Consider the following 128,867-nt stretch of genomic DNA (forward strand, 5'->3'; position numbering starts at 1 on the left):
GGCAGGGGTCAGAACCCCCCTGGACAGAGCCCCAGAGACACTGGCTGTGATCTCTGGCCATGGAAAAGAGTTTTCAATCTTACAGGATCAATTACCAGCTCTGAGTGTTTGATATCAGTAATAATTAAGTGTAACACAAGTGCAAAAGTAAAATTTGAAAGTTCTAAATTAAAGGTCCAAAGAGAACAAAATAGAAGAAATTAAGTGTGTCTTATCGATTTTCTCCTTCTTCATGCCCTCCATGTTTCACTGTAGTGTTGGCATTTTTCTATTAGTTTAGACTGGGGACACACTATTCAACATAAATAATAGATATTAGCACATTATTATAAATACCGCACACATAGTTTCTAGTATATAATGTTTTTAACATCCCACTAAAGAGCAAAGCCTCACACACTGCCCTGCAAAGCAAACCTACAGCAGGGCAGCAAAACATGTTATAAATAAGCAAAAATAAACAACCTCAAAAACCAACACAAACTAATTATAACTTCTTCTTTAGCAACAAAGCAAAAAAAACCAAAAACTTTCTACAATCTCAAAATCATCTATGCCACAAATTCCAACACCTCTCCAGCTCTCCTGGAGCCCCTTTAGGCCCTGGAAGGGCTCTGAGCTCTCCCTGGAGCTTCTCCTCTCCAGGTGAGCACCCCCAGCTCTCCCAGGCTGGCTCCAGAGCAGAGGATGAGGAATTCCCAGGAATTTTTGAACTGCTCTGCTGCACCTCAGAGCCTTTACAGCAGCAGCAGGAGCCCCTCCCTTGGCCAGGGAGTGAAGCAGCCCTGGGATCCCCGGGATGGCTCCAGAGCAGAGCAGAGGCTGCAGGGGCCCAGGCTGAGACATTCCAGCTGCATCCCAGGATGGAAAAAAGGGTCAGAAATAAGGGTGGGGAAAGGCGAATTCACTGATATTTTTAAAAGTCTGGCTCCACCTGCTGCCTCCTTTAGAGGCTCCTCTCAGGAAAAGTTCCATTGATTCCGAAACCCCAGTGGCACCACAGGGCTGTAAAACTCCATCCCAAGAGCTTTCCCAGCTCACTTCCCATTGGAAGGGACACGGCCCACCCCAAAATCAAACCAAACAGAAGACCTCTCTTAAATCACATCTTTTTATCCTTTTATTTTCCCTGAGGACCTATTTCAGGATGTTGGGGCAACAGGAAGATCCCAAAGGATTCAGGACCCTGCAGATGGACCTGGGCCCAGGCACCAGCACCAGGACCCTGCACCCTAAATTTGGGCACCCAGCCCTATCTGGGACCCTGCACCCCAGAACTGGGTCCCTACAGCCCAAAATGGGATCTCTGCACCCCAAAACTGGGTCCCTGCGCTGCAGCCCAGCTCTGAGTCCCTGCCCCACCACCCCAGAGGTGCCCCCAGCATTCCCTGGTTCTGTCACATCCCGAGGGAACACCTGGGCTCAGACAAGGCAGAAAATTCCCAGGATGAAGTCCTGGTTATGATTATTCAGGGATTTGGGAACCATTCAGGGATTTGGGAACCATTTCCCCAGGAATCTCCTGCTGCAGGATCAGGTTTGTGTCCCTTGGTGTCATCCGCATGTCCAGGGACCCTGAGGTTGGCAGAGACATTCCTGGAGCCTTGCAAACATTTGGGGTTTCATTAAAAAGCTCTGTATAAAAATGTGTTTGTGGCTCTGCTCTGGCTGTGAAACTTAAAAGGAAAATAATAAATCCTGAATTTCAGCCAGGGACTGGCCGAGTGTCCTGAGGGATTCCAGATTTTCCCTGATCCCACATTGCAGAGAAACATAATAAAACTCACATTTATTTTCATTGGAAAGAAAGCACACAGATATTTCAATCCTCATCCCCCCTGGAACAAGGCACAGCAATAAAATCCTGCGAGAAACTCCCAGTTCCCCCTTTTCACGTGGAGAAACTTTCCTTGGATGTTCTCCTGCAAATTAAAACCAGCATTTCCCAAGGAGATGTGCCCAGAGTGAGGAATGGGTTTTTTCTTTTCCAAATTAAATTCAAGCATCCGAACAGAGCAATTCCTGTGGGTTTTCTTCCATTAAACCTCTCTGTCCCAGGCTCAGCCATCCCAGCCTGGCTCCATGGGCAGATCCCACTGCTCCAAGATCCCTCACAACCTCGTGGTGCTTCTCAAGGAATTTGCAGGAGCTCAGTTCTGCCTGTTGGAATTTCCTAACTGGGACCTCAGTGTGCAGGTAGGAAACTCAGAATCGTGGAATCATTCAGGCTGGGAAAGACCTCCAAGATCATCAAGTCCAACCTTTGACCAAATCCCACCAAGCCACATCCCAAAGTGCCACTTGGACCCATTTTTCAGACACTTCCAGGGATGGTGATTCCACCAGTGCCTTGCCAGCCTGGTCCAGTGCTTAACCTCCTTTCCAGCTTTGGGAGTTTTCCCCAAATATCCAACTGGTGTCCTCGTGGTGGGGCAGAAAAGGAGATGTCACCTCCAGCTCTATCCCAGAACGGGAGATGGGATCGGAGAGGAGCCGCAGAGCAGGAAGAGGAGGGGGGATCCCCCAGCCTGATCCGGGCAGGCTCTGCAGAGGCTCCTGGCATTCCGTGGCCATCCCACCTGATTCCCCAGGATCAGCCATCGGCCCTGGGGTCACCTGGAGGCATGGACTGGTGGTGGTGGGACCTGCCTGAGGCCGCAGCCCCCCGCCCGGGCTGTCCCAGCTGTGCCCCCGGGGCAGGGGGGCTCCCCGAGCTCGCTGCCTGCTCCAGCTGCAGCTCCTGGAAGTGCTGCAGGAGCCCCCGGGAGCCGCGGCCGGGCCGGGGCAGCCCAGGGATGGAGCCCGGGGACGGGGAGGGGGCGCGGCGGGGATGTTCCCTCTGGCTCTGCACAAGAGAGGGAAAGGTCGGGTCAGCGCCGCGTTGGAAGCTCCGGGAGGATCCTGCCCACACGTTCCTGGCTCCTCGCGGCTTGGAGCTCAGCCACGGACACGCGGGGCAGTTCCAGGTGGCAGGACACACGCCTGTGTCACCTGGCGGGCATTTCACCAGGCAGAGCTGGAGCCTCTGGAGGTGATCTGGGGGTCCCCAAGGCTCTCTGAGACCCCAACCCCCTGAACCCCAGCCCAGCCTCGGAGCAGGGCCTGGGGCTGATTCACCTGGAGCGGGGGCTCCCTCGGGGCTCCTGGAGCTGGGACCTTCTCCGGCTGCTGCCTCTGCTCCCCCTCCTGCGCGGGGACAGAAACACGGCTGGCCCCACTCCCTGCCACCCACGCAGGGGCTCAGGGGCTGGCATTCCCTCAGGGATGAGGGATGGGAGCTCCTCCAAGGGCAGATGCTGTCACCGACCCCATGTCCTCCCTGCCGGTCCCAAATCACCTCCTTCCTCTGCCCAGCGGCCCCCAGGGCTCCCTGCAGCCCCTGCCACTGCCCGAGGCGCCGCTGGATCTGCTGCCGGAGCCCCCGCAGGACGTGCAGAGCGCGGCTGGCGGAGGGCAGGGATGAGCCGCACGGGGCAGGCAGGGAGGAAGGGTCGCCCCGGCGGGACCCCCTCGAACCCCCGGGCAGCTCCCGGACCCACCGGAGGGCTGCCGGCGAGGGCTCCGGTGCCGGGGCGCTGCCGGGGCGGGTCCCGAGTGCCCGCGGGGGCTCCGGGGGGCTCCCGGGGCAGCCCCCGGCCCGCCCCGGCAGCGCCGCGCCCCGCGGGCGGCTCGGGAGATGCTCCCGCCGGCCGCTCCTGCCCGCCCGGTCCTGGAGGGGCAGGGAGACGTGGAGCAGGGCGGCTCTGCCCCCCAGCCCGCTCAGCCGCTCCTAGGAAAGTTTTGGAGGCGGGTCAGAGCTTCCGGGGAACATCTGGAACCGGGCTGAGCAGAGGTTTGGAAGGAGCAGAACAAGCACAGAAACAGCCGGGGGTCCCTCCTGTGTCCCCCGAGGCACCCCCAGCGCAGCCCGTGCCCCCACCAGCCCCTCTCCTGGGGGGGACAAAACCCCTGGGCGGCCTCAGAGGAGCGGCACATCTGGGCTGCTGTGCCGCCCCGGCTGATGCCCGTCCCTGGGCTCCGGGCCCGGGGGTGTTCCTGAGCTCCGCATCGCCTCCCCACCGGCCCTGCCGCCGTGCCTGACCTGCTCCAGCGCCTGGCGGAGCTGCCGCAGGGTGTCCGCCTGGTCCCGCCGGAGCAGCCCGAGCAGCCGCCGCAGCGCCCGCAGCCGCTGCCGCAGCACGGAGCGCCGGCCCCGCTCCAGCTCCCGCAGCCGCTGCGGGACGGCCGCAGCCAGCTCAGCCCCCGCCGGCCCGGGCCGCCCCGCAGCCCCTGCGGGCTCTTCCCAAGGGCAGGACCCCAGCCCTGATGCCCGTCTGAGCTCTGCTGGGTCCGTGCCCAGGAATTCTCAGCCCGGCCTCAAGCCCTGCCTGTTTCTCTGCCCTTCCCGACATTCCAGCTCTCCTTGCCCCTGCCGGGGCTCTCCAGGGACCTTCGGAGCTGCAGACGGTGACCCCAGTCTGCCTACAGCCACAAGGGTGTGGCTCGGGCACAGCCCCCAGCACCCACTGATCCATGAGCTGGCACTGCTGGGGCACCTCCAGAGCTGGGGCAGCGCTGGGAGCCTCCTGCCAGGAGAGACCTGGAGGGGCTGGAGCGTGTCCAGGGCAGGGAACGGAGCTGGGAAGGGGCTGGAGCCCCAGGAGAGGCCGAGGGAGCTGGGAAGGGGCTCAGCCTGGAGAAAAGGAGGCTCAGGGGGGACCTTCTGAGCTGCAGACAGTGACCCCAGTCTGCCTACAGCCACAAGGGTGGTTTTCCCAACAAATTCTTCTCCTCAATGCCTCGGTCCCTCAATAAATCCCCCATGAGGATAAATGCAGCTTGGCTCTGCAGGAATTTGGGCAGCAGGGATGTTTCCCATGGGATGCTGGCAAAGGGACTGAGCTGTGGCAGGGCTGTGATGTGTGTGCTCCTTCCCATGACCCCTCCAGTGTGATCTTGGCCCCTCTAGAAAACCGGGAGTGTGCTGACCTCCAGCAGCTCCAGTTTCTCTTCTTGTGAAGTTGCTGTTTTCCTTCTCTCCTTGTCCAGCCGCTCCTGGCCCACACGGGCTCCCTGCCCCTGCCAAGACTGGAAAATGCTCCTCTTTTCCCATTCCCACATCTTTGCCTCTCCCAGGAGCCGGCTCTGGCCCTCCCATCACGCCCAGGGGGACAAAGCAGAGCCAGCACAGCCACCCCAGCCTGTCCCTGCCACCTGCAGCAGTGCCAGCCCAGCCCCTGCTTGGGCCCTCCCGAGGTCACCTCACCATCCTCTGCAGGTCGGTGTGGCACAGGTGATGGGTGTCCCAGGTGTGTCCCAGTAGTTCCAGGCCAGTCCTGTGCCAGGGACACCGTCACCCACATCCCCAGCCACGCCACAGCCCAGCTCTGCCCTCAGGGTGCCCATCCCCTCCTGGGCTTCCAGGGGCAGCTCCTGCTCCAGCCTCGGGGCAGGAGCCATCCCTGGAGCCCCATACCTGGCTCTGTCCCCTTGGCTCCAGGGCTTGGCACCAGATCCCAGCTCTCGTGTCCCCTCCTGGCCCCTCCGCAGTGGCTGCCCCGCCACCCCCTGGCATCCAGCACGGGATTTTCAATCCCATTTGCCCCTTTTCCATTGCGTTTCCTCTGCATTCGAGGACCGGGGCCAAGGGCCAGGGCCACGCTCGGTGTCCTGGCCACGTCCAGATCCCAGCCGGGAGCAGAGCCAGGAGCATCCCTGCTTCCATCCCTGCCCCCATCCTGTCCCAGGCGGGGCTGTGCCCGTGGCAGAGCCCAAACCCCAGGCCCCAGGGCCGTACCTGGCAGGGCAGTCCCCCTTTCTGGTCCCCACGTAGCCCTGGGGACACAGGTGACCCCCATCGCCCGGCGGCTCCCACGGCCGTGCCAGCACCTGCGGGAAAATGGATCTGGGGAGGGAGGAGCCCACAAAGGCACGGAAACCCCACAGGCAGCTGGGGCTGCTCCCTGCCACCGTGTCCGTGTCCCGTGTCCCTTCCCCTGCTTGTCACAGCCCTGCACGCTCCTCCAGCACCTCCCAGCGCCGCACGGCCGGTCCGGACTCACTGCTGCTGCTGGCGGCTCCTTTCCTGTCCACATCAGCCATCGTGAAGGTGACACTCCCTCCACGTCCCCAGAGAGCTGCTGGCTCCAGGGCGGGATGTCCCCCGGCTCTGGCACTGCTGGCCCTGGGAACGGCGCTGCCAGGAGAGCCTGTCCCTGTCCCGGCCCGGCTGCTGCCAGCAGCGACCCCGGCAGCTCCCCGGGCCGGGGCCAAGGCCAGCAGCTCCTCCCGGGGCGAGCCCCCGTGGCCCGGGGCTGGCCGGGCAGGGGGGCCCGGCCAGGAGACCCCCCGGGCCACCCCCCCACGGCTCCGGCCCGGGCGGGAGATGCTCGCTGCCAGGGACCCCAGGCTGCCCCGGGATGCAGCCCGGTCCTGCCGGGGGGCTCTGCCCGGCTCCGTGGCCGCGGCCGGGCTGCTCCCTGCGGCCAGCGAGGGCTCGTCCTGCCCAGGACGGGCTCCCGCCGCGGGGACATCCCCAGCGGGCTCCTGCGGGCACGGCAGCGGCTCCACCATCCCCTCCCAAAAGCTGGCAGCCGAGTCCTCGGTGCAGATGGAGCTGGAGCTGCCCCAGTGCCCCGGGCGGGGCCGGGAGCCCAGCAGCTGAGCCCGGGAGTGCTCCTCCTCCCGTGGGACAGGGCTGCCACCCCGGGCACACCCGGCACGGCCCCCTGCCAGCCCTGTGGGGGACAGCAGAGCCGTGAGCCCACCCAGTGGGAAGGAGCCATCCCATCCTGCTGGATCTGAACCACCGGGGAGGGGCTGGCAGCGCCTGTTCTGGTCAGGGAGCACTGGGGGTGCACCAAAGCACCAACACCGAGCCCTTCCCACTCTCTCCCTCAGCTGCTTTCAATTGGGAGGAAAAGCCACAATATCGTCCTTATTTTCATTTTAAACCAGGGTCATTTTTGACCTTGATGCTGGCAGGGTTGGCACAGACTGGCAGAGGGGGCAGTGCCAGGGAGGGCTGGCAGCATCCAGGGTGGGGCAGGGATGCTGTCAGCTCTTCCCAGGAAGGAATTTTCCCTAATATCCAACCTAAACCTCCCCGGCATAACTTGAGGCCATTCCCTCTTCATTCCCTGGGAGCAGAGCCCGACCCCCAGGCTGTCCCCTCCTGTCAGGAGCTGTGCAGAGCCACAAGGTCCCCCCTGAGCCTCCTTTTCTCCAGGCTGAGCCCCTTCCCAGCTCCCTCAGCCTCTCCTGGGGCTCCAGCCCCTTCCCAGCTCCCTCAGCCTCTCCTGGGGCTCCAGCCCCTTCCCAGCTCCCTCAGCCTCTCCTGGGGCTCCAGCCCCTTCCCAGCTCCCTGAACCTCTGCTCCATCACCATTCCCAGGCATTGCTGTGCAGGAGAACTGGCAGAGGGGGTTGGGGACCCCAGCAGAGCTGAGAAAGCCCCAGAGAGTCCCGTCCCCACTCACCGGCCATGCCCGGACTCTGCCGGGGAGGATGGCCCCGCTCCCGCTGCCAGCAGCGCTCAGCACAGCCACACCTGGTGCTGCAGGAGCAGAACGGGGATGGAAACGGGAACGGGGCACTGCCAGATGTGCTCACCGCGGGGACAGGGCAGGAGCACCCCAGGGTGCTGCTGCATCTGCCCCCCACATCTGAGCCCTGCAAAGGGGTCCAAATCCAGGATTTGGGCTCCAGGGCTGCAGAGAGGAGGAGAGAAGCGCTGAGGGTCCCAGAGGCCTCGGGGTTGGGCCAGAAATCCCCAGGGGGGTTCTCGGCGGGGCCAGGCGGGGCGGGAACCACCCAGGGATCCCGAACCGCTGCACGCTGGGGGCGATGGGCAAGTCCGTGCCGGGCCAGCTGTGCCGGGCCAGATGTGCCGGGCCTGATGTGCTGGGCCAGATGTGCTGGGCCAGGGCTCACTGGGGGTGCTGAGACCGACACAGCCCGGCCCGGCCCGGCCCGGCCGCCCCCGGAGCTGCGGTGCCAGCGGGTGCTGGGGGCCGGGGGCTGCTTTTCCTTAAACCCGGGACAGCGGCACTGGAGCTGCACTCGGGAGCTGCAGGTGCCCGGGGCCACCGCCCTGCCCAGCCCCGGAGCCCCCCGGGCGCACGGGGAGGGTCCCAGTGCCGGGGTGCCCCCAGTGCCGGGTCCCCCCAGTGCCGGGTCCCCCCAGTGCCGGGGTGCCCCCGCCGCAGCCCCGACTCACCTGGGGCCGGCAGAGAGGAGGCAGGACGGGACGGGCAAGGCTGTGTGTCCCTGTCTCCTGGCAACATCCCGCAGGACCGGTCTCAGCCTGCCCGGGTTCCCCACCCGCCTCCGCCGCCCCTGCCCGGACCCTCCTCCCGCTGCCCCGGGCCAGCTCCTCCCCACCATCCCCTGGAGCCTCCGTGCCTGGGCACCCTCCCCTGAGCCCCTTTGCTGTTCCTCCTCCTCCTCCTCCTCCTCGCCAGGCTCCCCTGGGACATCTCCACCCCATGATCCCTCCCAGCCCATCTCCCTCCCGGGGCAAACCCTGCCCTCCTTCTCCTTCTCCTTCTCCTTCTCCTTCTCCTTCTCCTTCTCCTTCTCCTTCTCCTTCTCCTTCTCCTTCTCCTTCTCCTTCTCCTTCTCCTTCTCCTTCTCCTCCTCCTCCTTCTCCTTCTCCTTCTCCTTCTTCAAGCTGTTGCTCCCAGATAATCTCTTTCCATTCTCCTGCTTCCCTGCACCTCCTGCCTTGGACAATGTGAAGAATGCATATTTTATGATTGGCTTTTTGCAAATGTTACAATGAATATTGTATGTGTAATGTTAGAAAGTTACGCTGTATTAATTCTCTTACGTAGTGTGTTAAGTGTAGTTTTAGGTTACAACATAATGATAAAATAGAGACTGTGTATGTGGGGGAAGTTTTTTTAGGGATGAGACACTCGCTTTGAGAAACACCTAAATATTCCAAAGGAGAGGAATTTATGGCTTCTTATCAGAAGAAGCAATTTCTTCAGGCCTTGCTCAGACTCGAAGATGCCAGGGGGTTAAAGGAAACAGTTGACATACAACAGAGAGAGTTTCTTGTTTAGAACAGAATGTATGCATAACCATGAAGGTGTATGAATATGCAACAAGTGTATTGGTTTAAGGGTGATTCCTTTGTTCACAAGTCATGCTTTTCATGACTCAGTGTCCAAGAGCATCCAGACATCCGTAATTATTTGCCTTTTTATTGTCTTGTAATTGTCCTAACTCTAAACTTTATTGCTCTAATTGTATTGTTATTTTTATAACCACTTTATTATTATTAAACTTGTAAAATTTTAAAAACCAAGTGATTGGCGTTTTTCACAGAGAGCCTCCCTCCTGCCCCTCAAACCACCCTCCCTGCACCATCTCCTCCCCTTGGCAACTTCTCCCCCAGATCCTTCTCCGTCCCTGAGCTATCATATCCCCAGACCTCCCTGTCCTTTGGGCAACCTCCTCCTTTGAGCAGCATTCCCTGGATCTTTTCCTTCCTGTGCCACCTTCCAGGATGCCTCCCTGTCCTCCACCCCGTGTCCGTGTCTCCTCCCACACCCAGAGCTCCTCCAGGACCTGCAGCCCTGGGGAGCCAGTGACCATCTCAGCACCACGGCTTTTAAAACTCCCGAATCCAAGTTTTATTTCCGTGTAGGAGAAGAAGGATCACTCACAATATATTATTGTTCAAAAAGAAAGTACATTCAACAGCATTTACAGTGGAATGACATTAAAATCCTCGAGGAGGAACAGAAGGACCAGGAGATGGTGCTCTGGCTAAGTGCTGCTGATGATTTCTGGAAGATGGAGCAATTTTTTCCATTAGCCTAAAATCCAGGGGATTTCTGGGTTGGGGTGCTCCTCGTGCTCCCCCAGGCTCCGTGGAGCTGTGCAGGTCTGTGAAGGGGGTTCCCAGATGGAGGAGGCGATGGGGCACAGCAGAGGGACCCCTCGGTGCCAGCACTGGGGAGCAGATCCCGCTCCCTGCTCTGCTCCGCCCGGGAACAGCCCGGCCCAGCCCGGCCCAGCCTGTGCTGGAGCTTCTCCTGCCCCCAGCTGCCGGGTGGCGCTTGCATTGACACAGCAAAAAGGCAAATAAGGCATTCTGAAAGCTCCATTCCAGCCGTCCTGCGGGCCCGGCTCAGGCCTCGAGGGGGACAAATCCCCCGGGACACTTCGGGGCACCAGGGACCAGCGGGGACATCCTCCCTCTCCCGGGCAGGACACACGGGCAGCTCTCACCGGCCGAATCCCAGGCTGCAGCATTTCACATCAGCTTTCCCGAGCCAGGGCAAAGCTCCAGGAAGGAGTGAACATTCCAGAGCAGCTGCTGCAACTCTCGGGACACTTGGAGCATCCCACCCGCAGGAATCCCTAGTGCCGCTCCTCTAACCCCAACCCATCGTTTCCAGATGGGAATGTCTCTGGAACACCTTTTCCATGCCACAGGATCCAGCTTTGGAGCAAACCATTGCTTCCCTGCCATGGGAATCATTCTGTCACCACAAGCTCAGGGATGAGCCGAGGGGAATCGTACTCGTGCTGTAAAAACTCAGACAGACACTTCTGTCTTCATCATTTTTCATCTTTTGTGTACCATAGAAATTTAAGCAAAATAATTTTATATATATTTATATATATATATATATATGTATAAATTAGAAGCAAATAAATAAGATTAAAGGGTGCACTGAGAGCAGTGGGGGCTGCCCACAGCATGGTGACGCCGTCAGGGCCGTGGGGACTGTACACCGTGGGGATCCCAGGGATGGAAGTGCTGGAAGCTGATCAGGAGGAGACTGATGGATGAGGACCCTGATTGCATAAGTGTCCCGTGTGCAAGCCTGGATATTCCAGTTACCATTGCCTCAGGTTCGTTATTGCTAATTAACTTCACGTGGGTGTGACGGGCCGGGCTCAGGGCGGCCCCGGAGGCAGGGTCAGTGTGACATGATGGAGAGCCAGAGAAGGAGACAGCAAAAATGGGATCCAGCAGGGCCAGGGCAGGCCTCCAGGTGTTCCTGCTGCTTCCTGGCCCAGCAGATCCCATCTTTGGGATGCTGCCACCTCCTGCTTCCCCTCGGTGCTCCCAGTCCTCACCTGTCACCAGCAGTGCTCGCTCCGCTCCTCCCAGTGCATCCAGGGCCAGGCAGGGAGATGGCACCCAGGAGGGGTGAGGGGGGCGAGGGGTTCCCAGCCCTGATAAACTGGAGCTGCTGCAGGGAGAGCCCAGGATGAGGGAGGGGAGGAACAGGAGCTGGGAGCGGCTGCTGGGATGTAGAGACCCTCCAGCCTCAGCCCGTGGCCAGGCCTGTCTGGCTGAAATGCAGGACCAAGGCTCCATCCCAGCAGCATCACAGCACCTCTCCCCTCCTCTCCCCATGGCAGCTCTTCCCTCCTCTCCCACCCAGCCTCAGGCACAGCTCAGCAGGGAGACACTGATGGAAAAGCTGGAATTGAGATCCAGCCCTCATGTGCAGGGAGACAGAGCAGGGACACGGAGCCAGGAGCATCACTGGGACAAAAACTCTTCACTGCATCGGCCTGGCATTCCCAGCCTCGCTGAGGCCATTTCCCCCTTCGGATGTGGTTGCAGGAAAACCAAAGCAAACTTCACTCAATGCACTCCCACACAATAAAGACAGGCTCAAGCTTTGCCTGAACACATCAGACTGTGGGGAAGCACCTCCGACGCTCTTGGAAAAAACAAAAACCAGGTCAAAAACCACAAAGTCACCAGCTGAAATATCCTACTTAGTGTTACTGGGATGACTGTGCACTGTGGAACCACCAAGAGCCTCTGGGATCATGTGCCACAGCTCCTGGGGACAGTTTTCCAAGCGGAGTTGTTTGTGTCTGTCTTTGAATGAAACCTGAACCAGGAGCAGGATTTGTTTTTTAAAAAAATAATTCCATAAAGTCCACAGAGAAATGGGGTCCCAAAAGAAGAAAAAAAATGGCAAAGAGAAGAGCTCACACAAGCACGGCATTCCCACACCCTGGGCATCTTTGGAAGTCGACGTCTCGGCCACCGGAGCCAAGGCGCTGGAGGACATAGGCAGCAACTCCTGACAGCAATGAAATCCTAAACCCAACCCGGCTCCACGTGTCCTCATTCCTAAGCAGTCACTGGAAAAGCCATCTTTTAAAAAAAAAAAAAAAAAAATGATGCTATTTATTAGTGCATAAAAAAATAGGTTTGGAATCCCTGTTTGGATCTCTGCAGGTATTGACTCTGTCGGCCCGGCGGGACGCTGCCGGCGTGTCCTCGCTGTCCCTCGGGCTGTGCCGCTGTCCCATGGGTGGCCCTGGAGCTCTGGGGGGCTCAGAAGATGTCGGGGCACACGCTCCAGTCCTGCTTGTCCTTGGCCTCCCAGTAGCCGCCCTTGTAGACGCAGATCAGCTCCCCGGTGACGGCGTCCACCTTGCGCTCGAACCACAGCGGGATGTACCCCTCGTAGTCCTTCCCTGGCCGGGCAGAACGGGGGTCAGGGGGGCTTCTGTGCCTGCAACCCCCAACCCACAGCTCCCAGAAGAGCAGGGACTGTCTGCTGGTGCTCCCAGGGCTCAGGGGCTGGTCTGAGCCCAGCCCTGCTGTGGTCACGAGGACCAAGGGAGGACTAGTCTCCAGGGAGACAGTGACTGGTGGGACACGATGGCCAGGGACATGATGACCAGCAAGGCAAAGCGGCCAACAGCCCCTCCCTTCCAGAACCCACCGCCCCAAAAACCCAACCAGCCCCCACAAGGGTGCCCCAGAGCCACCCTCCCCTTGCAGGGTGTGTCCACAACCACGGGCAGCACGGGCAGTGCAACCCCTGCACCCTGAACCGGCCCCACGCTCCTCCTCACCTTCCTCCAGGGCCTCCACGGCCTCGGCCTCCCTGCGGCGGCGCACGGCTCTCTGCTTCTCCTCCAGCCTCTGCTTCTCCACGTTGGCCTCGTCCCAGCGGCCGCTCTCCATCAGCCGCTGGTCGGGGCGCAGCCGGCTGTCCGTGGGCGCCACGCGCTCCTCGGGCTCGTTCAGCGTCAGCGCCAGCTCCGAGAAGAAATACATGTTCTCGGCATTCTCCCTGCATGCAGAGAGCCTGCTCAGGGTGGGGCTGGGGGCAACTCAGGCACAGCCCCCAGCACCCACTGATCCATGAGCTGGCACTGCTGGGGCACCTCCAGAGCTGGGGCAGCACTGGGACCTCCCTGACAGGAGAGACCTGTGCCAGCGCTCACCTGGGTCAGGGGTGGCTCCGTGTGGTGGAAAAGTCTCTCCTCCAACCTGTGCTTTCAAAATATAGCTCAGCAGTCTCTGCTGTTCGGTCTCAAGGCAGTTTATTGCGAGTTATCTAAAAGATTTTCTCCTCGGGCTGCTGTGGTTTGCTCACAGCTCAGGCAGAGGCACACACACACCCTGACATCCTCTCTGACCCCGACTGCTTCTTCTCTCCCACCCAGGGCTGCTGCTGTCTTTTATATGGAACATTACGTGTTACATGGTTACAGTTTTCCCCAATGCCTATTACCTATATTAAATGGTGTTTTTCTATCTTTTATATGGTACATTACGTGTTACATGTTTACAGTTTTCCCCAATGTCTATTACCTATATTAAATGGTGCCTTTCTACTCTAAACCAATCTGTGAGTGCCAACATCACCAAGAACATGGAGGTGAGGAAGAAGAAAGAGGGAGGACAGGGCAGGCCCAAATCCCAAATCCATATTAAACCCTCCAACCCCCATGTACAAAACCAAAACCCCCCTGTACAGCACTCAAAAATTCTTCCCTTTACTTTGTGACTACTTCTACTCTAATATCTAAACTTTTGTGACTTCTTGTTCTTCCTGCAAGGTTGGTAACTCATTCCATGGTTCAAACCCAAAATCTCAGCTGTTTCCAGCTGCCTGCCAGGGTCTCAAATGCTTCTGACCTGGACCCGGAACATCCAGAAATGTCTGAGGGACATTTTGAGTTCCGACAGTACTGGAGGGGCTGGAGCGTGTCCAGGGCAGGGAATGGAGCTGGGAAGGGGCTGGAGCCCCAGGAGAGGCTGAGGGAGCTGGGAAGGGGCTCAGCCTGGAGAAAAGGAGGCTCAGGGGGACCTTCTAAGCTGCAGACAGTGATCCCAGTCTGCCTACAGCCACAAGGGTGGTTTCCCCAACAAATTCTTCTCCTAAAAGCCTCGGTTCCTCAATAAAACCTCCCTGTGGATAAATGCAGATTGGCTCTTTGCGAATTTGGGCAGCATGGAATGTTTCCCATGGGATGTGTGTGGCTGGAAAAGGGACTGAGCTGCTGACAGGTGTGTGTGATGGCTCTGGCTCTGCACAACTCCCTGACAGGAGGGGACAGCCAGGGTGGGTCAGGCTCTGCTCCCAGGGAACAAGGATGGGATGAGAGGAAACGGCCTCATGTTGCAGCACAGCAGTTTTAGACTGGATATTAGGGGAAATTCCTTCCTGGAAAGGATGGTCAGGCACTGGAACAGGCTGCCCAGGGCAGTGGTGGAGTCCCCATCCCAACAGAACATCCCCAAAGCAGGGACTGTCTGCTGGTGCTCCCAGGGCTCAGGGGCTGGTCTGAGCCCAGCCCTGCCGTGGTCACAAGGGCCAAGGGAGGACTGGTCTCCAGGGGGACAAAGTGACTGGGGGGACACGATGGCCAGGGACATGATGACCAGCAAGGCAAAGTGGCCAACAGCCCCTCCCTTCCAGAGCCCACTGCCCCAAAAACCCAACCAGCCCCCACAAACCCATCCACAAGAGTCCTCACAGCCACCTTCCCCTTCCAGGGACCCACTCAGCCCCACATGTCCTCAGGCCTGGGCACAGGAGCCTCCCATTCCACAAGGCTCTGGGAAATGCCATCCCCACCCCGATCCTGCTGTGCCATCCCACCCCAGGGCACTCACGGGAGCGGGTACTTCCTCCACAGGACCTTTGGGGACAGGGTCTGGTAGACAGTTTTCTGCTTGCCCTCGGTGCTGGTGCTGCCATGGCTGCTGTGGAGGATCTTGGAGCACTCCATCTTCTCATCCCACGTGCCGGACATGACGTAGTGGGCTTTGCCGTCGGCGTCGCTCACCACCCCTGTCACCTGGCAGGGGGACACGGCTCTGGTGGCGCGTGGGAATGCCCAGAGGGACACCACAGCCTCCAGGTGCCCAGCTGGACGTGGTGCTGTGCCTCCTGGGACAGCTCTGACCTTGCAGGTGGGTGTCCAACCCACCAAAGCCCTCCCAGGTGTCGGTGCTGCAGCTCCAGCACCTCAGAGCCAAACCAGGGGACATGGAGGTGCCACCCAGCCCTCCCTGGTGACCCACGTTAGGGGTGCCTGGCCAGCCCCTCAGCCCAATGCTGGGGCTCATGCCAGTGGTACAGGGAGCCTGGAAGAGCCAGGTGTGACCTCTGAAGGAGCAGAGTCCCTGCTGGATACTCACCTTGCGGGGGACATCCCTGGAGAAGTAGCTGTAGGGGGTAAATTTCAGCTGGCATTTATCTTTGGACTTATGGTTAACAATCTCTATTTCACCAGACTGGATAAAAGACACAGAACCACAGCAGGGAGAGACAGAGGAGGTGTTAGTTGTAGTGCAGGTACCAATCCCCACTGGGCACAGCAGCACCAGTGGCTGCCCCCCACACCAGCCACCCCCAGCACCTGCTGGCCTCGGGGAGAGCCAGGGAAGGCTCCAGGAAGCCTTTCCCATCCCAGCACAGCTTCCCATCGTGGCAGGAGCAGCTGCCCCAGGAGCGCAATGCTCCTCCAGCCCCCCAGACCCAGGCAGAACTGTGCCCTCACCCACCTGGTCGATCCAGAGCTTGCCCACGATGATGTTGTGCACCGTGGAGGTGACTTTCCTCCAGACATAGTGATTCCCACTGGAGTGGAACTCCAGGTGGATGGCGCCTGTGGAGACAGGAATGACCTGAGGAATGTTCCCCAGAGCCCACCAACAAGCCAGCACTGTGCCCATCCTCAGGGCATCCTTTGCAGCTGGCATCATTTCCACTTCTCTCTCCCTGCATCCCCCACAGCCAGGTCTGGCTCTGGATTCACCCCTCCCTGGCTGCTCCAGGAAGGGAGGGAAAAGTCCTGCCAGGCCCTCTGCTCTCTGCCAGAAGTACTCACTCTACAAGCAGGTCAGAAATGTGCTGCCTGGTTGATCCAGGCACTGGCACCACCCTGGGAATGCTGCCCAGCCCAGGGACAGGCAAAAGGAAAATGAAAGGCTGGAAGGAGACAGCTTATTGCACTTGACTGGCAGGGAGAGGGTTAAAACAGGCAGCAAGTTTATTTTAAATATCATGGAAGGAGAAATCAATTCCAGGGCAAGCAGGGTACTTCCAAAGCAAAGGTGCCTTTGCAGCTGGCATCATTTCCACTTCCAGGGCAGACATGTTATTGTTGGATTGTTGGATCAGGAGCACAAACCTGGACTCCTTCATTGCCTGGGGTAGAACTCGCTGAGCCCAGGTGAGCCCAGGGGGTTCTCTGAGTCCCAGGTGAGCCCAGGGGATTCCCACAGCCCCAGGTGAGCCCAGGGGATTCCCTGAGCCCCAGGTGAGCCCAGGGGATTCTCTGAGTCCCAGGTGAGTCCAGGGGGTTCCCACAACCCCAGGTGAGCCCAGGGGATTCCCACAGCCCCAGGTGAGCCTAAGGAATTGCCAAAAGCTAAGGAAGCACTTTCTTTCACTGCTGGGTTTTGCACGAGCAGTGCAAGGCCAGTCAATCCCAGGGAATTCCAGAATCATCACCTACCCAGTGGCATGATGGAGAGGTATTTGCCCCTGAACTTGCTGGCGATGGTGATCTCCTGCCACAACGTCCACCCTCGCCTGGAGTACACGTGGTGGGCGGCTGCCGGGGGGTGGTGGCTCACCTGGGGACAGGACACACAGCCCGTGAGGACACGGCCACCAGAGAGGCAGGCTGAGTGCTCGGGGAGGGGACAGCCCCACAGCAGCTCAGCACTACGGATGCTCCAGGCCCTGGGCACCACATCAGCGTTGGCACTAAGGATGCTCCTGGACACCACAATCTCCTCCTGGGCGTCAGGGGGACCCCCATGAGGTGCCCTGGCAGCAAAGGAAGTCACACCAGGACCCTGCCAGGATTTGCTCAGGCTCATTTCAAAGCATGATCCATGAGATCTTCACTTGAGCAACCACTGCTGTGAGAGGCTGCTCTTCCCTGACCCCAGGACTTGGCCCTGCTTTCCTGGGATCCTGGCTGAGGAACATGGATGTGCTGGCACCCCAGTAATCCCAGTACAACAGCACCTGGGAAATCCCAGAGGACACAGGGCCACAAGTTGTCCAGAACACACAGCAAAGCTTTGGCTTTCCCCTCACACACACACCGTGCTGGAAAAGGGGACACAGCACCCCAAATCCTGACAGAGACTTGTTAGAGGATGGTGCTCACATCGCCCTGCCTGGAAAAAAAGCTGCCCAAAACCAAGGTAGGAGCAGGACTATCCCAGGCAGAGGGAGGGACCTGTCCTCAGCAGGCTCTCAGCTGGTGGCACAGCCTGGCACGGGCACCCACGGATCCCCAGAGCTCTGGGATGATTTCCCTGCTGTAATTACAGCTGAGCACCCCGAGCTCAGGATTACACACACGGGCAGGGCCAGGGCCTCGCCAGTAAATCCCAGGCACCAGCAGCAGGAAATCCTATTTGGATAACTGGATTTCAGGCACTGGATTATCACTGCTTGGCTGGGCAAGGTGGTGGGCTGGGGCAGCACAGGCAGCACCAAGGAAAATTCAGAGCAGTGGGAAAGGAGGCTGGAATTGGTCAGGAATATCAAATCTGTGTGCAAAACTGGGACCAACCAGAGAAAGCAATTTCAGGCAGGTTATTTATTTGGGAGGGAACGGGGATGGAGGAAGAAGTGTGGTGAAAATGGGAGTGAAAGAATGAGAACAGGGATGGCAAAGTTTGGGGATGATGCAGTCAGGGGTGTCCAGCAGTACTGGACAGGCAGGACTGGGAGAGATGTGGTCAGAGGTACCAGGGGGGACACCTGGGCTTGGCACCACAGCTGGGATGAGGCTGAGAAATCCACCCAGGACTTCCAACTGTACCCCAGGAAAGTGAGGGTGGCAGCTGGCTAAGGGATGGATCCTGGCCAGGAATCATCCACTTCCAGGCTAAACCAGGTGACAGGCCAGGAATTGCTGCCAGGCAAGGGGAGGTGAAGGTGTGACACTGCTGAGGTGGGACAACCTGAGCTCTGTGACAGCCCTGTGACACACTGCTGGGGTGGCTGAGGCTTGAAGCCACCTCTGACCCTGGCAGGCAGGCCAGGGCTCAGGTTGTTACTGGCAGTGTCCCACCTCACTGCAGCCACGGGCACTGGGATGGCTCCCAGGCTGGGATGGACCATCTGGGGACAGGCAGAGCTGGGTGACACTGGGCCCACAGTGCTGGGGTGTGCAGGGACAGCAGAGACAGGAATTCTGGGGATTATCTACTGCAGGACCTTCCTTGGGTCACACTTCCAGGAGATACCACAGAGCCTGTTCAGCACGGCCGGATGGGATGGGATGGGATGGGATGGGATGGGATGGGATGAGATGGGATGGGATGGGATGGGATGGGATGGGATGGGATGGGATGGGATGGGATGGGATGGGATTTGACAGGAGGTGCCATCCTGCCTGAAGCCAGAGCTCCACAGGTGTCTGACAAGTTTGGGCACCCACTGCCAGGGAAGGCTTTGTCCACCTCTGGGTGTCCTGCAAGGAGCTGGTGGCAGAGCCTGGCACCACTGCAGCAACTGCTCCAAACCTGGGGACAAAAGGCCAAGCCAATCCAGCCAAACCTGTGACCCATCCCTACCTTGTCACCCAGCCCAGAGCACTGAGTGCCACATCCAGTCCTTCCCTGGACACCCCAGGAGTGGGGACACCACCAACCACCTTGTCCCCGTACCGTTTCTGGGAGAGGAGCCCACGCAAGGCTGAGGGAGGTGCTGCTGGCTGTCCCCAGCAGGATGGCAGCCCCAGGCTCACCTGCTCGCAGAGGGATCGGAAGCCCAGCTCCTCCAGGCGGTCCAGCTCGAAGGTCTCCCCCAGGAGGGGGTTGAATGGCTTTGCAGTGCGGTGGACAGTGGTGGAGTAGGAGGACACGGAGAAGGCGGCCACAAAGCACATCTGCTCCGTGGAGCTCTCACACTTCACTGCCTTGTCCAGCAGCTCGTGGTACTCCAGGTCCTCCGTGAGCCGCTGCAGCATGGACAGGGGCTCGTTGAAGTTTACCTGCAGGGGAACACGGCGGGGTTAAGCAGGAGAGACCCCCAGGAGGCACCACCAAGCCCAAAGGAAAGGGAATATGTGCTCTGCTCCCTGCTCTGCGCCAGGCAGAGCCGAGGTTAGGGGTGTGGAGGAGCCAACAGCCCTGTGGGATCATCAGGGATCAGCCCAGGTTATCACCCCTGTTAGCGTTCAGGAGCACACAGAATCACAGGATATGATTATCTGCAGGTGCTTTTATTGAGAGCTCTGGGATCAGGGGTACAGCCCCAAATCTGACTCCGACACGGCTTTCGAGCTGAACGTATTTTATATTCTATCATTATATAACTTACATATTAATTATTAAACTTATATTGTTCTATTGTATACATTGACGTGAGTTTCTCGTGATCTTTCTTAGGTCCCTGACCACAGTTTCTCATGATTATTCTTATGATTAAACAGTAATTATATTTAATTACTAAACAATCATCACATCTAACAATTATATCATTTATCATGTTCTATCTACACAGGTGCAGTTCTAGCAAGTACAAGTTCTTAATGTGCTTAAGGTATTTATTTTATTTATTTTTTCCAGGGCCTATTAAGCTTATTTTCCTGTTAACCCTAAATCCCCGTGATTTTAAAACCCTTTTACTATCACCCTGAGCCCAAAATGAGCCTCAACAATGAGATCAGCCCCCTCCCAGCCACAGGACAGGGGCGTGCTGCTCCCCAGCCTGCCCTCATCACCTCCACCCCTGTGTGCCAGGTGACCTAGCTGCCCAGAAGACCTGGAAAAGCCCCATTTTGGGGTATCCCTGCTCCTGGGACTCCAGCCCCATGACAACACCCCTATTTTTCAATCTGAAAATACTGAAATTAAAAAAATAATTGAAAGCAAGACAGAGCCACAAAAGGTCTTCTGCCTTCTTAGCTTCAGTTCAAAACAAAGAAATATATTTTAAGAGGAGCAGATGGCTGAAAAACCACTTTATGTACGCCAAGTTAAATATTTCATAGTAGAAAAAACAAACTCCAGATTCCAGGATTTAGCTTTTTTTAGATTTTCCACTCAGGGATTTAGCCTGCAAGTGGCAGGGATCTTAACAGCATCAGAGAAAGAGGGAGCTGGGGAGAAAGAGTAGCATCAAATCCACATAAAGAGCAAATCACTTGGGATAATTCTCGGGAGGGATGCAGAGAACAAAGCCAGCAGCTGCATCCTCAGCACTGCTCAGGCAACAGAGAGCAAAACCCATTCATGGGGGAAGAAGATGAAATCCACCCAAATTCCAAATTCCTGCAACTGTTTTCCTCCTTTTCAGTGCTGCAGGTTTGTTCATTCAGAGGGAGAATCAAGCAGCTATTTGCACAAGAGGTTTGTCAGTCCATCACATCCCCGGGAAGGGGATGGATCTCAGAAGACCTCAGAGAACCTCAAAAATAGTCTTAACTCATCAGGAATCTCCCCAAAGAATGTCCACATGCAGCTGAGCTTGTGGGGTGAATCCTGGTGCATCTCTGGCAGGATCTTTCTTCTCATTTCAAAGTGACTGTGGGATTGTTCAAGGTTTCACAGAATCCCAGAATATTTTGGGCTGGAAAGGACCTTCAAGCCCATCCAGTCCCACTCCTGCCATGGGCAGGGACACCTTCCACTGTCCCAGGCTGCTCCAAGCCCTGTCCAGCCTGGCCTTGGGCACTGCCAGGGATCCCGGGGCAGCCACAGCTGCTCTGGGCACCTGTGCCAGGGCCTCAGACCCTCATGGAGAACAATTTTTTCTTATATTTCATCTCAACCTCCTCTCTTCCACACTGCCCTCAGGTTTGGACTCCAGCAGCTCCCAGGATGATTTGACTGATAAGAGAAGTATGAATTTCTCTCTCCAGGCAGCAGCAGCTCCTGGGATTTCACATCCTGATCTTATTCCTGTGCCCATCACGCCCTGCTCTGCTGCTGCTGCAGAACTGGATGGTGCTGGGCTGTCCATCCCAGCTGGAAATAGCACAAGGAAGTGACAGCTCATCACTCTCAGCCAGGGCTCTGAGCTCTCACTCAGACTCTGAAGAGACAGAACACAACAATTCAGCATCCCAGCCTCTGGAATGTACTCCCTGCTCTTTACCCAACAGAGGATGGACCATGAATGTGGCTCTGTGCAGCCCATTTTGGGGCTGTTCCACACAGAGCCCCCAGCAAAACCTTTCTGGCCATCACAGGCAGCCTTTGCCCCCAGGACTGAACCAGCAGCACCCAAAACCTGCTCCCTGCACCTTCTCAACCAAAAAGCTGCTCTCTGTAAGGACAAAGAGGCTCTCTGAGCCCCTGGGGAGGAATCCAGCCCTGCCGTGGTTGGTGCAGGTGGGGCTGAGCCCTGAGTGTCCTGTCCTGGCTCACAGTGGGGGAAACATCACCAGCACCAGGGTCCCTTCTCCATGAATCCCCAGGGATTCACAGTGTCCTGCTTCCCTCCATGCCTCTGCAAGAGCTGCATATGCAGAGGACACTCAGGCAATGGCCCCTTCTGCTCCAGCTTGCCCAGGAACACGGATGTGCTGGAGCAAGTCCAGAGGAGCCACAGAGATGCTCCCAGGGCTGCAGCCAGGCTGGGAGAGCTGGGGGTGCTCACCTGGAGAGGAGAAGGCTCCAGGGAGAGCTCAGAGCCCTTCCAGGGCCTAAAGGGGCTCCAGGAGAGCTGGAGAGGGACTGGGGACAAGGGATGGAGGGACAGGACACAGGGAATGGCTTCCCATTGCCAGAGGGCAGGGATGGATGGGATATTGGGCAGGAATTGTTCCCTGTGAGGGTGGGCAGGCCCTGGCACAGGGTGCCCAGAGCAGCTGTGGCTGCCCCTGGATCCCTGGCAGTGTCCATGGCCAGGTTGGATGGGGTTTGGAGAACCCTGGGACAGTGCCCATGGGGGTGGCACAGGATCCCATCCCACCCAAACCATTCCACAATTCCATGGTAAGCATGCAGCAGTTGCCAGCACAAACTCCAGTCCCTGGTGACAATCTCCTGTCCCTGCTTGGGGCTGCTGTGCCACCACAGCACTGGCAGGACCATCCCAAGCTTTAATCCAAACCCTCTGCACAGCCAAGGGCTGCCCAAATTCACCCCCTGTGCCAGCCCTGGTGCCAAGGACACTCGGACTCACGGGCATGGGGATCTTGGAGAGCTCTTTGCCAATGCAGTTCTTCATGATGCTCCAGAGGTTAAGGCTGTAGTTGGGTTTGTCAGGAATGCGAGTCCTTCTCCTCTTCCTTGGCAGGAGATCTTTGCCCGTGGACTCATTGTAGCTGCTTTGATTTGAGCTCTCAAAGACCTGTGGAAGCAGCAGAAGGAACTCAGGTTTAAGCTGGACCCAAACCAGACCCAGCATGTCCCAGGAACAGCAACCCCAGCTCAGGAGAGACCTGAGGAGCATTGCTGGAAGCCTGTTCTCCAGGGAAATGCAGGTACAACTGTCCCCCAGCACCTTCCTGCTGCCCTCAGGAGGATGTTCAGGATGCTGATGCCTGCTGACCTGTGACTCACAGAGGAACCACCATGGAGCATCTGGAGCCAGATGGAGGATTGATTTATTAAAAAAATATGGATATTGATCTAGTCCCGATATCCAACTGTGAGGGACAAAAACTCTCTAACAGTTTAAAGTTAGAAAGTGTATGTTTATTGTGTGTGGGATCATTCCAGGTGATTACAGAGTCTTTTTATCCATACAAGTATTGAATACCCAAAATACAAATAGGTTTCATAATTCTGGTACATCCCATTCCTCACTTTGTATGCTAATCACTCCAAAAGCTATTAAGCATGTGTGGTTTGTTCCTTGAAATGGGCTGGTGTCCCTTTCATGGGGAGGGGTCCCAAAATGAGGAAGTAAATGAAGTCTTCCTCATTCCAATCTTTCTACCTTTTCAATGCAAATCTGACAAATGAACTCTTGGTAGAACTCCCATTCCTTGTCTTCAGTTGGTTTCAGAACAGAGGAGGCCACAATTGTCTGATGTTCCTAAGAGCTATTTGTCAGTTTGTGTATTCTTCATTATAAACCCAGCTAACTGAATATTGTGCTGACAAGTAATCAATTATTAGTTAACTACTAACTCCTTACTTCATCAAGGCTTACTCATTTATTTTCATTAACTCTAGTAAGGCTTATCTCTAACCAAAATCTTAGCTCCTCTAAAATCTCTAAATTCCTTAAACGTTTCAGGATCCCTTCACAGCCATCTCCTGTGCCCTGGTTTCAGCCCACCAGCAGCACCCTTCCCACCCAGCCCACAGGACTCACGCTGTCCTCCAGGTTCCAGTCCTCGGGGTGGCCCTCGCTGGCCCCGCTCAGGTTGCTGCCCGAACGCCTGCGGGGAGGAACAGAGGCTGGGACAGGGCAGAGCAGGGAGGGGACAGCCAGGGCTGCTGCAGCACCACCCACAGCATCTCCCTGCACCACCCCAGGGCACTGCCGGGAAGGAATCTGAGCTATTGATGGTTCTGAGATTGCAGAAAGTCTCTGTCTGTCAGCCCCGCTGCCAAAGCAGAAGCCATAATTGGTCTGTGCTGGTTTCCAGGTTGTTTATTCTGTTTATCTCTCACATGTTCTGCTGCCCTGCCCAGCTCTGTCCTGCAGGGCAGCGTGTGGGGCTCTGCCCTCAGTGGGATGTGACAAACATTAAATACCAGAAACTCCCTGGGCTGGATTTACAAGAACGTGCCAATATCTGTCACCTACGTTGGACAGTGTGTCCCCAGCCTGAAACAACAGAAAAATGCCAACACCACAGTGAGACATGGAGGGCATGAAGAAGGAGAAAAAGGACAAGGCACACCCAATTTCTTCTGTCTTGTCTTTGAACCCCTAATCTAGAAACTTAAAATTTTACTTTTGCACCTGTGCCACACTTAATTATTACTCATATCAAATACTCAGAGCTTGTAATTCACCCTGTAAGATTGCAAACTCTTTTCCATGGACAGAGATCACAGCCAGTGTCTCTGGGGGCTCTGTCCAGGGGGGTTCCTGACCCCTGCCAGGGTCCCAGACCTGCCAGGGCAGCCAGAGAGAAGTTCTGGATTCCCACATGCCAGGAAGGAAAAGGGGTGACAGAGGCTGGGCACAGGTGTGAGGAGGAGATTCTAAGGATAGGATGCTCAGGAAGGGATTCTCAGCTGCAGCCCTGAGGGCACAGAGGTTCTGCTTTTGTCACCAAGCCCAGTGATGTGACCATGGGTCAGACCACAGGTTTCTCCAGCCCAGATGTCCATGGAGCAGCAAGAGCAGGTGATAGCAGACAGAGGGCAGGATTTAATGGGATATTGGGAAATATTCTTCCCTGTGAGGGTAGGGAGGCCCTGGCACAGGGTGCTCACAGAAGCTACAACTGCCTGATCCCTGGCAGTGTGCAATGCCAGGCTTGATAGGGCTTGGAGCAATCTGGAATAGTGGATGGTGCCCGTGCCCATGACAGGGGGTGGAAGGAGAGGAGCTTTAAGGGCCCTTCCAGCCCTACCCATGCCATGATTCCATGGCTCTGTCAAGGCAAGGTGCTCCCTGCCTCTGCCCAGCATTCTGAGGGATTTCCCTCCAAGTCCCTGCTCCCATCAGCTGAGGGGCAGAGGACTCAGCTCTCCCACAGCACCAGCTGACACCTGCCCTTCCTCACCTGCTTCACTAAACTGGGGACCATCCTCAGCCTTGCTCCAGGAATTCAGGAGCAGCGGATGCAGGATGGACCTCAGGACAGAGGCTGGGGAAGTTTTGGAGGACATGGCCACAGAGTGACCCCGTGGGAGGGGCTGCTGCAGGAAAACCAGCTCTTCCCAGCCCTCCCCGCATCCCCAGGCAGGCAGAGGGTGGTACCTGTGGTGCTTGGGGTCTGCAGTTACAGTGATAAAAGCTGGTGCATCCTCCATGGCATCGAAGTACTCCGTCTCCTCATCTTCATCACTGGCCTCTCCTTTGGCAGACTGCACACTCCCTGCTGGCACAGAGGCTGTGAGACATCCCGTGCTGCTGGTTCCCTCCAGAGCCCTCTGCAGGATCTGTCCCCAGAGCCCCCACTGTGTCCTCTCCTTGCCCCTGAGCCCCCCTGGGCATCCTGCTCTACACCCCGAGGAGGCTGGACCGATTTCCAGCTCCTAAAACCAGGATGTGCCCTGCTCCCCAACCCAGGCACAAAGGGCAACCCCCAAAAATGTCCCCAGGCTGCCTGAGGGTGACATGGGCGTGCCCAACCCCTGTGTGATGTGGCTCAGCTCCAGCACCACCCCACCCGCCGGGAAATCCGGTTTGGATTAAAGCAGGGAAAAAAACATCCCGTGTTTCAGGTGATGCTGGAGAGGTTTCCCAGCCCCGCATTCCCAAACATTGCTCCTGGGAGGGATCCATGGCTGTGGTGCCTGCGGAGTCCCGCTGCAGCCTCCCTGCTCCCGCCCCAGCCTGCCAAGGCCACCACCAACCCGTGTCCCCAGGTGTCACATCCATGCCGCTGTTAAATCCCTCCAGGAATTTGGGACACACCTGAACAGCCCTTTCCATGAAGAAATATTCCCCAACATCCAAACTGAACCTCCCTTGAGGGCACAGGGGAACGAGAGCAGTGCCTGGACCAACATCACCCCCCACCTCCAGCAGCCACTGCTCTCTCCCTCGGGTCTGTATTTCCTTTAAAAGTAAGACCCAGCACGATTAGCAGTTTTTGTGGCTGGAACTAAGCTTCCCTGGGGGAAGGACATTTGGCAGGAATCTGCAAAGCTGCTGGACCTTAGTGCAAACGAGCCCTGGCTGTTCCACTGCCACCCCACGCAGCCAACTCTGCAGTGCCAGGGGACCCTGAGCCTTTTCCCAGTGCCACAGCTGCCCTCCAGCACCTGCAGATGTGCCCACCAGGAAGGGTTAAAGCTCCCAAAACAGCCTGGAATAGCATGAGTGAGCTGGGGACAGGCAGATGTGCCCACCAGGAAGGGTTAAAGCTCCCAAAACAGCCTGGAATAGCATGAGTGAGCTGGGGACAGCCCTCTCTTGCATCTGAGTCTTGGGGATATCCAAGTCCCTGAGCAAGGACAATTAGGAATAATTATGGTGCAATGAGAACCATTTAAAAAGATACCACGGGGATACAGGGCATTGCCTTGGGCATCCTTCCCATTGCTGGCAGCTCACTGGGAGCAGCCAGGCAGAATGCCCAGACCCATCCCAGAGGTGTCTCAACAGCCCTGAGCCATCCCAGGGGTCCCTGAGCAGATGTGTCCCATCCCAGGTATCTCCTAACAGCCCTGTCCCATCCCAGGGATCTCCTAACAGCCCTGTCCCATCCCAGGAATCCTCTAACAGTCCTTTCCCCACCCCAGGATCCCCTAAGAGCCCTGTCCCACCCCAGGAGCCCTGAGCAGCCCCATCCCACCCCAGGAGCCCTGAGAATCCCTGTCCCATCCCAGCAGCCTCGCGCAGCCCTATCCCATCCCAGGATCCCCAAGCAGCTGTATCCCATCCCAGGGATCCCTGAGCAGCTGTGTCCCACCCCAGGATCCCCGTGCAGCCCTATCCCATCCCAGGGATCCCCGAGCAGCCCTGTTTCATCCCAGGACCCCCAAGCAGCCCTGTCCCACCCCAGGAGCCCTGAGCAGCCCTGTCCCAACCCAGGATCCTTGAGCAGCCCTGTCCCACCCCAGGAGCCCCAAGCAGCCCTATCCCATCCCAGGATCCCCGTGGAGCCCTATCCCATCCCAGGATCCCCAAGCAGCTCTATCCCATCCCAGGGAATCCCAAGCAGTCCCATCCCGCCCCAGGAACCCCCAAGCAGCCCTGTCCCACCCCAGGACCCCCCAAGCAGCCCTGTCCCACCCCAGGACCCCCCAAGCAGCCCTGTCCCACCCCAGGACCCCCCAAGCAGCCCTGTCCCACCCCAGGAGCCCCGCGCTGGCGCTCACCCTTGGCGGTGCCGGAGCTGCTGGCGGTGGCCGCGGCCAGGCCGGGCGCCCCGCGGCAGGCGCGCTCCAAGCTGTTGTGCTGCTTGGCTAGCTGCTCGATGGTCTCCTCCAGCCGGATCCGCTGCTCCCGCTCATGCTGCAGCAGCCGCTGCCATTTCCGGCTGTGGCTCTCGGCTAAGTCCAGGAAATCGCGGCAGGCCTGCGGCAGGAGGCACAGCTCAGCCGGGAGGCCTCACGGCACACGGAGACCCGGCTTTGAGCAGCTCCCAGAGCTCGATGCCCACATGCACAGCTCGGCTCCGGCCGCCCAAAGCTGAAGCTGCCCCGAGGAGGTGGCTGTGCCACGCACGGCCGGCCATGGCAGAGCCTGCCCAGCCTGTCCCTGTCCCCATCCCGGAGCCCCCTGTGCTCCTCGGCAGCTCTCACAGCCCCCAGCAAAGCCCAGAGGTCTTGAGTGGCACCTTCAAGCCCAAATTCAGCGAATGAGGAGAAGCTGAACGGGACAGTGGTCCCTGGGGTGACAGCCATAGACAGGAGAGGATCACAGAATCATGAAATGGTTTGGGCTGGAAGGGACCTGAAGGTCTTCCAGTTCCGTGGGCAGGGACACCTTCCAGTAGCCCAGGGTGCTCCAAGCCCCATCCAACCTGGCTTTAGACACTTCCAGGGATCCAGGAGCAACCACAACTAAGTCAGGAGCCAGCAATCCCTGTGCTCCAGGGAGGTAGAGACAAAGGATGCCCAGCTCCTCCCTGTGGCTGCAAAGCCCAGGACACAGCACAGGGCCTGCCCTGGCCCCTGTAACACAGCCACCACGGCCAGAACCTCCATTCCCCTCCCCAGCGAGCCTGGGGCCCCCCCACAGCCATGGGGACCCAGCAGACACACAGGGCACAGGGAAGGAGGGCTCAGGGAGTGCTCCAAGTGAAGCCTTGCAGCACACACAGCACCCCCATGCTGTGCCACCAGGCAGGGGACAGCTGGGACACCACGATCCAGGCTGGCAGGAGAACCCCATGGCACCAACCCCTCTCTCAAAGCCTCCCAGGAGTGGCATCAGCCAGCCCCAGCTGCCCTGGACTCCCAGCAGGAGCTTTCCGGGAGCAGGACATCCGCCCAGGGCCAGGACACAGGGACACTGCTGGCTGTCCCACACTGCCTCATCCCAGACAATGGCCTCACAGGACAGCCTGGCCCTCACAGCTCTATTTTTAGGTTATTTTCTATCTTGGATGAAACCCTGAGTTCCCGTGGCCTCACCGCTTCCTTTGCCATCAGCCCCACGTGCAGCTGAGCACGGAGGCAGGGCTGCTCCTCCCACCCCAAATCTCTGCCAGATCCAACACACTGAATTTCTTCTTATGTTTCAAAGTAGGGAAACAGGATTTGTATGGAAATTCTCCAGAAGCTGGCAGAGTGAAGGGAAATTAACTGTGCTTGTGCAATTCTTTGTCACACCAAGGAAGTTCAATGGATAAATGCTAGCTGAAAAACTCAAACCTATTCAAACCAGGGAGTTTTGGATGTCTGACAGACTTCCAGCATTCCCAGGACTTGCTCATTTTCTGTTTCCAGCCATTTAGATTCCACAGATGATTCATCCAGCTCTTGGCTTGGTTACTCAGCATTTGGGCTGCAGGTGGCACCTGAGGATCGAGGTAACTCCTGGTCAAGCAGAAGATTCAGGGTTTCAGCTTCCATGACTTGCTCTGATTTTACCAGGATTTGTCCAAGAAAAGTTCCAATTCATCAGTTCTTCATCAAACCTTTCCCTTGGATAGGAGCAGGATTTGAGACCCACCAGGGAACAAGTTTATCTTTTAAAGTTTTGCTTCACATCCACCTGGAAGATGGAGGGACCAGACCCTCCATGTGTCCCCTCCTCCACCCCTTTGATGCTTTTCCCACTGAAGGCAGGGAGGGCTCAGGGTCCTGTCCCCCCATTCCTGGCTGTGCTTCCACCTTACATGTGTTCAAAACTGGGATCAGCGCTGGGAGCCTCCTGCCAGGAGAGACCTGGAGGGGCTGGAGCGTGTCCAGGGCAGGGAACGGAGCTGGGAAGGGGCTGGAGCCCCAGGAGAGGCTGAGGGAGCTGGGAAGGGCTGGAGCCCCAGGAGAGGCTGAGGGAGCTGGGAAGGGGCTCAGCCTGGAGAAAAGGAGGCTCAGGGGGGACCTTGTGGCTCTGCACAGCTCCTGACAGGAGGGGACAGCCGGGGGGTCGGGCTCTGCTCCAGGGAACAGGGACAGGAGGAGAGGGAACGGCCTCAGGCTGGGCCAGGGCAGGCTCAGGGTAGATTTTGGGAACATTTCTGCATGGAAAGGGTGGTCAGGCACTGGCACAGCTGCCCAGGGCAGTGCTGGATCCCCATCCCTGCAGGGATTTAACAGCTGTGTGGATGTGGCACTTGGGGACAGGGTCAGTGGTGGCCTTGGCAGTGCTGGGAATGGTCAATGCTCTCAGAAGGCCAGACCAGACCCCACATTCTCAGAGTGATGTTTTCACCTCCTCCTCTGGAAACAACTCAGCTCCTCCCCACCCCAAAATCCTTCTGGGTGCCACCCATGGCCCAAAGCCCACGGGGACCCTGCCCTGGCCCTTCCCAGTGACACCATCCCAGGCTGGCTCCTGACTCCGGTGTCTCATGGATGCACGGGGCTAAGAGGATGAAACCTGGGCAAGTAAAGGGATATGGCCATGACCTTCCCCTCCCAGCAAAGCTCATTATCTGCTCCAAAGGTCCAGCTCCACAGGCAGCAGGCACAGAAATGCCCAGTTTGGCACCGAGGGTGGGAAATGTTGGCTGCTCCCAGCTCAGGGGCTGAGCGCTTTAAAACAAGATCACCTGTAATTATCCTACTACAATTAACCACGGGCTGGAACAGGGAATTAGGGGGAAAGGAGGTAATTATGGAGGAGCCACGGGGAGGCAGGGCTGGGAGCTGGGAGGAGAACTTGCTCCTGTAGCTGATGGGAATCAACATCCTAACGAAAAACAGCAGGCAACACCTCGGAATCTCCCATCCCAAAGCTTCAAGGAGGATTCCATAGGGAATCCCAAAGGGAAATCTGCACCACTGGGCTTCATTAACAGCCATATAAAAAATCCAAGTGATGGAGAATCGTTGTCAGAGTTGCAGAGTGTAGGGAGGTTTTGGGAAGATGAGCAGGATGGCCCTCACAAAGCCACAGATCCCACCACAGGCTGTGGAGCTTCCATGGAGAAGGTCAGGTCTGTGCATGGTCCATGCTGCATCCCACAATTGGATTTAGGAGCTGGGATACGTACAGGGATTATTCCCTGGGTTTGAAAGGCTGTAGGGGCCCCTCTCTGCAGCTTCTTCCTCTCTAGTTCAGACAATGGCCTGATCCAAACCCGGATCAAAGGCTCTGGATCAACCCAAACAAGGATCGTGTTTGCTCCTTGGAGAGAAGTGATGCCAGGGTGGACAGGGGAGAATATCCTGCAAGAGGGATCTGCCAAACTCAGCCACCAGCAGCCAAGCAAATTAAAGTGATTAATTTGGGTTTACATCCCCTACAGCCAGACAGTGCCAAGTTCCACAGGGATACTCACAGAAGGTGGGAGCAGCACCAAACAGGGATCAGGGGATATTTTTTCACAGTCCCTATCAACTGAGCTCAGTCCTGAGCCAAAACTCATCCCTGTATGGAACAAGGGCTGCAGGGCACTGGGATGAGGAGCTCACACACAAATATCCCAGCTCATCACTCATTCCCAGCATTAATCCCCTGCCTTGGTGTTCCCAAGATACAAACGATCCCAGCCACTGAGCAGGAGCAACACCTCACAATCTAGCTTATAAAATTCTCATGGAGAGGTGGCTAAATTTAGTTCCAGCTGAGCTTGCTCGGGGCTGTAAGCAAGACAGCCACAAATCCATGCAAGGCTGGCACAGGGACACAGGAGAGTGGGAAGAGGCTCCTTGAGGAACTCACCCAAAGGAGGGCACAGAGCCCAGGCTGAAGGATGAAAGTGCAGGAAAAGTGATTCCCCAGTGAGCTGTAGGGCTGAGGAGTCGAGGCCATGAAGGTACAGCCTTGGGAGGCCTCACCCTTCTCAAAGCTCTCCCAGGATCCAGATTCTGCTCTCGGGAGAAGAGGAAAGGGCACAGGATGCTGTGCCCATCCCCACATGCTTCCCACCCCATCAGAGACTGGGTTTATCCTTCACAGCACCCAAACTGCTGCCTCCCACTCGCAGGGGGGCAGCAGGTACAGAAGGTGACAGAACATGACCTGGGTTTTGCCCCAGAGCTGCATCAAATCCTAAAGTTCTGAAGGTTGTTCTGCCTCGGCATCATCACAGGACAGACAGGGCTGGAGAGCAGCAGCCAGGCTGACAGGTCACCAGTGGCCAGAGATAAAAGCAAACTCCATCCACGTGCAGTCCCTGATCTCAGGGAGCCCCAGCGTTATGTGCAACCATGTGGCAGGAGGAACAGAGGTGGTTTCTCCTCCTCTCCATGGCTGGAAAAAGTTGTGGCAGGTCCTAACCCAGCACTGGCTGATGGAACTGTAAATCCCAGCCAAGACACGAGGCACAGCCAAGGTGGCAAAAAGAAATGGGAAAATTCCACTGAGGCCCCTGTAAATTCCTGGAGGAAGAGGCAAAGTGCTATGGAGATCCTGCCGGGGAGCAGGAGGCAACACTTGGTGCCATCAGCTCTCTGGTCCCTCCATGTGCCCAGCAGCTGCAGAGCCAAGGGCACATTTAGCACCTTTCACACATTTGTCACGGCAAATATCCCGATTTCACAGCTTGTTGCTGGCTAATGGGAACGTCTTTAACAGCCCCAGGATTATTCATGCAGTGGAAAACAATCACCCGTGTCCTGCCAAGGTGGTGGAGTCACACACCCTCGGGGTTCTCTGCTTCCTCAGTGGAGCAAACAGTCGAAGAAATCAGATGGAAGGAACAAAGAGATGAGGCTAATTAGCTTAAAGGGTAAATGACCTCAAGCAAGGCCTGCCAGACTTCATAGAATCATGGCATGGCTTGGCTGGAAGAGACCTTAAAGCTCATTTTGTCTCAGCCCCCTGCCATGGCAGGGACACCTGGCTGCTCCCAGCCCCACCCAGCCTGGCCTTGGCCACTGCCAGGGATCCAGGGGCAGCCACAGCTGCTCTGGGTACCCTGTGCCAGGGCCTGCCCACCCTCCCAGGGAATATTTCTGCCTGGGGTCACCACAGGGTGACACCCTCTGGGGCAGCCCCAGCAGAGCTGAGTATTCCCAGTCACAGCACCACGCTGCTGGAGGGTGAGGGAATGTGCTCACACCTGCAATCCCACCTGTCCCAGCATCCCAGAGCATCAGCCACACAAATCCAACCTTTGGGCAGGAAAAATCCAGTAGGGAAGTGCCTGCTGTTGTGGGACCAACACCTCCTGCTCCTCAAGCATGGGACAAGGACCACTTCATGGCCCCGGAGTGACATGAGAGGAAGCAAGTGCCAGATGCATTCAATCATCTCTTTTTCTTGGGTGAATTACAGAGCAGGAGCTGTCACTCCACTCAGCAGGGACAGAGCTCTGCCATTCGAGTGCCTGGGAGATAAGTGCTCCCTTCCTTCCTGGAGTCATCAAACCCTGGGACACAGCTGGCTGCTGCTGCTTGCTGCACAACAGCCCCCCGAGGGAAGGGCAACTGCAGAGCCTCTGCACACAGCCAGGCACAGCACGAACCCAGAGAATCCCAGCATCATGGGTTGGGTGGGAAGGGACCTCGGAGCTCGTCTCATTCCACCCCCTCCACAGGCAGGGGGACCTTCCACTGGGCTGCTCCGAGCCCTGTCCAACCTTGAACACTTCAGGGACGGGGCTGAAGCCGTTTGGGTTCAGAGCAGTGAGATACAGAGTCACAATCTGCCACTGCACCCAGAGATGGTTGATTTGTCCTTCCTCCTCAAAAAAACACTCTGAGCAGCAAGCAAAGGGGAAATATTAGGACACAGGCAACCTGAATCCCAAATCATCCCACACAGTCAGATGGCAATGAGGCACGGTCTGGAGCATGGTCATCTGCTCGACAGTGACAGCACCCACAGCCAAGGCCAGGCTGCTCAGTGCCACATCAACCCAGCCTGCTTAAATAACAGCAAATCTGCTCCCAAATCCTTGGAGTGACCCTCAGCCAGCGTCCAGCTGTCTGAAGCAGGATGTGGAAAACCAGGAACTGCTCCTGCCTGTGGCAGAGCTGGTGGGGAGAGCTGGGCTGAGCCTCAGCATGTTGTGACACCCTGAGAAACCAAGATGACATTGCATAAAACCCTGTGAGTCCACCATGGAAAATTGTCCCTCTGCATCCAGGGGAAACAGGTGCTACAAAAAAGCACTGATTTGGGAAGGATTCTTAGTGACCCAAAACAAAGTGGGAAGACACTGGGGCAGGCTCCAGCCCAGCCCTTGATGCCACTGTCAGCAGCTCAGCCAGACCCCCAGTGCTTGAACAAGGTGCTCCCAAAATTCCTGATGGTCTCATTCCATGTGGCACCTTGTGCTCCAGCAGTGCCTGCTTCTCTCTGGGGTTCATGGATTCCCTGGGAGTCAGAGATGTCCATGATGCAGATGTCCAAGACAGAGAAGTCTGGGATAGGTATGTCCAAGATGGATATATCCACACTCTGGAGGGGTCAGATCTTGTCTCCTGGTTGTGAATCTGGGAATTTTCCCACCTTACCATGTTATTTTGGGCCACCTGTTTAAAGGCCATGGACACAGCAATGTTCCAATCAGATCCACCCTGTCCAGGGTTTCCTCAGAGCTATGCTCATCCCAAAGCTCATCCCGAAGCACCGGGGCTGGCACAGCGGGGCTGGCACAGCATCCAGACCCCGCTGGCAGCGCCGTGGAATCCACCCCATGCAATGAAGAGGGGATTAGTGGGAAACAGTGGCAAATCCAGCAGCTGGCTGTGCTAAGAGGCTCTAATCCCAACCCCACGGAGCCTCTGTGGAGGAGGAATCAGGGACCGATCCCGAATCAGCAGCACTCGGCAGGAGAGGAGGTCAGTGTGGTTCTGGGAAAGGGAGGGACCAACGCTGCCCAGGGTTACAGACCAAGGCAGTGCCAGCCTGGAGCCGTGCTGGGGAAGAATCTGAGTCTGGTTTCTGGTGGGAAAACAACTAAGGAATTCGTGGATACTGCAGGGTGCCGACCCTCCCACCCCAAACCTCACTGAGCAGCACCCAGCAGCCTCCCCTGGCCATGCCAGAGGGTGCCAAGGGCAGATATACAGAAGATATCCTGGGAGCTGAGACTGTGCTGGGACCTCCTGCTGCAGAGTGGCCACCCCAGAACTGTATCCCTGCAGAGCTCCCCTCGTCTATTCCAGCCATGAAAAGCCTCAGGCTTGTCCTGGTGCTCTCACCTGCCTGCACAGCAGCAGGGCCTCTCCAATGCCACTTGTGCCAAAAATCCCCTCCCTGGGAAGCTCCCAGCACTGGCTCTTTCCCCGCAGGGAGGTACCTGCAGGTGGCTGATGCACATTCTTCATTCTCCTTCGCTTGCCCAAGCCCCCAGACCCACCCCAGCAGTGGGGGACCCTCCCAGGCTCTGCAGAGCAGAGCCACCACAAGGAGAGCAGCCAGTCTCCCCTTGCAGGCCCCTGGAGCCCCATCCCGGGGCTGCTGTGCCCGGAGAGCTCTGTCCTGCCCACGGCTCCCAGGATGACAGATTTCCTGAGGCTCTCGCTGGCTGCTTTGCTCATCCCCCATGGAGCAGACCCCAGGCTGGAGGATCATCTGGCCAAGCAGGAGCAGCTGGCACGGCCCGCGGGCAGCTCTGATCCCGGGATCTGCAGGAAGCTGCCTGGATTGTCCCTCGCATTCAGCCTCCTGCAAACCTCCCCACGGTAGAGAGGGGCTACAGGAGCAGCAGCAGCCCCCCAAAATCCCCTCATCTCCCAAAGCTGTAACTTCTCCCTGGGTAAATCCAGGAGAGCAGAGGGAACATTCCAGTGCTTTTTTCCTTTGACACAGGCTGGAGGAAGGAGCTGGAGGAAGGGCAGCAGCTCAGGGAAGAGGCAAACACAACCCCTGTGACCCCAAAGGGATTCACCCAGCAACGCTTTGATATTTGCGTTCCCCAGGGCCTCATCCTGCCCGAGCCTCCAGGCAGGGATGAGGATCCCAGGAGGATCCTGGGCACAGGTTAATGGCCGAGGTGATGCCTGGCTGGGCTGGCTCCCAGCTCAGCAGAGCTGCTGCTCAAGCCCAGGCACTGCTGACAGTGCAGGGCTGTGCTGGGCCCACCAACACAGCCCTGCTGAGCCAGCAGCACGGCACAAATGCTCCCAGCTCTCCTCAGTGGAAAAGTCATCCCTCTCAGCCAAAAACATCCAGGAGGGAAGAGCTGCAAGAGGCATCCTCGGGTGCTGGGGACAGATTCATCCCGTCTTCTTGCACAAGTTTCTGAGGGGAGCCCCAGGACAGTCTGAAACCTACTGGGGGTCAGATGCACAGAATGAAGAGGAGGAGGAAGAGAGAGAAGAGGGGGAAGAAAGGTGAAAACCCCCACAGCAGGATGAGCAGGAGCAGCCACTGAAAGCCCTGGCCAGCACAGAGGCCCCACAGCCACACATGAGGTCTGAGTACCCACACGCCTGATAAAATCCAGTTGGAAGCACTCAGAGAATGAAGATGAGGAGGGAGTGGGAGGAAGGCACTGCCTGTCTGAACGGATCTGATCAGAGATACCCTCACACCTTTACATTTAAAAGCATCACAGGACGCTCCGGGAAAGGCGCAGCAGCTCCAAGAGAAGGGCCAGGCTCCACATCTCCCCATCCCCGTTTGCACTCCCCCAGCCCCAGCCAGGCAGGGACAGACCCCGGGGTGCCCCTGTCACACTCCCACCCTGCCCCCAGTAAGAGCAAAGCACCCACCAGTTACCTCCCGGTCAGCGCCGCGCCTCCGCAGCAGGAACGCGCAGGGCACCCCGAGCCCTCGCTGCAGCCCTCTCATCCGAGGGGGATTAGGGCTGGGTTAGGGATTTAATCCCACTGCCGGGGCTTTTCTGGGTCGGTGACACGGTTTGCGAGGCGCTGATTAGTGCGCGTCGTTAGCGCAGCACGGATAATTAACACAGCCGGTGCCACATGCCAGCCAGAGCTCCTGCGCCACCACCCTTGCCACAGGCACGGGAACAAGCCCCGGCCCCCCGTGGGGTTTGCCTGGGGTTTTGGGCAGCAGAACAGCTCACAGAGGGAATCCCCGCCCTGAAGAAGCAAATCCAGGGGTTAAAGATGGAGTTTTCTCACTGCAGTGCTGGAATTAACCCCTGAATGCACAGGGAGAGCTCCTCCAGCCCACCGGCTGTACTGGGGTGAACTGGGAACAGCCCAGCAGCCTGCTGGGCCCTCCCTGCTGCCCAGATGGAGGATGTCAGATCCACCACCCTGCCTGTGCTGTGATGGGTTTGGGGACCCCAAGGGACAGGCCATATGTCCATCCACACCAGGAAGCAGCTCAGCACAGGGTATGGACCAACAGCACCAGCCCGGCCCCACGGTCAATCCAGGGAGATGAGCCCAGCTTTGAGCAGTTTTCCAAGCAGACACAGACACACTCACAGGGTGTATCCATCATCTACCACTGGATAAACCCAAAACTCACTCACTGGGCTGGAGACTGTACTGGGCAACCTGAGGCTGCTCAGAGCAGGTGCTCAGCATCATCTGAGTTAATATGGGAACAGTTTGGGGAGCATGGATCAATCACAGCAGCACTCCCATGGGGTAGAGGGGGCTCAGTGCTCCACAGGGAAGCTGGAGGCCAAGGAGTAACTCTGGGGAAGCACATCTTGTGCCCAGGCAGCTCATTCCAGCACAGGCATCCAAAGGGCTCCATATAAACCAACTCCACCACGCAGATGCCACTCAGAGTCCCCAGGAGCTCAGTGTGGCTGCAGGGAGAGGCCAGAGGTTCCTTGAGCAACTGGCACATGGCATAGAGCCACCCCAAAAATGCTGCTGAGCCGGAGCACCGCCCTGGAGGGATCCACAGGGAGAAACCCTACTGGGACTGGGGGATGCAGCCTCTGGGATGCTGCTGGATGTCCTGGAGGGATTTAAACTGACACCCTGGGGGCTTTTTCCTGGAGGAGAGGCAGCACATGCTGTTGTCCATCTCACTCTGGCTCCAGTTCCATGTTTCACACTCTTGGAAGCCCTCCTGGCAGGCCTGAAGGATGGAGGTGCTCTGTGCTGCTGATGTCTCAGATGCTGCTGCTCCAGGCACATCCATTGCCATGGGAAAGGAAAAGCTGGGTGGGAAATCAGCCTGCCTCAAAGCAGGTGCTGGCATCCCTGCAGGACAGGCTGGGGTGGCCAGCAGTGCCTCTCAAGGACAGGTGAATCCTTTGCTCCTGGGACTGCCTGCTTCAGATCCATTCTCACCAAATCCTGATGGAGCATCACCTCTTCCACCGAGCATCACCTCTCACCCTTCCTTGTCTGGGCTGCACTGGCCTATCAGAGCCTTCCTGCACCCCTGCTCCTCCAAAACCTCAAGGGAAAACACAAACTAACCCAGGAATGGCACAGGCAAGGCCAAGGCTGCTGCTCTCCACACTCCAGTTCCTGAGGAAGCACAAAGCTCCGCCGTAGCATCCCCATTCCTATTAAAGACCTATTTCCATCACCACCCACATCCCTGTGAGCTCTTCCCGACGCCCAAACTGGCTTCCTCAGCACATCCACACATCCCTCCTGCCTGCTGTCTCCTGCTGAACGATGAGAAGGAGCTTTCCCCACTCTTGGATGAGTCTACACAACTCAGCGCGCTGCTCCGGATCCTCTGGGCCTCTCATCCCGGTAATTTGTTGCTTCTTATTTTCACACACCTCCCACTCCTCCCCCGTGGCAGATTGTGCCTTGGCTTTCCGTGTCTGCTGCCCAGCCCTGCTGACACCGGGCTCCTCCATCCCAGAGGAGCGAGCCTGGATCTGCCTGGTGAGATTCCAACAGGGAGCAGAGCCAACAGGAGGCTTACAGAGCTCTGGGCTTCAGTTTAAGCCCTGCAAGAGCCTGAAATCCAGCACATCTGAAATCCTCACCTGTAACACAACAGCCCAGCACATCCCACTCCACCCAACCCCTTCCCCATCACTCCCAGCACCATCTGCCCAGGTGATGCTCCAACCTCTGGGGAGGAGCACCCGGTGCTGGCTGTGGCAGCACCCAGAGCACGGAGGGAAGGTCACCTTTTCAGCAAAGCTCTTGCATTTCCATCTCTATTTATTTATTTCCTGTGCCTGCTGCGCTCCCCGCGGCTCCAGGGCCATTTACATAATCAGATCAGAGGCAGCTGCACAGGAACTGCACGCGCCGGCCCCAGAGCTCCCAGCCCTTCTTCCCAGGAGCACCTTTCCCTTCCCTGGAGCATCCAGCCCTTCCCCGGAGCATCCAGCCCTTCCCCAGAGCTCCCAGCCCTTCAACCCAGGAGCACCTTTCCCTTCCCTGGAGCACCCCTTTCTTCCCTGGAGCATCCAGCCCTTCCCAGACCACCTATCCCTTCTTCCCAGGACTACCTTTCCCTTCCCTGGAGCAGTCATTCTTTCCTTGGAGCACTCATTCTTTCCCTGGAGCATCCATCCCTTCCCCAGAGCATCCATCCCTTCTTCCCAAGAAAACCTATCCCTTCCCTACAGCACCCATTCCTTCACTGGAGCACTCATCCCTCCTTCCCTGGACACTCAATCCTTCCCTGGAGCATCCACCCCTCCCCTGGAGCACCCAGCCCTTCTGCTCACAGATCCATACCCACTTCCATGGGGCAGATCCCTGAGGTTTGGTGCTGCAGCCAGGGCAGAGCCTGGACACAGAGCATCCACCAGCCCAGTGCTGCCGGCTGGGAGCTCTCCAGGAAAGCCTGGTGGGCAAGGACACTTTAATTTCTCCTGCAAGGAGCTCCTGGCCTGGCAAAAGCACCCTGTGTGCCATGGGATACGTGTGTGGGGACGGAGGTGGGCATGAGCACAGTATATTTATACCAGGAAGCTCCCCATGCTTCCCTGGAGCGATGTTTCATGTTCTGTACAGAAGATTTTGGGACTTTGCACTGCACAGAGCTCCCCCCATCCCCCCCATGACAGGCTCCCGGCAGCTCCAGAAGGCATCAGCCCATCTAAAAGGAGAAATCAAGGCACAGAAAGGGATCCATGCTGGAAAAGGTGACAGTATGACAGGGGAGTCAGGCTGCTCCCCTCCCTCCTGTCCCCCCTCTCACTGCTTGTCCCTCTCCTGCCTTTCCAACCCAGCTCCCCAAAGTGTCCCCCTGCCCACAGCTCCATCACCTCCTCCCAAAACAATGGGCTCAGCAGGGCTCTGGGAGAGCCACAACCTCCTCCTGGAGCCACCACACTCCCACCCTGCTCCTTCAGTCCCGCCCCTTCCAGGGCACAGCCTGTCCCCCGGGCATCTCCTCAGGATGCCCATCCAAAGCTGAAGTACCAAAGGATGCTGTGAGAATGTGCCCTGCCACCCCCCAAGCCCCTCTTACCTGCTTAGAATTTTGGACAAGCCACGTTCCTGCTGTTTTATCCCAGCACAATGGTTTTTGTGGAATTTCCCACCCTCCAGACAGCCTTGCTCAAGCTTTTATCACGTTGCAAATGCCACAACCTCCTCCTCCTCCTCTTCCTCCTCCTCCTTCTCTCTGGGCTGGACACAGCAAATACTGCTCTGCTCATGCCTTCTCAAAGACTGCTGGAGAATCCTCTCTCTGGCAATTCCCTGCCCACATCCCATTGCTGTTCTGCCTCTGGACAGCAAACCTGGGCACCACCAAGGGTCTGCTGGCACCTCCCACCACGCTGCCAACCCCAGTCCCAGAACTTGGACAAACTCTCTGTGGGGAAAGTGCTGCACAAGCATCCTCACACTGCTCTGAAACACAAAAGAGAGACTCAGGAAGCCCTTTCCTCCCATGGCCACAGAATCCTAGGAGTGGGGATGCTGCTGCGTAGCCTCCAGCTCCTGCTGGCAATTACTGTTATTTTTTAAAGCCCACATCAAACACCACCCAACCTCTTTCTGCTCAGGGCTGGGACAGCACAGCAACAGCACTGCTCCATTCATAATTCCCTGAGCTCTGCCTTCATACATTATTCCAGCCCAGTGAAGCTTTGGGATTGTTTCTTTTTTAGTTTTCTTTACATATTTTATTCAGTTTTGCTCTCTCTCACAGCTCCCCGGGGTAAACCAGGCTCCCCAGGAAAGACTGTCTCACTGTGATGGAGGCAGAGCCACACTCCAAACACGAGCTGTCCCCAAAAACCACGGAAAGCAGCGTGAGGCTGCACAAGGCAGGAGCAGGGGCAGTGCCAGCACCGCTTCCTGACCTCCAACAACCCAGCTGGGAGAGCAGAGCCAGCACAGGACCCTGAGGAGTTAAATCCCACAGCCGTGTGGAACACCAGCAGCTCCATGGAAGCAATGAGGCTGTGAGGGATGTGGCATGTGGGTCTCAAGCTGCAGCGGGCAGTGGGCTCTGAAGTGCCCTGCCAGGCAGGATTCCACCCACGGAGCACGAGAAAGCCCCTCAGCATTCCCAACACCCACATTTCCCAGCTTTACAAAGATGACCTACTACGTGGAGCAGGCTGTAAGGATGTAGCATACCTGTGTCTCAGTGGGGTCCATATCCATGCCCTCTTCCCAGCAGCATCTTCCCAGCTCCCCATGCCCTCAGTGCCGCGCCGAGCCCCGCGGTAACAAGAGCCAAGCCACGGGGAGCAAACAGGGAGGGCAGGAGGATGGAGGAGGAAAGGAGGAGGAGGAGGAGGAGGGGCAGGAGGAGAAGCAGCACTCACGTTGATCATAGCATTGGAGGTGATGCGGAAGAGCGTGGCGCGCTCGTTCACAGCCTTGATCTTCTCGCCGCTGTCGGCCGGCAGGCGCAGGTTCTCCAGCTCGCTGAGCGAGCGCTGCAGGGCCGCGCCGTGCTTGGCGATCAGCTCGTTGCAGGTGCTCAGGTCCTCCAGCTTACTCGACAGGGTCTTCAGGGGGCCGTGCAGCTCGCTCTTGTCTGACTGCGAGGCGGGCTCCTCGTCACCCGAGTCATCTGCACGGGGAGGGATGGAGAGAACAGCGTTTCCATGGCTACCCCCGGCCGCTGAACCTCGCACCTCCTGCCAGCACAGCACAGCAGCACAGCGTGGGGGAGCGGCACCCACCGCCCTGAGCAGCTGCTCCGGCTGCTGGCACCGAGGTCTGGCTCCGGGTTGGGTGGTGGGGTGGCACAGGGGGTGCCACGCACCAAACCTGCCCTTCCCAGGCTCAGCGGGGTCAATCCACCCTGTGCTGGGAGCTCTGCCAGCCCTGCTCGGGCACGGTGAACTGTGTCACCTGAAAGGGACAGGTCACAGAGACACCAAGGAAAGTCACACTTCACCCAAAACTACCACCATGTCTTCAGAGGGCAGAAACTCCACGATCAGCACCTCCACTACAGCAAAAATTCCCGCCACTCCAAACACTTAAAAGCAAGGAACTAACCCAAATCCACTCAGTGGGGTAACACAGAATTTCTGGTCGCCCCACTGTTCCCTCAGGAAGGAGGTGATCGGCCCCAAGAAGCAGCAGCACCCAAAGCAAACACAAAGGGACAGAAGCAGGTCCTGGGCAGGGGCTGTGCCCCATCCTTATGCTCTGAAGTTTAGCCAAGGGTTTTCCAGTTGCTCCCAAACCCCACTGAGGCAGCAGAGCAAGGAGCTGCTCCTGTATCTCCCCTCTCTCTATCTTCTATTTCTGGATTTCAGAGAGATGGGCACCAGCAAAACTCAGCTGCAGCTTCTCTGCCAGGTCTGGGGGCGTTGGGGGAGTGAGAACATTTTCCAAACAATCCAGGCACGGAGCTCAGGGATGGCTCTGGTGTAACAGGGGAGCAGCACATTCCCTCTCAGGGCTGCGAGGAAAGAAGGAAACCCGTGATTCCCTGGCAGGTGGGTGTTTGGCTGCTATTCCTGGCTCATTGATAGGAGCTCTGGAAATGCTCTGGGTACTGGGAGAATTGTTAAGCACTGCTCAGACTGAATCCACAGTAAGGAAAGCAGAGGAAGAGCACCCTTCCATGACTGTGATCCAAAGGCAAGAATCTGGATAAATGTGACAGGAACATCAGCCCAGAGTGGCAGCAGGAGCAGAGCACAGCACAGGGTCACACCAGGACTCGAGGTGACACCAGGACTCGTGGAGAACCTCCCCAGAGTGGATGTGATGGGACAGGAGGCAGAGCTCAGGGACAGCACGGATCCTCCACAGCAGGACCAACCTCACTGCCCAGGGACAATGGCAGAAAATCCAAGGGAAACAGAGCACAGAGCAAACCCCATGACCCTGGGACAGCATCTCCCTGTGTCACCACTTGGCCCCTCTGCAACCCAGCTGACAAACACGAGCAGCAGCTGCTGGAGCCAGGAGAGGAAGCAGCCACCAAGGACACTCAGACACCCAGGGGACAGCAGCTGAGAGCTTCCCAAGGAAGGTGAGCTGCCAGCTGAGGGGGCTGGGAGCTGGGCAGCTCCCACACACAGGCTGGACAGGGGACAGGACCAGAGGTTTGAAAACACACTTGGAATCAGGGAAGTCTCCAGAACAGCTGGTAGAGGAAGAGGAATATGAACAGGCAGGATTCCAAGGACTCCATCCCAGGAGGGTGCACAGAGGCACAGGCTCACACCACAGGCCAACTCCGAAAGATCTGGCAAGAAACACTTTTCTACCAGAAAATAACAAAAACCTCCTCAAAATCCATCTTATACAAAAGTTTCAAGTATTCCCACAGTGCCTTCCATGCTGGGGCACACAAAGGGTCTCCAGCAGGGTGGGCACATTCCCTGGGCTTGGATATTGTCTCTGCACCTGTCCTGAGCCGGTGCCTCCAAGGACAGGGCATTCCATACCCCAGGCACCCACTGGGAGAGGGACACCAGGCTGCTCCTGCTGCTCTGAGCTGTGTCCCTGGGGCCTTCCAGGGCACTCACTGGCCTCCTGCACCACCTCTCTCTGCAGAAAAACTGCTCTTCTCACAGCACCCCAGCAGCCTGTGCAGGCTGTACCAGCTGCCTGCACTCCAGAAGGCAGAACCTCTTCTCCACAGCTCTGGGATCTGATCACTAACGAGGCTGGACTTTAATAGCCAATTTATAATAAAGTCCCATGTTTTATAAAACTCCCAGGAGCAGAAGCCAACCGTGCTGGCTCAGCTGTCATTGCCAACAGCAGGCTGAACATGGCAAAACCCACCTTTGAGGGACTCCAGGGGACAATCCAAATTTCCCAATTTTCTGTTTGCAGATATCAAAAATAACTCACAAAGACAATTTTATCTGCTTACAACTGCTGCAAAAATTGTGCCAAGCAAGAGAAAGTACCTCTCTGCTTAGCTCCAGGCAGCACTAAACCCCCAAATCCCTCCCTTTAATTTTCCCCCCATCCTGCCTTACACAAACTGCTGCCCCAAAGCCCTGGCCACAGGGGTTGTCTGTGCTCTGGGATTTCCAGAGCATCACCCTGCCCAGGTGCAATCCTGATCCCAGCCTGGAGATTTTTCACAGAATCACAGAATGCCCAGAGTTGGGAAGGACCCACAAGGATCACCCAGACCCCCAACAACCCCACCCTGTCCATCCCTGTGTCCAAAGGCTCCTGGAGCTCTGGCAGCCTCGGGGCCGTGCCCATTCCCTGGGCAGTGCCAGCACAGGGATGGCAGAGCACAGAGAGGGATGGGCTCTGCACTTTGCCAGGACATTATTTCCTGCCCATTGACCGAGGCTGTGGGAACAGTCCCTGCCCGAGTGCTCAGCTTGAGGCAGGAACACAGCATGGCCCAATTTTTCATTGCTGTGCAAAATTATATAAATGCCTCAAAGCCCAGGAAAAGAGGGAAGGAACCTGGGTCAGCCCAGTGATGCTGCTCATTCCAGCTGAGCAGGCTGAGCTGAGCATCCCTCACCAGCTCCTGCTGTCCCAAAGCTGCTGCTGTGGGATGCAGGAATGCTGGCAGGGTGGGCAGCAGGACACCACCTTCCTCCTCCTTCCTGGGCAACTGCAATCATAGAATCATGGAATGGTTTGGGTTTAGGACCTTAAACCTCATCTCCTTCCATCTTCTTGACATGGGCAGGGACACGTTCCACTAGAGCAGGAACCAATTAATAATATATATATATATATAATTATATACTATTGTCTATATATATCAATATCTCAAGCAACATAATTTGTTGCAATTATCTCAAATCAAAGCATGGGAAGAAGGAAATCCAATGTCACAGCTACAGTCAAATAAATCAGAGTAGCTGAAAGCAGAAATGATCACACAGGGCACCCAAACCTCCTCACTGCTCCAAGGTGGAGCTCTGACACTGCCTCAGAAGGTGCTTCCATCTTTTTCCTGGGAGCTCCCAGATGTGGGAATCCAGAGCTTCCCTCTGGCTGCCCTGACAGGTCTGGGACCCTGGCAGGGGTCAGGAACCCCCCTGGACAGAGCCCCCAGAGACACTGGCTGTGATCTCTGGCCGTGGAAAAGAGTTTTCAATCTTACAGGATCAATTACAAGTTCTGAGTGTTTGATATCAGTAATAATTAAGTGTGGCACGGGTGCAAAAGTAAAATTTTAGGATTCTAGATGAGGGGTCCAAAGGGGACAAGCTGGAGGAAATTGGGTGTGCCTTGTCCTTTTTCTCCTTCTTCATGCCCTCCATGTCTCACTGTGGTGTTGGCATTTTTCTGTTGTTTCAGGCTGGGGACACACTGTCCAACGTAGGTGACAGATATTGGCACGTTCTTGTAAATCCAGCCCAGGGAGTTTCTGGTATTTAATGTTTGTCACATCCCACTGAGGGCAGAGCCCCACACGCTGCCCTGCAGGACAGAGCTGGGCAGGGCAGCAGAACATGTGAGAGATAAACAGAATAAACAACCTTGAAACAGCACAGACCAATTATGGCTTCTGCTTTGGCAGCAGGGCTGACAGACAGAGACTTTCTACAGTCTCAGGATCATCAATACCACAGATTCCGACACCCAGGAAGGCTAACCAAACCCCAAATCCACTGACACATGAATCCTTCTGTTTTCTGCAGCAAGCAGCAGCCACTCAGATCTGCCCCAGCTTTGGAGCAGCAGCCCCAGATGGCAGTGGAGGAGCCCTGCTCCCACCAGGCCATCCCCAGCTGGGTTCCAGCAGGACAGACTGCCACAGGAATGCTGTGACACAGCACAGGACAGGGCTCTGGGCTCTGGCACCCCTCAGTCCCCCAGCAGGGCTGTTCTCAGTGAAGCTGCTTTGAATCACAGGATCATTTAGGAAAAGACCTCCATCATGTCCAACATTTGCACAGGACACACCACCTCCTGTAGTTACAGCTGGAGATTCTCACAAAGGGCTGGAGGAGAGAGCTGCAGAAATCTTTATCCCATTGCTGACGATGAAGGATTCACTCAGCCAGAAAGGTGGAAGAGCAGCAAGCCTCTGCCTGGAGGTCTCTGCTTGGAGCCCAGCCAAACACCACAGCTTTGGGGATCCTGCTTTATTCCAGCTTCTCTATCAGCTCAGACAGGGAAAAAAAAAGATTTGGCTTTGCTAAGGCTGGGAAAACACCCTGAAGGTCAGGAAATACCCACAGAGAGTCTATCCAGGGCTCCTCATTCGAGGATGGAGCACAGGGGATTTGCAGAAGCCAAAGTGCAGCAGGCCCAGCGAGATCACAGCACTGGGACTTCAACCCGAATGGGGGGATCCTAACAGCACCCACTGAGGATCACAGAACCACCTGGAAGCTGCAAAAACACAGATTCCTCAATGCTTGGGATGGTTTAGAAGAGGGAAGATGGGAGGAGGGGGAGAGGGGGAGAGGGGAAAAACAACTCCCACAGGGTGATGGTGAGAGACGCCCAGCAGAATCCAACTGAAATATTTTCCAGCACAGCCCAAAAGGAGTTTTAGTGATGGCTTTGAAGGGGATTCCAAACATGCAGGGAATGAGGAGGAAGGGGGAAGTGAGGACAGGCTGAGGTGGAGGGTGCTCAAGGGCTGGAGCATCCATCCCTGGAGTGTCCAGGGCAGGGAACGGAGCTGGGAAGGGGCTGGAGCCCCAGGAGAGGCTGAGGGAGCTGGGAAGGGGCTCAGCCTGGAGAAAAGGAGGCTCAGGGGGGACCTTGTGGCTCTGCACAGCTCCTGACAGGAGGGGACAGCCGGGGGGTTGGGCTCTGCTCCAGGGAACAGGGACAGGAGGAGAGGGAACAGCCTCAGGCTGGGCCAGGGCAGGCTCAGGGTGGATTTTGGGAACATTTTTGCATGGAAAGGGTGGTCAGGGTGGCACAGCTGCCCAGGGCAGTGCTGGATCCCCATCCCTGCAGGGATTTAACAGCTGTGTGGATGTGGCACTTGGGGACAGGGTCAGTGGTGGCCTTGGCAGTGCTGGGGAATGGTTGGACTCGATCTCAGAGAACTTTTCCAGCCTTAATGATTCTGGGGTTCTATTCCAGTGCTCTGTGCTCCTTGTCTCTGGATGATGCCCTCACTCCTTCCCCTCAACTTGGTTCTTTTGGGTCCTCAGCTTCCAGCAGCTCCTAAATCCCATTAAACCTCAAACCAACATCCCCCAGCTGGGCAGGGCCAAAGTGGATCAGGACCATGTCCAGGAGCAGCAAAAAGCCTGAAGGCCCTGCAGGAGCCAGGAAGGGCTCCTGCTCCTCTCCACAGGGAGCTCCTCCAAGGACAAACAAAGTGCTTTAGACCATGGCTTCCAGGCCCCTGCACACCCTGTCCCTGCAGAGGGAAGGGCTCAGAGATGGATCCCCTCTTTCCATGCAGGACAGCAGCAGTGCTCCCAGCTGCCCTCATCCCTCCTGGTGCTCCAGCATGGAACAAAGATCCTCCCCAGAGCAGCAAAACCTCAGGGGGTGGCAGGGGGCTCCCAGCCCATGCTGGTGTCAGGACTCAAAATGTCCCTCAGACATTTTTGGAGGTTCCAGGCCCTGGTCAGAAGCATTTGAGACCCTGGCAGGCAGCTGCAAACAGCTGTGATTTTGGGTTTGAACCATGGAATGATTTACCAACCTTGCAGGAAGAACAAGAAGTCACAGAAGTTTAGATGTTAGAGTAGAAGTAGTCACAAAGTAAAGGGAAGAATTTTTGAGTGCTGTACAGGGGGGGTTTTGGTTTTGTACATGGGGGTCAGAGGGTTTAATATGGATTTGGGATTTGGGCCTGCCCCGTCTTCCCTCTTTCTCCTTCCTTACCTCCATGTTCTTGGTGATGTTGGCACTCACAGATTGGTTTAGAGTAGAAAGGCATAATTTAATATAGGTAATAGGCATTGGGGAGAAACTGTAAACATGTAACATGTAATGTACCATATAAAAGATAGAAAATCACCAATTAATATAGGTAATAGGCATTGGGGGAAAACTGTAACCATGTAACATGTAATGTACCATATAAAAGACAGCAGCAGCCCTGGTGGGGAGAGAAGAAGCAGTCGGGAGTCAGAGAGGATGTCAGGGTGTGTGTGTGCCTCTGCCTGAGCTGTGAGCAAACCACAGCAGCCCCAAAAGAAAATCTTTTAGATAACTTGCAATAAACAACCATGAGACCGGACATGCTGGGATGCAGGTGGCCCTGGATCCCCTCGGGAAGCAGATCATCCCTAGCTCAGGAGCTTCACCCCAGCTCACCCTGCTCCTCCTCACCCTTGGAATGAAAGGCAGACATTCAGCAGGAATTCCTGTTGCTCTTCCCCAGGGAACAAAAGCTCCTCAAGAAAACAAACATGAAAGGCTGGCAGGAAAAATTTGACAACAAATTGCCAGGTTCCTCTGGCTCCTGTGCTGTGGATGAGGCAGCCCAGCCTCCACAGCATCCTCCTAAGGATTCCAGCACTCCCAGTGTGCTCTGGAGATTTCCCTGTGCTTGCCAGTGGCACAGAGGAACTATTCAGGATTTGAATTCATCTCTCTCTGTCCTGCAGCCCAGCTCTGCCCTGGCCTTGTGCAGGGCTCGGTGCCAACACCTCCGGGAGCCTGGGCCCGAGTGCATTTGGGCTGAGCAGAGTGAGCAGCCATCACCACCCAGCCCCAGCCCCATCCCTCTTCCCTGTGCACGACACAAGTGTGGCACAGCAGGGCTGGCCCCAGGCACTGCAGTAACCCACATAACACCCTCCTCCTCCTCCTCTCTCCTCCTTATCCTCCTCCTTCCCCTCTCGCTCTGGGAAGGCTCCACAAATGCAGCTGCTGCTTCCTGCTCTCCTCACGATGCACTTGAGGAACATCTGCAAGCCCAGGCTCAAATCCCAGAGACACAAACCACAGCAGCTTCTCAAAAATCCCCTCTCCAGGAGCACTCCAGGCTGGCATTTTACACCTCCAGCCCCAAACCCAAGTGCTCCCCGAGCCCAGCCCCTGATGCTCTGTTTGGACTCGGGAGCAGCTCGGGCTGGGTTTGGTTTGTAGGGCACGGGCACTCAGTGTTGCTATAGGAACAGGCAGCCTCACCGTAAGCTGGGGGGATTATTTTTGGAGCTGTGATGCAATTTAATCTATGGAAAATGGATCGGCAACCATCGGCCATAAGCCTCCTCAGGCTTGTTTCTCAACCCTGAGAACACAAACCTCAGTGCCTGGAGCAGCATCCCAGCAGAGCCAAGGCAGAGCTCCCTTTCCACCCCTTTTTCCATCCTGAAATCTTCCCTCAGATAAATGTTTGCCATTGCCTGCAATTCCTCCAGAGCTGGTGGGAAAGATGCTGGCTGGAGGCACAACACCGGAGCATCCCCATTGCTCTGGGGACACACTGGGACTTTGCAGTGCAGTCCATGGGGATGCCAGGGACAGGGATCCCACAGGAGGCACTGCCACGCAGAGCTCCCACCCCAAAACCATCAGGGAGCAATCCCAGGGAGCTGCTGCTCACGGCTGGGCTGTGCCAGTGCTGCCCGTGGATGAGCAGAGCTCTGAGAGTTTCTCCTTTTCAGGGATAAACCAGCAGTAGAAGGGATTGAAAGGTTCAGCATGAGACCTTTTATTCCAAAGTTCCCAAACTGCATCCGGAGTCTGGCTGGGATGTTTCCAGCCCAAAACACCGCAGCTCCTCAGCCCCACACCATGGCTGGGGCAGGCAGTTCATCCCTGCTTATCCTCCTCTCCAAGTCCAGCACAGCTCTTCTCACCCTACATCCCTCACCTTCCTTCTCCCTGGGAGTGGAAAACTTTCCCTTCCCAAGCATCCTCATTTTCAGCAACAGTCCTTGTCCTTCCTACATCACTGTGAATCTCTCCCCAGCCCTCCTGCAAGCCTGAGCTGCTTCCCTTCCACTCCATCAGAGTCTCTGGAGCCTCCCCAAGGCAGGACTGGCCCTGTGCTGGAAATTAAACCCAGCTTTCTCCTGGAGGCAGCTGGAATGAGCTGATGGGGGGGGCTGGAAGTACAAGATCAATACTGCAGGAGTGAAGTCAAGCCAGAGCAGAGATCCCTGAGTACTGTCCACAGGGAAAACTCTGACGGGATGGAAGGAACACTGATGACTTTAATTCAAACAGCATTCCTGGGTTGCCCCAAAGCCACCAGAGACCACAGCAGTGACAATAGGGCACCTCAGCAGCTGATTTCCCTATGGACAGCAGGACCTGCACATCTGCCAGGGGAGCTGAGCTTGGAAGCATGGGAGTCCCAACCCTGGCTGTTCCCAATCCCTGGAACAAGCTGCCCCCACGTGCCCCGATGGTCCCACCACCAGCACAGCATGGACTATGCCTCCATTCCCAGTTCCACCTCTTGTGCACTTTCTCCTGCCTTTTCCCACACTTGTCTGGGAGTTTTGGATCTAAAAGTATGAAAAGTATCCCAACTGACTGGGAAAAGCCTTTCTCCTCCCACAGACAGAGTGGAAGACACCCATAAGGATCAGCCAGCAGCAAATCCTGCAGCCATCCCAGCCAAAACTCCAAGCTCTTCCTCCTCACAGTAAATCCACAGAAATCAACCCCACCTCCTTTGCAGATTCCACGTTTATCCCAACACCAAGCAAGGGTATGATTCAGAATCACCAGCCCTTCCTGTGGAATTATCTGGATCTCTGGGATACGCTGCTCACCCGTCATTCCTGAAGCAGAGCAATTTCCAGCCTGGCTCTGGCAGACACAGCTGCTTTCATCACTTTTAATCGCTATGAATATTAAATGGAGCAGGGATCTATATTTAATAGCCTGGCCCGGCTGCCAGGGAGATGGATGAGGTTTATAGCAGCTGCAGATGCAGGAACAGGCAGAATTTTGGTGGTTAGAAAGAATTACACTGAGAATTAATCATCAAAATAGTAGGAAAAATAAGCATTCATACATCATTCCAAATCCGGGTGAGCGCTCAGCAATTACCACCAACCTGGCAGGGCTGTGGCTTCTCCCCACTAATGCAAAGGGAAAGCTGTGGAGGCAAAAGGGAACCTAAAAACAGGAAAAACTGGCTGCTCCTGACAAGCTGTGATACATCCTGAAGTCACATTCAGTGGGAGCAGGTGGGGAGAGCCCACCTGGTGATTGGGTTCCACAGAGCAAACCCAGAGCTCCAAGGCCACTGCTCCTAGGGGTGCTCACCTGGAGAGGAGAAGGCTCCAGGGAGAGCTCAGAGCCCTTCCAGGGCCTAAAGGAGCTCCAGGAGAGCTGGAGAGGGACTGGGGACAAGGGATGGAGGGACAGGACACAGGGAATGGCTCCCAGTGCCAGAGGGCAGGGCTGGATGGATGGGATATTGGGAATTGGGAATTGTTCCCTGGGAGGGTGGGCAGGCCCTGGCACAGAGTGCCCAGAGCAGCTGTGGCTGCCCCTGAATCCCTGGAAGTGTCCAAGGTCAGGCTGGATGGGGCTGGGAGCAGCCTGGGATGGTGGAAGGTGTCCCTGCCCAGGGCAGGGGTGGAAGGAGATGGGCTTTAAGCCCATCTGGCCCCCAACCATTCCACAACTCTATGAGAATAAGCAGAATAAAAAATGGGCAGAGTGAAAGCACAAAGTATCTCCATTCCCATCACTGCAGCATTCCCAGCCTGGCTACTGAAGATTCTATTGCTGCAATTACAAAATGATGATGTTCCTGGTCAATAATCCTGAGCAGCACGGGCTGCACTTTGTCTGGACTGCAGTCATTCACTTCCTGGCACAAATGGGGTTTTCCCAACAACCAAACAACTCCAACAAGCTGAAATTCAGGCTTCAGAGTCACACAGATTGAGTTTAAAACACAGCAAAAGGCAGGGTTTAAACTACAAATAGGATGGGCACACTGAAGAAATGGAGATGAAATGCAGGATGTGATCAATCCAAGACTCCACATGGCCTCACTGGAGAGCTCCAACCCAACAGGCAGCCCTGGAGCCACTGGTCATGGCTAATTCTAAAACCATACAAATTCCAATGGCATTTTGGAAAGTGAGCTAAAAGAGCAGATGAATTCAGGGTTATAGAAACAGAGAAGGCAAATTTGAGACATGAGATGATTTCTGGTAAGTCCTCACCAGCCCATGGATGGTTTGGGATTCTGCACTCCCAAAGTGTCCCAGGAAAGGACACCTCTGATGGCACTGGGGCAGGGAAACACATCCCAAAGGGACAGTCACTGGAAGAACAGGGTTGGGCAGAAGTGGGAGAAGTCAACTGGAGACATTTTTACAATCCACAAGGAACAACTCGAGATACGTGGGAAGCAAAGCTGGAAAATGGAGCAGCTACAGAGTCCTGAGGGCAGAGAGCATCGTCCCTGTGTCCCTCAGTGCAGGAGAACCTGGAGGGGCTGGAGCGTGTCCAGGGCAGGGAACGGAGCTGGGAAGGGGCTGGAGCCCCAGGAGAGGCTGAGGAAGCTGGGAAGGGGCTGGAGCCCCAGGAGAGGCTGAGGGAGCTGGGAAGGGGCTCAGCCTGGAGAAAAGGAGGCTCAGGGGGGACCTTGTGGCTCTGCACAGCTCCTGACAGGAGGGGACAGCCGGGGGGTCGGGCTCTGCTCCAGGGAACAGGGACAGGAGGAGAGGGAACGGCCTCAGGCTGGGCCAGGGGAGGCTCAGGGTGGATTTTGGGAACATTTCTGCATGGACAGGGTGGTCAGGGTGGCACAGCTGCCCAGGGCAGTGCTGGAGTCCCATCCCTGCAGGGATTTAACAGCTGTGTGGATGTGGCACTTGGGGACAGGGGTCAGTGGTGGCCTTGGCAGTCTTAGGGGATCAGTTGGACTTGATGCTCTCAGGGGACATTTCCAACCTAAAAACCATTTTCTATAAATGCATATATATATATATATATATATATATATATATGTGTGTGTGTGTGTGTGTATATATATATATATGCATTTATACTATATAAATACCTACATATATATATATGCATTTATACTCTATAAATACCTACATATATATATATATACACACACACACAAACACACACACACACACACATATATATATGTATGAACATATGTGAGCTGAAACACAGGCAGGCATCAGTGCTGCTTCCACAAGTCTTTCCAGTGAATTTCTTCACAGTCTTTCCAAAGCTCTTCTCAGGAAGAGCCAAGAAGCTTTGCAAGATGCCACTTTGCTGGCTTTTGGAGGAGGTGGAGAATTGGTGGTTGTTTTTTGCTCTGCCTTTTGACTACAATGCTCTGCTCCCCGTTTCCAGCGGGATAAGAAGTTGGGAAGCCCTACAGAAAAGTACAGATCCAGCCCTGAAAGCTCCAGAACAGGAATCTCAGAGACTGAGGGGCAGAGCTGGCAGGGAACATAGGAGGAGATCAAATGAACCCAGCTGATGGGAGCACTGAAGAGTCACAGTTAGTCCTGCTGGACACGGCCAAATGTCCCCCCTGTCCCCTGAGGGCACTTGTGAATAGCAACGAGCAAAAACAGGAGGGGAAGGAGTGATTACGGGGAAATAACGGCTCATTAGCAGATAATTGGGGGCTCAGCAGCACAGCTCATTGCCTGGAAAGAGAATTTTTAAAAATTTAAAATAATGGCTCGATAAAAATAGAAACTTTTTCATTCTCAGAACAGCAGCAACACACAAAGTGCTGAACTCCAGGAGCAGTTTAGGTGCAGAGCTGGGGCCAGGGACAGTGAGTGCCTCTTGGAAAATGCTCTCCTGCCAGGAATCCCTGCGGGAGAGGCCGGGACCGGCCCCACTGGCAGGAGGCAAGCACACAGCGCCTGCAGCATCACCTGCAGCTCCTCATTTCCTCTGCAAGCCCAGGAAATGGCCAGGGACCCCAGCAAGCCTTGCCAGCTCCCAGGGGGGCTCCAGGAGAGCTGGGAAGGGATTTGGGATCAGGTTCCTGGAGGGACAGGACACAGGGAATGGCTTCCCACTGCCAGAGGGCAGGGATGGATGGGACATTTGGAATTAGGAATTGCTCCCTGGGAGGGTGGGCAGGCCCTGGCACAGGTGCCCAGAGCAGCTGTGGCTGCCCCTGGATCCCTGGCAGTGCCCAAGGCCAGGCTGGACAGGGCTTGGAGCAGCCTGGGATGGTGGAGGTGTCCCTGGCTGAGCTGGATGAGCTTTAAGGTCCCTTCCCACCCAGCCCATGCCATGACTCGGGGAGCTGTGGTGACCTTGCAGGAGACCCCATCACTCCAAAATCCTGCAGTTACCCTCCCCTCCAGTCCCTCCCAGAGCTGCCTGTGAAAGCGTTTCTCATCCCTGGATAGATCCATATCAGCAGGGCAGAGACACAGACCTCTGTGTCCCTTCCTGAGCCTCCAAAATGTTCCACATCCAGCTGAACATCTCCCATTTGCCCTTCACCAAACCACCCCTGCTCTGACTGCCCTGCACCCTCTGAATTCACAACCCACACCTGATCCAAGACTTCCCAGCAGGGAGGACTCGCCCCGCCTCCAGCTCCAGGACCATCTCCAAGGGAATATTTGGCCCACGGATACAAGTGGCATCATAAATAATTCAGATACTTGTTCTTGTCCAAAGTACGTCAGAAAATGTACAAAACTTGTTAATTAATAGTTTCTGTTCGTTTAGTCACTGAATCCTTCAGTATCCAGTGATTACTATGGATTTGCATCACTCCCCCACACTGAAATGGAGCAGCTGCCACCGTCTGGTGGCACCATGAGCTTGGGGACAAGAAGTCCCCGAGTCCCTGAAGGGGTGACAGGCAGGAGCAGGATACCAGGCCAGGCACAAGCAGCTTCCTTAGCCAGGAACAATTCCAGAAAAGGGCAGAAATAACTAAAAATCCAGTATTTTAGGGGAAATGAGGTACTTTCAGTGCAGAAACTCAGAGAAGTGAGCAGTGTCACTGCTGGGGGGTGACACCCTGTTCTTCCACAGACAACAGCAAACCCTGGCACGCTGCTACCGACACCATTGCAGGTCTTGGATGTCTCCTCCTGCATTGCCAAACATCAATTTTTTATGATGCTTAAACATTTTCCAGCCCCAGGTCCATCTCCAATGTCAGCAGGGCAAGGAGGGGAGCTCACAGATGGGCTGGCCTCTGCCCTGACATCCATCAGGGAAGGAAGCCTTGGAGAGCTCCCAGGAGCTCCCATCCCTGAGGACAACATCATCCTTGGTGTAGCCACGGCCACTCCCAGGGTTTCACCACAATGAATCCAGCCCAGGATTTTTTTATTTTATGTTTTTTTACCAGGAGCTTCTTTTTTTTCGGGAAGTCTCCCACCAGCAGGGAACACACATCCTGCCCCAGGCTTCTCCAGCTCACAGAAAGCAGTGGGAGATGTGCAAAGGACACTCCTACACTCCTGCCAGCTCTCTCCTTGCTCACTAACCCTGGGAACAAGAAGGAGATGACAGGGCCCTCACTCCCAGGGATGGGGAGCAGAGGGAGAGGGAGGCAGGGAAGGAACAGGGCTGGCTCTGCCCCTGTCACACCCATGCCTGTGCAGGATCACAGGGGAACAGCAAAACCCAGCAGCAACAGGACAACAGCAGTGAGGGTGTGCTGGCACACAGCCCAACCCAAACTGCTGCTGGGCCACCCAGAGCAGCTCAGAGAGAGCCCCTGAGCCTCCTCCTCCCAAATCCAGCAGCTGTCATGTCCCTTGCCTCGGGATCAGAGCTCAGCTCATCCCTGCAGGCCCCAAGCTCAGCTCATCCCAGGCTGAGCCACAGTGCAGCCATGGAGAAGAGACAGCTCCTGATGGGCACTGAACCCCTCCTGAGCTGGCAGGGCTCAACTTACCCGGGGTAAGAGGATCCAGGGGTGTCAGGTATCCACCATGCTCCATTCCCCAAGGTCAGGACATGCCAAAGGCACAGCAGAGACCTGCAGGAGCTGGGAACCTCCCAGCCCCCCTGCTCTGCCCAGAGCCTTAGGCTCAGGGAGGATGGCAGTGGGGCAGCAGCAGCCCCAAAATGCACCCACACAGCTTCCATCCCTTTTGCCTTTGGATTTCAATCCTGCTCCCTCTGAACCCACAGGCAGGGAAAGCCACCAAGCCCGTAAAGTCCAAGCTGTGCCCAATCCCCACCTTGGCACCAGCCCAGAGCACTGAGTGCCACATCCAGGCATTCCTTGGGCACCTCCAGGGATGGGGACTCCACACCTCCTTGGGCAGCCCCTTCCAGTGCCTGCCTGCCCTCTCCATGAAGAAATGTTCCCAAAATCCACCTTGAGCCTCCCCTGGCCCAGCCTGAGGCCGTTCCCTCTCCTCCTGTCCCTGTTCCCTGGAGCAGAGCCCGACCCCCCGGCTGTCCCCTCCTGTCAGGAGCTGTGCAGAGCCACAAGGTCCCCCCTGAGCCTCCTTTTCTCCAGGCTGAGCCCCTTCCCAGCTCCCTCAGCCTCTCCTGGGGCTCCAGCCCCTTCCCAGCTCCCTCAGCCTCTCCTGGGGCTCCAGCCCCTTCCCAGCTCCGTTCCCTGCCCTGGACACGCTCCAGCCCCTCCAGGTCTCTCCTGGCAGGAGGCTCCCAGCGCTGCCCCAGCTCTGGAGGTGCCCCAGCAGTGCCAGCTCAGGGGACGGGCATTGCCCTGCTCCTGCTGCCACCCCAGGGCTGGGACAAGCCAGGTGCCCTTGGCCTCTTCCCCCTGGGCACAGCTGGGCTCATGGCAGACACTGCCACCAGCACCCCCAGGGCTTTTCCCACCAGCAGCTTTCCAGCCCCTCTGTCCCCAGGTCACATCCCCCAAGGACAGGTGATTTCATGGGTGTCACAGGGTAACAGAGCTGTCCCCAAGGCCAAGGACGCTGCCATCTGCCCGAGATTAGAGCAGGAAGTCACAGTTCACTGCCGTGGTGAGCCATGGACCATCCCACATGGGCCTGGCACCCACCTCCTTTAGCAAGGACAACCCCAAGCCCCCTCCTGGGCAGGCTCAGTTCCTGCTGGGGGAGCACAGGGAAATCCAGGTTTGATCCCTGCAGGAAGCACCAGCACAGCAGCACTGGCTGCACTGACAGCTGCTCCAGCAGCAGGACGCAGAGCAGGAAGGGCTGATGCCAGGCCGTGCTCTGCTCCCTGCACAGCAGGTCCTGTCAAGGATTTACTGCCAAAAGCTCCTCGGAACAACCAATCCATCCCTGGAATCTCTCAGCAGCTCGGCACAGACAGCGAGAAGGGCACTCCATGCTGCACAGTCTCCTCAGGAAGTGCTGTGCTGGCTGTCAGTCCAGAGAGATCAGGGAAAAAAGGGAAAAGAAATAAAGAAATCCACTCCTGCTGCAGCCAGGGCCTCTATTTGCAGAGCTGCTTGACGGAGCTGGGAGTTCATCTCCCTTCCAATTCTATAAGAGCATTTCTGGTCTCTAATTAACACCATCAGGCTGTCAGGATGGCCACTTCCTCCCTAATTACTGTGCTTTGTAATTAAGATACAGCTAATAAACTCCTGTTATTAGTGATTGCTGCTGATCAGCTCAGAGGTGCAGAGCAGCTCCTGCCTTGTGCCCGCACCAGGAGCTCCTGGGCAGTGCATCCATGTCATGGAATCCCAGGATTTTTCAGGTTGGAAAAGCCCTTTAAGGTCATTGAGTCCAACCATTAATCTCCAGCACCTCCAGGCCCAGCCCTAGACCATGTCCCTGAACCATTTCCATGGCACCTGCACATCCTTGGGCTGCATCCTCTCCCAGCCAAGCCACATGTGCTTGTGGGCAGGAATCCACCTCCACAACTGCTAAAAATGAAAGGGAACAGGGCAGAGAGGGCACCTTTGGAAAGAAGATGAACATTCCCTGCCCTCAGCACATGATCTGCTGCTTTGTTGAGTGTTGAGGGCTCCCTGCTGGGAAGGATGGGCTTGGCCAGCTCCAGGCACTCTGACATTCCCTGATGGCCAGGGACACTCGCTGCGCCCCGAGCTCATCCCAGTGAGAATCATGGAATAGAATGATGGAATACCCTGAGCTGACCCACAGGATCATTCACTCCCACTCCTGTCCCTGCCCAGACCCCCAACAACTCCATCCTGTCCATCCCTGGCAGTGCTGTCCAAAGGCTCCTGGAGCTCTGGCAGCCTCGGGGCCGTGCCCATTCCCTGGGCAGTGCCAGCACCTCTGGGGGAAGAACCTTTCCTGATCTCCAGCCTGAGCTGCCCTGGCACAGAGATACTTCCACATCCACCTCCCCCTGCCCTGGGGTCAAGGGCAGTCATGGGGGGGGTTTCCTTCCACTTCTCACCTGGATATCCCAGCTCACACTGAGCTCCCTGTTCTTGAAATGCAAGGGTTCCACAACATGAAACATCTCCAAACCTCTCCATGGGCATTCCTACATCCTTATTTCACCTGGAAAAACCATCCACAGCAAAGGACACCAGGCAGGCCCCACGTCAATGACCCATGGCTCAGCCGTGGTGAATCTGGGCTTTATTTTAAACCAGGTGAATCCACCAGCCATGATTACAGATTTTAAGTGCTTGTCACAAATAAATCAGCAGCCACAACTGCTAAAGCTGCAATGAAACACCTCCAGTTCCCCAGCAGCTCCAGCCAGACACAGCCCCAGCCCAAACTCCAGACTCTTAACCCAGGAGCAGAACAACCAGGATGCAGCCCATGGATTCAGCACCTCCTCATGCCAAACTCTCAGGAAAGAGCTCCCCACCTCAAGAAATTTCTAAATAAATCTGGATAAAGGCTGAACCAATATATCTGCTTTGGGAGCAGGATACAGCCTGTCCATCATCAATGCTCCAGCAGCCACATGTGCTTGGTCCTCCTGGAAATTTAATCCAACTCACTCCTGAGCAGACTTTAAACACTCATTTAAATGGTTCCTAACTGGGCCATGAAATAAATACACTCTATAGGGAGAGAAATGCATTTTTCCATCTGTTTTATGGTCCCCTCTGTGCTGAAACTGTGGGCCAGGTGCAGCCCAGGATCTGATTTCCTTGGAGGATAATCATCCATGTCACCACCAAATATTAATATTAACAGACTGCACTTGGGCATGGTAAGAAACCCAGCACCAAACACACAGCATGGAGCTGGGGAGGGAGAAATGCCCTCTGCAAGCAGCAACAGCTGCTTCTACTGGCAAGAGCTTTGAGATCCTCAAAATTAACTAATGATAAGCTAATTATCTTTATCTGTTAGCCACCCACAGACCTTTCTGTGCACAGCAAGTGAAGTGCCTGCATTCCTCTATCTCTAAAGACTTCAGCACCTCAGTTCTTCCTCCTTAATTTGGCCACAAACCCAAAACCCAAGATCCCATCAGCTCTGACTGAACCAGATCAGCCCCTTAACACACAAACACAGAACAAATCATCTCCTTAAATCCATCTGCACCTTCCTTTGACTCTGTATAATCAGAAGAGCACTGGCACAAATTGTGCCATCCCCTGGATCCCTGGCAGTGCCCAAGGCCAGGCTGGACAGGGCTTGGAGCAGCCTGGGATAGTGAAGGTGTCCCTGCCATGGCAGGGGGTGGCACTTTAAGGACCCTTTCAACCCAATCATTCTGGAGTGTGGAATCATTCAACCCAAAGATTCAATAATTGGTTTTTCCTTACAAGCACAAAAGGAACTCCTAAAGCCACCCAAAGCCTCCAGGCTGAGCTCCTCTGTTCCCAAGGAATCTCCTGCTGAGCAGAGCCAGGCCCAGCTTTTCCCTGGGCTGCTCATTAAAAGTCATCAGCATTTTAAATATACTTCAGACAGTTCCTTTTGAGGAGATAAGTGGATTTAAGGACAAAATTTTGGTAGGGGAAAAAAAAAAATCACAGCATGAGGATTTCCAAATGAAAAGCAAAGCCTCCTTGGGATGTATTTTCTCATCCAAAATATTGCATTTCCAATAGGGAATGTGCTTACCAGAACAACACACTTTGCACATCACAGTTTTTACAGTAAATTGGTTTTAAAAGCCAACATTTTCTCAGCTTTGGGATTAACTTTGTTGTTAAAACATGACAAATATTTGCCTGTCATGTCCCAGGGCCAAAGCCTCTGGGTTTGTCAAATTTGCTCCACATGTGTGAAACAGATGTCCCCCCACCAGACAGGGAAATTTTTTTACATGTCACTGCAAAGCTTGCCCAAAATACCACCATAAAATGGGAGAAGATGCTTTGGGGGCAGAAAAAGACCAGGCCAGCCATGGAAATACCCCAGTCTCACCTCAGATACCCTCAGAAACCTCTCCCCAGATTCTTCCCTGCCCTTCCCAAGCCCACTCCCCATTTCTCCAGCGCTCACCACTCACGTTCCCCTGAATTCTCACACAAGGCTGGTTTCAGCTTTTGATGAGAATAATTCTGGTTTGGGGCATTTTATTCTTCACTGAAGCCTTGTTACGTAAAGCTCTGTGCAGAACTCCTGGAACACGCATGTCCTTACGTCACCCAACTGGAAAAACAGCTTGAGAAGGAAAGCAAAGGGAAGAGGACAATCTGGATTTGATAAAAAAGATTTTTTTTTTTTGGTCATCTGAAGCCAGCTGTAAATCCTCAATTGCTTGAATTTTGATTTGACCTATTTGCATTCCTCCTTTCCTCATCCTTTTCTGGGGGAAGGAAATTTCATTTAGATAAAATAATTTATTGTGAAGTGATGCTTGAGAGTAGGATAGGACCACAGGAGGGAGCAGAGTGATACAGGACCACAGGCTCATGGCATGGGTTGGGTGGGAAGGGACCTTAAAGCCCATCCAGTGCCACCCCTGCCATGGCAGGGACACCTTCCCAGGCTGCTCCCAGCCCCATCCAGCCTGACCTTGGACATTTCCAGGGATCCAGGGGCAGCCACAGCTGCTCTGGGCACCCTGTGCCAGGGCCTGCCCATCCTCCCAGGGAACAATTCCCAATTCCCAATATCCCATCCATCCCTGCCCTCTGGCACTGGGAGCCATTCCCTGTGTCCTGCCATTATCCCAAACTACATCAAAGAAGCAACATTTGGATTTGACCATCACAAGGCCCAGCTGTGAATCACCAGGTGCTCCAGGTCCCTGCAGGCAGACCCTTGGAACACAGCAGGGATAGAAATAAAACATGGGATGTGACAAGATGCCAGTGCCCAGGATCAGGGGAGCTGTCTCTGGTCTGCAAGGAAACAAAGAACATCCTGCAAATCCTCATTTCTCACCATCAGCCTTCACTGTGAGACACCAGATTTTGCTCAGCCCCTCCACTGAGGAATCATGGAATGGGTTGGGTTGGGAATGACCTAAAGTCCATCCAGTCCCACCCCTGCCATGGGCAGGGACACCTCCCACTGTCCCAGGCTGCTCCAAGCCCTGTCCAGCCTGGCCTGGAACACTTCCATGAACTGTAAGTGCTGCCATGAAGCAACACAAAAGTGGAACTGAAAGGCAGGACCCATCCCCAGCCTTTTCCTGCTTCATCCCACTCAGGATAAAACACTAAAATGGGGATTTCTCTCCCAAAGCAATGCAGATTTGGGCAGAGCATCCTTTATGCCATAAAGGACAGTGCTCCTGCACACCCAGCACTGAGCTCAACTAGGAAATACCTGGAATAACACAGAGGGCAGTACCAGACAGGACATTTTAGTGCACACCTTGAATCACAGCTCAATGTTCCTGGAGAACATCTCTGCCTCTCAGCATGACGTGGGCAGGGAGCAGCACACAGCAAAACTCTCATTCAATCTCGACTCAAAGGAATTTGGCTTAGAACTAAAACAATACATCCTGACACCAACACAGAGACCGATTTACCCATGACAAACAGCCCAATAGCCTGTGCAATTAAAGGTGCCTGAATGGAACAAATTATCAGCAAATTTAAAGGGGTTTTTGTATTACAACTAAGTCAATCTGGATTCTGGATGTTTTAAACACCTGATAAAGCAGGAGCCCCACAATTTGTCCGTCTCCAACCAAACCCAGCAGGGCTGTAGCACATGATGCCTGCAGGGCAGATTCCACACGTGCATCCCTAATATTGCTCATCTTGTGGTCAAACACCTCCTCCTCCACCCCACCCCAGCAGAGCAGCCCCTCCATCGCTCCCCAGCAGAGCAGGGAAGCCCCAGGGATGCATCCGGAGCGCCGGGAAGGCCACTGACCCTTGTGGAATTTATTCAGGCAGCCGGCGTTGCAGAAGGAGCGGAGCGATCCTGTCTCCCAGCAGCCCCTACCCTTCATCCCCACCGCGGGCTCGCCCTGCCGAGGCTGCCTCCTACATGGCTGCGAGCTTTAGGATGGAGGACAACCCACAGGGATGAAGAGACAACGGCCCGGGGAAATGTCCTTATTCCAGTGCCACACTTCCCATCAGCCATCCCCAGCACATGCCGCTAGCAGGGCACTACGGCTCCATCAGCAAACCAGCCTCGTACCAGCATGCACCACGGAGCAGCCCTTAACTCCATCCCTGCCGGAAAACAGCCTCATCCTGCCAAAAACAACGGGACAGAGAACGCCAGGAGCAGCCCCGGCCCGGGGAGGCTCGGCTGGGACCGGCTCCGGAGCGGTGCGTTGGATACCCAGCCCCAAAGCCAGAGGGATGCTGGATTTTTGGGGAGGGAGGGGGAGATTTGGAAGCTTGTCCCTTTAAACGCTGCTGGAGGTTATTTTTAGGACACTGGCTTAAAATAAAGATCAGAATTCCTTTATTTTTTTTTATCAGAAAGTCCATTATCCATTTTAGTCACTCAGCCACGTTTCACATCCCAACAGATCCGTAACAAACCCCTGGAGGCTCCTCCAGCCCTGTTCTCCCTGAGATCCATTTTCTCACCCCTCCGTTCCAAAACCACTGGATTTTCCTAGCTTTAATTTTCCCAGTCTCAAGGGAATGAGTAGTTCTGGAGTAAAAATGCAGCATAAATCTCAATCCAGAGCCCAGCAGCTGCAGCCGGGAGCTGCTGCGTGTGTGCAGTGGGACCCAGAGCACGGAGTGGGAATTGGGAATCTCCAGGACCTACAGGGATTAACAGTTTGCATTTGATCATTTTTTTTCTCACTCCAGCTGGATTAAAAGGATTTTACAGCAAGAAGGAAACGTTTGTATTCCAGCTTTCAAGTTGGAATGACTTTCCGAGGACGCATTTAAATAGAGAGGCAGGGACTATACAAGAATTCCAGGTGGAAAAAGGAGAAATTCAGCCAGATCACACAATCTTTACTCTGTGCATTCAAGCCAGGGAAACTAATTCTGTCAGTGCACATACACACAAAGATTTCATTAAATTATTGGCATATTTATTGATGGTTTGGGTAAGAATCAGCAGTTCTTAAGAGGAAAATGACCACCCCAAGAGATTGGATTTTTAATTGGAGAGGAGAGAAAGGTATTGATGGGATTTTGCTCAAAACAAGAATTTCCAGCTCTGATATCAGATCCAAGGACCAGCTGGAGGCAGGATCTGGGTTTTGACACTGAGATCAGGGTTAATACCTATACAAGGCCATACATATACAGACATACACACTGTATCATAACCTGATTCCAATCCTCCTGCTGCAGGAAATCAAGGCAGGATCATGGAAAAAAAAAAAACAAACCACTAAGATCCTCTCCATAAGGATCACATTCCCAAACTGACACAGCTCTGCATCTTTCCTGCCAGCTGCCCCCAGCCTCCTCCTGCCAATATTTCAGTCACATCCCCAGTCACTCATCTGAACATTTGGAGATCAGTCCTCAAGTTCCCTGTTAATCAACAGACTGCAGGTTTATCCCTGGATTTAGCTCGTTCTGCTGCAAATCAGGAGTTACCAGGGTCCCAGGAACAGCAGAAAGTGCCTGAGAAAGGCTCCCTGCCCTGTGTCAGGATGAGCTTTCTCCTTTCTTTCCAAGGGAAATGCTGGAATTGTGATGTTACTTCTTGCTGAGCAACTGAAACTCAGGAGCTGACTCAGGTGGGACCAGGAGTGAGGGTGTGGAGCACCCAGGGCTGATGAGGGGCCAGGGAAAGGCTGGGATAAATACAGTGAATGAGGGGATCCAGGAGGAGACATCCATCTCCTCAAGGCACACACAGCATCCCACAACACCCTCTCACACCATCCCAGCAACACCAGACCATTCCCCTTTCAGAAACTGTATCAAATTTACAAAGCCATTTAAAAATGCAACTTCTACCTTCCAAATATTTTGCCTGGAAGAAGACAAGGTGTGTAGGTCAGAGGATGGCTGCAGTTTGGGTTTAGTCTAACTTCTTTTCCAAGTTTGATGAAATTCCAAAACAAACTGGAGAACTTCAAGTATTCTGTTTTCCCATTCCCGAGCATTCCTAGCAACACTCCCAACTGCACTCCTCAGCCTGATATCTCCTTTATCATGATCCAGTTAATCTTGAAAGCCTCCATAATCCCTAATTTTCTAGTATCTTTACAGCTCAGCCACATCCACCTCCCAATCCAAGTGATAAAAACATCAGGTGATTGTTCCAAAGCCCTGCCAGGATTAGTGGGACCAAACCACCTCAAACTCCAGCTCCTCTGTTAAAATCGATTGGAAATGCTTTATTTGGAGCCGTATATAATAACAATAACTTCTCCCTGGTTCAGAGGTTCCCTGCACCAGGCAGAGTCATGGAATGGGTTGGCTGGGAAGGAACCTTAAATCCCATCTTGTTCCAGCCCCGTGGGGTTGCTCAAAGCCCCATCCAGCCTGAGCATGTGGCAGGGTGGGATGAACAGCTGCTCCACACAGAGACCCCCCAACATATGGGTGAAACATAAATTTTAATTAATTTAGAGATTTTAGAGGAGCTAAGATTTCAGTTAGAAATAAGCCTAACTAGAGTTAATGAAAATAAATGAGTAAGCCTTGATGAAGTTAAGAGTTAGTAGTTAACTAATAATTGATTGCTTGTCAGCACAATGTTCAGTTAGCTGGGTTTATAATGAAGAATACACAAACTGACAAATAGCTTTCAGGAACATAAGACAATTGTGGCCTCCTCTGTTCTGAAACCAACTGAGGACAAGGAATGGGAGTTCTACCAAGAGTTCATTTGTCAGATTTGCATTGAAAGGGTAGAAAGGTCAGAACGAGGAAAACTTCATTGACTTCCTCATTTTGAGACCCCTCCCCATGAAAGGGACACCAACCCATTTCAAAGGACAGACTAGTCATGCTTAATAGCTTTTGGAGTGATTAGCATACAAAGCAGGGAATGGGATGTACCAAAATTATGAATATGTATTTGTATTTTGGGTATTCAATACTTGTATGGATAAAAAGACTCTGTAATCACCTGGAATGATCCCACACACAATAAACACACACTTTCTAACTTTAAACTGTTAGAGAGTTTTTTGTCCCTCACAGTTGGATATCGGTACTAGATCAATATCCATATTTTTTTAATAAATCATGGGAATCCATCACTTTATCCATTCACCATCAATTCAAGTGTCTCACCAACTCCGGGGGCTCTCCCAAGCCCGCTGCACACCCCAGAGGAGCCCAGCCCCACAGGTTGCAGCCAGAAAGCTCAGCCCCCTCCTGCCCCAGGCCACATTTAGGGAATTACATACTGCGTTTGCCACAGCACCTCTTCCTCATCCAGCGCTCCGGAGGGCAGGCAGGGCCAGGGCCAGGCTCCGAGCCCGGGCCAGCCTTCCCCCGGGACGCTCTCCGAAGGCTCCATATCCTCATTTCCTCCCTTCCGTCCCCTCCCTGCAGCTCTCCTTCCCCGTGCTCAGGGCTGGGAGCGCCTCCTCCTCCTCTTCCTCCTCCTCCTCCTCCCTCTCCTCACCTCACCCTCCTGCCCCAGCACATGGAAAACAGGCTCAGGAAAAAAAAAAAAACAGAAACTTGAGAAATTTCACTTGTTACAAGTTTCCAGTGGAAAAGCCCAAAACCAGCCCCTTTTGGGGGTCTCTTCTGGAGCACATCAGGGCAGAGCTGCATGTCAAGGGTGACACAGGCATTCCTTGCCCAATTTCATGTCCTTGCTTCTAATCTTATGGTGATAAAACCACCTAAAAAAATTCTGGGGACTTGTACTTGTACTGATATACCTTCTAATACATTAATTATGAGATATTAAATATAGTAATTTACTGTATATAATCTAATATTGCCTTGAAATACTCTTTCCACTATTGCCTTGAAATACTCTTTCCAGAAATGCCCAAATATTCCAAAATAAAACAGCTGTGCTGATTCCAGCTGTTCCTGCTTCGGGATTGTATTTTTTAAGCAGTTATTCCCAACCCTCAAATTATCTCCCTGCTCCAACTGCCCCCTGCAGACACAAAGGAGAAGTGGCCACTTCCCTCTGCAAAAAACCTTCATTGTATTGGAAAACACTCAACACATCTTCATCCTCTGCTGCTTTTAATAAAATTTGATTCTTTTCAGTGTTCCCTCAGCTCCCCAAATCCCTGCTGTCTGTTGAAAGTATGATACCCAAAACCACCCCACATAAATTCACACACACAGGAGTGAAGTGAACGTGTCTGAAATATCACAGACTCGTGGTTTGGGTGCGAAGGACCTTAAAGCTCATCCATTCCCACCCCCTGCCATGGGGGAAAGGCTCCTTGCACTACCCCAGGCTGCTGCAAACCCCATCCAGCCTGGCCTTGGACACTTCCAGGGATCCAGGGAAATCCACAAACTCCCAGTGCCAGGGCAACCTTTGCCAGGGCCTCTTCTCCAACCCTTCCTGGACCTCTCCTCCCTCCCAGGAAAAACCAATCTCCCTGTGCCTACACTGTCAGAAAACTTTTAGGACTTCCAAAAGGAAACACATTCAGCACTTTAAACCTTCTCTGGGCAAGGAGGTAACACTGGGTCTTCTCTTTTGCTCTGTGTGAATCAAAGAAAAAATTACTTACACAGTAAAAAGTAAAGGAAAAAACCTACCAGTTATACTGGGAGATTTTCCTTCCTGACTGAGAAGAGCTCCAGCCCCTGGATATCACCAGGAAACACCACTGCAGTCCTGAGCAGTTCAAGCCCCATCTCCAGGCTGTAAATCTCAACTCAGGGATGCCCAGAATCCAGCATCCTCTGAGGTCAACTACAAAGGTTGTCTCCAGAGGAACAGCTCCCCAAAGGCTCTTCAACAGCTTTGCCCAACAACTGGGTTTTTTTAACACTTTGCTCTTGAACTCTGTTTATTTTATTCCTCTCAAAAATGCTGCTGGAGTGCAAGAAACTCCCCCATCCGCCCCACCTTGGTGACACCAAATCCCATGGTGGGTTTGTGTGCTACAGAAATCTTGGGTTCTTCAGTTACACAATTCACCCTCGAAAAGGCAATCAGTGGAATAACCAAAATAACCCTTGTTTTAGTGTAAGCAGGCAGTGTAAGCTCACACATGAGTTTCCCACCACACTCCAGCAGTTCTGCTTCCAGACTGCTGGAGGAACTTGGTTCATCCAGGGGCTGAAGAGCAGAGGCAGAACCTGGAGGGAATTTGAGGGGTTTTTTATTCCTTTTCTTGTTTAAAGCCAGACATTCACCCTCTAGCACATTTCTTCTGCACTGCTTACTGACAAGATGCCAAGGAGGGAAAGGGAGCAGGAAAATGCTCCTCTGGGTCAGGCTCCCCAGGGCAGGGAAGGGAAGGGAAAGGAGGGACCACCTGAGCTGCCTTGAAGGAGGAGAGAAGTGGCTGAGCTGGGGATTTCAGAGCCAGTCACACAGCAGGGACAGAAACCCACAGAGCCCATCAGTCCCTGCAGTCTGCAGGAATTACATCCAGGTAAGTGAGTGCCCTGGGATGGCAGCACTGCCTGCTGCACCTTGCTTTCCATGGGAAGGAGCTGTACTCCTCCAGCAGGGAATCCTGCCAGGAACAAGCCCAGCCTGCACCATTTCTGGGAGCAGGGAGCAGTGATGCTGCCTGTGCTCAGGGGCTGGCTACAGGTCCCAGCTCCAGGCCTGGCAGCACTGGGAGCACCAGACTCCTCACCAACCCCAGGATCCCTGAGGCTGGAAAAGCCCTCCCAGACCATCGAGTCCCAGCTGAGCCCAATCCCAGAGCACTCAGTGCCACCTCCATCGAGTCCCAGATGTGCCCGATCCCCACCCTGTCCCCAGCCCAGAGCACTCAGTGCCACCTCCATCGAGTCCCAGATGTGCCCGATCCCCACCCTGTCCCCAGCCCAGAGCACTCAGTGCCACCTCCATCGAGTCCCAGATGTGCCCGATCCCCACCCTGTCCCCAGCCCAGAGCACTCAGTGCCACCTCCATCGAGTCCCAGATGTGCCCGATCCCCACCCTGTCCCCAGCCCAGAGCACTCAGTGCCACCTCCATCGAGTCCCAGATGTGCCCGATCCCCACCCTGTCCCCAGCCCAGAGCACTCAGTGCCACCCCCAGTCACTCCTTGGACACCCCAGGGATGGGGACTCCAAACCTCCCTGGGCAGTCCCTGCCAGTGTTGACAATACTTTCCATGAAGGAAATTTTTCCTGATGTCCAGCTTGAGCTTCCTCCTCATAAACCAACCTCTATGGCTGGAAAACCTCTACCTGCAGCACCCAGGAGCCTGTTTAAAAAGGATTAACAGCTTTTCTCTCCCTACATCCTCTCCCAAATCAGTGTCAGCACCTTACACCACCCAAGGGTTCAGCCCTTCCTCCCTCCATCCTGTCAGTGGCTGAGGGATAACCCAGGGTGCCACTGTCACCACTGTGCTCCTAAATCCAACACCCACCACACCCCTCAGTGAGGCTCTGGCTGAGGTTCAAGCTCCTACCTGCACATTTCAGGGAGAATCCCAAATTGGGCGTTTATCATCTTGTCATGCTTTCAGCCCTCTTTGTTTTCCCTTCCGTTGCCCAGCTTTAACTATAAATGAATATTTGAGTTCCTCGTGAATGAGTTACTGCCAGAGGGAGAGCTGCTCCCTGAGGAGACTCATTTTAAATTGGAAACACTCCTTAGAGCTAAATTTTTAGTTGAAGCTACAAATCTAATAACTGAGGTCAAAACTCCCTGGTTATCCGTCTCCAGAAGCAGCATCCCTGCCAACATGATGTTATTACAGCACCATGAGAAGTCATTTTCCATGGGAAAAGGCAGGCTCTGGTGCTGCATCCATCCTGGCAGAAATGGGTCTGCTCTCCAGGCTAGGTTTGTGTTCCACCTCCAGCATGGCCTAGAGGCAGGAGCTGGATCCCTGCTCACACTTGTCCCAGGTCAGGGCTCCTGCAGGACAGGCTGCTGAGCCCACCCAGGGCACCAAATATCCTCAGCCCAGCAGGGCCAATCCTCCAGCAGAAGCAGCATTCCATGAATCCCATCCCAACCCTCACCGACAGAGCCAATGGAGGAGGCTGCAAGTTATTACACAAGAGAGATTTTCCTCAAAATAAAAAGCTGAACAGAATAAAAGTGGCATTGTATTGTCTGCAAGTTGATCTTCACTACCTAGAGTGACAATTTTAGCTTAAAAATTCCTAAAACTCCACAAGAATTCTCAATTTCCCAGATGGATCAGGAGAAATGCCCCAAAGGAGCCTCTGCTGGCACCAGATTCCAGCACTGGGAGGAGCCAAGGCACTGCAGGAGCACAGGCACCACAAGGTGCCAGCACAGCCCAAATGTGCCACTTCCAGCCTGGAATATCGGGGCAGGAGGAATTTGGGGGTCCCCACGTGCTGTGAGCAGCCTGGGGGCTCTCTCTGGGGCTGGGAAAGGGGCTGGAATGCTGGGACAGGAGGAGCAGCTCTTCCCCACAGAAAAACTAACTCTCCTGCCCAACTGGAGTGTCCAAGCAAGGTCTGGCTGGTAAATTCCTCTTTTCCAAGACATCCATTAAAGGGCAGTTGCAAAGTCAAGCACAGGCAGCAAATAACCTCGGCTCCTCCAAAGCTGGGAAACCTGGAAGAACACAGAGCTCCACAGGCAGCCAGGGATCCATGGAAGCAGCGAGCCAGGAGAGGGCAACCTGCTCCTGCTGCATGGCAGGGATGGGAGCAGGGAGGAACAACAGGGCTGCAGAGTGCACAGCAGGGAAGCCTGGGGGTGCTGGTGGCAGTGTCTGCCATGAGCCCAGCTGTGCCCAGGGGGAAGAGGCCAAGGGCACCTGGGCTGTGCCAGCCCTGGGGTGGCAGCAGGAGCAGGGCAGTGCCCGTCCCCTGAGCTGGCACTGCTGGGGCACCTCCAGAGCTGGGGCAGCGCTGGGAGCCTCCTGCCAGGAGAGACCTGGAGGGGCTGGAGCGTGTCCAGGGCAGGGAACGGAGCTGGGAAGGGGCTGGAGCCCCAGGAGAGGCTGAGGGAGCTGGGAAGGGGCTGGAGCCCCAGGAGAGGCTGAGGGAGCTGGGAAGGGGCTGGAGCCCCAGGAGAGGCTGAGGGAGCTGGGAAGGGGCTCAGCCTGGAGAAAAGGAGGCTCAGGGGGGACCTTGTGGCTCTCACAGCTCCTGACAGGAGGGGACTGTGGCAAGCACATTTCTCTCCCTCTTAGGATTTTTCATAGAGGTGAACAAAGAGAAATGAAAGAGAAAACAATTTCTATTTCTGCTCCTTGTTTTTCCTATGTGGAATGTGTTTGGAGAATTGTTTACCTGGGGTGATTGCTTGATGGGATTCTGGTGAGGATTGTTTGAGCATGATGGCCAATCCAACCCACCTGGAGCTTGGCTTTCAGAGAGGGTCACGAGTTGTGTTAGAGTTACAAGTCAGAGAAAGTAGTATGTAGTTTTAATATCCTCCTTTTATATAGCATATTAATGTATTTTAGCATACTTATAATGAAGAAATAATTCAGCCTTCTGAACTGAGCGAGACATAAGCATTTCTTCCCATTGGGTTCACCTACATTTACAATATGGGACAGCCGGAGGGTCGGGCTCTGCTCCAGGGACAGGGACAGGAGGAGAGGGAACGGCCCCAGGCTGGGCCAGGGCAGGCTCAGGGTGGATTTTGGAAACATTTCTTAATGGAAAGAGCTGTCCAGCCCTGGCACAGCTGCCCAGGGCAGTGCTGGATCCCCATCTCTGCAGGTATTCAACAGCTGTGTGGATGTGGCACTTGGGGACAGGGGTCAGTGGTGACCTTGGCAGTGCTGGGGAATAGAGGGATTTGGGTGATCTTTGAGGGCTTTCCCAACCTCCACAATTCTGTGATTCTGGGACTGCAGTTTGCTCAGATATCTCAAGTACCTTGTCCAGAGGGATTTCTTCAGAAATCCCAAGGGGATGGAAGCCACACATGGCTCTGCAGGTGTTCCCTCAAGCTGTGAGCCCCATCAATTCCCTGATGCCTGAGTGACAAATGAACATCCAACCCAAATTCCTTTATGTGCAGGGAGAACCCTGAGGGATTCCCTGTGCCCTGCTAGGACTGCATAGAGCTGTTGTATCCCACCACCAATTCAAATCCCATTTTCCCTTCTGAAGCCAGGAGCAGGAGCTGTTGGGCTTCATTAGACACAAACATCACAAGGTTTCCTGCCAGTCCCTCATTCCTGAGTGCCCAACAGCCCTGACACCTCTGCCCCAGCCCAACCCTCCAGAGATGCCTTCAGACCCACTGAAGGATCAGTTTTCACTCACTTTATTGTTTCCAGAGTACAAACTTGATTTATCTCCAACTGCCCTTTTCTGTGCCAGGTAAAGAAAAAAGCCTGTGGGAATTCTGAATGCCTGACAGCAACAGTGAGGTATTAACTCATTCCCTGAGCTGGGAATCTCCCCCTTGGTGCTCCCAGTTGTATGAAAATCCCCGTTGTGTTGCTAAATGTGGCATTAAAAACTACGTGCAGGTGAAACTTGCCCTAAAATCAGTAAGCAGAGTCTGTTCCCAGCACTGAGAGAGAGCTCAAGAGCCAGGCTGAGCAAGGACTTTATCCAGGGGATAAAGTTTTGCTTTGTCTGTGTGTCCAGTCCCTTTTCATGTGTCATTTTTCCAGAAACCTGTAAATCTCAGTTTGGGAATAAGGTTTTCCAGCATATAAATACAACGCATGCTCCCATTTTAGATAGCACTAGAAGTGCTTGAAAGTTTTGATATTATTTTTAGCACAAATATTTTTGAAAGTCTTCCCAAGCTAAACCTGGTGTGTCACTGGTACTTAGGGAAACCACATTTTTTCTCTTGTTGTGAAAAATAACAAGTTGGTAGTATATAAAAGTGTTTTCTTGCTCGAACACCAAAACCCTGTCACCAAGGGTGAGACATCCCTGGTTCCCTGCCAGGCAAGCACTGTGGATTCCCTGGGATCTCAAAAATCCTTCTTCCTGCGTGGGTGCAGAAGTGGAAAGGATGATCCTGGTTGTTCCTTCCCTGCTGCACTTGCTAATATTGACAGCGTTTGTCATTTTGGGAACTTTTCACTTGAGGGATGAACCCAGTGCAGATGGTCCCTCCTTGCTGGGCACCAGCTGGGCACTGGGAAAGGGAAAGTTCTGCCCTCTTGGGATAAAGGTGTCCATGGCAGGGGGTGGATAAGATGAGCTTTAAGGTCTCTTCAACCCAAACCATTCCATGATTCTGTAACCCTGCAAAGGCTGTTCCAACCCCTTTGGCTGGAAGTCAAAAAGCACCACTTGCAATTCCCCAAGGGAAATAATTAGCCCTGAGTTCAGGTGAAATGTGGGCACAGCCACCCAGGGGTCACTGGTTTGGGCTTTGCAGCCTTGCCAAGTGACCTTGGGAAATTCCTTCCCCAAAAAGGTGTGTGGAAGTGAGGAGATTGTGTGGAAGCAACAAAAAAAAGGCACTGAGATTGAGAGAAAGCAAACACTGACTTATAAACAGCTGGAGAACATGGAATGATGGAAATCCCCTCACTCAGGCCACACACTCACAGTGCTTGTCCATGGCACAGGGGGGAAAGGGCCATAAATAATGAAATGAGGGGAAAAAAAACAAGATTTAAAGAAACACAGGAAATGGGCATGGGAGAAACACAATCCACTAACACAATCCACAGCATTTTTGGAAGTTAGAATGGATGTGTGGTACCTACAAACATGGCACAGCAAAAACCATTCTGCCCTGGTATTTATCACTTCATCAATTTATAACCAGCTTTTCCCTGCTATTTATCCACTCTGGGAGTAGCATAATCCCCACCATAGGAATTTATCCCTCTCCCTCCCATTCTTGCTGGAGAAGAATCTGCTATCCAACGTGCCAAGGAGTGAACTGAGCCCTCTGTATACAACAGAATACTTTAGCCCCTGGGTTTTGCCCACCCTCCCAGCTCCCACAGGAAGGACTGAGTAAGGACCACAAGGATTTCTCCTCCCAGTGTTCCTGCATCAAACTCCTTCTGCATCAGCTTAGCCAAAATAGGGCCTTTCCTTCACTACAGCTGTTCCAGGTCACCCTGATGAGGAAAGAAAGGAGCCTGGTGTGCCAGCAGAGGTCAGAGAATCATGGAATCACTCAGGTTGGAAAAGCCCTCTGAGATCCTTGAGTCCAACTGTCCCAGCACTGCCAAGGCCACCCACGTACCCAAGTGCCACATCCCCAGGAACAGGGACTCCACCATCTGGACAGCCCGTTCCAAAGCCTGAGCACACTTTTCATGAAGGAATTTTCCCCCATACCCAATCTAAACCTCCCCCAGAATCCTCGTGCTGCACATCCCACCCCCTCCTCCGGCAGGAGCGTTCTCCCAGCTCCGGCGTGGGCTCGGAGCCTCCTGCCCACCCCTGCTCTGCTCCTGCTGCGCCAGCCCTTCCCAGAGCCTCGCCCCAGCCCTCCTCTGCTTTCTCACATTCCTGTGTTTATTTCCAGGGGGTTACTGCTGCAGCCTCACCTGCAATGCTGAAAACACAGGAGTCCCAAAAAACTCCACTGAGAAACTGCCCCAGGGCCTGGCCTGCCACACACAGCTGAATGCCAGCCCTGCTGAGGGATTTCGGGAGCCCTAGGACAGACCCAGAGGCTGCCCAGTGTGCCCAGAGGGAGCACTGGGATTCCCTGGGCAGTGGCACAGGGCAGGGCAGGCAGAGGGGATGTGCCTCTGTCCTTGGGCAGGGGTAGGAGCAGCACTGGAGCAACAGGAGCTGTGACATCAATTCCCATCCCACTTCTGAATGACAGAATCCCAGAATAGTTTGGGTGGGAAGGGAACTTTTCATGTTGGAAAGGAATTTAAAGCTCATCTTGTTCCAACCCCTGCCATGGGAAGGCACAGCTTCCACTGGAGCACAGCCACCACCCAGAGCTGAGGAGCAGCCACGGCTCCTGCGCTCACTCCGGAGGATGAGGCAGGAGCAGCAGGAATGGCCTAAATACTGCTGGCTGCTCTGAGCCCCTGCTGGAATGTTTAATTCCTGCTGTTATGTAAGTACTGTTTTCTGGGTTCCTTGGCTGGCAATGGTTATCACGGATTACATCTGCAAAACAACAGCAGTGAACGTGCTGTGGTACCTGGGATCAGGGGAGAGCAGCACCACAGCGAGGAGGGCAGCTCAGTTCTGGGGTTATTCCATCCCCACATGCAAGTGGAGTGGAAAACAGCAGCAAGGGAATTAAAAACAGATTAGAAAAATAACAATGTGGGGGAGGGAGGGGAGGGAAGTGGTTCCTGGCTTGTGAAATAGAAAAATCCAAAGATTCCTCCCATCCTCCTCGCGTTTGCACCTCCAGGCAGCAGCCAGGAGAAGGGAGCAGCTGGAGGCTGTGTAGATAAGAGAACCCTACACTGGTTTGGGGTGGAAAGGGACCTAAAAGCTCATCCAGTCCCAACCCCTACCATCAGCAGGGACACTTACCACTATCCCAGGCTGCTCCAAGCTCCATCCAACCTGGCCATGGACACTTCCACAGATCCAGAGGCTGCTCTGGGAACCCTGTGCCGAGGCCTCAGCACACTTACAGGGAAAATTTTCTTCCCAGTATCCCATCTAACCTGTCACTCCAGGCCTTTGTTTAAAGTCCCTCTCCTTGGCACAGGTTCCTATGGATCCAGCCTGTCCAGATCCCTCTGCAAACCCTTCCTGCCCTCCAGCATCCCTGTGGCTGTGGCAGAAGGAGATGAAGTGTTGGCTGCAGCTCACTAGGGGTGGCTGAGATGGACCAACCCACCCCAATCCATCAGGAAACTGGGGAGCCAGAGCATCCTGCCAAGTGCAGGAGGGAACACAGGTGAGAGCAGAAGGCACTGAGAGGAGGCAGGAATCACTAGGAATGGAAAATCCAAGCAAACAAGTCCATCAGCAGCACTGCCAGCTCTATTTCCCACGGCAGCAGCTCCTGCCATAGTTAACAACAGCTGGCTGTCCTGGGAAAATCCAGACTCCAAGGATAAAAAGACAATCAGAAGAGCAAGGTGACAGCACTGGCAGCCAGAGTCCTCCAGCACAGGGAAAGAGCTCACAGTGATGGGGAAACCCAGGGGAGGAGGGGAAAAGGGAATGCTGCTGTCAGAAGAGCTGGGAATAGCTGGACTGTTACAGCCAGAGATGAGCTGGGACAACAATGACAGGAATTGTGCTGTCCTGCCACAGCCCCAGCAGAGCCACAAGCCAAGGCCACCTGGCCAGGAGCTTCTGTGAGGCCGGGGGGAGCAACAAGGGGATAATTCATGGAATGGGACAGGGAAGGTGCCAGATGTTCTGCAGTGTCACAGGCCCAACTCAAAATGGCTTTTGCAAACAAACCCCTGCCTTGGAAAAAGGACAAAAGACAGCCAAAATGAGTAGAGCAACAAAAGTGACATTATCAGTGGAGTGATTAAAGGGAATAATGAATTATGGCTATTTTTTAATGCTGCCATAAAGGCTGGATCTGGGACACTGAAGGGGAACTCCTTGCTGGCTTGAGCTGCCCTTGGCTTCCACCCACCCAGCTGCACCCCAGCCCTGCAATGGGATCCCCCCAACTCCAGTGTCCCTTTCCAGAGTTGGATTTTCCCTTTCCACTCTCCTACAAAAGGAATTCACCCCAGGACCTGAGCAGAGGGCACCACCAGCCCTCTTCCACTCTTCTTCTCCCCTGCTCAGAGCTTCCACCCTCCTGCAGCCCACAGAAAGCCCCCAAAGCAATCCCTCCTTGTTTTTCAAGAAGAAAAGAAAGGATTAAGGCAGAAGGAATAACCAGGTATCCCAAGTAATCAACCCCCATTATCCCAGATCACTGACCCACACCACAGGGTGTTGGTTTCAAAGTGAATCCTCCCCGGGATGGTCATACAAGGTCAGCCTAAACCCTCAGGAAAATCCATCTCTTCCCCAGCATGCAAACTGCAGTTGGTATTTTGGAAACAGGATACTGGGACAGGCTCTGCTTCCTCTGGGCACTGATCCTTCACTGTCAGAGCTGTGCTGCACAAGGAGCCCCCAGGTCACATCCCACACACAGCCACTTACAGCCTGTACCCCAAGGGATGAAACTGTGCCCAAATCTGTTGAGTCTCCCTGGATTTTCTGGCTCCCGGCAGCAAGTGCCACCATTTAATTGGATGTTGTACAAAATATTAATTATTCCTGCTCCATTTAAACCTATGAGCTGATAATTCCCTCCTTTTTCTTGTTATAAGCACTTCTCCCCAGACTTCCTAGACTCAGACAGTCACAGAATTTTTGAGGCTGGAAAAGACCTTTAAGATCAAGTCTAACCATTAATCCAGCACTACAGAGGCCACCAATAACCCATGTCCTCAAGTGCCACATCCACACAGCTGTTAAATCCCTGCAGGGATGGGGATCCAGCACTGCCCTGGGCAGCTATGCCAGGGCTGGAGAGCTCTTTCCATGCAAAAATCTTCCCAAAATCCACCCTGGCCCAGCCTGAGGCCGTTCCCTCTCCTCCTGTCCCTGTTCCCTGGAGCAGAGCCCAACCCCCCGGCTGTCCCCTCCTGTCAGGAGCTGTGCAGAGCCACAAGGTCCCCCCTGAGCCTCCTTTTCTCCAGGCTGAGCCCCTTCCCAGCTCCCTCAGCCTCTCCTGGGGCTCCAGCCCCTTCCCAGCTCCCTCAGCCTCTCCTGGGGCTCCAGCACATTTCCTGTACCATTAACCATCATCTATGTGGCACTTTCAGCTGTCCTTTTCCCAGATGAAAAATTTACTTTCCATCACCCTCCTTCCCTTGTCAGAGAAGATTTTCTCTGGTTGATCTTGTGCCTCTTTGGTTATTTGGGTTTTCTTTTCAAGTTCTGCTGAAAACCCTGTGAGTCATTGACAGGGCGTCTCCAGGGAAGAGATCACAGCAGCACACAGAGCAAAGCTGCATTCCTTCTTTCCCACTCTATCAATTCCCAGCTTTTCTGCACTCACTCCAGCCTCAGCCAAAGGAACCAGATGCCTCTGAGAGTGGCTGGCAGGTGAGTTGTTCTTGGCACAGACACCAGCACTGACCTGTCTAGTGAACTCCTGGATTTCAGCACCATCAACAGCAAAATCCCTTTCTGTCAGCCCAGAATCTGCTCCTCATCAGGGGAGCACTGGAATCACAACATGGCTTTCACCCTCTCTCCTGCTGGGATCCCCAAGTAGGGAACCAAAAGGAATCACCAACTGTCTCTCCAAGCAGCCCAAGTCCATTCTGGGGAGTTTATTAGTGTTTAAAATACCAGGAACAGATTTCCACCCTTCCCTGCACAGTTTTCCAAAGACCCCCTTATTACAGAGCCAAGAAAACAATTATTAATTCAGCACTCATACAATTCCTGAACGTCATGATACTGCTCTAAAAAGAAAGGATAGTTTTATATCTATTTTTGTATTTGTTTTAAAAAAATCCACCAGCCAGAGACACCAAATATAGAGGGTAAACACAGAAATCTGATTTTCAGGCCAGGTAACAGCACAGGGCTATAGCCAGTACTGATAAAAGCAGGTGATGGATGAAGACAAATCAAGTTTTCTACAACTTTACCAACACTTTGCAATCCCACCTAGCAACAGGAATGCCATATTTGGCTGAGCAGAGCTTGGTCTGGGACTGTCCGTCCTACTGTCACACTCTACATGTGTTTTAGAGGAATTAAACACATGTGATAATTGAGGAGAGAGCTAAGCCAGCAGCTAAGCTCCACTCTCACTTTCTGCCACTAATCTGCTTGGAATCCCTGGGCAGGTTTCCCCCTGGGCTGGTTTCTCCTGGGAAGCAGGATGAGGACAGGGAGCTCAGGTCACACCTCCCAGCACCAAAGTCCCAGGTCACAGCTCATTACCAAAATATTCCTGTACCCACAGTGGGCAGAAGGGAAACCAGAGCTCCCCCCTGCACAGAACAGCAAAATCTCCCATCCCATACTTGGTTTGGGGACAGGTTTTGCTGTTACAAACAGACATAAAAAGCAGTCCTGTGAAATGGCCCCTGTGGGTGCACAGCTCCAGCCAGCAGCTGAGTAGAAAACAGAGTTAAAAACACTTCCACAGCTGTTCAATTCAGGAGAACTCCTGGGGGAAAAACCCTTTTCACCCACCCCAAAATGGTGACCCGGCAGTGGAAATATGGGCAGCAATTTGCCAGTCCTCCTACCCATCAAATTTCCTACCAAATCTCAAACACCCTGAGGGCACTGAGGGATCATTGATTCCTGCAGAAATGGGGAGTGGAATCCCAGCCCAGGCTCCAGCAAGTCTGTGGGGGATTCAAGGCTGAGCAGTTCAGCTGACACAGCAGAAGGATGGGGACACCCAGGGGTGGGAAGCTGGAGAGGGCCCAGGAGAACCTCGCAGGGTTCAGGTGCCAGGTCCTGTATCCAGCTCAGGGCAATCCCAGCCATGAGCACAGGCTGGGAGAGGAACTCCTTGAGAGCAGCCCTGGGGATAAGGACTTTGAGGAGCTGCTGGGTGAGGGCTGCACCTGCCCCAGCCCTGAAAGCCCCTCAGCCCTGTGCTGAGCCCCAGCCTGGGCAGCAGGGCAGGGGGGTTTCTGCTCCTCTGCCCCACCTGCAGAGCTGCCCCAGCCCTGGGCCCAGCACAGGGAAGAACTGGAGCTTCTGGAGAGAGTCCAGAGTAGCCACAGAGATGCTGCAAGGGCTGGAGCCCCTCTGCTCTGGAGCCAGGCTGGGAGAGCTGGGGGTGCTCACCTGGAGAGGAGAAGCTCCAGGGAGAGCTCAGAGCCCTTCCAGGGCCTAAAGGGGCTCCAGGAGAGCTGGAGAGGGACTGGGGACAAGGGATGGAGGGACAGGACACAGGGAATGGCTTCCCAGTGCCAGAGGGCAGGGCTGGATGGGATATTGGGAAGGAATTGCTCCCTGTGAGGGTGGTGAGACCATGGCCTCTGAAGCAGGCAGGGCAGCAGGCAGTGCCCATGAGCACAGAGGCCACAAGGATGCTCCCTGTGTCCTTTCCCAGAAGGACAGACAGCATCAGACACAAACCTGCTCCTCTGCCCACGTTACTTGCCCCCTCTGCCATCCTCTCCCCACCTTCTGACCTCCCAGAGCCGTGGATGCTCCTTCTTGAGGGCACAAATCCCTTCAGCTTCTCACCACCCTTTGCACTCATTGGAGCCCACCTGGGCTCTGCAGAGCAGCCCTTGGGGAACACACAGGTTTTGGGGATCCCTCAGGATAAGAGGAGACATCTCAGGCAATTCTGCACATGAGCAGACTTGAAGGACTGGGGACTTTTACAGCAAATCCCAGAACCTCTTCACTTACAAACATCCACCCCAATTCTCACAGGGACAAAACATCAGGAATCCTGTTTTGATTCAAGCCAGACATATAGTCACTCTTTACTATAATTAAAGACCTCTAATTGGCACAAACTATCATCCAGGTGAACATTAAGGCATAAAGTAATTCACTGATGCGCTCAGGATTCAGCAGTCATTTACAGAGGACAAGGTTTCAGAGTGTCTTATCCCCTTGATCAGACCAGGAAAGCCTGGAAAAACAGGAATCTGCTGTGGATTTTCTGTTCCATCAGCTCCATGGCCTGGATGACAGCTGAGTCAGCAGAGCCTCCGGGCAGCACAGCCACATCCACAGCACTGCCCTCAGCACAGCCACAGCCCCAGCACAGCCAGCCTCTGCATTTGCTATTTTTATGGGCAGACACAAACCAAAATAGCCGTGCCTGACTCGGGAGGCGGCGTGGCTGACAACCCTGACCCAGCACTGCCACAGCCCCACGGTGCCAAAGGGAAGGTAAAGAACACCCGCTCCTCTCCGGGAGATCCTTTCCCACACACCCACCCAGCTGAAGGACTCAACAGCCCCCACAGCCACCTCAGTGCAGCCAGGACCAGCACAGAGTCCACCCTAAACAAGTGTGCTCAGAAACTTCCCCCTTCTCCATCAGCTGGGCTCTCTGTCAGTATTTGCATATTCCAGAGCTGGAATTTTAAGGGACAGAAAGTTCACAGCACTTAAAATCACAGAATGTTTTGGGCTGGGACTTTAAATAGCATGTAACCCTGGGCAGGGTCACCTTCCACTATCCCAGGCTGCTCCCAGCCCCAGTGTCCAGCCTGGCCTTGGGCACTGCCAGGGATCCAGGGGCAGCCACAGCTGCTCTGGGCACCTGTGCCAGGGCCTGCCCACCCTCCCAGGGAACAATTCCCAATTCCCAATATCCCATCCAGCCCTGCCCTCTGGCAGTGGGAAGCCATTCCCCCTTGTCCTGGCACTTCTGTCCCAAGTCCCTCCCCATCTCTCTTGGAGCTCCTTTAAGCTCTGGAAGGTGTTTTAAGGTCTCCCTGGAGCCCTCTCCTTTCCATTTCTGAAGTTTGTTTACTGCAGCTTGAAGCTGTGCTTGCTTGGGAGAAGAAAACCCTGTGTTAATCCCAGAGGAGTTATAGACATTGAAATACAAACTCACAGAATCATTGAAATATTTCTAAAATATTCTGTTTGCCAAGCCTAACTGACCCATTACAGAGCAGAACAATGGCACCCTGGGGAGGAGCTGTGAACCAGGCACAAGGCTCTGACAGCTTTACATCGTGTAACTGTCTCAAACCTACTCCAATAAACACCACAACGAAGGGGCAGAAGCAGAAATATCTGTGTCATTCATCCACCAAACCTCCCCAAGGTATGGAACACCACCCATGTGGTGCCCAGCCCTCTGACCACAGCATTTACAGCACTCCCAGCACAAAGTCTGCAGGAGAAAGACACCTCATTCTGCCTTCCAGAAGCAGCATCATTAGCTCATTGTTACTGCCTCTCCACAATTCACAGCCATTCCCAGGGCTCTAAAGACCTGCTCAAAGCTGCCCAGGCAGTTGAGATGACAAAGGGGTGCAGCAGGGCTGTGTCCAACCCTTTGTGTCCCTGGGAGACCATCAGGAACCTCCAGCTATGCATGAAACCCTACCTGGGTGGGTTCTGCACCATTTAGCCAGCACAGCAGAGCTGGCTGAGCAGAGCACAGCAGAGCTGGCTGAGCAGAGCACAGGAGCTGGAAGGCTCTGGCTGCTCAGGGTGCACCATACCTGACTGGTTGTTGCGCATGCGGATGGCCTTGGCCTTGGCCAGCTCCAGGGCCGTGACCCAGCGCTGCCTCTCCACCTCCGAGTTGGCCTTCAGGTGGTAGGTCCTGCCCCCGTTGGACAGCACGATGTTGCACGAGTCCTCCGTGTCGATGTGGGCCGTGGACAGGTTGATGGTGCCCCGGCACGTGTGGGCCATCTCTGCCTGTGTCCTGCACGGGAACAGAGGGACAGCAAAGTGTCAACGCCGCTCTACCTGACCCCAAAACACCTCCAAGGCACCCTCCTGCAGAGCACAGACCTCTGGAGATGTCCCGAGCCAGCAGCACTCACATGCAATCCACTAAAGCTGGAAAAGGTCTTCAGACAGAGAAACAAGGACAGGCTGAGGTGTTTATGGAGCTTGTTCCCTCGGAGGAGCAACACCCCATCATTCCTTACACATCCACATCCCACCGTGTCCACTGCTTCTGGCTGCTCTAAAAACAAAATTCCAACTACACAACACTGGCTTTCTCATCTCATTTCCACTGCTGCTTTTCTCCCTTCTCCCAGCTGTCCCACCTCCAAAATCCAGCACTTTGTGGTTCTTTATACCCTCCCCCTTCCACCATTGTTTTTGTCCAAGTCTGCTTAGACCTCATATGTCCCAGCCCTGGGGTGGCAGCAGGAGCAGGGCAGTGCCCGTCCCCTGAGCTGGCACTGCTGGGGCATCTCCAGAGCTGGGGCAGCGCTGGGAGCCTCCTGACAGAGAGACCTGGAGGGGCTGGAGCGTGTCCAGGGCAGGGAACGGAGCTGGGAAGGGGCTAGAGCCCCAGGAGAGGCTGAGGGAGCTGGGAAGGGGCTCAGCCTGGAGAAAAGGAGGCTCAGGGGGGACCTTGTGGCTCTGCACAGCTCCTGACAGGAGGGGACAGCCGGGGGGTCGGGCTCTGCTCCAGGGAACAGGGACAGGAGGAGAGGGAACGGCCTCAGGCTGGGCCAGGGCAGGCTCAGGGTGGATTTTGGGAACATTCCTCCTGGAAAGGGTGGTCAGGCACTGGCACAGCTGCCCAGGGCAGTGCTGGAGTTCCCATCCCTGTAGGAATTTAACAGCTGTGTGGATGTGGCACTTGGGGACAGGGGTCAGTGGTAGCCTTGGCAGTGGCAGGTTAATGGTTGACCTCAACAATCTCAGAGGGTTTTTCCAACCTCAATGACTCTGTAATTCCACAAGAACATGGGAGCAGGGAGGCTTTACAGACACAGCCTAGAGCTGCTCTCAGAAAGTGTTGGTGATCAAGCTCACTACAGGATAGAGATATGGTCCCTGCCAGGGAAGAATGGGCAGCAATCCAGGGATACCCACTGCCAACCTGATTCCTGAGGTTGCTTGTTACACAGAAGGAAGCCTCTTCTGCCTGACCTGGAACTCAAATCTCCAAACTCCCAAACATCTCAAGGACATCTCTCACCTGCTCAGCCCTGACATTGCTCTGTGGGACAGATTTATCCCAGGACCATATCCAAGCCTGACATGAGGACATGAAATCCTCCTGGTGCCTCCTAAAGACCTACAGTTCATGTCTCTCAGCACCATAGGGTAAGTTCATACCAGTGCACAGTGTTGTTACACTTTTTACAGGGGGTGAGTTGGCCCCAAAGGAATCAAGCCCCAGTTTTCATTCCCAAGTCATCCCTTCACACTTCAGCACATACTGCGTTCCCAGGAGGGATCCCTTCCCACCCTGAGAGAGCTGCTAAAATCATCTTCTCTTCTCCACAAAGCAAAGGTCTCCAAGGTGACTGCACTAAATCAGCTGCAGACATTCAAAGAGCCTCATTCTCCCACCCAAGCAAACTGAGATGTTGCTCTCCCAGCTCCCTTCCCGTGCCAATCCGCATGGGAAATCAATCCCTATCAATCAGCAGCCACACACGAGGCAGGCACCTGACCCAGCCTGGAGCCAGCAGCAACCTCCTGTGTCCACAGGCAGGGAAAGGAGCAGAGGTGCCCTTCAGAGCCCTCGTGGTCAGCTGGATCTGCTCATTCCCTGCTCACACTCGGCTCTTGCATAACGCCATCCCGGCAGAGCTCCCGGCTCTCCCTGGCTCTGCCCTACCGCAGCACCCGGAGCTGTTACAGAATTTCTGAGAGGGAGAGGGCATGATTTATGTCTGGAGTGAGAATTGAGCTACCCACTCAGACTAGGCCCTGATAAGCAGCCTTGTCGGGGCCTAGGAGCCTTTGATGCAGTGAGAATTCAGTTGTGGCGCAGTTAGAAATTATGTTAAGGTAAATAGAAAGTAATCAGCTATTCAAGCATAAAGTAGAGTAGAGCTGCAGTGTGAAAAGCCTGACCACCTTAAGGCAAAGGTAAACAATGTTACTGTGCCAATCAGAGTGCCTTTGTAAACTGTAAACTATATAGAAGTGTATATAAACTGACATCTTCTCACTAATAAAGGGGAGAACGTTGCATTAATCATACTGGTTGGATGTGCATTCTGTCCTGTCCAGCTTTCCCGTTTTATGAGGTCCCTGGCTTTGGGGAGCGCTGCATTTGGAGAGCACCCAGCTGAGGGAGGCCAAACGTGGACACGGAGCACCCAGAGGTGGAGGCAGCTGAGCCTCCGGGATTTTTTAGCTCTGCGAGGGAGCAAAAACCGCTGGGATTCGCCCTCGGAGCGCCAGAATTAGAGCTGTGCATGGGAGGCTGGGCGGAATGACAGCTTTGGAGAGTCCTGGCCAGGACACACCAGAGAGAAAAAATATCCCAAAATACCACAGGGAGGACTAAAGCACCCAGCCAGGGGACAGCAAACATCATCATTATCAACATCAGTATGTCCCTTTTCCCAGCAGCAGGATCCCAAAGGACCCCGACACGCTCCATGGAAGCCCTGAGTGATCTGCCCAAGGCAACACTGCCCAGCCCAGGCACCCAGCTCCAGACAGAGCAGGACAGGAATCACACACAGATGTCATGGCTCATCACCAAAATCAGGCTTGTGGCTGTTGTGGATGTGCTAAGATCATCAGAGAGGAGATTCCTTACTCTAAACACCATTGCTACCTCTTACCACCATGCCAGCATGACCCTATCTCAGCTGTCCAAGCTCCTCAGGATGCACAGGTCCCAATTCCTACATGGATTTTGTCCAAGCCAGCAGATATTGCTGCTCTGAATATGTATTTTCCTTTTTTATTTCAACAGAATAATAGGAATTTCAGACTAGTGAAAACTCTGGCATCCCCATCACTCACCCTACCCACCAGCCCAGCACAGTTCTTGTATCCCAGCCATTCACAATGACAGGTTTTGCAAAAATCTTGAAAGATTTTCTTTTAAAAATATCACTTATAGCATTTCTCCCTTTTTTGACTGAAAAAACTGCTTCAGCTCCTTAACACCACAAATCTAAACACAGAGAGTTTGACAAGACAATTTACAGCATCAGTTCCTTAAAAGGGTTTCAGTCTAAAACTCCTGGAGTCTGATTTTCAGTGACTTGGATTCTACAGCCTGACAGAGCAACTACACACTGCAGTGCTGTAAAAGAGCAGCAAATTATAATTTAAAGACCTGCTTCCTACTTCTGAAGGGACACTTGAGCTCCAGGAGGCTGCTCAGCATGCTACTGCTGTGCAAGAGAAAGATGCTCCCAATTTTTAACAACTGTACCAAATCTCCCTGGCTATAAACAAATCTCCCTGCAAGGGCTCACAGGACAGGTTTATCTACAGACCAAAGAGAAGAAGGTGAAAAAGGAGATAATAAAATGGTTTTTGCCTGCCAGCTCCACAGCTGTAGTTTTGGTGATATCCCAACAGCCAAAGGTTGAGCTCTGGATGCTGGGAAGATGCTGCCTACACAGGATCTGTAACTGCAACTGTGTGGCTCTGCTGGAATTTAACAGGACACAGCAAGGAATGAACAAGCCAAGCTCACACTCTGCTCCCAACACTTAACAAGCACAAGGGATGCCCATGGAATTTCTCTAAAATTTTCTTTCTACCAGCAAGGCTCTGCACCATTCTGGGTAGCCTTGTCCCTCCTAAAACTCAGCTTCTTGTCTGACAACTCCAACAGCATCAGGCAGAGGAACCCAGACCATCCCTGTGTCCCAGGCACAGCAGAATTCCAGCCTGAGCATCCATCCACAGGCACTCAGGGAGTTCCCAGCAGCCCAACCCTGGGACCAGAGCATTCCTGCAATCCTGGGAGCCCAACAGCTGCCCCAGTTCAGCCAAGCAGGGCTGTGACAGAGGGACCTTGTGACATTCTGTCCTGGCTGGAAGTATCCAGCATCATGATGGGGCCAGAAACACCCAGGGTATTGAGGGACAGGTCTCCAAACTGGATTATCCACCTGAAACCCAGCAGGGAGCTTCACAAACACTAAGCTGAGGGTCCCCTGCAAAGCTGGCCAGGCCAGTCTCCAGTATCACCCATGTTCTAAGGCACCTCCACAGGGAAATCCAAACACACTTTAAGTTATAACATGAAATATGTTTACACTCTCATCCTGCAGATTTCCCTCATCATCTCAAAACCATGGCCTTGTTAGCAGCCTCAGAAATCAGCACACCTGATTCTACATCATAGAATCATGGATTGGTTTGTGTTGGAAGGAACCTCAAACATCATCCAGTGCCACCCCTGCCATGGCAGGGACACCTTCCACTATCCCAGGCTGCTCCAAGCCCCAGTGTCCAGCCTGGCCTTGGACACTGCCAGGGATCCAGGGGCAGCCACAGCTGCTCTGGGCACCCTGTGCCAGGGCCTGCTCACTCTCACAGGGAGGAATTTATTCCCAATGTCTCATCCATCCCTGCCCTCTGGCAGTGGGAGCCATTCCCTGTGTCCTGTCCCTCCATCCCTTGTCCCCAGTCCCTCTCCAGCTCTCCTGGATCCCCTTCAGGCCCTGGAAGGGCTCTGAGCTCTCCCTGGAGCTTCTCCTCTCCAGGTGAGCACCCCCAGCTCTCCCAGGCTGTCCATAGGATCTCAAACACTGAATTCCCATTTTATCACTGTTTCCTGGTGGAAATGTAAGACAGGCTCACACTCAGCCACCTCCCCAGGACAGACTCAGGGAAACACAAGGTGAGCAGGAGAGACTCCTAAAGACTCAGGAGGTTTTGTCTTCTTTATCTCAGCGTCTCCTTCACCCGGGGCTTTCACTCCCTGCTGTTACATCACAACCAGTGAAATCTGGATACTGAGGGGTTCAGAGGCTGCAAGTGAACCCCAGCCTCAGGTCACACACTCCAGGGACTTCACCCCAGCCTTATCCAGGAGCCAGCACAGCTCAGGAGGAGCCAGAACAGCTCGTGAGCAGCCTCTGACCCATCCTTCTCTTGGGAAAGCAGCACCAAGTGCTCCAACAGGGACCTGCTGGAAGCTCTGGAGCAAGCAGGAGGCACCAGCAGCCACACCAAACCATCTCCAGGACACCACTGAGCTCCCTGGACACTGCTTACCCAGCAAGTGTTTCTAATTTAAATAGCATTTACAGAAAAATCTCCTGCTGTTGCTGCACAATCTTGAGGGGTTTTCTTTGCCTTACGTAATTATTTAAGTAGTTTCCCAGGGAAGTTTTGTTGTCCAAGTTTGGCGAGTGAGTGTATATCCATCAACAGCCTGCCCTGCATGAGCAGAGAGGTTCTTGCAGGTGCCACCCTTCAGCTGGATGGGAAACACAGCACAGGGGCAGAGCCAGCAGGGATGCTCCCAGCTCCTCCTCCCTCAGGCAGGACTCAAGGAGAAAACACCAAACATCTGAAGAGTTTGAAAAGGACAAGGCACAAATTGTCAGGGAAGAGAGTGAAATTGTTTGGTTTTGGCGTGGGTTTTGAGTCTCTGTCTGAGTGGTATAGAAACAGAAACAGAAACATTTATCACTACCCACGTGGGATGGAGCTGGACACCAATCCCAGGTTCATCCCTGGGGCTGGCAGATGGACACATTGAGGGATTTTCCCAGTGAGCTCCACCACCACACTCTATTTAGAGCTCAGAAACACTTTTTGACTGTTAGATCTCAACAGAATTACAAATACAGGTTCCTGAAGTGCTGCAGATCACACCCAAAACCCAACAGAGCCAGGAGGAAACACACTCCCCCACAGCACAAACCCAACAGCTTCATAAAACAGACAGAGGGGCTTGGGACAAGGGATGGAGGGACAGGACACAGGGAATGGCTTCCCATGGATAGGGGCAGGGTTAAATCAGATACTGGAAAGAGATTCTCTCCTGTGAGACTGGGCAGGCCCTGGCACAGGGTGCCCAGAGCAGCTGTGGCTGCCCCTGGATCCCTGCAAATGTCCAAGGCCAGGCTGGAGATTGGGGCTTGGAGCAGCCTGGGACAGTGGAAGGCGTCCCTGCCATGGCAGGATGTGGACAAAATTATATTTAAAGTCCCATCCACCCCACTCTTTTCCTGATTCTGTGACACCCTCACTGCTTCTTACAACACTGACCTCTCCAGACTCAGAGATTAACACCTGTTTTTTCTACTGTTTCTTTTATGGATTAAGTAGAAACCAGTTTATAAAATTCATTTCTTCATCATACTGGAAAATATTGTAACATTAAGGGCTCTGCAGACACAGAGGAATATTTATACCCATGGCCAACCAGGGAATGCCCTTTGGAGTCAGGTGCAAGGACTGCTGCAGGCAGAGGGAAGGACAGAAATCAGGGACAGGGAACAAACCAGGCAGAATTGGACTATTCAGTAGCCAGGGACAGTATTTTATTTCCTTCCCAAGAATGGGAGGCAGCACAAGAGATGCCACAAACCTGGAGTCCCTGCTGTGCCTGAGCAGCACAGCTCGCTCTTCCCACAGGATGTAGCACAAGGATTTCCATGCAGAATTCAGAGTCTACCATGGCCACCTGGGTCGGGCTGAGCTCTCCCACTGCTCACAGCACTCCCACAGGGCACAGGGACAGGAGCTGCACTGCCCATTGCTCGCTGCCAACAAAAGGCTGTTGTGCCACCACCCCCTCCCGGCATCACCCGCGCCGGACAACAGCTCCCTCATGGCTCAGCTCCCACCTCCAGAGCATCCATGCCCACATCTGGTGTTTGAATTCCCTGTCACCCCCACCCACACTCCAGCCTTGAAATACCAGACACAACGAGCCCACCTGCACAAGTGCCCCAAAGCACATTTCCCAATAAACTGAGATTTCCTACATCACTTGTTCAGTTTTTGGGGTATAAAGCCAGTGAAATCTCTGCTTCCCTTTTAGGCATGAGAAATCCCAAAAAGTACTTGAATTTGAGCTCATATGTCTGAAGTCAGGGCATGGAACATGGAAACCAAACCTCTTGGGGTTATTACTCTCCCCGAGTTCAAGGAAAAAGGGAGTTTACGACAACTCAATCCCAGAACTCAAATACCCATGGGGGTGCAGGCGTATGGCTCCAGAGGTATTTTCCCAGTGAGTTCAGCACACCACAGATGGTTCAGCAGGGCTCTCACAAACCACAAGCTCCATGTGGCAAACAGCTCAGATTTTCCCTTTGCTTCCTCTTTTTGCCTTCCCCAAAACAAAGGAAGCACAAACCAACCCCAAAGAAGCACATGGGAAGTGTTGGGCTGAGATTGCTATAAAAACACACGATTTTAGATCTATTTTAAGGCCAACTAATCTGCAACTGGCTGCAGTCAGGATGGGCACGGATTGGGAATGATCAGGGTTAAGGGAAAGCCTGCAATCCTGCCTGCAATCCTCACCAGCCAGAGGGATGTCTGCAGCTCAGGTACTCACCACCTCCACACATCATGGGAATATTCCCCACAACCCATCCAGCAGCTTCCTGAGCCAGTTTCCAGGACAAACCCCTGCCCACACTGGGACCAAAGAGCCCAACACCAAAGAGTCCCAGCAACACCACCCATACATGGATTTAAGGAAGATTTGGCCATACAGCTCTTCTTTAAGCAAGCAATAAGCACAGAAATCTGGAATTCACGCTCCTTCCTCCACCTTCATTTGGCTGCAACACCCAGCCCAGCAAAGGGACAAGGAAGAGCCTGGAAGATCCTTCTGCTCCAGATCATTCACAAAAAGCCCTTGTCTCTCTGTGCTTCAGAGAGGGGAAAAAACTCCAGAGGACCTCAGAACAGGCGAATTGTCAGACAAATTCCCTCAGAGCCACAGTGCAGGACTGGCACTGCCTGCTAGGAAGGTTCCGTCCAACGAGGATGGGACATTTTGCCAACACCAGCACTTCCTACTCGGAAGCATCACCGATGTGAGAGAGTTCCTTCAGAACACCCCCTGATGGGAAGTGCATGGGTGTACAACGTGCTCAGGGCAGGAAAACCACCACTGCCAAGCTGAAAGGGCTCTGCAAACAACAGCCCTCACCTCTTTTCCTAAACAAAATCGAGGTTGAGCTGCTGGGTGGCTGAGGAGCACAGAGCAAGTTCCTCCCAATATCCAACATATCTGAGGTAGCTGCCAAGCACAGGGGCTCACTTCCTGAAAACCTGTGTAAAACCTGCAAAAATGCACTCAGACCGCAAAATGCCTTCCCTGACAAAATCAGAATCACAGCAAAAGGCACAGTTCCCGTCCCCTCGTTCCTCAGTGTTGCTTCTGCAGCACTCCCACTGACAAGACTCCCATCCTAAATACAAAGATACTCTGAAGTCAGCCCATCCTGCTGCACATCTCTGGGACTGCCTTTTATACCACATTTCTGCCTCTCTCATGTGCATGCTGCAGGTTTTCTGCAAGGACACCTCAGCAGTGGCTAGGAGAAAAACTAAGCCACAGTGCAGGTATCAGCAGATATGGCTGGCAAAAAGACTTTGTGCTGGAGTTTTCATTAAAAATAAAACTGAAAAAAAAAAAAACCCCTAATGTTAAAAAAAATACTAGTAAGCACTCCCAATCTTCCCAGCACATCATGCTATCTCCTCTGCACCCCTGGAGAGGCCGGTGTGCTCTGGCTGATAAGGATATCAACCTTGCAAACATGGGCACCCAAGAAGTTCCTGGAGGCACTGGTTTAGGGCTTCACGTGCTACATCATCCGCCAGCTCTGTAGGGCACAGGCAAAACCTGACCCCAACTTTGCCCCCACCCAGCAGCGCTGCAGCTCCTCAAAAAGGGCTTTCACCCCTTCCCTTACTGCAGAGCTGATTTAAAGAAACCCAGCATGGGAAAAGCATCTCAGGACATGACCAGAAGGAAACACCCTAAGAGTGTGTCCTTGGTGGCAGCTGGCCCAGGACAGGGACACTGGTGTCCCTCACAGCCCAGAAACCAAACCACCAGCTCTGCAACCTCAGAAAAGCTGCTGAGCAGGGCTGCTGAGCCAGGCTGTGCCATGGAGCTGGGAATGGCTGGTGAGCCAGGCTGTGCCATGGAGCTGGGAATGGCTGCTGAGCCAGGCTGTGCCATGGAGATGGGAATGGCTGCAGAGTCAGGCTGTGCCCATGGAGCTGGGAATGGCTGCAGAGTCAGGCTGTGCCATGGAGCTGGGAATGGCTGCAGAGTCAGGCTGTGCCCATGGAGCTGGGAATGGCTGTGGGAGCCAGGCTGTGCCCATGGAGATGGGAATGGCTGCTGAGCCAGGCTGTGCCATGGAGCTGGGAATGACTGTGGGAGCCAGGCTGTGCCCATGGAGATGGGAATGGCTGTGGGAGCCAGGCTGTGCCATGGAGCTGGGAATGGCTGTGGGAGCCAGGCTGTGCCCATGGACATGGGAATGGCTGTGGGAGCCAGGCTGTGCCATGGACATGGGAATGGCTGCTGAGCCAGGCTGTGCCATGGAGCTGGGAATGGCTGCTGAGCCAGGCTGTGCCATGGAGATGGGAATGGCTGTGGGAGCCAGGCTGTGCCCATGGAGATGGGAATGGCTGTGGGAGCCAGGCTGTGCCATGGAGCTGGGAATGGCTGCTGAGCCAGGCTGTGCCCATGGAGATGGGAATGGCTGTGGGAGCCAGGCTGTGCCCATGGAGATGGGAATGGCTGTGGGAGCCAGGCTGTGCCCATGGAGCTGGGAATGGCTGTGGGAGCCAGGCTGTGCCCATGGAGCTGGGAATGGCTGTGGGAGCCAGGCTGTGCCCATGGAGCTGGGAATGGCTGTGGGAGCCAGGCTGTGCCATGGAGCTGGGAATGGCTGCTGAGCCAGGCTGTGCCCATGGAGCTGGGAATGGCTGCTGAGCCAGGCTGTGCCCATGGACATGGGAATGGCTGCTGAGCCAGGCTGTGCCATGGAGCTGGGAATGGCTGCTGAGCCAGGCTGTGCCATGGAGATGGGAATGGCTGCTGAGCCAGGCTCTTTGGCACAAAATCCCATCAAGTCTTCCAGCTGCTGCTGAGTTTACCACATCAGTGGTATCACATCAGTCATGGAAGGTCTGGTCCAGATCTCATTACCCCCACAGCTAGCAGGATAATCCAAGACCTAGGCCAGGCCTGACTCACAGTCTTGGTGGCTCATTTTTAAGCAAGAACAAAAAAGGAGTGACCACACACAAGGTTCATTTGACAAATGCTCCTTCGTACACAAAAAACAAATGCACTGCAGCAGATGAGAGCCTCAGGCAGTCATTTTTCTCATTACAGGCTCTGCTTTCAAGTTTGAACTGGTGCTTCAGCCCTTGGGAATTGTGTTAAATGATCAGCATAAAGATCAGCCACAGTCAACTTGTGTTTATCTTTTCTTACCACCACAGCCAAGGACATAGCACACAGATCACACACAGGCAACATTAAAACCCAATTTTTATTCCCATCCCATCAATTCCTATCTCATTTACAATATTCAGACTGGTTAAAAAATCCTAGTTTTCCAGACTACAGACTTCAGGGATGTATTTGCTTCAAGCACAAGACTTATCCCACCTTTCTGAGATTGAGAGTGGGTAGAAATGCTCACTTCTAAGAATTTTTCCATACTGCAAGCATCTCTCTTTTCAGCAAGTTACTGTCAATGTTTTCAGTATCCAATAAATTTCCCTCAGAGACAGCACATGAGATACAGCCTGTGACCTCAAACATCACCCTAAAATCATCACACTCCTGACATCTTGCCAGCTTTCAAACAATGCTCAATTCTAGCCCAGGATCTCTGTGTGAATGAGATATTTCTTAGGGATAGATATCTAGATGCAGAATCTCCTTCTGGATGAAATATTCCTTGAAGATAGACATCTGGATGCAAAGCCCACATGGCTACATAAATATATATTTTCTTCTATTTTAAGGCCTGAGAAGATAAAGCTTCATATTTAAAAGCTGAACTGTTGCTTCTCAGCCCTTGACTATGAAATCCTCATAACCATTTTCCTACAGATTTATGTGGAAACATGTGAGAACCCCAGCCTTGTTTTGGGGCCACATGTGGTGGTGAAATTCCTCCTCCAACCCGTGCTTCTAAAGAAAAACTCCGCAGGCTTTAGCTGTTCGGTCTCAAGGCAGTTTATTGCTAGTTATCTAACAGATTATGTTCTTGGCTATTTGATCAGTGGCCTGGGTAGAGGCACACACACACCCTGACATCCTCTCTATCTGCTGTCTTCTTCGTCTCTCTCTCCGCCCAGGGTTGCTGCTATCTTTTATAAGATATATTACGTATAACATGTTTACAATTATTCCCCAATACCTACTACCTACGTTGCCAAGTGTTTTTCTACTCTAAACCAATCTGTGAGTGCCAACATCACCAAGAACATGGAGGTAAGGAAGAAGAAGGAAGAAGGATGGGTTCAGCCCACTTTCCTCCATCTTAGAACTTCTGACCCCCATGTACAAAGTGAAAACCCCCCTGTACATGTGCTAAAACCCCCCTGTACAATACTAAAAAAATTTCCCCTCTACTTCGTAACTACTTATACTATACTATCTAACCTTTTGTGATTGCTTGTTCCACCTCCAAAGTTGGTAATTCATTCCATGGCTCAAACTCAAAATCACAGTTGTTTTTCAGCTGTCTGCCAGGGTCTAGAATGCTTCTGACCAAGGCCTAGAACCTCTAAAAATGTCTGAGAGACATTTTGAGTTCCCACAGAAACAGGTGCCAGGTGTGTGTCCAGTGCAGACAAGGAGAAAGGTCCCCACAATTCCAAATTCTCCCTGTACAGGACACGCAGCTGTTTCTGCTCAAGGCAAACACACAACAGCAGCAAACTTCTGCAGCCTCCTGTGACCACCCAGTAGGTTATTCTGTGATAAATCCATGCTCAGCTCTACAATCAGCATATCCTGCTTCTGGGAGCTGTCACCCCTGGGGCAGTGGTCAGTGGAGGCAGCTGCCTGCTCCCAGAACAGATTCCAGCGGGCAGGAAATCACTACTTGAGAGCAGAAGGAGGGAGAATGAACTTGACTATTGCATACAAGGTGCCTCCATAACCTCCACTACCCAGGAAACAATCCGCTGATCCTTGCAGGACACGCTCCTGAGGAGTGTGGAGGTCAGCAATCCTGGGAAGAGCAGGTTTCCTGTAAGAACTGAGGGAACAGAGGGAAATGCAAGCAGCACAGCAAACCATGTCAGCAGCGTGAGTGCAAGGGGCAGTGTGGCACAGTGCAAGACCTTTCCCATCCCTTACAACACCAGCCATAAAATAAAAAATGTTGGCAGAGCTGGCATTCCAGATGCTGGAGATGCCAAGAGCTTTATTAAAAACAGAAATCAAGAGTTAACCACTTACTGGGCCATGACGGGGGCTGAGGGTGTTTTCGGATCAAATCCTGCAGGTGCCCAAGTGACCTTGGCCAACAGCTTGGGGACAGGCCTGGCACATCCCAGAGGCTTCACTGTGAGACTCAACATCCTTCTGCACTGAGTCTCAGTGCCAGCACACAGGGAATGGCTTCCCAGTGCCAGAGGGCAGGGATGGATGGGATACTGGGAATTGAGAATTGTTCCCTGGGAGGGTGGGCAGGCCCTGGCACAGGTGCCCAGAGCAGCTGTGGCTGCCCCTGGATCCCTGGCAGTGCCCAAGGCCAGGCTGGGTGGGGCTGGGAGCAGCCTGGGACAATGGGAGGTGTCCCTGCCCACGGCAGGGTTGGACAAGATGCTATTTCAATTTCCTTCCAATCTAAACCATTCCATAAATCTGTAATCCAAGACATGCTCTGGGGTCAGTGTTCAGGGCTGCACATCTCCTGCAAAAACCCTCCAGATATTGACTGTGGGTTACTGGGAACAGCCAAGAGGGAAGGCAAAGTCATTGACCTTCACAAGGGACAGCTCTCACACACAGACAAGGGTGAGTTGCAGATTTCAGCCAATTCCCCAACTGCTCAGACCAGACTCTCCGTGTTATTTCAGTACATTGTGTTGCAAGACAAGCTTGTGGTGCAATAAATGCTTAGAGGGTTGAATGCAGAAACATTTCAGTTGTTTCAGCACAATCAGAGTCCTGCCCTTCACTCTCACCTCTCTGTGCTCCCCTGGCTGCAGCCAAGCCCGGCCACCATCTCCCTGCACAGGACATCTTCCCACCTCCCAGAACACCCATCTGCCATCCCACCCCCTGCTCCACACAGGAAAGGTTCACATCCACAAAAGCAGCACCAGCACTTGATCCAAACTCATTCCTTCCCATTCCTGCAGCCGCTCTCGGAAGCCAAGGCTCCTGCTGCACACACAATCCACAGAATCATGGCATGGGTTGGAAGGGACCTTGAAGCCCATCCAGTGCCACCCCTTGCCATGGACAGGCTCATGTTTCACTATCCCAGGCTGCTCCAAGCCCTGTCCAACCTGGCCTGGAACACTTCCAGGGATCCAGGGGCAGCCACAGCTGCTCTGGGCACCCTGTGCCAGGGCCTGCCCACCTCACAGGGAACTATTTCAATACCCAGTCTAAATCTACTCTCTTCAGCTTTAAGCCATTCCCCCTTGTCCAGTCACTCCAGGCCTTTGTCTGAACTCCCTCTCCAGCTCTTTTGGAGCCCCTTTAACTGTTGTTTTTTCATGAGAAAAACCCCAATTTTACACGTTGCTTGGCCAGACAATTCCACATCCCCCTGAGCTGCTCAAGCTCCTGGGAAACAGCAGGTTTGTGCCAGCAGGTCCCAAAATCACACTGCAGGCCAGGCCCCGGTGCTTCACAGAGGACATTAAAAGCCTCTGTCCCCAAGAGCTTGTGTCCAGCAGTTCCTGTCACAGGGACAGGGCTGGGAATGGTTTATTTTTAGCCCTCAGCATCTTTCATTTCCATAGGAGCTGCATGCAATGCTCCCTTGCACAGAACACCTCCTGCCCTGCCTCTCCAACAACTGCAAATCCAAACTGCTGGGACAGAATGCAGGGCTCTGGCTGCTCTTCAGGACAAATCCCACCTGGGGAAAGAAGCAGAGGTACCACACACAGGCTGGGTGCTTTGCCAGCACAGGAAAACAAGGAAAACAGGAGAAACAGAGACATGTGCCACGTGTCCCAGCAGGATCCGTGCAGTGATCCACACTCCCAGTGAGGTGTGAGACAATAAACAAACACCAGAAGTGCAGCCAGCACCACGAGCAATCCAGAAATCCGGAGCTTTTTCACAGCTTTTCATCTTCTCCAGCCAACAGCAGGGAGATGAATGATGCTCTCCAGTTTTAAACTCCCACGTGGTGAAGAGCACCTCTATATACAAATTTTTAAACAGAGAAAAGGTCAGCCTTGGCCTAGAAGCCACTCTCTGCACCAATGTGCTCCTTGATTGACTCCAAGAAGTGGCTCATGGCCTGTCTCTCCATAGAACCTCAACACTGGAGTCTCACCCTGGCAGGTTCAGCAGCTGGAAGGACTCCACCAAAGGAGCCCAAAGCACACAAGGGAGGACATTGAAAGTGTCCCAAGAGAGAAGAGAGGCCAGCTGAGCTGCAGGGGAACAGAGCCCAATGCTCAGCTGGTTTCCTGAGCAGGACTTCATGCACCTCCTTTCTTCCCAGGATCCACCAAACTGATTGAAAACTCTCTCTTTTATACCTTCTCTACCCAATTTTATTTCTTTAATCTTCTGCAGGAAAAAAAAAAAAAAAAGCAGTTTAAACCTTCAATTTTTTATATATTTTTGTTATCAGAGATTTTAAAAAATTGTGTAAGAGGGGACAGAAGCCAGGCTACTAAAGGGAATTCTACCACAGGAATATACTCCAGGAGTTGGATGATCCTTGTGGGTCCCTTCCAAGTCAGGATATTCCATGACTCTGTGATACAAAGGAGCACAGAGCAGTGAAAAGCAGCACAATGCCATTTTCCCAAGTGAGGGAGCAGGATCACACCACATCCAGGCTCGCTTAAGCTAAGCTGTTCCGACTCCAACACCTGCACATGGGAGCAGATTCTTTTTATAGAGACCTGGCATGGCACAAACACTTCTCATGAGGTCCTGTTAAGGGATAAAGGTGCAGCAGCAGGATGTGCCCCCACAGACTGCCATCACAGGGCTGCACTACTCCCACACAGGCACATCCCAAGTGCCTCTGCTGGGTTTACATCAAACCAGCAATTCCATAAATAAACCAATTTGTAAATTCAGACTACACCTAATGGTATAATGGTCTGTTATATGGTAGAATGGCAATGATGTATTTTGAACTTGGAAATTAAAGCTATACCTAATGCTAGCAGTGGATTTTGTGTACCTGCCCCATGGGACAAAGGGCTCACTATTTCCTTTACAAACAGAAAACTCTACCCTCTGTACCCATGAGGATGCCTCACTTCAGGGTAATATGTGACTTAATATTGGTGTTTTAGCTACTTTACAAAATCATCTTTCCTAAAACTACAGAAATTGTAAATCTTCAGGGAAACACTTGGACCAAAATGCCAACATTAACCTCACTACATTATAGCTGAAAGTATTAGGATCGTTCAGCCTGAAGGACCGAAGGCTCCAGGGAGAGCTCAGAGCCCCTTCCACGGCCTAAAGGGGCTCCAGGAGAGCTGGAGAGGGACTGGGGACAAGGGATGGAGGAACAGGACACAGGGAATGGCTTCCCACTGCCAGAGGGCAGGGATGGATGGGATATTGGGAATTGGGAATTGTTCCCTGGGAGGGTGGGCAGGCCCTGGCACAGGTGCCCAGAGCAGCTGTGGCTGCCCCTGGATCCCTGGCAGTGCCCAAGGCCAGGCTGGATGGGGCTGGGAGCAGCCTGGGACAGTGGGAGGTGTCCCTGCCCATGGCATGATGGCACTGGATGGGCTTCAAGGTCCTTTCCCACCCAGACCATTCCATGATTCTATGATTAAAGATTTTGTTCCCCCCCGCCAAGCCTGACCCTGTGACACCCCAGGCCTGGCACCACAGCCTCATAACAGAGAGAAGCTCCTCACCACAACCCCACTGCTTCCTCCAAATGTGTCACTGCCTCCCTGCAGCATCCACAGGGATTCCTCCGTAGGGCTCTCAGCCTCCACTGCCTGCAGAATGTGACTCTCACAACCACTGAGCCTGTTCAGGTGTTGTGCACTTGCAAATCAATTGTACAAATCCTGATGGGATAAATTCCGTGCTCACAGCGTGCGCTTTGTGCTTAAATTAAGCTACAACATTCCAAAACTGGGGAATATCAGCTATGGGCAGCCAGAGGTTTCATTCCTGCACAGTAAAGGCACCTTAGGGCTGCACTTGTGCAGTAGAACTCAATCCAATCCAGTAATTACAGACCTTATCTCTGCTGAGATACAGAGCCGCAGCCTCTCAAGGTTCTTACAAGTGACAATTCCAGGCTGGATGTCTGCAGCTGTAAGGAGGCCTGTTACAGACCAACAAAGCACACATTTCCAGACCTCTACAAGTCAACTTTCAAATTTAAAACTACATTTTCAAGGAACTTGAATAGGTTTTTCCACTTTGAAGCAGAAATTTTTACTTCTTTCCTCGTGGTGAAAAGGAAGGGGATAGAGAGGGAGAGGCAGATGTCTCACTCAGTGCATACTAAATGTTTACCCACAAAAAAATGCAGATTCCTGCATCTGCAAAAAATTGCAGATTTCAAAAAAATGCAGGAAAACAGTTCCCAGGCAGCACCCAGCTGGGACATCCCAGAGACTGCACAGGCAAAAAAATACAAAAATTCCTGTCAATCAGCTCCTAGGCCAATCCCACTCCTAAAAGGATCAGAAACACCACCGAGTCTTTGCCTCCCCAAGTGTTGCAGCAAAACACTGTACTTATAATAAGCTTTAACAGATAAAAGCCTGATAGAGGAGTAAAGCACAGATAATCCTATAAATTTGGCTTGCCAATCCTCAGGCTGTCCCAGTGTCAGGCAGTTCCTCCACCAATTCAGACTGCCATGGAAGAGAAGGACAGTCTGTGAACAGCCTGAAGGGTTCAGACACAGAAATCACCAGGGCTCCCCTGGCACTGACAGGACAAGCCACAGACAGGACATGGCTTTTCCTGCCATCAGCATCCAGAGAGCAGAAGGCAAACTCAAAGAGTCAAAAATAATCATAGAATGGTTCATGAAATGTGTCTGGGAGGCACCTCAGAAGGCCTCAGGTCCAATCTCCTGCCTCCAGACAAGGCTGCTCAGGACCTTGCCCATCCACAGCTGGAACAGCCATGAATTCCCTGCACCTCTCCAGATCCCTGTCCCAGCATCCAGTCCTCACTCCCAAGTCAACATGCTTCCATGTGTCCATGCAGGATTTCCTATGCGTTCTCCCAGCCCTGTGCCTCACCCTGCCACAAGCAGAGCCAGGCTCTATCCTCTCTTGTCAGAATCTGACCTATTGATGATCCCGAGGTTGTAGAAAGTCTCTGTCTTTCTGCACCCCTGCCAAAGCAGAAGCCATAATTGGTCCGTGCTGTTTCAAGGCTGTTTATTCTGTTTATCTCTCACATGTTCTGCTGCCCTGCCCAGCTCTGTCCTGCAGGGCAGCGTGTGGGGCTCTGCCTTCAGTGGGATGTGACAAACATTAAATACCAGAAACTCCCTGGGCTGGATTTACAAGAACGTGCCAATATCTGTCACCTACGTTGGACAGTGTGTCCCCAGCCTGAACCAACAGAAAAATGCCAACACCACAGTGAGACATGGAGGGCATGAAGAAGGAGAAAAAGGACAAGACATACCCAATTTCCTCCATCTTGTCCCCTTTGGACCCCTCATCTAGAATCCTAAAATTTTACTTTTGCACCCGTGCCACACTTAGTTATTACTTATATCAAACACTCAGAGCTGGTAATTCATCCTGTAAGACTGAAAACTCTTTTCCATGGGCAGAGATCACAGCCAGTGTCTCTGGGGCTCTGTCCAGGGGAGTTCCTGACCCCTGCCAGGGCAGCCAGAGGGATGCCGTGGACTCCCACACTCTCTCACACCCTCAACCACGGAGCTGTGGGTCTCCCTGTCTCCTCTGCTCCAGCCTCGTCCTGGCAGGCCCCAAACCACACTGATGGCCCAGACAGGGCACCCCAGGGCACTCCTCTGCTGGGCAGAGGGGACAGTCCCTTTCCTCAACACTTCTGCTAACACACCCAAAGTCACCACTGACCTCTGGTCACTCCTGGTCACCTTTTTGTCCCCAGGGGCTCCTCTGCAAAGCTGCTTCAAGCAGCAACACCTCTACTGAGCTTCACAGGGTTCCCATCACCCTGCTGCTCCAGCCTGTCATGGTCCCTCTGAAATCCAGACCTGTGACCTCTCTGCTCCACTTGGCATCACCCACAGCCGGCTGTGAGGGCACTCACCCGTTAATAACCACATTACACAGCAAATACTGCAACTAATGAACTGTGATCAGAGCTACCAAAAACCAGTCAAACTATATATACTCCTAATCAATGCCTGAGAGGATACAGTAACCAGAGCACTATCACCACCCCAGCTCCCAAAGGGAGTCCTGCATGTTGTGTACAGTTCCAAGTGGGAGCTGATAGTGTGTCCTGTGTGCCAAATGTAAATTGTGCAGTATTAAGATGACTGTCACCTTTGTACCATCACAAAATGAATTTTTAGTTTGAGCACCCTCTTCCTCCTGCTTATAAAAATTCCATCCCAGCAGAGATGCAAAGCCAGGGAGCCTCAAGCAAACTCTCCCCAGCACAGACCACAGAAACCCAGCGGACAAGGAATGGAAAACTCTGCTGGGATAAAATAAAGCCATGGAGGAGTTCCACCTGACCACACACTATAAACCTGCAGTGCCTTCTGCTCCACAAGCTCTGCTGGGAAACACCACAGTGGCAACTTGGGAATAATAAACAGAGGATAAACAGCATCCAGCATCGGTCATAGAACATGCAGGCTTGGAAACAGAAAAGATGGAAAGTCTCAGTCTTCCAGGAACAAAGGATGGGGCTGCTGGAGAACACAGCCCTGACACCAGGCACCACCCAAGCACTCCTGGACAGAGCCAACTGCCAAAGGGCTTCAAACCAAAGTCTGAAACTTAACACAGAATAACAGAATCATGGAATCTCCTGAGCTGGAAGGGACTCACAAGGATCATCCAGTCCAACTTCTGTCCCTGCCCAGACACCCCAAACCCCACCCTGTCCATCCCTGGCAGTGCTGTCCAAAGGCTCCTGGAGCTCTGGCAGCCTTGGGGCCGTGCCCATTCCCTGGGGAGCCTGGGCAGTGCCCGGCACCCTCTGGGGGAAAAAATCTTTTCCTAAAATCCAACCTAAACCTCCCCTGACACAACTTCATTGACTCCTCACAAGCTGTGGGCACAGCTACCACCCCCACCTGATGCACAGCATCTCTGTATCTCAAGGACAAAAATCTGCTTCTTTCATCTTGTGGTCTCCACTCCTAAATAGTCCTGGAGAGGAGGGGCATGTCTGTGTCCCACTGCCATGAGCACATCCCAGTCATCCATGTCCATGCTGCAGCCAAATCCACCCAAACTCACCCCATCTTCCGAACTGGGACCGGTGTATTTTTCAAGCGCTTCCAAGAAGAGCCACCACTCCTGACAGTTGCAGAAGACCTGAAAAAAAAAGTTTGTGGAACCACCCCTGTGCATTTCACAGGAAAAAAGAAACTTCAAAAATCATGAAGATTTCCAGAGCTAGGGAATTAGTTGCCATGGATATTTGCTGCTGTGACAAATACTCTAATTCTGTGCTGGGGTGAGTGACAGGCACAAAGCCCCAAGTCAGCTGGGAACAGCAACATGACGTGGCTGGAACACAGCACACACAGCCCCACATCTCTGGGAGCATCCCTGAGGAAACCAAACCATGGACCTGAATATCACCAGCACCAGGAGGCCAAGCGACTCCCCAAAGGAGCTTTGCTCCCATCCAGGCTACCCAGCCCTGCTGTCACATCCATGGGAAGGAGAGTTCACTGTTTTTGAGAGCCCACCCAGCCACAGTGTTTACGTGTCTGTGCCAAGCAACCAGCCTGAAGTGAGAAGATCTTACAACAGCAATAAACCAGCAGGCCCCAAGGACAACATTTTCCTACTTTGTTTCTTATAAAGTTCCTAGAAGAAACCTGCTCTAGCTATTAATAACAGATTAAGAATCACTGCTTTGGGGTAAAGAAGGAAAAGAGAAAGGCACTAACTCCCACTCCACCATATTTACCCCCACATGCATTGCAGAAGCTGCTTTAAACAGCCACGCGTGCCCAGCCAGTGCTCTCATCCAGAAAGATTTGGAGGATTAAGACTATTTTTAGGGAGTGAAGCACCTCCCCCTGAGTCACTGCAGGGACATACATCTATCCAGTCGTGATTCAAAGCAGAAATAGCCTTGAAGAGTTAGATAAAAATAAAAAAAATCAAGGAAAGTGGATACTAACACAGCTTGGTGTGAAAGGAAGGGCAGGGAAAAGAGGTGACAAGGGGTTTGGCCACCGTCGACAGTGCTGACACAGCAGCAGCTCCATCAGCGCTGTGTCACAATGTGACCCGTGAGCAGCTCCACGCCCGCAGCGATGCTCACAGCGAGGAGCAGCATCACCTGCAGACAGCACAGGCCATGAACAGAACAGCCCTGCCAGGAGCCCTGGCTTGCAGAGGCAGAAGCAAATCCCAAGTGCCTGGAAGGGGACCGAAGAGGAGATTTGCTCCCATTTGTTCTGCTTTCAACGCAGAGCTCCACTGACACGCAGTCCCACGCTTCCATCTGCATGTTTAATTCCAGCGTTGATCCGTTCACAGCCCAAGGCTCAGCACCAGCCCTGCACACACACACGGCTGTGAGTCAGCACCACTGCCCCAGCACCACGCTCACATCCAGCTCTGCTCTCCTGCAGCCAGCCCACAGCCTGCAGACACGGGAATATTGTGTCATTAATTATTAAACAAGCTTTTTGATCAAAACCAAACAAAGGCTAATGCAAAGTGTAGAAAGATCCCTGCCATGGTGCTGTACGAACTGCTACAATAATTGAACAGTACAATGAGGACCTGAAGGGATATTTAACACCACTAGCTAGCTCAGGTTTGGAAGCACTATCTTATTTAGGGATAAATCTCCAGGATGCTGCCTGCCCTCCTGATAGCAGGCTGAGACAACTCACATTTCAGGGTGACAACCTGAGCTATTGGCCATCAGCTGAACAGACCTACAGGGAGCAGAGGGCTCTGATATCACTGATAACACTTCAGGCACCTAAAATTACCAGGCTGAGTTACTCAGCTACAACAACTGATACACAAGCACAAAATACAGAGAAGCTCAGTAGTCTGACCTGCTGCAGCATATCTCAACCTACAGATAATGAACATCATTGTCGTTCAGAGGTGAGCTCAGAGCACATTGTCCTGATTGGAAACTCCTATTCGGGGCAAAATGAGGCAGGATACAAGGGATACTGCATGGAAAAGCACAGCAGGTTCCTTACAATACCCCTGACAAGAAGGATCAGCTCCTTCTCCAGTGACTCACTGTGGGTACACAGGATGACAGGCCATACAAGCACCAACTTAAACCTTTAATTGGAGCAAGTCAAGTCAGAGCTGAATACATATTTCCCTGGAAGAAGACAGGCAGGGGAGCTGCGGGAAGAGGCAGGTGATGCCAGTCACCTCTGCAGGCAAAGGACAGCCGTCCTACTCCTGGAACAATATGACAACAGTAGGACCAAGGGCTGGCAAGGGTTGAGCACAGCCATGGTTGTTCTGCAGTAGAAGCCAGTCCACACCAACCTCTGCTCCTGAAGGTCAGCACAGACCCTGCTGTCCCACTCCAGCAGAGCTGAGGGAGCTCCAGCACTGTGTGGGAGAGATGCAGGGCTGGACAGTGACCCCCTGCCCTTGCCCAGAACAGCAAAGCAGAACTACACCAAGTGTGTGCTCCAGCAATGGAGCTGGACCAGGGCACACCAGAATGGGGTAACAGGCACCTCACTCAGGTAAGGAGCCAGGCAGCTGAGCCCACAAACACCCTCCACACCTGCCAACAGCTCCAGGAGTGAAAACTGCCATGGGAGCCAAGCTACCTGAGGGATCCACATGACCAACACAAAGACAGCAGCACAGGCTGCTGTACTTCCACACAAACCCAGAGTGCTCTGCCCCCTCAAAGTTTAGCTCTGCACAAGACAAACCAGTTATTTCTTTCTACAATTGCATCAAATTAAGTGTATGGCTAGTATAGAATCATGGAATGGTTTGGGTGAGAAGGGATCTTTAAGGTTCCACTCTCCTGCCGTGGACAGGAACACCATCCACAAGGCCAGGCTGCTCCAAGTCCTGTCCAGCTTGGCCTGGAACACTTGCAGGGATGGAATGAGGGATGACATCCATCCCATCTAGCCAAATGAAGATGATATGTATTGAAATAAAGGAGAAAGATGGTTCACGGCTCTTGTCACAGTTTGCAACCAGCAAACAGAACCAGGCAACAGCCATAAATCCCCTCAGCCAGCACTAATAACCAAGCCATGATGGAAACATCCCTAGGGATGAGATCCGTGCCTCACGCCCTCCTGCAGAGTCAGCAGCAGTGGCTCTTTGGACTCAAGTGAGCCCAACCTCCCCCACAGCACTAAGTGGGAGCACAGCAACCCAGCCTGGAACCAGCAGCCCAAAGAGCATCGTTCCCCCCACCCCACGCACCCCTCAAGTGCCATGTGGACATGCAGCATCCCCAAGGAGCTGTGGCAGCATCGTGTCCCCAAGGACAAAGCACAGCAAGGAGCTGCCTCCAGAATGGGCAAACGACAAGAAACAACAGCAAAGCACCATATGGATCCAGAGAGTGCCATGGGAAAACAAGCTGACTGGGAACACCAATTATTCATCACTGTTTAAAAACAAGTAGCTCAAAGTCACCAGGAGCTGCAGAGCTGCCCTGGAAACCTGCATGCTCCAGCACCCAAAGAGAGACAAACACTCCAGGATTTGTCTGCACAGGGACAGGGTGTCACAAAAATCATTCCAGGAGAGCATGTTGCCTCACTCTATAATGTACAAGCTAAATGTAAGGAAAAATTTTCCCCTCCAAGGGTGGTCCAACTCTGGAAGAGGGACCTGGAGAGGTTCTGCAAGCCCACACCTTGGAGATTTCAGAGGCTGGACCACAAGTGTGATGAGAAGCGGCTGAGGGAGCTAGAGGGGCTCAAGAGGGACCTTGTGGCTCTGCACAGCTCCTGACAGGAGGGGACAGCCGGCGGGTTGGGCTCTGCTCCAGGGAACAGGGACAGGAGGAGAGGAAACAGCCTCAAGATGTGTCAGGGGAGGTTGAGGTTGGATATTGGAAAATTTCTTCATGGAAAGGGTGGTCAGGGTGGCACAGCTGCCCAGGGCAGTGCTGGAGTCCTCATCCCTGCAGGGATTTAGCAGCCATGTGCATGTGGCACCTGGGGACGTGGGTCAGTGGTGGCCTTGGCAGTGCTGGGGTAACACTTGGATGAGAGTCTCCCAGAGGTCTCTCCTGGGCTCCCTCAACTCCCCACATCTCCACCACCAGCAGTGGTTTTCAAGCTCCTTCCTGAACTCCCCTCCTCAGCCTTCAGTGGAGACCCAGCACAAGAAACAGGAAAAAACCTCTGGGTTGTGCTCGAGCCCTCATGATGCCAACCAAGAGTTAACTGCTGGATAAACAGAGCTGGTGAAGAGTGCTGCTCTGGAAAACATGGCTTTTCCAGGGAAATGAGCTGCAGAATGACCCAGACAAGACAGCTAAAGTGCCCCAGGCACCCTTCACTGCTCTAAGAGGGGAATTAATGCTGCTTGATGGAGAAGCCTTTCCCTTCCCAATGACATGGTTTTCCCCTCTCCATTTGTCATTGCTTTCATCATTACACCCCGTGCCTACACAAAGCACTGCTGAAGGCTCTCCAGACACCCAACCCACAAGCACCCAGCTCCAGTCCGTCCCACAGAGGAGCCAACACATCCCAGAGCTCTTAGAAAGGTCAAGGAGCCGCTGGGAGAACTCAACACTCTTGGAGCATCCATGGTCACATCAGCCAACTGCCAATCTTCAATGAATTAATACTCACCTGAAGATCCTCTCTAATCTCCTTGAAAACACTTATCTGTTCAAGGTGATTAGATTCTCCCATACAGAGCCGCTAATTATAGATAATGATAAATCTGAGTGGCAGCCTGCAAGAGGAGTTCAGAGAGAGAGTTTGGATCATTAGCAAGTCAAGCAGACTAGTCCTGCATCCCCAAACTGCCTTCCCACGCCAGCATCACTGAATCAGCCAGAAAACTTTGTCAAAAACAACCTAGGAGGACCAATCAAGGGCAAGTAAAATGGTCTAACCATATTGCTGTGGATTCAGAAACTTCCTAAACCCACACACCTCCCTCCAGAGGAGGGTACTGCACAGGAACTCCTCAAGAACTCATCAGCAGCTGTTACTTTTCACAGGTTCAGAATAGGGAATACAAAGCAAAAGCACATGAAGTTTCCCTGGCAGCAAGACTTGATGTCTTCATCAATGTGGCAAAGCTACAGGAGGCTTTAAATGCTCCATTTGGGAAAAAAACGCTGTAATTAGAAGCTTTAATTCAGCAAACTGTCCCCGTGAAACCAACTGGGCAGCAAGCAGGCATCTCACTTGGCTGCTGGAGCAAACAAACCCCTCAGAACAGCTCCAAAGGATGGCACAGCACCCACCCACACACCAGCACCACCAGGGACACCAAGGGGACACCCGGGATTTCAGCAGCTCAACTCTGCAAGCCAAAATCCTCCAGGCAACATGACAGGCTGGGGTTTAAAGCTAAAGAGTGAGTGGCAGGAAATCCAAATGGAACAAAAAGCTTCAACCTGGAATGAAATCAATCCACGCAAGGCAGCAGCTTGGGCACCATGGGGCAGCCTTCCCAGTTTAGATGATTTTAGCAGACAAGCAAAATGAAGTTTCTACACAGCCACTCCTGAGCAGCCACAGTTAAATCAGGTGGGCTGTGCAGCTACAAAGGTAACAACACAAGAAGAGCACAACAATTCACCTGCAAGGGCAGGAAAGGAGACTTCTGGTGTGGATCTGCTGAGCTGGGATGAGCACAAAGAGCCAGCAGAAAGCAAGACCCGTGACTCTCAAAATGCCAGAGACCTCTATAAAATATGTACAGGTAGACAAATATAGATATATGCTCTTTATCAGCAAACAGGCAGCAGCCTGACACCTGCCTGGCTCCTGTCATGGAGGTAGAATTCATATCAAAACAGAACTGCCAGTTTTTACCCCAGACTGTCTCCCAGGAGCACTCCCAGATGAGCAATTCAAGCTGACACAGCCACAATTTCAGAGCGCTGATTTTGAAGAGTATCATGGAGGCTTTTCTACACTTAAGGAAGACTTCACCACGTGTTCTGCACTGTATTTTTGTACTCCTGACTCACAACCAAATTAATTCAGTTGTCATCAAGCCCAGAGATGAAAAGAAGCACAAAATCCTCCAGCATCCCTTTCCCCAAGCAGCTGCTGAAGGTCTGCCCTGCTTGAAAGCTTCACAAAGTTTCAACTCTTTCACATGCTGCTCAGAATAATTTCCTTGGGTGTTTCTGTTTGTTGTTTCAGCCTAAAACAGATCAAATGGTCTCAAAATAAACCTGGTTGTTCCCATGTAAAATAACTGCTGAAGAAAACCACTTGTTCACTCATGACAGACTTGGCATCAACACGTAAAAATAATGTTCTGACATGGTTACAAATGGGGTGTTAAACTCCAACAGCCTTTTTGAGCAGGGTTAAGGCATTCCAGACAGGATTACAGTAAATTAGCTAAATTGCTGAGAGATAATTACATTTTTTGGGGGGAGGTTGTTTGGTTTAAATTCTTTGAGGGCTTTCAACAACTCGAAGAAGATAAGCACATCGTTTATCTTCTGCACTGTTACCTGCTGTAGTCTGACCCCAGGACTCAGATTCCCGGTCTATCTTAGAGCTGGAAGAGCTTACATTCACATCTGACAGGGAGCTGCAGCTCTACAGTCTGCTTCAGGCTACGTGTCAGCAGCTGGAGCTGAGAGGAAATCCGATGATGAACTTTATGTCGGGAGGAAAAACAGCTTTGGCATAACCTTTACAGAGAATTCCCATCTCAGGGGGTTTGGCACTTAAAAGACTTACTATTTTATAAAGCTTAACCATCTCTAATATTCAGGATTGTTTCCATGTCCTGAAGTACAGCCAACATCTGCTGCACAACACTGAGGGTGACAGAGCACTCGTGTACCAAGTGACACGAATAAACATGATCCAAATCACAGAATCCCTGAATGGTCCGGGTGGGAAGGGACCCTTAAAGCTCCTCTCGTTCCACGCTCCTGCCACAGACAGGGACACCTTCCTGGAGGATAAAAACACCAACATCCACTTGTATTTTCAGCGCTCAAGTGAGACAAGCAGCACAAGAGAAGCTAGGAAGATGAGGCTGCTTTGGACTGAGCCTCGGGGTGTCTGACACGCTCCTCACAGCCCGTCTGCACCAACCCAGCGCGTCAGACAGCGCAGGGAGCCCGGCACGGCTCGGAGCAGCTGCTGGAGCTCCCTTCCATCCCCCAGGAGCGCAGCCCCCAGCCCGGCCTGACTGCCCAAGCCCAACATTCCCAGCACAACATCCCTGGCCATCCTTCCACCGCCACCGCAGCCGCTGGCACTGCTGGGGGAAGGAAGGACCCGCGGGCTCTGGCAGGGTACAGCAGGAGCGGGTTGCACAGCTAAGGGAGCAGGGTTTGGGGGGTTTGACTGGAACGCTGGGATTTGGGCAGCCGGAGCTGCTGCAGCAGCAGCGGAGGGATGGAGAGAGGGAAGGATGGGAGATCCAGGGCGTTCCATCATCCCGGGGCCCCGCTGCCCGCACCGGACCCCGCCGTGGTTCTGCAGGATCAAAACCCGAGTTTGGCTCTAACAGAGGGGGAAAAGCCCAAACTAAGCAATACGAGGCGATTTTCCCCGTGCAACAGCGCAGCCCCCGCGGTCCGTCCCCCTCTCCCGGCGGCCCCTGCCCAGCCCCCCGGCCCCGGTACCTGTAGTAGCTGAGCAGCCCATTGCTGAGCACGAACCAGCGGCGCTGGTAGCCCTTCAGGTAGTTGGTCCACTTGAAGAGCCACCCCTTGTAGGTGTCGGAGCCCGGGGGGGCGGCGGGCGGTCCCCCCGCCGGGCCCCCGCCGCCGCGGCCGCCCGGCTCGGCGCTCATGGCCGGCAGCTCGTGGCAGGCCAGGCAGGGGACGGCGCTGAGGAGCGAGACCAGCCCGCGGGTGGTGGTGCCGCCGCCGCAGAGCGCGGCCGCCTTCCCCATAGACCCCGCGGGGCCCGGCCGAGGCTCCGCCGCTCCCGGGGCGGCCCCGGCCCGTCCGCACCGAGCGGGGGCGGCGCCGCCGCCACGTGACCGCCCCGCGCGCAGGGCAGGGGAGGGGCGGGGGGCGCGCGCCCCCCGGCGGCGGGGCGGGAACGGCGCGCGCCGCCCCCGCCCTCACCCCGCCCCCGCCATTTTGGCCCCCCGCCGCCATTTCGTGCCAGGGGGCTGGGGCGGCGGGGAGGGGGAAACTTGTTCTGTATGCATCTCCCCGGAAAAAATCCTCCTGGGTGCTGCCTTGCCCTGCTCGGAGGAGAAGCCGCATCCTTCTGTCCCACTCACCTGCTCCCTCCAGCAGCACACGGGCCTGCCTTTTGTGCCTGAGGAGGTGCCTGTCCACAGGGCACTGTGGAGGCCTGTGGTCCCAATGTCTTCCCTTTCCCCATTCTCCTTCTCATCCCAGCCTTTTCTTACCTTCCTCATTCTGTCTTCCCTTTTCCCTTTCCCCTTCCTTCTTCCCCTTTATCCTCTTCTATCCATTCGCCCCCCAGTCATAGATCACATCTCACTCATCTCCCTGATCCTCTCTGATCCCCCTGATCCCATTATCCTCACCCATCACCTTCACACACTGCTGCAGCCGTGCCAGGAGCTCAGGAGGCTCCCCCAGCCCTGAGCATTCTCCAGAGGGGGCACTGGGCTCCAAGCCTCGGGACCCGGGCTAGGCAGCTCCAAGTGTCAAGGACGCTCCATGCGCTGCTCTGGGCTGAGCTCCTGCCCCTCTGCAGCTGGGTGAGCCAGTCCTCCCTGGAGAGTCCTTCAGCCAGGAGCACTAGGGACACTGAGGCAGCCTGTGGGGCCACTCCTGGGTCTGCAACAGCCTGAGAGTGCTTTGGACTCCAAAGACTGCTTTTCAGAGGGGGAAGGGACCTTCAAGCCCATCCCAGTTCCACTCCCTGCCATGGCAGGGACACCTTCCACTGTCCCAGGCTGCTCCAAGCCCTGTCCAGCCTGGCCTTGGGCACTGCCAGGGATCCAGGGGCAGCTACAGCTCTGGGCACCCTGTGCAGGGCCAGGGCCTGCCACCCTCCCAAGGAACAATTCCTTCCCAATATCCCATCCATCCCTGCCCTCCAGCAGTGGGAAGCCGTTCCCCCTTGTCCCAAGTCCCTCTCCCACTCTCCTGGAGCCCTTTTAGGTGCTAGAAGGGGCTTTAAGGTCTCCCTGGAGGCTGTAGGTTTTTGGGAACTGAAGTCTATCTGGACAGGGAATGTCTTTCTTGATGTAACTACACCCCAGACTATCCATATGGCTGCCAACTTCTCAAAGTCTCACGGATCCCAATATCTCTTGTGGCTCCCAAGGAGGGAACACACCTTTCTTGGCCATGTCTGAGGAGAGAGGGGCCTCACCAGTGCCACTGCTCTCTCCTGGGAAGGGAGGCCGCAAGGAAGGACCCTAAAGTCAGGAGTGGGCTGTCAAATTCACACAAGCAGAACGTGACAGGATGAGGGGAAATGGCCTCAAGTTGTGCCAGGGGATGTTTATATTAAATATTAACAAATTTTTTTTTCATGGAAAGGATCCTAAAGCCCTGGGGCTGACTGCCAAGGGAAGTGGTAGAGTCACCATCCCTGGAAGTGTTCATAAAACATGTGCATGTGACACTTGAGGACGAGGGTTAGTTGTGAACATGGTGGTACTTGACTTGATCTTAAAAGTCTTTTCCAACTTTAACAATTCTCAATGCTTTTATCTGGAAGAGACTCATACACAACAGCTTTGCCATGGAGGGAAAAGGGATTTGAGGTTTTATTTCTTGCCCTTGCCCTTTCCCTTCTTCAGTTTTGACTTGTAGATGGACCGCACCAAGTAGCCTTTCCAGAAGGCCTGGATGCAGGTGGCAGCATCGTTCCTCCTGGCCTCCTCCCGTGCAGCTTCCTCCTCCTTCTCCTTCAGCATCCTGCGCTCCTCCTCAATCTCGGTGTACTCCTGGAGCAGGATTGCGTGTTTCTCCATCAGCAGGGACAACTGTTTCTTCTCCTCGTTGTAGACAGCCTGGACCTCCTCATATGTGGCCTGGCAGGACAGCATGGATCAGGGACAGCTGGTCAGCAGCTCCTCCCTACCTTCCCAGGTGATGGTCCTGAAACCCATCCCAAAGCCATGGAACCTCAACTGGTTGGGGCCTTTCCAAAGGGGTTCAAAAGGCAGGCATGTGCCCAGTACCCAGGGAATTTCATGAAATGCTGAGTCCCTTGATGCTCCCCTGAAAAATGTTCCCACAAATGGAAGACTTGGAGAACCAGCAATGCATCTGCCAGGGTGCTGGAATGAGCTGAGCTCTGCACAAGCAGCCCTGCTGTGGCAGGAACTGTCTGACACAGGCCCTCTGCCAAAGATTTTGGGGGTTGTATTGCAGCTCTGACTTGGCTTTGATGTTTTGTCAGTGTGGGGTTGGGTCTGCCTTGACAAATTCTGCCCCAAACATGGGGCTTCTGCCTCTCCATGGACAGGAAACCAAAAGAATCCCATTATTAAACATCTGACAGGGGGGATCATTCCTTACAATTATAATGCAGCAGTTTTCAAGCCCCTCCCTGCATTTTGCTCTGTAAGGCATCCAGCAGGTTTTATCCAACCCCATAAATACTGCAAGAACAGGAAAGCCCCCAGGGCCTTCCTAGAGGCAAGGTTTGGGGGTGACCCTGAACTTCTTATGGCTCAGTTGAGGACAGGCTGTTGAGTTTTTTAACACCCAGAACATCCCCCAAGGATTCAGCAGGAACAGAAGCAGAATTTGAGTGCTAGGTACAGCCATGAGGATTGAGGATTGGAGCAAAACTGAAAAACCTGTTTCCTGGCATCAGGTGGACCTCCCAGACAGAACATGGTGACCTATTTGCCCCCAGATACTGTGGGATTTTTCACAGATTTAGCCCCCAGATACTGTGGGATTTACTAGTGGGTGTAACTTTTCCTAAAGCCAAAGCAGCAGAGTACTCCTGGACACACAGGCAAGTCAAAGATCCCTCTCCTGTAGTTCACCTGGATGCAGAACTGCCCCTCACTTCCATGGTCTCCTGGGTAAGAGCCATGTGTCCCTTTGGACAGGAATCTACCCAAGCAAATCACCTTATGGCAGAGCAAAGCACTTAAAGCCAACACCTGTTTTTCTGTCATGACTGTGTCGTATTTCTGGACCCAGTTCTGAATTTCCTTCTCTGCTTTGCACTTTTCCTGAAAAACAAAACAAGATCAGGTCTGTGCAGACATCTGAGGCCTGGTAAGAAGCATCCTGAGTGAGAAAACAGGGAAACTTTGAGCCACAGCATCATTATATCTGAGTATTTCACCTCCTCCTTGTGACAAGCTTCCCTCAGCTGACACATATGTGGTTTGCCCTGGTTTGAGGATTCTCCTGGGACATTCCTGAAGGGCTTTATTTGGTTTACAGCATGGAGCTGGGGGGATGAGCAACACCTGGAAGTTCCTTTCTGCAGGAGGAAATGAACGTGTCTGATGGAATGTGGCAAGTCATCGACAAACTGAGGCAACAACTTGAAACCGAAGCAAAAGAGAGCTGCAAAACATGAATGTAGGGCACAAAGTACTCAGAAGATGGTTCCTTTTAAAATAAAGATATATTTCTGGCTGTAAAACAGTTTAACAGTGGCTCTACTCCTGTACAACCTGGGGCAGTTTACCTCCTGCTCTGGATGTGTGCTCTGTGGAATCATTCCTGCTCCATTTCCTGTATGGCACTACCCCAGGATGGCCCCAGGGCCATCACGATGTCCCACCTGAGCTATTTAGATCACAAGTACAACTCGTACTTGCTGAGGAAAGGAGGCCTTTGTGGTCAGTAAATGCATCTGCCTGGGTGCTGGAATGAGCTGAGCTCTGCACAAGCAGCCCTGCTGTGGCAGGAACTGCAGCAGGAACTGCCTGACACAGCCCCTCTGCCAAAGATTTTGGGGATTGTATTGCAGCTTTGACTTGGATTTGGTGTTTTGTCAGTGCCCAGCCCTTCATGCTGTACCACCCAATGCAAGAGTGACAGATGCCACATCACCACGTGGGCTTCCTGCACTGTCACTTCACTATTCCACACGTGTCCTCCTCCAGCCTTGCTGCCCATGGGAGGCTGCACTGGTTTGGAGAGAATACTCAGAATGAGCAAAATGAGAAGGAAAGTGCTGTTTTTCCAGTTCTCAATTCTCTGTGTCACCAGTGTCTTCTGCTCAGGGCAGAGCTGTTGCTACAGAGGCCTGGGCCTGCCTGCTGGTCCCATTCCTTCTCCTGTATCTGCTCAGCCCTGGGGATAAGGACTTTGAGGAGCTGCTGGGTGAGGGCTGCACCTGCCCCAGCCCTGAAAGCCCCTCAGCCCTGTGCTGAGCCCCAGCCTGGGCAGCAGGGCAGGGGGGTTTCTGCTCCTCTGCCCCACCTGCAGAGCTGCCCCAGCCCTGGGCCCAGCACAGGGAGGAACTGGAACTTCTGGAGAGAGTCCAGAGTAGCCACAGAGATGCTGCAAGGGCTGGAGCCCCTCTGCTCTGGAGCCAGGCTGGGAGAGCTGGGGGTGCTCACCTGGAGAGGAGAAGGCTCCAGGGAGAGCTCAGAGCCCTTGCAGGGCCTAAAGGGGCTCCAGGAGAGCTGGAGAGGGACTGGGGACAAGGGATGGAGGGACAGGACACAGGGAATGGCTTCCACTGCCAGAAAGCAGGGCTGGATGGGATATTGGGAATTGGGAATTGTTCCCTGTGAGGCTGGGCAGGCCCTGGCACAGGGTGCCCAGAGCAGCTGTGGCTGCCCCTGGATCCCTGGCAGTGCCCAAGGCCAGGCTGGGTGAGGCTTGCAGCACCCTGGGATAATGGAAGGTGTCCCTGCCCAGGGCAGGGGGTGGCACTGGATGGGCTTCAAGGTCCTTTCCCACCCAAACTATTCTGGGATGATTCTATAAAATTACATATCCCCCTCATTCAACCCAGCCTGACTCCCTTGGCTTGTCTGTTCTGCCAAGCTGAGCAGAGCAGGACCTGCTGAACCCTCAGCATCAGCTCCATTCCACCTTGAATAATAAATCAACTCTAGAAGATGCCTTCTACCAGGCTAATATTGTTTGCTCTGCTCCCCCTACAGCAGATCCCTGGTTTGTCACTATCCCACCCGTGTCCTGTTCCAGCCTCGCTGCCCTGAGCCCTGCCCGGTGTCACAACACTGTGGGAAGGTGTTCCCAGAGCCGAGGCAGGAGCAGGACCTGTGACAGCTCTGTCCCTGCTGTCGCTGCAGGGCTGCTTTCCACTGGAATCAGCGGAGCATGAGGACAGGGCGGGTGTGCTCTGACAAACACCATGTGCATCCTGCCAGGAATGAGCAGGGCCCAAGGAACTCCTTGCAGCAGGCAGCAGCCAGAGCTGACAGCTCTGCAAAAAGGCTTAAACCTCCTGTCCCAGAGCTCCTCCCATTTACCTTCCTGAGAACCAGCTCTGAGGCTCGGTGCTCCAGCACCAGTGCATTCAGCTGTGTTCGCAGGCGCTGAATGTCCTGCTTCAGCCTGGCACACCTGTCCTGGGAGGCTTCCTTATCCTCTTTTTGCTGCTTTTCCCCTTCCTTCATGATCAGCTGGATGTTAGCCTTGCAGTTCTTGGCCATATCTTCCATGCTGGTTTTGAGGTTTTCGATTGTTTTGTCCTTCCTGCTAACCTAGTCCGGAAAACAAGAGGATTACCTTTGGGAAACGCCCCTGAGGCATAAGGTGGACAGGAGAAGAAAAAACATTGCAAAGCTGGAGGAGATCCAAGAAGGGACCTTCAGGGGCTGGCTCAGGTAGCGCCAAGGCCCTGCCACTGCTGGCTGAGGGAGTGAAGCTCCAGATTCATACTGGAGCTTTGGAAACCTGGCTCCTCTGGGAACCTGTTGGTAAAGGCACAGAGTGAACAAACCATCCCAAGCCCCACTGGCACAGCGACCTGAGGAGCAGCCAAAACAGTTTCCCTGGAGTAGCTCTGTGGCTCCCTCAAGAGCTGGATCAGGCTCTGAGTGACTGTCTGGGGGATACAGCTCAGGGAGGGAAATCCCAAGCTGGGATCAGTGAAACAGATTTATTCACCATGTCCCAAACAAGCTGCCAAATTGCACATAAAAATCTCGATCCCCAGAACTCCAAGCAGCAGAGGGAAAGGGGAAAGCAGGTCCTTGGTTCTGCCAGCAGTGAGTGCAGGGCAAAATCTTCTCAGCCAACCCCTCTTGCAGGGAGGAGAAAAAAAAACCCAGGTAGAAAACAAAGGATTGTTATCAGAAGCTCTTGGCTTGGCACACAAGTTGAGAAAGTGCCTGGGAAGTGCCCAGTCAATTATCTGTACCTCAGCTGCAGATAAAATTAAAGATTAATGTAATTTGTATAATCACTGATTAATCACAAATGCTCCAAGGCAGCTGTTAAGAGTCTGGAGTCACAGAAATGTTGGCTTTAAGCAAGAGTGAAGACAGAGCAAATATTAAAAATGGATTTTAATCAGAGAAATCTCTCCCAGTAATGATTTTTCATTCTTTCAGCAGCAGGGAATGAAGCAGCTGGCATTGTCACCCTGCCAGGATACCACCACCACAGCAGTTTGTGCCTGTCCTGCCACTCCTCTGGAACTCAGGCACTTACATTGTTTAAGTTGGCTGGTGACAACAGGTTCAAAACATGCCAAATTCGAGTTTAAAAAAAAATAATCAAGCATGAAATAAGCATTTTTCTTATATTTTACAACAAAAATATTATTTTTAAATTTTAATCTGGTTTAGAAAGGATTTCTGGAACTTGCTCTTTAGGAACTGCAATAAAGGGATTGGTTTATAGTTAGCAAGGTTTTGCTCCAGTAAAAAGCAAGTTTCCACTTGGTTGGAAAACACATTCCCACAAGGTCATACCTCCTCATCTCGAGTCTGGATGACTCCTGCCAGCTCTCCCTGTAGAGCTGAGATTGTTTCTGTGTTTTTCTCAACCTGGAGGGAAATGTCTTTCATGAATTGCATCTTTTCCTTCTCTTCATCAGGAGTGGTCAGGAGCCTCTCGAGTGTGAAATCCCGGAACTCCTTAAAGGCTTTGATAAACACATCAGTTGGTGCCTCTCTCACCCGAACTTCGTATTTCAGCCCATGGTAAAGCAAGGGGTTGGCTAGGAAGAGCCTCAGGATGTTTCTTAGGGAACATTTCAGGCGTTGTTCTGCAGCTTTTATGCTCTTCTCATCTCCAGGGCTGGTGAGCAGGTGCTGTATTTCCATTGAAAGCTTCTGGTGCTCCAAAAGGCGGCTTGTGATCTCAGGTCCCAGCATCCCAGCATACCTCTCCAGGGAGCCAGTAATCTGTGGGATCAACCTGGTGATCTCCAGCTTGACAATGGCCTCATCCAAGACAGTTAGGATTCTTTCTGTCTCCGTGCTATCAGGTTTTAGCTGGCGTGGATCTAACACCTTCATGAAACCTAATGGGATCCCTGCCTTCCTTGGAGTTGCCATGCCTTCACCAAGGCTTCTTGTTTCATGAGGATACTTGGAATGCAGCTGGATCCCCTGATGCCATGGATTCAGTTAAACACTAGTGGTCTGGGTGGTCTGAGGTCTAGAAAGGACACAGCAGCTCTTACACAAGGTTAGACTCTGGAAGAAAATGGAGGTTCCTGTGCTGCTGCTGTCACAGTCGCCCTTCTTTGATTTTCTCTCTAAAAGGAAAAGATAGTGACAACATTAGAGAAATGATGTAATTTGGGAAAACATGAGAGTCTGAGATTAACCTGATGTTCTCTCTGAGTCTGGGTAGGGGGTCAGGACATGGAGTTGTGGATTAGAGCTGGTCTCTGTCCCAGAGCAGCTGTCAAACACCCATGGGAAGGGGGTGATGGATTCCTGGCTTTGAAGGGTGGGGAGGGAGGGGAAGCGCCCAACAGCTTCTGAGGTAGAGCAGCACAAACTGCAGCTCTGCTGTCCCCAGAGGGGTGTGGAGAGGGTTTGGAGAGCCCTGGGGCCACCCCGGAGGGAAGGGTAGGGTTCCCAGTGGGAAATCTCTATGGGAAACCTCTACCCTTCTAGGCCTGTCCCTGTCAGAGGGAGGAGGTGGGAGAGGGGATCTGGCAGGACTGGCAGGGACAGAGGCAAGAGGAGGAGGGACGGAGGAGATGGGGACAGCTGTAGCAGGCGGCCAACAGGGAATGAAGGGTCCCCCGGTGTGGATGTGGGGCAGCAGGAGGATCCAGAGACTGGGGAACAGTCAGAGGTCGGGGCGGTGATTCCCGGTGGGGAGGACCCCCGTGCGAGGGCGGGCGGCTGGGGACCGGTGCGGGAGGATCCGGGGATCTGTGGGACCAGCGGCCCTGAGCATCCCGCGGTGGGACGGGGTGTCTCAAGAGGCGGTTACTGGGGGATGCCGGCCCCAGGCGTCCTCCACCCCCTGCAGCGCACTCAGTTCCGATCCCGATCCCGATCCCGATCCCGGTCCCGGTCCCGGTCCCGGTCCCGGTCCCGATCCCGAGCCCGCCGTCTGCGCCTCCCGTTGCCAGGCGACGCGAGGGGGCGGGGCCTCCCCGGCGCCGTGCAGGCCCCGCCCCCTGTCGTTTGATTGGCAGTGCCGCTGTCCAATGAGGAGCCCTGCGGCGGTGACTGGCAGGGCTCGGGGTCTGTCATGGCGCCGGCGGGGTCTGTGAGGCGTGAGGGGGCGGCTCCTTCCCTCCGGGCTGCCCAGATCTGTGTTCCCGAGAGCACGACGAGTAACCCGAAAATAAACTTTATCCTGCCGAGGTCACGTCTGCCGCGCGCGGGTCAGCCCAATGTATGTCCAGGAGCCCCTAAGGGGTTGTTTTGAAACATTAGAACACAACAGAGTTCCCCTAAGCTGCGCTGTTAATGTGGCTGGTTTTACTGGGCCATAAAAGTGATAATGAGCCTCAGCTGATGAAGATGCTGATATTGTACAGGCTGACTTAATTGCTAACCTGTGACTTGCTGACGTCGGCAAAGAACATGATGGCCCTTGAATGCTGCGCTCCACCGTGCCTTTGAAGTGATAGGCAGAATAAAGCTTCAGAAAATTGCATTTTCTTATGCCCTTTGTACCATGTCAGAAGTTTCTTAAGTAAAAAGTTAAAATTTAACACATAACTCTACAAGCTAGAATATAAATACTTAATTCATTACGTTAACTCAAGTGAACTCTAAAAGTTTCACCTTCAGCCCAGGCAGTGTCATGGATGCCCTCAGGAGAAGAGGGTTTGGTTTCCAGCAGGAAACATGGCAAAATGCTGAACTCCAGGCCACGCTCGCAGCGATGCTCTGTCCCTCGCAGGACACCACGGCGGCGGGGTGGCCATGCCCTCACAGGCAGCCTTGTCCCAGGTCCCAGCCTTACCTGGCCTGAGCAGCTCCTTTATTGCTGTGCAAGGAGTGTCCAAGTCCAGGAATAATTCCGCTCGCCCATTCCCAACTGCTTCCCTACACAAAGCAAATGAGGGACTGGTGATGGGAGATGTAGTGGGACCACCAGGGCTGGGCCTTCTGGTGTGGCACTGGTGAGGATGGATGAGGGCACACTTGGCCTTCCTGCCCACCTGGACACATCTGGCACCATTTCCAGCCCCCCCAAGTAATTTTCCTCCAGGCTTATTACCTGGAGCAGTCACCTCCATGTGGGTTCCCTCTGCCCTGAGTGGCTCAGCCAAAGGACTGATTCGAATCAAGAATGGCACTGAGTGTGACAGTGACTCTGGGTCTGGGTCCACCCCAAGCTGGGGCATGCCCAGCCCACTGTGGGAAGGAGGGGCAGCTGGAACTGTGAGTCTGAGCCAGGCTGCCCCGTAGCCTCCAGGAAAAGCACTGACCTGCCCAGGAAGACCTTCTCAAGCTCTAATTCAGCAACTGGGATCACACTGGATCTAAATGCAGAAGATCCGTGATTTCCTGGCTGCGCTATGACCGAGAGCAGAGCAGAGCTGTGATCTGAGGCTCCAGAGGGGTGTGCTGTCAGTTGGATGTGTCCTCACAGAGCACATCACATAACAGAGAACAGCCCTTGAGACATGGAGAACTGCTGCTTGTCTTGACAAGGCCTCCAGAAGGGATCCCTGACCCTCCCTGAAAGGCTGCCACATGTGCTGCAGATATTTTGGAATTAAATCCATCACAAAAAGAATGTCTTTTCAAAGTTGAGGAGTGTCCTGATTGCTTTGTTTGAAATGTGCTACTGCTCTCCAAGAAGTGCAGACTTGGACTTCCTGACAGCCATGAGCTGGAGATGGCATCAACTGGCCAGTGACTGTCACCAGAGTCCCCTGTGTCTGGTGTGCACAGCCTGCTTGAAGGGACAGCAAGGCTTTGTGACATCCAGGGAAAGAGGAAGGAAAGGGGTGGAGCCGTGGGTCACATCCGAACATCCTCTAAAGTCGGGAAGACTGGATCACTGCTGCTCCCTCCTGGATCTGGGTAATTAAGACATTCCCGTCTTGCAGGAGGAGATGGGGGTGATGACACATGTCCAGAGCAGCCTTGACTCGTCCTGCAGCTCCACACTGCTCCAGGCCAGCAGCAGCTCTTCAGCCAGGAAGAAAACTGGGTCACTTTGGGAGCTGGATGAAGCATCACCGAACCTGCGTCAATCCCACCTCATCCAGGATGCAGAACAACCTCAGATCTATCCTCAAACAATTCTCTGCACTCAAGCCCACAAGATTGCATCACTGCCTGAGCCAGAGGTACCCAAGAATCCAAATTATGTGGGGCATGTCCGAGCAGGGAAGGGAGAGCCGGGAGCCCCTGGGACAGCCTGGGCACGCTGTCCCCCACAGACTGAGTCCAGCTGTGTTCCAACAGCAGGACTCTGTGATAGATACCTGAAGGCCAGAGACTTCCCTGGCCCCAGCTGGCCTCGCCCACCACCCAAACCCCTCTCCAGGTGTTGTATCCCTCTCCTCTGCAGCAAAGGGAAGCACAGCTCAGAGCGTGGGAGCTGGATGGTCCATCTGCTTGGAAAACCAGGATCCACCCCAGCCTGGTTTGCCCAATTAATTTCCCTGTTCCTGCTGCCACCCATCCCTGTGTGAGACCAGGGAAGGGACATTGAGGAGGGGGATGATTTGAACTGATTGTGAAATGATAGTGAAAGGGCAGAAGCACACAATGAAGCCTTGCTGCAGGCAACAGCACCCCATCCTGTCACTGCAAGGACAGTCCCGTCTTGCCACAGTCCTTTGGCTGTAGCCTTACATTGTGCTCTGCTGGCAGCATGGAGCTCTGGCATCACACCAAGCCCTGGAGGACTCCACTGGGACAACTGATCCCTGACCACATCCCTGCTGCAGCTTTGGCTGCTGTTCCCTCATTCCCATGTCATGCTGTCAGTGGGATGATGGCATCTGTATCCTGAACAGCTGGGAAGGAGTTTGCACTTCCCTGGCCCCCAGAGACTGTCAGGAAGGCCCAGGCAGGGCACAGAGAAACCAGGGAGTCCCTGCAGTACAAAGGGACAAGGGTGCTGGGGTTGGTGTAAGCTCTGAACTAAAGGACCCAACAGGAAAAATGGGAGGGTTGGAGGTGCTGGGTTGGCTCTGAGTGCAGCAGGCTGGAGCTGGGTGACAGGAGCAGGAATGCAGAGGAACGCAGCTGTGGCACAGGAAAATGTCCCTGGGGCTGTCAGGGCACTGAGACCAGAGTGTGTGAGTTTGGTCCTAATCTGTCTGCTGAGGCCAAACCTCAAATCCTGTGTCCAGTTCTGGGCCCTTTATGACAAGAGAGGCCTGGAGGGGCTGGAGAGTGTCCAGGGCAGGGAACAGAGCTGGGAAGGGGCTGGAGCCCCAGGAGAGGCTGAGGGAGCTGGGAAGGGGCTGGAGCCCCAGGAGAGGCTGAGGGAGCTGGGAAGGGGCTCAGCCTGGAGAAAAGGAGGCTCAGGGGGGACCTTGTGGCTCTGCACAGCTCCTGACAGGAGGGGACAGCCGGGGGGTCGGGCTCTGCTCCAGGGAACAGGGACAGGAGGAGAGGGAACGGCCTCAGGCTGGGCCAGGGGAGGCTCAGGGTGGATTTTGGGAACATTTCTTTCATGGAAAGAAAGGGTGGTCAGGGTGGCACAGCTGCCCAGGGCAGTGGTGGATCCGCATCCCTGCAGGGATTCAGCAGCCATGTGGATATGGCAGCTGGGGACAGGGGTCAGTGGTGTCCTTGGCAGTGCTGGGAGAATGGCTGGATTGCTCTCAGAGGGCTTTTCCAACTTTAATGATTCTGTGATGCCGTGAGTCTGCAGCAAGTCACAGCCTCACAGCCTCCATCTCCCAGGTGAAAGCCAGCTGCTTCCTGCCTCTGCCGAGTGGGAGGTGGCAAGGAGAGGGCAAAGGGGGACAGGCATCACCCAGGCTTGAGGCTCTTCATGCCAGGCTGCTGCTGCATGCCAGGGCTGGCTGTCCATGGGAATGCTGGCACCAAAGACAGCACCGAGCTGGGAGACCGAAGAGGCTGGTGACAGGCTCCTCCCAGCACGGGAGGACTGGGAGGGGCTCAGAGGGGCTGAGCTCGGTACCCTCCACACAGAGTAGTTCTGTTAGAGCCCTGCAGCCCCTCTGCCTCCACGGCAAGGACGAGAACACATCCCCCCCTCCCCCTGGGTGCTGCTGCGTGCCAGGAGCCACCTGGGGACCACCACTCCCCGGTGGTGCTCTTTGGTTACAAACCACTCCTTTCCCCACAGCATCTTCCCACAGAGAAAACCCCAGGGGTGGCCAGCATGGGTCACCCCTAGGTGACAACCTCCAGGCTCTTCTCTAAAAACTTCTGACACTCTTTGCTTTTCAGCATTCCTTTTTTGTTCATCTTAATCCATCTCTTGGGTTTCAGTCACCAAGCCAGCTGGTGCAGGTGGACACCAGCCTGGCACTGGTTCCTGCACGACCAGAGATGTTCCCTGTCTCTCCTGTCCAGCAGCTGTCACAGTGAATCATGGAATGGTTTGGGTTGGAAGGGACCTTAAAGATCATCCAGTTCATCTGGTGAACAGGCAAATCCTCATTTTCCTGGACAAACCCAGCAGGCAAAAACTGAGATCAAGAAGGAAGGGTCTGTCCATGGAGAGGAAAGGAAGCAGGGCAGATTTATCACAGGTGGGAGGAGGACAAGAACATACTTAAATACTCTGAAAAAGCAAGACTTGATAGATCTGTGGCGTGAAGCCAATTCAGGTGCCAAACCCTATTTTCCATGCAGTGTTTCTAGAGCCTTCCAGCACCAGAATTATGTCTATGGAGAGTTTAGGGGAAATTTTTGCGCTTCTTTAAATAACAGTTTTAACGGTAAATAGAGAATTTATTGCCAAGGCCTGATGGCTCCTGATTTTTGGGCACTGAGGTGTGACTTGCCTGTGCTGTCCTGGTGTCTGAGCTACACCTCTCCCATCAGTTTTGAAAATTCCCTTCAGAAATCCCTGCTGAGGGGCACAGCTTGAAGGTACTGGGAATTTTACAATCCAGCAAAGGAAGCACTTGATTGAGGATGTGACGTGATTGAGGATGTGGAAGCAATCTTCCAAGGTCCAGTTATTTCCCCAAGGTCACTGGGAAGCATAAAACACAAGCAGCTTCATCTCGAGAAGAAAAGGTTTATGTTATGAAATCCAAACACTGCAATGGTGACTGCAAAACCAGGACACAGAGTCATGGAATCTCCTGAGCAGGAAGGCACCCAGAGGATCATCCAGCCCAACCCCTGACCTTGCCCAGACCCCCCAGCAACCCCACCCTGTCCATCCCTGGCAGCGCTGTCCAAAGGCTCCTGGAGCTCTGGCAACCTCGGGGCCGTGCCCATTCCCTGGGGAGCCTGGGCACAAGCCAAGGAAAAACTCCATCCCTTTCACATCACAGTGCTACTCCCTCACAGGACAGCAGTCCCTTGGAGTTTCACTCCTGCAGCTGCCTCACAGATTCACAGAATTCACAGAGTGTCTGGGTTGGAAAAGACCTTCAAGATCATTGAGTCCAACCCAGCCCCAACACCTCAACTCAACCCTGGCACCCACTGCCACACCCAGGCTTGTTTTAAACACATCCAGGGATGGTGACTCCCTGGGCAGCCATTCCAGTACTTTATCACTCTTTCAGTGAAAAAACTTTTTCCTAATATCCAACCTATATTTCCCTTGGTGCAGCATCAGACTGTGTCCTCTGGTTCTGTCAGTGCTGCCTGGAGACAGCCCAGCCCCACCTGAGCACAGCCACCTTCCAGGAGCTGTGCAGAGTGATGAGGTCCCCTCTGAGTCTCCTTTTCTCCAGGCTGAGCACCCCCAGCTCCCTCACTGTTCCCTCCCAGCCCAGGCGCTCCACCTACCCCGTTCCCATCGATTCAGAAGGGCAGCAACACCAGGGGGGTTGCGCTGCTTTATTGCTGCTAAAGGAGCTTTGCCTCGCTAAAGGCGCTGCGTGCCGGGAGCCAGGGCACGGCCCGCAGGAGGAGCTCTCCGGTCGCGTCCCTTGGTCGCTCCTTTGTCGGCAGCTCCTGCCAGCTCCGAGGGCTTCGCTTCCTCCGCCGGCAAACCGGAGGTGGCACCGGGCACCTTCCCACTCCTGCGATCGAACACTTCCAGGGATTTTTTAAACTGTTCGGCTGTCTTCTTCCTCCACGCCATCTTTCTCTCCTGTTCTCTCAGAAACTGTTGTCGTAGTTGTTTGTAGAGACGATGGGTTTTCTTTTTAGCCTTCTCAAAGTTTTTGACCTTTGTGAGACCAAACATAAGACTTTATTGCCACTGTCCTACCATGAAATAAAGAACTCCAAAGTGGTGCTTGTCTTCAGGAAGAGACAGATCCCACCACATCCCTCACTATGGCCAAGGTGATCTCCAAGCAAAAAGCTCCAATATGCATAATCACAGAATCACAGATTCATGGAATGGTTTGGGCTGGAAGGGACCTTAAAACTCATCTTGCTTCAGTCCACAGGGAAACCTTCCACCAGACCAAGTTGCTTCAAACCCATCCAACCTGGCCTGGAACACTTCCAGGGATCCAGGGGCAGCCACAGCTCTGTGCTAGGGCGTCCCCACACTCACGGGGAAGAATCTCTTCCCAAAATCCAATCTAAACTTATTCTTCTCCAAGGTACCACTGGAACAACATCTGAGTCCAGGTTAAGTCCATGGCAAATGATGCCTGTAACTTATTCCAAACCACAGGTGACTTGAAGATAGGATATGACTGATAGGTGTCCTGAGGTTGGGATGGAGGCACAACAGCTCATGTCAAAGGTGGCCCAAATCCAACAACTGCCTGTCCCAACCACTGGAGACAGCCTTGGCACCCCCTCCTGATCCAGCTGGCTGAAGACCTAAAGTCCTCCTTGTGCCATAGGGGGCCATGAGCTTTGTCCCAGGGAGGAGGAGACCTCACCTGCTCCTCCAGGAGTTGCAGCTCGTGGGCACTTGTGTGGCTGCTGGAGGTGGGCAGGGGGTAGTCCAAGTCAAGGTCCCAATCTGCAGGCCTGCTCTGGGTGAGAAAGGGCTTCAAGTCAGAGGCCCACAGACCTGCTCCTGGAGTGTGAAGTGTTTCCCAGCCCAGTGTGAGGGTCCCCAGCCCCAGCCTGGTGTGAGGGTCCCTCAGCCCCAGTACAGTGTGAGGGTCCCCCAGCCCCAGGATGGCGTGAGGGTCCCCCAGCCCTGCACCGGGGCCTGCTGATCTGCTGGGGAGGTGCGAAGATGGTGACCCGAGGCCGTGTCTGGCCCTGCTCCTCCATGCCCCCTGTCTCTGCTCTTGGTGGTCAGTTGTTGTCATGGTGACCTTGACAGGTGGCCTGCCAGGAGCCACCTCCAAAGTCTGCCTCAGTGACACAGTGGTCCAACAGTTTCTCCTGCCCTTCACCCACTGCACCAGCACCATCCTCCATGTCTGCCTGGAGTAGTGACCAGGCTCTGTCCCCACATGGAGCATCCGTGTGTGCCCCTGAAGGACACCCCCACCGCCTGCATCTGCAGCTGCTGGGCTCAGTGACAGCTGGGACCCACGGTGTGGGGACACACAGGGGTGAGTCAGTCCCCACTGGATGCTTGGCCTCATGGAGCACCACTCCATGATCCCTACAGGAATGGAACCATGGAACCATGGAATCATGGAATCATGGAATGGTTTGGATTGAAAGGGATCTTAAAGCTCATCTTGTGCTACCCCTTGCCATGGGCAGGGACACCTTCCACTATCCCAAGCTGCTCCAAGCCCCATCCAACCTGGCCTTGGACACTGCAAGGCATGGGACAGCCACAGCCTCTCTGGGCACCTTGTGCCAAGACCTCCCCACACTCATGGGGAGCAGTTTCTTCAAAATACGCAGTCACAACCTACTCTACTTCAGTTTGAAGCCATTCTTTCTTGTTCTGTCCCTCCAGGCCCTTGTCCAAAGCCTCTCTCCATCTTTCTTTCTCTCCCCATCTTTCTGGTTGGTTCCCTTTAACTACTGGAAGGCTGTAATTAGGTCACCCTAAAGCCTTTTCTTCTCCCAGCCAAGCTATCCCAATTCTCTCAGCCTTTCCTCCCAGTAAAAAACTGCTCCATCCCTTTGATCATCCTGGTGCCTCCTCTGGACTCTCTCCAGCAGCTCCAGGTCCTTCCTGAGCTGGGCCATAGAGCTGCAGGCAGCTCTGCAGGTGGGGTCTCACCCAGGCAGGGCAGAGGTGCAGAGTCTCCCCTCCCCAGCTGCCCACGCTGGGGGCTCAGCCCAGCACACGGTGCCTTTCTCCAAGGTCAAATGCTGCCATCCCAGTACTGTCGGAACTCAAAATGTCCCTCAGACGTTTTTGGATGTTCTGGGCCCAGGTCAGAAGCATTTGAGACCCTGGCAGGCAGCTGGAAACAGCTGTGATTTTGGGTTTGAACAATGGAATGATTTACCAACCTTGCAGGAAGAACAAGAAGCCACAAAAGTTTAAATATTAGAGTAGAAGTAGTCACAAAGTAAAGAGAAGAATTTTTGAGTGCTGTACAGGGGGGTTTTAGTTTTGTACATGGGGGTCAGAGGTTTTAAGATGGACGGATTTTGGCCTGCCCTGTCCTCCCTCTTTCTTCTTCCTTAACTCCATGTTCTTGGTGATGTTGGCACACACAGATTGGTTTAGAGTAGAAAATCACCATTTAATATAGGGAATAGGCATTGGAGAAAACTGTAACCATGTAACACGTAATGTATCATATAAAAGATAGAAAAGCACCATTTAATATAGGTAATAGGCATTGGGGAAAACTGTAAACATGTAACACGTAATGTACCATATAAAAGATAGAAAATCACCATTTAATATAGGTAATAGGCATTGGGGGATAAACTGTAACCATGTCACACGTAATGTACCATATAAAAGACAGCAGCAGCCCTGGGCAGGAGAGAAGAAGCAGTCGGGGTCAGAGAGGATGTCAGGGTGTGTGTGTGCCTCTGCCTGAGCTGTGAGCAAACCACAGCAGCCCCAGAAGAAAATCTTTTAGATAACTTGTAATAAACTGCCTTGAGACCAAACAACAGAGACTGCTGAGCCTTTCTTTGGAAGTTCAGGGTGGAGGAGAAACTTTTCCACCACACGGAGCCACCCCTGACCCAGGTGAGCGCTGGCACAGCACAGAGCCCAGCAGCAGCTCCTGGCAGCAGGGTCAGGCCAGTGCCAGGTTCAGCAGCAGCAGATCCGGATGCTCAGCCCTCCGGCCGGGATGGTGCCCCATGTTTATGGAAATGAAGTAGGAGAAACACTGCTGCTCTGAGTACAAACGAGCTGTTGTGACCTTTTGGCAAGAAATCCAGGGAAAGCCAGCAGCAGTTCTTCCAGAGCCATGCTGGAGAGCTGAAAATAAACTCACATCTGAGGAGCTGGAACATGAGGTCTGTGCTGCTGAAAGTACAGAGGATTTGAGATACCCCAGTGAGTACTGAATTTTACTATTAATAAAATCAGCACCGTTTTCACATCTCATTTGTACCAGGGCCTTGACTGGCACTCCAAGACCACCACGTGCTCAGGGAGTGTTGTTTTATTCCAGCACAAAATGTGCTGCTGAGGCAGGACAGCAACTTGCTGTGAGTCAGGAGACTTGGAATGTCACCAACACTTGTTTTTCCTAACTGGGATACAGCTTTGGGTTTTGAGACAGCAACTCAAAGGCCCATCATCTGCTGCCTTCCAGAGAGAGAAGGAAGAGCACAGGCTGCAGCATCTCTGACTGGGAGAGACCCAAAGATGTCACCTTTCTCTTTCCCCACTTGACTGCCACAACTCTTTTTCAGGAGGTGCTTGGGAGATCCATGGTTATTGTCGCTGCCCATGGCAGGGCATTGGAATGGGATGAACTTTGAGGTCCTTTCCAACCCAAACCATTCCATGTCTTATGACTTGAGCAAGCTGATCCTTGACCATGAAGAACCCCATTCCTTGGTGGGGTCCCACAGCCCAGACAGATGTGAGGTTTTGGAGCCAGGTGGGGGACAGGCTCTTTTCCTAGGGAACAAGAGGCAGGACAAGGGAGATGGCCTCAAGTTGCACCAAGGGAGGTTTAGGTTGGATATTAGGGAAACATTCTTCATAGAAGGGGTGGTAAGATATTGGAACAGGCTGCCCAGGGCTGTGGTGAAGTCCCCATCCCTGTAAATGTTAAAAAAACGTGAGTATGTGGCATCTAGGGGTGTGGGTTAATGCTGACCTTGCCAGTGATGGGGGAATAGTTGGACTTGGTGATCTTAGAGAGCATATCCAACCTTAACTGCTCCATCTTTCTCTGCTTCTAAGACTTTTAAAATGTCTTGAAGCTTCTGTGATTTCATCTTTTAGAAACTCAGCTACTCAGCCAAGAACTTGCTCAGGGCAGGGCAGGAGCCTGTGACACAGAGCCAGCAGTGAAGCCAGCAGGGAAGCCACCAAGTAGTTAAGGACAAAATCTGGAGGGGATTTTTTGGTGCTGAAATAGAGGCTGTGGGGCTGGAAGGAAGTCTGAGGGGTCATCCTGTCCATCTCCTGGCCTCCAGTCTCATTTTGGCAGCTTCAAACACCCTCAGCTCTCTGGGCTAGGCTGTCCTACAAGGAAAAACGTCATCTTCCTACATCTACCCTAAAAAAGGCTTTGCTGTAATCCCAGCTCCATACCCAGGACAGTCCCTGACACTATTTGAGGACTGGGATGTGGTAGGTTTGAGAGCACAGCCCAGCATATCCCGGAAGGATATCATTTCCTGGCTCAGGCTCCCCAGCTTAGCAAATGTTTGTTCCTGCTGCAGATCCGAAACCCTGCTGTGCCAGGGCAGACGGGCTCCAGGACAACAGTTAATCCCTGTCCTGAAACAGATAATTTCCACCCTGTGCTCCCAGGCACACAGTAAATCCAGCCTGGATTTCCTCTCTCCTGTGTGGGCACACGCTGCTCCTGCTCCAGCACCATCCCAGCACGTTCCTTTGCCACTTCCAAGGAAAGGTTCAGCAGTGCTTCAGCAGCAGATCCATGAAAACTGTCTGGCCTGATGCCATAACTACACTGTCCCACTGGACTCGGGTTTATTTCTCCCACCTTGCACTTTCACACTTCATCTGGAGCTCCTTGATGGAGAGGGACTTTGAGCACGGGCGTGGAGGGACAGAACACAGGGAATGGCTTCCCACTGCCAGAGGGTAGAGATGGATGGGATATTGGGAAGAAATCATTCCTTGGGAGGGTGGGGAGGCCCTGGAATAGGCTATACAGAGAAGGTGTAGCTGCCCCTGGATCCCTGCAAGTGTCCAAGGCCAGGTTGGACAGGGCTTGGCGCAGCCTGGGATGGTGGAAGGTGTCCCTGCCCATGACAGGGAATGGGATGAGATAACCTTTAAGTTCCCTTCCTACCCAAAGCATCTGTGATTCCATGATTCCTTGTCAGCCAGCACCTCCAAGCACGTGGAGATGCTGCCCATCCCTCAGAGCTGTGACCCCTCCTCACAAGGAGCCACCCATGCCCACATGAGGGCTGTGCCCGTTGTTCCCTGCTCCAGCTGGGCTGTTCCTGCCCTGTGCCAGGGGCTGCTCTCCAGGAAGGTGTCCCTTCCCAAAAACCCAAGGGCTTGGATGCCTTTCCCTCATCCAGCTTGGCCGGAGCAGCACCGGGCTCAGCACATGGGCAGCTGTTGGTGTGGTGGGAAACCCAATCCTTCCTGAGGCCGGAGCAGAGGGATAACACCAGGCTGAGATCATGGCCTGGAATAGCCGGAGAGAGGGTCAGCAGAGCCAGCCACCCCTGCCAGCACCGCTGGGCTTTCCATGGGCACCACAGCCCCCAGTCCCAGCAGGAATGCTGCCCTTGAACCCTCACGACCAGCCCAGCTACTGTCACCACTGCACAGGGACACACACGGCCACAAGCAGCCGTG

General features: G+C 53.9%; 2 protein-coding genes across 9 annotated transcripts; both read right to left on the reverse strand.

Annotated features, from left to right (window-relative positions):
- Positions 1 to 9,592: 9,592 nt before the first annotated feature.
- Positions 9,593 to 108,550, reverse strand: OSBP2 (oxysterol binding protein 2). Of its 8 annotated transcripts, none has more exons than XM_021537300.2 (15): positions 108,231 to 108,550; positions 100,694 to 100,771; positions 80,872 to 81,080; positions 40,986 to 41,236; positions 27,154 to 27,352; positions 25,085 to 25,202; positions 23,519 to 23,585; positions 22,379 to 22,546; positions 18,993 to 19,238; positions 16,734 to 16,854; positions 15,778 to 15,881; positions 15,412 to 15,507; positions 14,884 to 15,068; positions 12,831 to 13,051; positions 9,593 to 12,446 (listed from the first exon to the last, which is right to left on the reverse strand). In XM_021537300.2, exons 1-15 carry the CDS (start codon positions 108,500 to 108,502, stop codon positions 12,304 to 12,306), a joined length of 2,478 nt encoding a protein of 825 aa, XP_021392975.1. In that variant the 5' UTR covers positions 108,503 to 108,550; the 3' UTR covers positions 9,593 to 12,303. The 8 variants fall into 8 exon arrangements, with proteins under 8 accessions (XP_021392975.1, XP_021392974.1, XP_021392973.1 ...); XM_021537299.2 differs by having other exon boundaries at positions 25,085 to 25,205; XM_021537298.2 differs by having other exon boundaries at positions 25,085 to 25,217.
- Positions 108,551 to 110,280: 1,730 nt separating this feature from the next.
- Positions 110,281 to 117,070, reverse strand: DRC10 (dynein regulatory complex subunit 10). Its single transcript, XM_021537280.2, has 4 exons — positions 115,418 to 117,070; positions 113,969 to 114,202; positions 111,668 to 111,739; positions 110,281 to 110,578 (listed from the first exon to the last, which is right to left on the reverse strand). The coding sequence occupies exons 1-4, from the start codon at positions 116,003 to 116,005 to the stop codon at positions 110,312 to 110,314; spliced, it is 1,161 nt and encodes a 386-aa protein (XP_021392955.2). The 5' UTR covers positions 116,006 to 117,070; the 3' UTR covers positions 110,281 to 110,311.
- Between the last annotated feature and the right edge of the window lie 11,797 nt (positions 117,071 to 128,867).

The sequence above is a fragment of the Lonchura striata genome, chromosome 18, assembly GCF_046129695.1.
Source record: "Lonchura striata isolate bLonStr1 chromosome 18, bLonStr1.mat, whole genome shotgun sequence".
NCBI classification, from domain to species: domain Eukaryota; kingdom Metazoa; phylum Chordata; class Aves; order Passeriformes; family Estrildidae; genus Lonchura; species Lonchura striata.

Bases quoted from the DNA above. Each gene is read 5' to 3' on its own strand.
- DRC10 (XM_021537280.2), bottom strand. From the start codon at position 116,005: ATGGCAACTCCAAGGAAGGCAGGGATCCCATTAGGTTTCATGAAGGTG. The intron at 111,740-113,968 runs GTAAATGGGAGG...TTTGTTTTTCAG, and splicing joins CAGAGCTGGTTCTCAGGAAG to GAAAAGTGCAAAGCAGAGAA. The intron at 110,579-111,667 runs GTGTTGGCTTTA...CTGTCCTGCCAG, and splicing joins CAGTCATGACAGAAAAACAG to GCCACATATGAGGAGGTCCA.
- OSBP2 (XM_021537298.2), bottom strand. From the start codon at position 108,502: ATGGGGAAGGCGGCCGCGCTCTGCGGCGGCGGCACCACCACCCGCGGG. The intron at 100,772-108,230 runs GTACCGGGGCCG...TTTTTTTTTCAG, and splicing joins GGGCTGCTCAGCTACTACAG to GTCTTCTGCAACTGTCAGGA. The intron at 81,081-100,693 runs GTGAGTTTGGGT...GTTCCCGTGCAG, and splicing joins GTCCCAGTTCGGAAGATGGG to GACACAGGCAGAGATGGCCC.